Consider the following 144,179-nt stretch of genomic DNA (forward strand, 5'->3'; position numbering starts at 1 on the left):
AAAAACCAGAAAAATCTCAGATATTTCATGAAATTTAAGATCTTTTCTTTCAAATGAAATAATGTGAATTAGAATGGGTATAAGAAAAGTAGCTTTCCTGGATTAAAGTACAAGTGGTAGGTAAAATGAAATCAAAAGGACATTTCTTGAGATGAAAATTATATGAAATTCAAATTTCATTGTCCATAAATAAAGTTTTATTGGAACATAGCCATATCCATTTATTTACATACTGTCTATGGCTGCTTTTTTGTTTGTTTTAAAGGTATGCTTTTTTTTTTTTGGTGAGGAAGCTTGGCCCTGAGCTAACATCTGTTGCAAATCTTCCTTTTTTTTTTTTTTTTTCCTTTCCCACAGCCCCAGTGCACAGTATATCCTAGTTGTAAGTCCTTCTAGTTCTTCTATGTGGGATGCCACCACAGCATGGCTTGATGAGTGCTGTAGGTCCACGCCCAGGGTCCAAACCAGCGAATCCCAGGCTGCCAAAGCAGGGTGCAAACTTAACCACTAGGCCACCAAGCTGGCCCCTGTGGCTGCTTTTATACTACAACAGCAGAGTAATGGCAACAGAGACGGTATGGCCTGAAAGCCTAAAATATTTACTGTCTGGCCTTATCAAACTCAAATCAGTTAATTTTATTTCCTGTAGATAATTTGAACATAAGGGAAAAAAAGATGAATATCTAAATATGTAAACTAATATAATAAGACACCTTTTTTGGTCTATAATTAGAAGAATATTTTTGAGGGCCTACAAGGCATTTTACTACATTGCTGTTCGGAATGTAAACTGGTTCATCAGTAGGTATCACAGGAGTCTCAAAAGTCACTTTCACTGTTGTAAAAAATTCAACCATAAGAACATACTACAATTTTTTTGGCCATTTCCCTATTGATAGCTATATATATTGTTTTCATTATTTTTACTATTAGAAACAATGGAGTATATAACTCTTTTATGAATGCTGTACTTAACATAAATCATCGACATGCTAAATCTGTGGGAGTAAAATTTTATGAGGAACAGAATATTTTATATAATCTCAAAGAGATCCTAAGATATTAATCTAAAGGTGGGCTTGCTGAGTCACAGGTTGTACGCTTCTTTAACTTCACTAGATATTGCCAAAACGTTCTCTAAAAGAAGAGTAATTTTATTTTATGCCAACACTTTCAAGGCATATTTCAAGGCATATTCAAGGCAAGCCAATCTGATGGAAAAGAATGGCATCTCACCGTTATTTTTAACTGCATTCCCTAATTACTAGTAAGATTCGGTATCTTATTTATGGACCATTCATGTTTTCTCTTTTATGAAATGATTCACCATGTCCTTTGCCCATTTTTCTATGATAACATTTGCCTTCATTTGTTTCTTTTTGTTTTGTTTCATTTAGTAATTTGAAGGTGAATCCTCATTTTTTTAAGAACAGACTTCTCCATAACCACCACCTTTCCTCTTAGAAGAAGTCTTAGACTCCTTCCACCTTAACTCCAATATTCCTCTCATACTTCTCAAACAGCCCTCTCAATGGAAATCAATTCTTCTCATCGACACCATTATCATAATTACCTTTAAATACATATACTGTACAAAATAAGTCTAAATTCCATAGTTTGGCTTTCAAAGCCTTCCATAATGTGTCTTCAACCAACAATTTCAGGCTATTACTCTTCTGTGTATACTCTATGCACTAAAAATAAACTGGACTGTTTGCCATCCCTCTCAAATACCCCCTGGAGTTTCTAACTCTGTCTTGATGTATGCTACTCCTAGCAGCCATCTGTTTATTGGAAATTCTTCTTCAAAGAAAGCTCTTCTCTACAAATATAATGCCAACAAATAAATATAGGAAAGAATTAGAAAAAAATCATTTTGCAACCCTAACAATAAAACTGATTCAGGCAAGAATTATCAGTTGATGATAAATCTGTAGGGTGATAATTTATGAGGAACATGCTATAGTTCACATAATCTCAAAGTATCCCCCCCAAAAATTACTTATTAATTATACAAGTAACTAGATTGAAGAAATCAAAAAATACCCTAACCAAGTAATCAAAATTAGTACCACCAATAAGGGGCAATTACCATATACCTCCAGATCTGATGCCTTAGAAAAGACACTATCACTTATGCAGTATTCCAGTCAAAAGTGCATAACCATGAGGAAACATCAGAGAAACCCAAATTGAGGACATTCTATAAAATAACCAGCCAGTATTATTTAAAAATGTTATTCAAAAATGATTTTTTTTGTTTTTGAGGAAGATTAGCCCTGAGCTAACTACTGCCAATCTTCCCCTTTTTGCTGAGGAAGCCTGGCCCTGAGCTAATATCTGTGCCCATCTTTCTCTACTTTATGCGTGGGACGCCTACCACAGCATAGCGTGCCAAGCGGTGCCATGTCCGCACCCGGGATCCGAACAGGCGAACCCCGGCCCACTGAGAAGCGCAATGTGCGAACTTAACCGCTGTGCCACCGGGCCGGCCCCTTCAAAAATGTTAAATGTGAAAGACAAAGAAAGACTGAGGACCTTTTTCACATTAAAAGAGATTAAATATAATACATGATTCTTGAATGGATCCTGAACTTGGAAAAATGTTATAAAGAATATTATTGAGACAACTCATAAAATTTCAGTATGGACTAAAGGTTTAGAATGTGTGCTTAATAAATATTTACTGAAATAAAAGAGCTTTAATTCCAAGAATCCACATACACCCCCACCACATCTAAGGAAATGCACTGACACATATACCTGGGAAGAGAAACTAATAGGACTAATGTCTTAAACAGTGTCTAGAGTACTGAAGATTAAAATGAACAAATTAACAATGTTAGAAATGTTCAGAGAAACCATCACCACTCACCTTACTTTAAGAACAAACACAGGGGTCCTCATGTGATTTTTCAATATAGGCTTCAAGTTTCTAATATTGAACAGAAACTGTTTAGATGCCAAAGGAAATAACTGCAAAAGAGTCAGTAGCCTATGAAATATGTAGATTCTTAATTTTTACAAAAAATATCTAAAAACACACAATATACTGCCTTTTGAATTTTAATGACACTAATAGCTTTATTTAACAAACATTGAGTGACTACCATGTGCAAAGCACTGTGCTAGGTGCCATGAAAGATACAAAGATGAAAAAGACACAGTCCCTGCCCACAAGGAGCGTATAATCTAGTGGGGGAGACAGACAAATACACAAATAACTAGAATACAAGGCAGTAAACAACAGAGTGAGCAAGTGCTGAGTGTGGCCTGAGTGTGATACTAACTAGCCTCAAGGTTCCAATTTGAAACACTGGTGATGTAGTGTTGGCTGCTTTGAAAATCCCATCTCAAGATCGGCATAATGGATGTTTAAATGGTCCTACCCAAGCAGCTGGAGGCAAGAGTAGGCCAGGTGGAGGGGCTGTCTGAAACACTGTCATACCTACATACATGGTGCTGATACAAGTATGTAGGGACAGCTAAAAAAGAACATATATATATCATCTGTCCTTTGGTTAATGGCTATAGCTACTGTTTTAAACAATATACTTTTATATAAAAAGGAATTTGTATAATCCCAGAAAAATCAATTTAAGGATTAATATTAATTCAACAAAGAATCTTGCCATAGGCAATTTTCTTATTTACTAACTGATTAAGTCTTTTCTCTAAATATCTATAAAGCTCTGTAGCAATTAAATGGTTAGACATCTAAGTATTGCTGAGTAAAAACCTCTTATGTTCAGCCTTCTGAAGGAAATGGTCACATACCTGATAACCTGATATATTACTATTCTAATAGCAACAGGAAGGCCTTAAAGAGATTTAAGGAAAATAATTTTTAATGCTTCAATGCAAATGGAATACACGCTGATTAAATACAATTTGACGTTCTTTGAAAATATCTCAATGACAGCATCTGATACCAGTTAAGGCCAGCAAAATAGAAGTGAGGAAAATATCACATGTATTGTCTTTCATTGGTTTCATACGTCATTGCCTGTGACTATGGCAATCCAATCTTTTCTTTGAAAATTCCACTTCTTGGTACGGATGAGCTTTGATTTGCTTTTAGCTGTTATGCTAATAAGAGCTGCTGACCACTTCCTCCTGGTAGTGCTGTCAGACATAAATGGCAAAGTAGAAGCACATTTCCTGGCTGCTTTTCCTACTTCCTGAATTGGAGGGTTCACTGCTTAGCCTGTTTCCTTCAGTGTGTCACTGTGATCCTGGGACCTCTGCTGCTTTCTCTCAAGGAAACGAGCACGTGCGTCTGATATGGATTTATCATCATTTCTTCTTTGCATTTTCTTTAGGACTTCTTTTGATATTCCATCTGAAAACATCACAAATTAATCCAGTAAAACTTTTGAGTTTTGAGATTCACTACTAAAATTGTTAAGAGAAAGATATGGCCTGATTTTTCAATGTTAAGGGGAAAAAAGGGAAATTAAATTTTGCCCTTTCAAAAGAAATGATGTAGTCTATGGTTAAAAAAATAAGAGCACGGGGGATGGCCTGGTGGCGCAGCGCTTAAGTTTGCACGTTCCACTTCTTGGCGGCCGGGGTTCGCTGGTTCGAATCCCAGGTGCGGACATGGCACCTCTTGGCAAAAGCCATGCTGTGGTAGGCGGCCAACATATAAAGTAGAGGAAGATGGGCATGGATGTTAGCTCAGGGCCAGTCTTCCTCCAAAAAAAAAAAAAAGGAGCATGGTGGCCTAAGGAGTCAGAAAAATTGGCCCCAATTCAAGCATAAAGTACAGTTATAAACTGAAACAAAACACATAGTGACTAACATTTCTAAAGGCTCTTCTATCATCTTGGGCAAAATTCCTCACCATTCTATTTCTTAGTCATGTTAAATAAGGAAAATATAACTTGCTCCATCAATCAGCTTCAAAAAGCTTTAGTGAAAAGCTGTTTCTGCTCCTAACTAGGGAGATCTAACATTTCCTGGGAAAATTCTCTTTAAAAAAAGATGTCCTGAGGTAGTAATTCACAAAACTTTATAAACAAAATAAAAATAAGCCACTACTGGGAAGCAGTATGGCATAATGGTTAAGAGAAAGGCCACTGAGTCAGCTTCCTTGGATTCAAAGTCCAGTTTCACCAATTATTAGCTATGGGATTTTCAGCAAATTACTGTAAACTGCTAATTATTTCCTCATCTATAAAGAGGGGTATGTGCTTATTTCATAGGGTTATTGTGAAAATTCCATGGGGTAATGCAAGTTGTTAGCACATAGGAGAAGCTCACTAGATGTTGTTATTAATAATGTTGGACAGAGGGGTTAAGGAAAACATGATTCATTGGAAGGCAAGAAGGAAAGCAAAATAATTAAGTCTGAGACTCATGACAACTCGTTGCTTTCTAAGGAGACAGAGCCAGACTCTAAGCCTCATAACAATATTTCTGTAATTATATGAGAATTTGGACACTTATGATCCCTGGACTTACATCACTACAAGAAGTAATTCACTCACCCTTTAGATGCTTTACATTTTCCTTATTTGTCCATCTCCTTCTTGCGTCTTCTCTCACTTCGCGTCGGGCCACACTACTCAAATCATGTGCATTAAATTCATGCAACTTGGGTAACAAGTCTCTCACCCATTCATAACGGATTGGACACACAATTCTTGCGTAGACTTTGGTGGTAACTAATACCTCATGAAAAATGATCCATTCAAGTTTGGTTTCCTGTTCATGAAGCTATATAAAAGAATTCATTTAAGGATGATAACTCAATAACCTGCCTTATTCCACATGAGACCAACCAAATACTAATAGCCCAAACTCTTCTGCATTAATTCCTATATTCTTCAATCAAACAGGAGTCACGGAGTAACCAATACCTTTACAGCTTTATGTAATGTAGATATATGCTAAACTTACCCTCAAAGTGAAAAGCAGAAGACATCTGTATATTACTTATTCCCATACCTTTACAAATTTCTTCGCTTTATTAAAAATAAGGTACTTACTGCTGAGGAAGGATGAATGTGAACTGGGCTTCCACGCCCATCCATTGTGCAAAATGTTCTCCCAACAGATCTAAAATCCAAAAAACCAAAGGATAAAGACAAGAAGTAAAACAATGAAATAAGTAGTCTAACAATGAGCAATTATTATATGTTCTACCACAAAGAGTGGTATAAGCAGAGGTTTAAATTTATTCATCTGACAATTAGAACATTTCATCTATCATTTTTCTAACTCATATTAACTTCAAATTCTTATCCTCTTTTCTAGACTTCCCTACATAAATGCTATACCAAAAACCTGTCAAAATAATAGCCCTAGTTCAATCATTACCACAACTGACTTCCTATAGTACTTTATATATATTCCTATTATAACCCAGATCAGACTGCATTATAATTATGTTTACATATCTGTACAGTACAATATATATTTGTACAGTAAAAAACCTTTTTTACTTGAACCATTTGAGAGTTGCCATCATCCCCAAATACCTTGGTATGCATTTCCTATAATCAAGGACATTCTCCTACATAACCATAATACAACTATCAAAACCAGGGAATTAATACTGACATATTACTAACATCTAATTCTCAGACCCCACTAAAGCTTTACCAAATGTCCTAATAATATCCTTTATATCAAAAGGATCTAGTTCAGAATCATGTATTGCCTTTACTTTTCACGTCCCCCTTAGTCTCCTTCATACTGGAATACTCCTCTAGTCTTTCTTTGACTCTTCATGATCATGACAACTTTAAAGATTACAGGCTAGTTATTTCACAGTACGTTCCTCAATTTGAGTTTGCTTCCCCAGTTTTTGACCTTCATAATCACGACACCTTTAAAGATTATAGGCTAGCTATTTCCTAGTACCGTCCTCAATTTGAGTTTGTTTCAGGATGCCTAGATTCACCTTATACATCTTTGCCAGGAATATCATAGAAATGATGTTCTGTTCTCATTATATCTTATCAGGAAGAACATGATTTTGACGTGTTTTATTACTGATGATGTTCACTCTGATTGCTTGATTTAAGTAGCATCTGGCAGGCTTCTCCACTGAAAAGTTACTTTTTCCCTTCGTAATTAACAAAAATTGTGTGGAGAGGTGCTCAATTATGTAAATAATTCCATTTGTCATTACACTTTTAATTTACTCATTTATTAATTTATATGATTATAGACCCATGATTTCACATTTTATTCAGTGGGTTATATAGTCCATTACTATCATTATTTATTCTGATGCTCAAAATGTCTCATATTTTATCAGTTGGGGCCTATTCAAGGTAGCTTCTGTGTACTTCTGACATGGCCTCAACCTTCGTTGATCACTTCTTTGCTTGCTGGCAAAATAAGATCTTCCAGGCTCATCTTGTACTTTTCCAGCCCTTTTTCTCCAAAGAGCCCTTAGTCCTTTATGTGGTTGGGGGCTGTTTGAAGTCAAGATGTGGGCGCTAAGTATATTCACTGATATTATGGTGTCATTGCTCTGAGTCCATCTCAGAGTTAGGTTATATATGTATATAAGTATTTACACACACACAAATAAATATATACACACAGTAACATCTATTTTTATTCCCATAGCTACCTATCTATTCATCCATCTAATTATATTTAAAACTGTAAGTTCACAATGATACCCTGAAATTACAATCTAACACCATTGAGCTCATTCTCATTTTCTCCCTTTCAGTATGTCTAACTCCTTTCATCATTATCCTTAGTACATTTATGTGGTCAATTCTTCTGTATATAATGAATCTCCTCTACCACCACTGTTACCCACCCTTTTCCTACAAAGATGCCATCCCTGGCAACACTCAGACTCTGACACTCAACAGCAAACAACTCCCATGTGAGTGCCTTCCCCATCCTGCTCAAGGTCTGACGTGCCACACCAAATCACCCTTCTTCAGGGATGCCATCTTCAATCTGTTTGGCTTTCACACTCCGTATAGAGCTACCTCTCTGCAAGAAAACCCTTGTCCTCAGCTTAGGCACTGATACCCCATGCTAGATAGCTGTCCTACAAGACTCCTCTCCTATTCCACTTGAGCTCCAATATCCTACTCTGAGACACTGTAGTTCCCCCTGTACAAGTGACAATTAAGAAAAGGGTCATTGTAATTGACATCATCATAATCAGAGCTTAAATCAAACCATCAATCTTTAATATTAAATAGTTCAATACTATAGTCAAATACAGTGGTATTTCTTTATCCATCTCTCAAGCTCATATTGCCTACCTTCGAGCCACATTTTTGAAATAGCCTGCACAAAGACATCTTCGTAGTACTTCATGTTTAGGGCCTTCAAAGGTCTCTCTTGGGAAATCGCTTTGCTATAGAAAGAACATATATACAGTGGTAAATCTCACAGAACAATTTCAAATAATCTTTTATTGTGAAAAATTCACATTTCTAAAGACCTGTTTCTAGCTCATATGGATTAAGAGGGACCACATTTACCCTTGTGCTTGAAAAGAACAAAAACCAGACAAAACATATGAAATAATGATTTCCAAAACACTGTATATTAAGCAATAAGAGATAGTTATGTCTAAGAAATAAATGAAGTAAGGGAAATAAATGCAGCAAGCGCAAAAACTGCCCCAGCTTACAATCAACTTTGAGAGATTCTGGACCAAGGCACAGGGAAGGAAAAACCCAAGTGGAACCCAGAGAACTCCCTGAGTCAAAAGAGACAGAGCTGAGAGTCCAGGAAGACCAAGATAGAGTTCACAGGCCAGAGTTCAGGAGAGAAGAGAAGTGCATAGGGAGAGAACTCCGGACATCTGCAGAAGGGCCTCCTTTAGTGTTCAGCAGCATGCTGATTAGCATATGAATGTGAGGAAATTACCCAAGGCCAGGAAAAGAACCTCCCAAAAGGATAAGAGATAACAATGCTTGGTACTCACACAGGGTTGGAATGGTGCCTGTTCCTACAAGCCAGACTAGAACACCTCATAACTCACATGGTTTTGGATAGATTACTCAAAGGGTTTTGTCAAAATGCTACTCAAGAAAAAAACATTACAGCAATCACCTGTTTTAGCTTCCTGATCAGTTCTCGAAGTTGAGCTTCAACACGAAATGCAGAAAATAAGCACCTCCAATGAATCCAATGTTTTTGGCACCACGAAGCTGGAGCTCCACTGCAAAACAAAAATACTGGTATCTCAAAAATATCTTCTAGAAGTGAAAGATGGTCTAACATTGTCATTTCTATTACCAAACTAGAAACCCATAAGCAATTGTCAGCTCTTTTATGAGACCTGTGCAATTACTGAAAAAGCACTTCAAGGAATTTGAAAAAAAATTAATGTAGGTGCTTCTGAGTGAATTAAAAAATAATTTGTAAATGGATTTCTTTTTATACATATATCCTTTAACAAATATCCAATAAGTTTCTCATCTAAGCTACTTATATAGAACCAAAATTCTATAAGGTCATTTTCAGGATAGGTTTAGGGAGAGAAGAAAGAACTAATATTATATAATAAATGCCTACTAAGAATAGTCACCTGATCTAGATAAATCCCACTAATGTTCACAAAAATACTTTGAGGTCAATATCATCCCCACTGAACCATACTGTCTAAAGTCACATAGTAAGTACATATTGGAGCTATATTTCAAACTGACACTTTCCAGTACATAGAACTATCTGACATACCTTGATTTGCACTGTTCAAAAATGACAGCTAAGGTTGCAAAGTCATTAAATCCTCCAGCTTTAGCTGCCAATTCTCGATGTCTCTGTTCTGCCTCCTTCTGGTACTCTGGATCAACTAAAATGACAATTGGAGAGGCAATTTTGTTCTACTATACCAAATGCCTACGTTTACTTTGTTTACTCAAGCTCATTAAAAGCTGCCTCACCCTCTGGGGTGGAGTAAGGATGGAACTATATTAACTCTTCTAGGGGGGCTCTAATTACTCCTGCGACCCCTTTTCTTCTTTTAACCACACTTCAGAGATTTTATCAGAATAGCAACATTACTTCTCCCAATCCATTTGCTTTTAAAATAGGATGTGGTATTTACTTTTTAAATTCATTTTTATCATAAGAGTAACCCATGCTCTCAGTAAAAAAAATTATGCACAAGTTCAATGTTCCCCACTTTGTCACATTACCCATAAACCAATCCTCAAGGCTAACCACCTTTAATTATTTAGTGTGTGTCCTTCAAGATATTCTCTATGTATATACAAGCATATGTATATAGTGGTTTATTTTTACATAAATGGGATATATATTCTAAAACTTCTTTTATTTAATAAGACCTCCATATCAGTAAATACAGAGTTATTCATTCTCAAAAATACCTATACTGTATTCCCTAGGGGTATAAAGAACATAACACAATTTAACCAGTCCCTATTTACCCAATTCCTAATTATGGGCAGTTAGGACCACCATACATGCAGAACTAAACTACTACAAACTTTTTCTTTTCTTTTTTAACTTTGTATGTATTGACATGCATACAGAAAACTACATAGAGGCCAGCCCTGGTGGCCTAGTGGTTAAGTTCAGCACAGTCTGCTTTGGTGGCCTGGGTTCGGTTCCCGGGCACAGACCTACACAATCATCTGTCAGTGGCCATGCTGTGATGGTGGCTCACATACAAAAAGAGAAAGACTGGCAACAGATGTTAGCTCAGGGTGAATCTTCCTCAGCAAAAAAAGAAAGAAAACTACATAGGTAATAAGTTACAGCTTAATGAATGTTCACAAACATAACATACCAATGTACCCAACACCCAGATCAACAAATAGAATATTATCATCATCCCAGTGGCCCTCATTTGGCTCTCCTTCCAATAACTTAGCCGTTCCCCTCCACAAGGGTAGGCATATCCTGACATTCTAACCCCACAGAAGGGTTTTGCCTGTTTCTAAACTTTGTTTAGGTTTATGCATTTAGTTTCTCTTGCTCTTTATGTGTCTACTTTCTTTTGCTCAACATTATGTTTTTGAGATTTACTAAGTTTGTACTTGATCCCTCTCAGGACTGGTATGCTCTCTGATTGCCCAAGTCCCCCATATAGCTCTTTACCCAGAGCTCTAATCTTCTTTCAGAGTCTCATTTTTTCAAAATTTCCTAGGGCTCCTTCCTTTATTTATTGTACCACATCATACCACAATTCCTATTCCTTTAGTATACCCATCACAGCTAGATTTAGCAGAGACAGCATGTTGCCTGATTCCAGGGAGCAGCACTTATATAGACTACAATTTGAGTCTGCAAAGCAGCAGTTCCTGGTATTAGGAGGAAAGCAATTGATTAAAGAACACACCAATGAAGACAGAAAGTCTTCCACCCCAGGCTTTAAGTAGCTTCCACCTATGTTACCTAGGTAACAACCGAAAGGAGCAGCTAGGGACAAAAAGGGAGAAAATGTGATTTATCACAGGTCATACAAATGGCCCTACCAAGGTAAAGATAAAAGGCCCATCTTTTGGACCACTCAGAGATACTGATTTTTAAGCCAAAATATCTAATTTCAAGCACCTAATCACCACTGCCCAGAAGGTACTATGCCAAAAGTCAAATTGCACCAGACGTGAGCATCAACCCTGTCCTGGCTCCCAACATTAGGAGACAAGCCTACCTATCAGCCAGGGGCTCCTGGATCCCTGAATTGTGGTGTTCCCTGCCATAGAAATGCAGAGGCCCAGCAGCCTCGGACTCCTGGACTATGAAGCCTCAGAGAAGCTTCCTACTATGGTTCAGTTCCTCCCGTCTCTGCCTGCAAATGTTCGATTTGGCTGTAATATCTACTACGGTAATTTACATAGATGGCTTACCATCTCTTATTCAAATGATGGAATAAATGAGCAAATTTTAGTGGATTACAATTTTAAACTCAACTCATATTTTGTGAAGATTAACTCTACATGGTTAGTGTTGGGTCTCTGTTTAGAGTGGCTAACCTGCTCACACTTTAAAAAATGTAGAGTACATTTCTTCTCTGTCTGTCTCCATATTGCTACTTTCTCTCTGTCTCTGTCTCTCTTTCCCCCCATTATTCTCAAAGTCAAGAGAAAAGACTGTGCATATTTTTGTAACTCTTCCCTCAAAAATAACCAAATTAATTAAAGTTAAAACTGGCAGAAGTCCTAGAGTAAATTCAGGATATGTACAGGAAAATTGAAGCCCATGTCACACACAGTTCCTACAATCTCAGCAAGTTTATTCTCTGACTAAACAACAGTTTGGCTATCCAACTACTTTTCCAGTAGACTTGTCATTTTCTTTTATTATTATCTTTCCCCAGATGAAATTCTATTATCAGTTTTACTTCATGCAAATAAGTGGATGCTACTGAGGCAAAAACTATAAATAAGAAGCTGAAGCAGCAAAACAAGTCTATATCAGCTGACCTTCTCCCTCTGGGAAAATAATTCAATACTTTTCTACACAGTAATCAATCAGAAAACACAACTGTTCCACAACAAGGGTTTCAATAATAACATTCCTCAGAGGTGAAGCAGAGGAATAAGGCTATTAAGTGTTACATACACATAAAATCCCTTTATTTCTAAAAATATCACATTAAAATTAAAATTAAAACTTTAAAACAAACTCAATGCTATTTTAAATGTATTCCATTTTAAGGCAATGCTGTTTACCATCTAAAAAATATATAACAGGCCTCACTCCACTGTCTGACTTCTAAAGCAATATCTCTACTAGTAGACATCGTGTACACTATTTGCTACAGCAAAAGAGAGATTATTAAACGTGTTGACAGTATCATCATTGTGATGTTTAAAATCTTTATTTGATGTTGGATCTGAGAATACTAGCCAGTTTTACCAGTAAGTATATGATAAACTAAATCAAGTGATCTACAATGACTAAGACCCAAGTGAGAAAGGACTGCTTAACCTCTAAAGATTATAAATACACTTAGAAGCAGCTGGAAAGCTAATACACATTTTGGGTGTAACAAGATCTCAGCAAGTCACATGGTCAAAAACTAAAGCTGCATTTTGCAGCAACTGAAGTTCTTGATGATCCAGGTTTAAAAATTAAGCCTATGTCATATATGTATATACTGTAAGAGTATCTCTCTAAATATGTCTAAGAAATTGGTAGCAGTGTCGCCTCTAGGAATCAGACCTGGGGACATGTTTAGGAGGGGAAGCCTTACTTTTCACTTAATTCCTTTTGTAGTGTTTGAATTTTTAACTATATACAAATATTGGGAATGGGGGTGTGAGGAGTCAGGTGAAACCTCTCTCCCAGACAGACATCTACTAAACTAATCAAAATTGCCCAAGACAATCATTCAAAGTCTCTGGAGATTGGCTGAATCTATGGAATTCAGTAAGAACAGTAGAAAGCAGTGCATTTGAGTAGGAACTACACTCATCCCCTGCTCTCCACCACAGCTCTGTGTGTGGAAGAACTATTCCAGGGGGCTTGGCAGACTGGAAGTGGCACCCTTCTCCTCACCCCCAGCTCCTACTCTGTAATGAGTATGGTAATGAATGGGGTAATAGCTAGTGACAGTGCAGTCCCCCATTCTCTTACAGCTCTGTATTGTAGAAGAGCTGTTCCAGTGAGTTCAGCAGCCAAGCGGTGGCTCCCACTACTCCCAGTTTCCTAGAGCTATCCAGGTATTTTGGGTGGCAGAGGGGGAAGAGGGGCAGCTGGTGAATACTCACAGATCCCATCCTGCCAGACTTTGTGCTGAGAAAGATGCATACTGGGCAGTAGTGGTAGCTGAAGCACCAGTTCCCACCACCTCCCACCCCAAGCTTCTGCTCTATAGGGAGGATCCAGGTAGGATAGCCACTGAAGAGCAAGTTCCCAATCAACACCCTGTTCCTGCTCCGTATAACAGAGGTTCTTCCCAGGGGAGGGTAGAGACAAGCACTGTCAAAGACAGGTAGTGCTTTACCCTGCCACGGTGCCCAACTTTATTTGGGTCAGACTATGGAGCAATTTATGCCCCAGGGCACTGTCAAAAACAAGACAGCAATCAGCTAGCAATCAGTAGAGACTAACAACCTTGTGTGATACCAGCAGAGGCAGACTAGCAAAAAACTTAGCAGAAATATCAAAGAAACCTGTTAAAACTATAGCTGTCCTGATGTTCTAGAAGACTGTGCAGATGCCCAAGGTTGTACCTTCTGAGGAGCAAAAGGAGAGGGAACATCTGAGCCTCTGGCCTTTGGTTGAACATAGGACTAACCCATAAACTCCATGAACTGTGAAAATAGTCTCCAAACCACAGAACACAGATCCAACAGTAAAGGGTGAAAACATCACTGGCTTAAGGGGCTTAGACACAACCTCTCACCAATCAGTAGCTGACTGCTGGAGTTGAAATATACAAGAAACAAAATAAAATCTTGCCTAAGTGAGGCTCAACAGATTTGGGCTGGCAGAAGAAAGAGTCAACGAAATACAGATCAAGAGAGATTATGCAATCCAAAGAACCGACAAAAAAAAGAATGAAGAAAAATGAGCAGTCTCAGACAAAAGTGGGACACTATCAAACACACCAACATGTGCATAATGGGAGTGCCAAAAAGTGAGAAGAGAAAGAGGAAGAAAAAATTTCAAAGAAATAATGGCTGAAAAGTTCTAAAATTTGATGGAAAACATTACACATTCAATAAGCTTAGTGAACTCTAAGTAGGATAAAAGCAAAGAGATCCACAGACATATAGCAGCCAAGACACTGAAAGCAGCAAGAGAAAAATGACATTGTGCACACGAGAACTCCAACAAAATCAATAATTGACTTCTCATTAGAAATGATGAAGGTCAGAAGGCTGTGGGACGATATATCCATAGTGCTGAAAGAAAATAACTGTCAATTAAGAATACTATATCCAGCAAAACTATCTTTCAAATGAAGGCAAAATAAAGACATTCCCAGGTAAAAAAACCTGAGAGAATTCATTGCTAGCATACCTTACAGGAAATAATAAAGTTATTCAGGCTGAAAGGAAGTGACATCAGATAGTAATTTGAATGACAGTAAAAAAGAGCACTGGTAAAAATAAATATGTAGGTAAATGAAAAAGAGAGTATAATGATTATTTCTTCTATTCCTTTACATGATTTAAAAAGAAATTGCATGAAACATTATCTATAAAATTGTATTGTTGGGCGTACAACATAGAAATGTAATGTATGTGATAATAACAACAAAACATTTTCTATTTTTTAAAAAAGAGACCTACATCACTATCTAAGGAAAATAAACCCAATCCTGGGTCTGATATAACAGTAGAAAAGGTCACTGCTTTACAGTTTATATTTTCATTGTGTGGAATTTAGAAACACTGATAAGTCTCTGACCTTTGGGCGTAATTCATGTTTCATATCCATTAATATCACTGACATCAAGTGCTTCACAAAGGCAAGACCTAATTAAAAGTTTTTCATCAAATCAAAGCACAGAATACAAGACATATTCCAATTGGCTATTATCTTAATATTATAAAGCATGAGATTGAAAAAAAAAGATTGGCAACAGATGTTAGCTCAGGTGCCAATCTTTAAAAAAAAAGATTTAGATTGACCCATGTCCATAGAAATCTAAGGCCAAGTATTAGGCTAGCAAAAGGAAGCTTCCTTTTTCCTGTGCCTACAAATGTATTCCACTTTCAAATAATGTTTTGCTAGAGTGTAAGTCCCAAATAAAAGCCTTCAAGATACCAAAATCCACCTCAAAAAACCAAGAAAAAAACAAAGTACACATAATTAAAACCAAAGACCAGAACAACCTAAAAGACTAAAATAGTAAGAGTTGACAGACCATCCACAGACAGAGGATTCTAAATAAAACTTTAAAAACCAATACCTGGACTTTTACTTGCAGCTCTAGAAAAGACTTAATTTTTCTTTTCTTCTCTTAAATTCTTTCAAAGACATATGAAGGTTTAAAGGAAAAATTATAATACTGTATTGTGGGGTTTATAATACGTATCAGTGAATATACGACAATGATAGCACAAATGATGGAGTAAATGGAACTGAACTGTTGCAAGGTTTCTCATATTTACATGAAACAATGAAATATTAATTTTGAGTAAATTGTGATTGGTTAAAAATGTATATTATAATCCATAGAGAAAGCATATGTTAAGAGATAGCAAAAAGCCAATAAAAAGTTCAACACAATCCCTATTAAAATTCTAGGAGGCTTTTTTTTGAAGAAACTGATACGCTGATTCTAAAATTCAGATGGAAATGCAAGGAACACAGAATGACCAAAACAATACCAAAAAAGAAACACAACGTTGAAAGACTTATACTATCTGATTTCAAAATTTACCATAAAGCTATGTAATCAATATAAAGTGGCACTGACATCAGGATAGACAAACAGATCAGTGGAATAAAACAGAGTTCAGAAATAGACACACACATATACAGTCCATAGATTTTCAACAAAGGCAACAAAGCAATTCAATGGGGAAAAATAAATCTTTTCAACAAATGTGCTGGAACAAGTGGATATTCACAGAGAAAAAAAACAGCCTGGACCTCTACCTCACACCATATACAAAACTGGATGGATCACTGTCCTAAAATTAAAAGCTAGAAAGTGTGAAGCTTCTAGGTCAAAACATCAATAGAGATATGAGAGAGAAGTAAATTTTCACAATCTTGGGGGAGGAAGAGATTTCTTTTCTTTTTTTTTTTTTTTTTTTTGAGGAAGATTAGCCCTGAGCTAACTACTGCCAATCTTCCTCTTTTTGCTGAGGAAGACCGGCCCTGAGCTAACATCCATGCCCATCTTCCTCTATTTTATACGTAGGACGCCTGCCACAGCGTGGCTTTTGCCAAGCAGTGCCATGTCCACACCCGGGATCTGAATCAGCAAACCCTGGGCCGCCGAGAAGCAAAGCGTGTGCACTTAATCGCTGCGCCACCAGGCTGGCCCCAGGAAAAGATTTCTTAACATACAGAAAGTAATAACCACACACACAAAAATAATAATTGATGTATTAGACTTCATCAAAATTCAAAACCTCTCTCATCAAAAGACATTGTTATAAGAAAGTAAACAGAAAAGCCACAGACTGAGGAAAAAATATGTGAAATCCACACCTAACAAGTAAGTTGTACCCAGAATAAATAAAGAACTCCCATATTCAGTATTTTTTTTAAAAAACATAGGTAGAGGCTGGTGTCAAGATGGCAGCATAGGCAAACTCTGAACTCACCTCCTCCCATGAACACAAGTAGGATACAACCATTTTTGGAACAATTACCCCTGAGAGAGAACTGAAAACTGGATAAAAAGAACCCCCAAAAGGGAGAGTCTTGACTGAGGTGGAAGAGGCAGAAATTCCTGTCTGCAGAGAAAAAAGCCACCTTCACGAGCCATGGAGCTTCACAGCTAAGCGAAAGCAATCCTAAAGTAAGCAGCCTTCCCTGGAGGAGTGGGGGAACTGAGCGGGGCAACATTACCACTAAAAGCATCCTTCAGACTCAGCACAACTGAGACGAGGGTCATAATATTTGACTTTGCTGGCTATTAAACAGGAAATACCCCTAAAATGCTATTGGACATAAGCAGAAAAAAGCCAGCTCTTAAAGGGTCCATGAACAAACTCACTAATTTCAGAAAGCAACCTAAAATCACCAGAAGAAAAGGCGCATGGTCCTTTGGTGAAGAGACTCACCTGAGAGACTCTGGGTGCATCTTGGTGAGAGGTGAGACCTCTCCAGGGACTGAGACACTGGTGACAGCCATTATTGTGACCTACTACAGGCATGCTGACACACACGCTGGCAGACGCCATTCAAGTTCTTCCCCTTGGCCTCTTAGCCCGGGGTCTACCCCACCCACTAGAGCACTAATTTAATCCAGGTCAGCCAGGACAGGCAGCCCACTCTAGGGACTGGCCACACACAAAAGCAAGCCCTCAGGGTACTTTTCAGCCTTCACAGACTGGCTGCCTGGATCCTCTGCAGGCAGGCAAGTGAGTCCACCTCTGTGGGGCAGGGTAGGCATGAGAAACTGTGGAGTGTATGGGGCATTGGTGCAGTGTGTGGGGGCCTCTGCAGTGGGGCGACTGGGTCCACTCAAGGGGGTTGGGATGTGTGCACAGGCCAGGACTTTGTTGACAGTGGGTGTGGAACTGTGGGCCATGGGGCTTAATAGAGGCAGAAGACCTGTGCTTCTCAAACAGCCACATAGGGGATCAGCCCCACCTTCCAAAGCCTGAAACAATTGAGCACTCCTGTGCCTAGGGCTGGCCCCACTCAGCTGCAATTCTGAGGGAGCAGACAACAGCCTTGCAGGCCAGAGGCCTACAGAAATTGTAAGCCCCTGAACCTAGCAATCAGCCACACTGGGGGCCTACCCACTTAACAGAAAAACTGCAACAAGAATGTGCTATTAGACCTTGCAGCCAACTGTGTTGGGGCTCCCCAAACCCAATAAACTGACTGAAGGGTCTATAGCAGCAACACACAGCTGAGCATTACAACCAGCTGACTGGGGGAATAGCTCAGACTCCCTGGGCACCTGCAGCAATAGCAACCCTGCTACAACAGAATGACACACATAGCCCATACAGGGGTCACTCCTGGAACATTGGGAACTGGTGAAGAGAAGGAAGCACACTGCTGGGCCTCAAAAGGGGTCTCCTACATAAGGCCGCTTCCCCAAGATCAGGAGACATAGCTGACCCACCTAATAGAGAGATAAGCACAGAGAAAGAGGGAAAATGAGGAGGCAAAGGAATATGTTCCATGCAAGGGAACAGGACAAAACCTCAGAAAAAGAACTAAATGAAACAGAAATAAACAATCTACCTGACAAAGAGTTCAAGCAAAAAGTCATAAGGATGATCACCAATTCTGGGAGAAGAATGGATGAACTTAGAACATCAACAAAGAATTGGAAAATATAAAAAAGGACTGATCAGAAATGAAGAACACAATACCAGAAATGAAAAATGCGCTAGAGGGACTCAATAGCAGAGCAGATGATACAAAGAAGAACGGATCAGCAAGCTGGACCAAAGACTTCAGGAAATCACCCAAGCTGAACAGATCAAAGAAGCAAGGATTAAAAAGAAAGAGAACAGTCTAAGAGACCTCTGGGACAACATCAAGCACACTAACATTCATATTATAGGTGTCCCAGAAGGAGAAGAGAGAGACAAAGAGGCATAGAATCTATTTGAAGAAATAATAGCTGAAAACTTTCCTAACCTAAGGAAGGAAGCAGACATCCAGGTACAGGAAGCACAGAGCGCCCAAACAAGATAAACCCAAAGAGGCCCACACCAAGACACATTATAATTAAAATGTCCAAAATTAAAGATAAAGAGAGAATCCTAAGAGCCTCAAGAGAAAGGCAACAAGTGAAATACAAAGGAAATGCCATAAGGCTATCCGCTGACCTCTCAGCAGAAACCTTACAGGCTAGAAGGGAGTGGCACGATATATTCAAAGTGCTGAAAGGAAAATATCTATAGCCAAGAATACTCTATCCAGCAAGGTTATCATTCAGAATGGAAGGAGAAATAAAGAGTTTCCCAGACAAGCAAAACTTAAAGGATTTTATCACCAAGAAACCAGTTTTACAAGAAATGCTAAAGGGACTTATTTAAATGAGAAAGAGAAGATCATAAATAGCAATAAGAAAATTATCAAAACAAAAAAAAGGCAATAAAATCCCCGTAAAGGCAAAAATACATTAAAGGTAGAAGATCAACCACCTATGAAGATAATATGAAGGTCAAAAGATAAAAGTACTAAAATTACCTATTTCAATAATAAGAGGGTAATGGATACACACAAAATAAGAGGTTAGATATGATATCAAAAACATACAACATGGCTGGTCCTGTCTATCGCATCCTCATCTCTCCCAGACCACAGCTTCTCACTAATAAAGTGCCAGGAGTCAGCAGAAAAAAAAAAAAAACATACAACATGGGAGGAGAGGAGTAAAAGAGTAGAGCTTTTAGAAAGAGGTCAAACTGAAGAGAGCATCAACTCAATACAGAGTGCTATATGGGTAGACCTTTATACATGAACCTCATAGTAATCACAAACCAGAAACCTATAATAAATACACAAATAATTAAGAGAAAAGAACTCAAACATAATACTAAAGAAAGCCATCAAACTACAAGGGAAGAGCGCAAGAGAAGAAGAAAGGAACAGAGAAAAACTACTGAAACACCCAGAAAAAAAGTAACAAAATAGCAACAAGTACATATTTATCGAAAGCTACTTTAAATGTCAATGGACTAAATGCTCCAATCAAAAGGGATACGGTGGCCAAGTGGATAAAAAAACAAGACCCTTATATATGCTGCATATAAGAGACACACTTCAGACCTAAAGACACTCACAAACTGAAAGTGAAGGGATGGAAAAAGATATTCCATGCAAATGGCAAAGAAAAGAAAGCTGGGGTAGCAATACTTATATCAGAAAAAATAGACTAAAACAAAAATTGTAACAAGAGACAAAGAAGGACACTATATAATGATAAAGGGAACAATCAAACAAGAGGCTATAACACTTCTAAATATCTATGCAACCAACATAGGACAACCTAAATATATAAAGCAATTATTAACAGACATAAAAGGAGAAATAGACAGTAACACAACAATAGTAGGGGACTTCAACACTCCACTTACACCAATGGATAGATTATCCAAACAAAAGATCAATAAGGAAACATTGTGTTTAAATGACACGTTAGACCAGATGGACTTAGTAGATATATATAGAACATTCCATCCACAAACCACAGAATACACATTCTTTTCAAATGCACATGGAACATTCTCCCGGACTGATCACATATTAAGCCACAAAACAAGTCTCAACAAATTTAAGAAGATTGAAATAATACTAAGCATCTTCACTCAGCACAAAGGTATGAAATTAGAAATCAACTACAGGAAGAAAATCAGAAAAGCTGCAAATATATGGAGATTAAACAAAATGCTACTGAACAACAATTGGGTCAATGAAGAAATCAAAGGAGAAATTAAAAAATACCTGGAGACAAATGAAAATGAAAATACAACATGCCAAAATCTATGGGATACAGCAAAAGCGGTTCTAAGAGGGAAGTTTATAGAAATACAGTCCTACCTCAACAAACAAGAAAAATCCCAAATAAACAATCTAACAGTGTACCTAAAGGAACTGGAAAAAGAAGAATAAACAAAGCCCAAAATCAGTAGAAGGAAGGAAACAATAAAAACCAGAGCAGAAATAAATGAAATAGAGACTTAAAAAACAACAGAAAAAAATCAATGAAACCAAGAGCTGGTTCTTTGAAAAGATAAAATTGGAAAACCTCTAGCTAGACTTACCAAGAAAAAAAGTGAGAAGGCTCAAATAAATAAAATCAGAAATGAAAGAACAGAAATACAAAAGATTATGAGAGAATACTATGAAAAGCTATACACCAACAAATTGGATAATCTAGAAGAAATGAATAAATTCTTAGAATGATACAAGCTTCCAAAACTGAACCAAGAAAAAACAGAGAATTTGAGCAGACCAATCATCAGTAAAGAGATGAAAACAGTAATCAAAAACCTCCCAAAAGGGGCTTGCCTAGTGGTATAGTGGTGAAGTTCACAGGCTCCACTTCGGAGACCCAGGGTTCACTGGTTCGGATCCTGGGTGCAGATTTACACAGCTTTGGTCAAGCCATGCTGTGGCAGGCGTCCCACATATAAAATAGAGGAAGATGGGCACGGATGTTAGCTCAGGGCCAATCATTCTCAATAAAAAGAGGAGGATTGGCAGCAGATGTTAGCTCAGGGGTAATCTTCCTCAAAACAAAAAACCTCCCCCAAAATAAAAGTCCAAGACCAGACAGCTTCTCTGGTGAATTCTACCAAACATTCAAAGAAGACTTAATACCTATCCTTCTCAAACTCTTTCAAAAAATTGAAGAGGAGAGGAAGCTTCCTTATTCATTCTAAGAAGCCAACATTACTCTGATACCAAAACCAGACAAGGACAACACACAACAAAGAAAATTATACACCAATATCACTGATGAACATCGATGCAAAAATCGTTAACAAAATACTAGCAAATCAAATACAACACATTAAAAAGATCATATACTGGAGCTGGCCCGGTGGTGCAGCAGTTAAGTGCACACCTTCTGCTTCTCGGTGGCCTGGGGTTCACCAGTTCAGATCCTGGGTACGGACATGGCACCGCTTGGCAAAAGCCATGCTGTGGTAGGCATCCCACATACAAAGTAGAGGAAGATGGGCATGGATGTTAGCTCAGGGCCAGTCTTCCTCAGCAAAAAGAGGAGGATTGGCGGCAGCAGTTAGCTCAGGGCTAATCTTCTTCCAAAAAATAAATAAATTAAATTAAATTAAAAAACAATAAAAAGATCATACACCATGACCAAGTGGGATTTATTCCAGGGATGCAGGGATAGTTCAACATCTGTCAATTAATCAACATGATGGACCACATTAACAAAATAAAGAACAAAAACCACATGATCATCTCAATAGATGCAGAGAAGGCATTTGACAAGATAGAGCATCCATTTATGACAAAAATGCTGAATAAAATGGGTATAGAATGAAAGTACCTCAATATAATAAAGGCCATATATGACAAGCCCAAGCTAATATCATTCTCAATGGAGAAAAACTGAAAGCTATCCCTCTAAGAACAGGAACCAGACAAGGATGCCCACTTTCACCACTCTTATTTAACACAGTATTGGAAGTCTTAGCCAGAGCAATCAGGCGAAAAAGAAATAAAAGTTATCCAAATTGGAAAGGAAGAAGTGAAACTATCACTATTTGCAGATGATATGATTTTATATATAGAAAACCCTAAAGAATCCACTAAAAAACTTTTAGAAACAATAAATGAATACAGTCAAGTAGCAGGATACAAAATCAACATACAGAAATCAGTGCATTTCTATACACTAATACTGAAGTAGTAGGAAGAGAAATTAAGAATACAATCCCATTTACAATTGCAACAAAAAGAATAAAATACCTAGGAATAAATTTAACCAAAGAGGTGAAAGATCTGTACATTGAAAACTATAAAACATCATTGAAAGAAATTGAAGGAGATGGAAAGAAATGGAAAGATATTCCGTGCTCTTGGATTGGAACAATTAACATAGTTAGAATGTCCATACTTCCTAAAGCAATCTACAGATTCAATGCCATCCCTATCAAAGTTCCAATGACATTTTTCACAGAAATAGAACAAAGAATCCTAAAATTTATAGGGAACGACAAAAGACCCCAAATAGCCAAAGGAATCCTGACAAAAAAAGAACAAAGCTGGAGGTATCACACTTCTGATTTCAAAATATACTACAAAGCTATAGTAACCACAACAGCATGGTACCGGCACAAAAACAGATACACAGATCAATGGAACAGAATCGAGAGCCCAGAAATAAACCCACACATTTTTGACAAGGGAGCCAAGAACACACAATGGAGAAAGGAAACTCTCTTCAATAAATGGTGCTGGGAAAACTGGACAGCCACATGCAAAGAATGAAAGTAGACCACTATCTTACACCATACACAAAAATTAACTCAAAATGGACTAAAGACTTGAATGTAAGACCTGGAGCCACTAACCTTCTAGAAGAAAACACAGGCAGTATACTCTTTGACATCAGTCTTAGCAACATATTTTCAAGTACCATGTCTGACCGGGCAAGGGAGACAATAGGAAAAATGAACAAATGGGACTACATCAAACAAAAGCTTCTGCACAGCACAGGAAACCGTTAACAAAATGAAAAGACAATCTAACACCTGGGAGAAGATATCTGCAAACCATTTATCTGATAAGGGGTTAATATCCAAAATATATAAAAAACTCATACATCTCAACAATGAAAAAGCTAACAACCCAATTAAAAAATGAGCAAAAGATCTGAACAGACATTTCTCCAAAGAAGATATACGAAAAGATGTTCAACATCATTCACTATCAGGGAAACGCAAATCAAAACTACAATGAGATATTACCTCTCTCTCATCAGGATTGCTATAATTAACAAGACAGGAAACAACAAGTGTTGGAGAGGATGTAGAGAGAAGGGAACCCTCATACACTGCTGGTAGGAGTGCAAACCGGTGCAGCCACTATGGAAAACAGTATGGAGATTCCTTAAAAAATTAAAAATAGATCTACCATATGATCCAGCTATTCCACTGCTGAGTATTTCTCCAAAGAACATGAAAACACAAATGTATAAAGACACATGCACCCCTATGTTCATCGCAGCATTATTCACAGTAGCCAAGACTTGAAGCAACCTAGGAGCCCGTCAAGGCACAAATGGATAAAGAAGATGTGGTGTATATATACATAATGGAATGCTACTCAGCCATAAGAAATGACGAAATCTAGCCATTTGTGACAACATGGATGGAGCTTGAGGGTATTATGCTAAGTAGAATAAGTCAGAGGGAAAAAAATCAAATACCATATGATTTCACTCATAAGTAGAAGATAAAAACAATGACAAAACAAATACATAGAAACAGAGATTGGATTGGTGGTTACCAGAGTGGAAGTAGGGAGGGAAGAGGGTGAAAGGGGTGATCAGGCAGATGTGTGTGGTGATGGATGGTAATTAGTCTTTGGGTGGTGAACATATTGTAATCTACACAGACATCAAAATATAAAACGATGTACACCTGAAATATATATAACGTTATAAACAATGTTATTGTAATAAAAAAGGAAAAATTTAAAAATTTAAAAAATTAAAATAAAAGAACATGGGCAAAAGATTTTAATAGGCACTTCACAAAAGAAGACAAACAGCCAATAACCACATGAAAAAGTGCTCAAAATTATTACTTATCAGGAAAATGCAAATTAAAGCCACAAAGAAGTATCACTTATTCATATCAGAACGTATACAAAGAAAACGATTGGCAACACCAAATGTTAAGGAGGACATGTAATGCAAGCTGCACTCTCAGACATTGCTGCTGGGATTTTAAAACGGTACAGCCACTTTAGGAAAAGGGTTGGCAATGTCTTCAAGTTAAACATACACCTACTCAATAATGCAGCAATTTCTTTCCTAGGTATTTACCTAAGAGAAATAAAAATACACATCTACAAAAGACTTGCTCAACAATGTCTGAAACAGCTGTATTCATAAATAGCACCAAACAAGAAACAATTCAAATGTCCATCAATAAGATAATGGATAAACTAACTGTAGTATGTTCACAGAACAGAATGCTACTCAACAATAAAAAGAACAAAGAACGGATACCTAAAACAACATGGATGAACCCCACATACACTATGTAGACCAAAAGAAGTCAAACACAAAAAAGTATATATTGTACAATTCTATTTAGTTTAAATTTCAGAAGATGCAAAATTAACCAAAGAAAAAAATCAGACTTTTCAGAGGTGGGATGGCATTTGACTGGGGAGGCCAACTGAGGGAATTTTCTGGAGTAATAAAACTGTTCTGTATCTTGACAGCGGTGTGGGTTATATGGGTGTATGCATTTCAGAAAATTCACTGAATTATACACCTAAGACTTAGACATTTCACTACATGTAAAGTGAAATTTTCCCTCAAAAAAAACCTGTAAGCAAATATTGAACTCCAGTTACATATGGCTTCCTTTCACAGTGGTATAGTGTAGCAATTCTGAAACCACTTCTGTATATCCTAGAGAAAATGGCCAATTTGAATTATGGACTCTGGACTAAATAATAGTATTGTATCAATGTTAAATTTCCTAATTTTGATAAATGTACTATGGTTAAATAAGAGATTGCCCTTGTTCTTAGTAAATATACATGTAAATGTTTTGTGTTAAGGGAACACACATGTTTTCAATTTACTCTCAAATGATTCAGAAAAAGAAATCAAATGCATATTTATAAATATATATATATACATAGAGAGAAAAATAAAACAAATGCAGCAAAATGTTAAAAACTGCTGAAACTAGATAAAAGGTATAAAAGAGTTCCTTCATTATTCTTTCAACATTTGTGTAAGTTTGAAATTGTATTACAATAAAATGTTACCCCTCCACCAAAAAAAGGCTAACATCAGATTGGTTTCATCTATTTAAATAATCCAACAAGGAAAAACATTTCCTTTTTTTAGCCCTGCAACACTACTAGAGTTGAATCACCTTAATCTAACTCTCTGGCTTTACAAATGAAAAAATGAAGTCGAGAAACACTAGGTCAAAAGTCAGATAATGGGGCCGGCTCCGTGGTCGAATGGTTAAGTTTGCGCGCTCTGCTGCAGCAGCCCAGGGTTCAGATCCTGGGCGCAGACATGGCACCGTTCGTCAGGCCACGTTGAGGCGGCGTCCCACATCCCACAACTAGAAGGACCCACAACTAAAAATACCCAACTATGTACCGGGGGGCTTTGGGAGAAAAAGAAAAAATAAAATCTTTAAAAAAAAAAAAGAAAAAGACAGTCTTTTGACAAATGGGGATGACACAAATGGACATCCAACTCCTAGAAGATAACATAGGAAAAAATCTAGATGACCTTGAATATGGCAACTTTTCAGATATAACACCAAAGGCATAAACCATGAAAGAAATAATTGATAAGCTGGACTTAATTAAAAGTAAAAACTTCTGCTCTGTGAAAAGACAGTGTCAAGAGAAGGAGAAGATAAACCATAGACTGGGCGAAAATATTTGCAAAAGACATAGCTGATAAAGGACTGTTATCCAAAATACACAAAGAACTCTTAAAACTCAACAATAAGAAAACAACCAACCCAATTAAAAAAGACTTGACTTCATCAGAGAACTGCAAATTAAAACAACAAGATACCACCACAAACCTATTAGAATGGCCAAAATCCAAAACACTGACAATACCAAATGCTGGTGAGGATGTGTAACAACAGGAATTCTCAGACTCACTCCTGGTGGGAATGCACAAATGGTGCAGACACTTTGGAAGATAGTTTCACAGTTTCTTACAAATCTAAACATATTTTTATCCTATGATTCAACAATGAGTTGAAAACCAGTGTCCACACAAAAACACGCACATGGATGTTTACAGCAGCTTTACTCATAGCTCCCAAAACACGAAAGTAATCAAGATATCCTTCAATAGGCGAATGGATAAATAAATTCCATACAATGGAATATTATTCAGCAATAAAAAGTAATGAGCTATCATGCCACAAAAAGACACGGAGGAACCATAAACACACATTGCTAAGTTAAAGCAGCCAATCTGAACAGGCTATGTTTTTTTTTTCTTTTATTATTTTATTTGATAAGTATTTTTTGTTTTTGTTTTTTTTTTAAGGAAGATTAGCCCTGAACTAACATCTACCGCCAATCCTCTTCTTTTTGCTGAGGAAGACCGGCCCTGAGCTAACATCTGTGCCCATCTTCCTCTACTGTATATGTGGGACACCTGCCACAGCATGGCCTGACAGTCGGTGCACCGGTCTGCACCTGGGATCCAAACTAGTGAACCCCGGGCTGCCAAAGCAGAACGTGCGAACTTAACCACTGAGCCACTGGGCCAGCCCCTGAAAAGGCTATGTTCTGTATGATTCCAACTCTATGGCATTCTCGAAAAGCCAAAACTTTGGAGACAGTAGAAAGATCAGTGGTTGCTAGGGGTTTGCAGGAAGGGATGTAGGGATGAATAGGTAGAGCATAGGGGATGGTTAGGGCAGTGAAACTACTCTGTAAAATACTGTTAATAGTGGATATGTGTCATTACAGCTTTGTCAAAACCCACACAATATATAACACAAACAGTGATCCCTTTAATAATGTACCAATATTGGCTCATCAACTGTTAACAAATTCACTACACTAATGAAAGATGTTAATAACAGGGGAAACTGTGTGTCTAAACTTTCCCTCAATTTTTCCGTAAGCCTAAAACTGCTCTAAAAAAGTAGTTTATTAACTTAAAAGAAAAACTCATCAATAAACTTTTTACCAGGTCTAATGAAGACGTTTTCCACAGACAACATTGCTGCTATTGGAAGCAGTAGATCTTCACAGTCCAGAGAAGCAGCCTTTATTACTGCACATGTCAGATGTGGAGGAAGAGGAAACTCCACCATGGACAAACCCAATCTGGTGACATGGCCACTCCTTAAGAGAAAGAAAAAGTTCTTAAGTCTTTCTACCTTGAGAGTGTACAAATGAAATGTTCATCATTCAGAATAAATCAGATATAATTTAGATTACCTTAAATCACTTCCAGAAACTCAACTTAATATGAGAAACATGATACACTGTGGTCATTGATAAGAGAAACATAAAGACGATAAACTCCCTGCGGTCAAGAGCCAATACATCCAAAAAACTAAACAACAAGGCAGAATAAAGTAGTATAATAAAAGACACAAAATGCTACAGAAGCATAGAGGATGTCCTTGAAGAAATCAGAGAATGATAATTATCAAATCTTTCCCTATCACACAATCATGAGAACAAAGACTCTTGGCTCTCTGATCATTTTGATTTACCCAGCATAATGCCTGGCACTGAAATGGTTCTCAGAACCTGCTTGTTAAATAACAGCAATGTTTAACAAAAATAGTTTTATGGTACAATTTTTAAATTCAGAATTGTGGTGAAGAAAGATTAAGATTAAGGACAAATTCTAACTTCAGTTAAACAATCCATTCAATGCAAACAAATCGTTTTCCACTGATAAATCAAAGTATTAAGAATCCTATTTTAAAAAGAAATTAACATCCGCTGTGGTTGGGTTTTTGGGGTTTTTTTTTACCTGTCAATAGCATCACACTGGTAAAGTTGTTTAAGAGCTTCCAAAATAAGTCTCTCATTAGGTGGATCCAAATAGGGAAACCTGTGTGTTTAAATGAGATATGAAATGAGATTCATTTCTTGAACATGCTAAGATTTTATACAGACTTGAAAACCTATTCAAAAGGTTTTACTTCTACTTTTCAAGTTCTCCTACTCCTTTTTTTTTTTAAGCATTCTATGATCATGACCAGCACTCAGCAAAGGAGGAAACAATATTTTCTGAATCACACTCTTTAATTCAAGAAGCATTTCTTTTTGATCCCCCTTAGCTGGAACACTCTTGCCATTCCTCTCCACTCATCTTAATCCTGCCCCTTTCTTCACAGCCAATATCAACTCTACTCTGTTCTGTAGTCCACAATTTTTATAGAGTTTTATAAAACAGCGGGGAAAAATTAATTGAAAGTGGCCAAAAATTACAAATTGTTCAATAGTACCTCAAAATGGCTTTTTATAAAATGGTAAGTACATTCAATTAATTTTACCATATTTGCTTTATGTAACTATGTATGTATGTGTATGTGCTTATTTTCTCCTGATATGAAAACAAGTTGCAAATACAATACCAATTCACCCCCAAAATACTTCAACACGTATCTCCTGAAAATAAGAACATTATATTACATAACCACAATACCATTAATGAACATAAGACAATTAATAATATTCACAAAGGATAGCAGAGTGGCATATAACCAAGCATGAATATTATATATAATTTTTTAAAATAATAATTACTTAATATCATCATCACTGGATTATTCTTTTCACCATAGGTCTTGAGATGATAAATCATCTACTCCAATTTCTCACCTTGAAAAAGGTCCAAAAAGGACCAAAGTTCCAATATCTTACACAAAGTCTATTCCAGGATTGATAGCTCTATTTAAAAACAAACAGGGGCCGGCCTGGTGGTGCAGTGGTTAAGTGCACACGTTCCGCTTGGGGTAGCCTAGGGTTCGCTGGTTCGGATTCCGGGTACGGACATGGCACCGCTTAGCAAAAGCCATGCTGTGGTAGGCGTCCCACATATAAAACAGAGGAAGATGGGCACGGATGTTAGCTCAGGGCCAGTCTTCCTCAGCAAAAAGAGGAGGATTGGCAGCAGATGTTAGCTCAGGGCTGATCTTCCTCAAAAAAAAATAATAAAAATAAAAAAAATAAAATAAAATAAAAACAATCAAAAATCCTGGAGACTGCTCTACAGTCAGCATTCCTACAACTTGTACCAACGAGTCCTGGTATCTTCTAGAGCAAAAAGTCGGCAAACATTTTCTGTAAAAGTCCAGATAGTAAATATTTTAGGTTTTGCAGGCCATATGGTTTCTGTCACAATTACTCAACTCTGCTGTTATAGCAAAAGTCACCATACATACATGAATGGCTGTGTTTCAACAAATTTTATTTACAAAAACAGTCAGTGAGTCTGGACCATAGTTTGCGACCTCTGTCCTAGAGCAATACCAAACTAGTCAGCTACCTCTTCTAAATAAAAACCCTTTCAGATTTGTAAAAACTACAATTGTTTTTCTCTCTTCATTCTATCAATTGCCAATTCTGTGAAGCACTCCTCATATTATTTGGTTTCTAAGAGACCCGCCATACCTAATTACCATCTTTTAGAAACACTCTATCTAGTTTGTCAAACTCCTCATAAAACATGACAACATCCAATACTGAACTCCAAATGTAGAGTGACCAACTTAGAACAGAAGTGCTATAATTGCCAGTCATCTGGACTTTGCAGTCTATCAATATAACCAAAGTCTATGCCAATGGGAATTTTTAAAAAAATTTTTACAGAATAATAATTGTAAGCTTATATTAAGTTTGTGGTGATCTTATAGTTTTAGATCTTTTCCATATGAATTCCCTTAAGGTACAACCAAAACACAGAATAAAAGATGTATCCTTTCAGACTTTTACCACTGATTTTTGCCCAAGGTTCCGGCCTATTGAGATCATTCTAAATCTTGGTTTTAATCATCTACCAACTAGATATCAAGACATTTTCCAGAAATCTGATAATCATAACTTCCATATCTTTATTTAATATTTTCATTAAAAGTGCTTATCAGGAGAGAGCAAAGATCAGCATGCTACAAGTAAAACTTCCATCTAGGCTAAACTAAGCAATTAATACTTTCTGGATTTGGCTATTTGGCAACTGTACTCTATTCAGCAGTACTGTCACTTCCTTATCCACAAAGATGTCAAATGTAATCATGTTAAATATTGTGTTGAAAACAAGAGACATTAAGGTTATCATTCAATAAATTCTTGTGGGGCACCCATTATGTGGATGGTCCTATCTTCAAACTGAAAAGGAAATGGTTTATAATGACATATTCTTTGTGAACCATTTTTATTCATGCTATTATATATCACCATTGAATTCTCTAAAACCATTTTCCAATAAGCTATGCTGAAATTTACTACGAATCAATGCAAGCGTACTCAACAGTTGTTTCCAGAATCTGCCCCTTTTCTAAACAGAAAAATCAAGACATTTGCATTTCTTCTGGTGATCTGTTCTACATAATTTCTCATAAACAACCCACAATACCTCTGACGTTAAATCTGCAAATTCTTTGTGTACCATGGAAATAATGTCTAAAGTCTCAAGATAAATTCATTTACGATCGTTAGGTTTTCTCTCATTATTTCCTAATCCATATTGGTCATCAATTCCTTCTTATCTAGACTTGTTCTTATCTTTTCAATTTTAAAATCATTCTTGATGGAGGAGAAAGGGGAAGCAAAATAATAATTTAAAAGCTCCTTTTTCTTTCTGTCATCTATAAACACTATACCATCTATCTCAAATACTGGTTCTATCACTCCTTATTCTACACACATCTTAAAAAGAGTGGGAGACAAGTTTGGTTTTTTAAAATTTCTGGTCTCTACCATTTTGGGGACTTAAGATGGAAAAATAACTCAGTGCAGATGATATTAACTAATTATTGTTCCTATTTTTCTAATATATATTTATTCTCGGTTACAGGCTGCTCTGGTATCCCTTGTGAATATTATTTTTTTTTTTTTTAAGATTTTATTTTTCCTTTTTCTCCCCAAAGCCCCCTGGTACATAGCTGTGTATTTTCAGTTGTGTGCCCTTCTAGTTGTGGCATGTGGGATGCCACCACAGCACGGCCTGATGAGCAGTGCCATGTCCGCACCCAGGATTCAAACCAGAGAAACCCTGGGCCACCGAAGCAGAGCACATGAACTTAACCACTCGGCCATGGGGCCGGCACCCATGAATATTATTTTTAAATCTGGGTTCATTTGAAAGCTTTCTATTTGGCCTCTCGGAGTTCTTCAAATGGCTCTTCTTTCTCATTGGTATCATTTATGGTTACAGTTAGTATTTTATGTATTACATGCTTTCCTCTTTCTAGGATCTATAGTCTTATTTAGAAAATATCTAGTCTTACAATAAATATCCAAAAAATTTTTGAATTGGCTTTCCAAGAGTATACAATACATATTTGGATGCACCTAATAATTACTTCCCCTCTTACTGTGAATTTAAAGAATGCATGGTCATCTTCTCTCAAAGTTCCTCATATTTTTACATTTCCAGACTATTAAAACCAAAATTAAGACCAAGACAGTACTTTCCTTCATTACTTCCTCTACCATGTATAACATGAAATTTCAAGCCCCTACAACAATACTATGTCCTATACCACTTAATTATATAGCTAAACATTTTATTAATTTAACCACTGTTCTATTCTTTGCTTCTTGTGTCTGAATCTTGTTTCCCCAATATAACTTAAGGTTAGTGAAAGCAAAAAGCTACCACAGAGTATTAGTGTCTCTCACAGGACTAGGCACAATGCTGGCCACACAAAAGATGCTGCAAAAAAACACTTTCTGACTGATCTAAGGTCATTATATACTTTTGATTATAGATAAATAGTTGTCACTAAATGATCCAAATAAACATCAGCAGGAGGCACCCCATGAAGCCAAGGTTAAAATATGAGCAAGGGATCAAATCACAGTAAAGCAATGCAAAGAGCCTTTTATTTGGGTTTAGTTGAACCTTGAACTGTAGGGATGTATGAGTCAAATACTTCAGAAGAATTTCTGAGGAGTAACCTGGCTCCAATCTGACAAATTTTTTTTTCAAGTTATCTACATACCTTATAACATCATGTATGGCAAGGCACTTTAAGGTCAGAACCACAGATGTCAAACTAGTTCTCTTAATCTCAGGGATCACATGGTCAGGCATACACTGGTTCCAAAAATCTTTACTATAGATCCGAAAGCACTTTCCTGAGGAAGTCCTGCCAGCTCGGCCACTTCGCTGCAGCGCCTCACTCCTTTAGAAGAGAAAAAACAGGTCCCCAAAATGTTCTGTGGGTTTCCTAAGTAATTAACTTCCTACCGCCAAACCAGCTAGAAATTATCTAATCAACTCTTCTTCAAACAAAAAGGCTTGACATAGAGACTTACTTTGAAATTGGAACCACTTCCAGGATGTCCAACCCTAACCTGGGATTGTGATTTAACTGTTTCACGAAGCCACCATCTACCACGTATCTAAGGAGAATGAAAACAAATTAAGTTTCTAGAAAATAAGGAAAAACATCAATTTTTAACCACTTGGGTTCTCCTTTTCTACCAAAATAACAACACAGGGACTTTTGCTAGGTGTAGAACTCGAAAGTCAGGAAAGTGAGACCCTCATACATTGCTCGTAGAAATATAAACTGGTTCAGCCAATGTGGAAAATGAGGTTCCTCAAAATGTTAAATGCAGAATTATTATATGACCCAGAAATTCCATTCCGAAGTATACACCCAAAAGAAATGAAAATAAGTACTTAACAAATACTTGTAGACATATGTTCATAGTATCACTATTCATAAGAGCCAAAAGGTAGAAACAACCTGAATGTTTATTAACAATTAAGGGTTGAATGAACAAATTATATTATATACATATCATGGAATATTATTCAGCCATAAAAAGGAATGAAGGACTGACACATCCTACAATGTAGATAAACCTCAAAAACACACTGAGTGAAAGAAACTAGACACAAAAGGTCACATATTGTATGATGCCATTTATATGAAATATCCAGAACAGGATATCTACAGAAATAGAAAGTAGGCCAATGGTTGCTAGGGGGCTAGGGGAGAATGGGGAGCAACGGCTTAAAAGGTCTCGGGTTTTATTTTGGAGTGATGAAAATGTTTTAGAACTAGATAGAGTTGGTGGTTGCACAACATTGTAAATGTGCTCAATACTACTTAACTGTTCACTTTTAAATGTTAATTTTAGGTTATATGAATTTCTCTTCTAAAAAAAAACTTGGAAGCCAGCTCTAGATCATTCTAACAGGTTCAGAATCTAATTCCAGCTAGCCTTTAACAATACTATTTTAAGACGATTAATCAGAGAACAAGTCAGGTAAAAAATTAAGTTAGGAATAGCAGTGAGTCTATCATTCACTAAGGGAACATTCTGAAACATGCTATTTAATGACTTTTGCCTTTGCTGGAAACAGAAAATTACAGAGGTTAATTTACTCAGGAGAGCTACTCCCTTAAGCCCTTAATAAAAACATTATTTTTAAAGTAAAGGAGAAAAACAGATGAAATTAAACTTCTTCTCAGATCTGGGTGATCATTTTACCCAAAAGAAATACATAGGATCTCTTGGGATTCAGGTCCAGCCTTCCTGTGGCAGACAGACAGATTTAGTTAAGTATATAAAATATACCAAGTAAAAGATAAATATCCAAAAGGGATTTAACAGTCTGAAAGAACTTTACATTAGCTATCAGTCTAGACTTAAAATTTCCAAGTGTTTCTCCATTAAATTTACTCAAAAATCTGATGGTACAATTGATTACATGAAAAAATAAGAGACCAAGAGGCTAGCCCGGTGGTGTAGTGCTTAAGTTCACATGCTCTGCTTCAGCAGCCAGGGGTTTGCAGGTTTGGATCCTGGGCGTGGACCTACACACCACTCATCAAGCCATGCTGTGGCGGTGTCCCACATACAAAATGGAGGAAGACTGGCAAGGATGTTAGCTCAGGGACAATCTTCCTCAAGCAAAAAGAGGAAGATCGGCAACACATGTTAGCTCAGGACCAATTTTCCTCACCAAAAAATACAATTAGAAACTATAAGAGACCTGCATCATCTTCTCATCTTCACAAAAAGACGAGAAGAGAGAAACAGTATTTCCTGATAAACCCTTGGATATACAAAGCTTGCTCTATCAAATGGAGCTGTCAGGTGAGAAGGGAATATCAGATCATCTTAGGTATATGCTGGTAACGGGAGTATAGAAAAACAGGTTTGGCTTCCTATCTAACGAAACTCATGAAGCATTATGCATAATCTTAAATTTGGGAAGAGAAAGCTACAAGTTGCCAAGTACAAGTAGTTAAAAAGTGTGAACAGAAATACTATGCACACCTCCTACTCCATTTCCTATTTACAGCAATCAATAATTACAAAAAATGATAGGTGATCACAAGCTAAGTAGGTGAGAAGGGAATTAGAGGAGGGCACAGAGAAGCAAACTCAATGTATTATGATTAGTTAAGTGGCTTCCTTGGCTTTAAAAGTTGTACCTGATTCCATCTATTGTCAAAGATGTTGCCGAAATATTGGTGGATATGACACACTTTCTAATTCCAGGTGGAGGTGGCAAAAATATTCTCCTCTGTTGATCTAAAATATATGCAAAGAGAAAACACTAATTTACAACGTGCATTTGTCAAACTCGAGTTTTGAAAAACTCATTTCATTAAAAGTTGTTTTCTCCACCTCTTTAATTATCTTGAACTCAAAATATAATAGCAAAAACTACTTTCTCCTCACCTTTCACTGTTAAGATTTCTAGATCCATGGCATCACAGATTATCACTGCTAAAATAAATCCTACAGCAGAGTCATTTATGTAGGTCATAACTCCCTTTGAGAATATTTAAAAACTACGGACCTCTTCTCCATTAAAAGGCACGCATGTACACACAACAAAAGAAATCTCCAACAATTTCAGGGTGCTCAGGGACTCTCTGAAACTCATCCATGGACTACAGATTAACGACCTCTCTCTGCATGAAAGACTGATTAACTAAGCGGTTTTTCCTTTTTCGGGTGTCTTCCCAACTCATGATTACCTCTCTAAACAAGTAATGCCGCACTCATTTCTACTACCCACACATCCCAAAGGGTGGGCCCCAGCAGCAATGCTTATAGTATGGTACACCTTGCTCCTCTGGCCATAGTTTATGGCACCAAGGATAAAAACATCTCCCCCAAGCTGGGCCAATCTGATTCTCCTGTGAATTTGGAATAATGTCCAAGAGATGTTCAATTTGATTAGGCTAGTCTCTTGCAAAGAGGAAAAATAAACTTGTGAACCACAGGGAAGTGACTAATATACATGGAAGAGAGAAAGCTAGTCTAAAGAGAGAAAAGAATGAATCAGCCATGAGAGTTGACAAAAGCATACTTCTGGGTTCCTGGCACTTCCCAGGCCTGGGTTTAGAATAAGTAGAAAGATATATTTGGCTAGACTTGCTCTCCTGCCAGGTTAAGCAGAGAACAGGACAAGAGAGTTAAGAATGTGTACAAGGAACTCATTGCAGTAAGGACAAAAGGAGATAGTTAAGGACAGTAACCGACAGGTCTCAATGCATTGTGAAAATTCTTGAATTAGGAACAGTAGAGTGAGTTGGCAGAACCAGGAAGTAATCAACAGAAAGATGTTTAAAACTGAGATCAGAAATGATGTTAATGACAAAGTCCAGGAGGTAACATTTTGAATGGGCAGCTGATGTAGGATGAAGGAAAAGATCTCTTAAGCTAAAGAAGTCAAGGAACTTTAAAGCAAGGTATTTGGGTGGACCATCTATTCCAATGATCTCCAAAAATTAGGAGTAATCACTCCAGAGAGTACAAAAGTCTATCTACTGGGGTATGAAAAGAAATTATTAGTATTTATATTTTTCATAACATCCTTTAAACTTATGTGTTTACTACTGTACATTACATATTAGAACAATAAGTACATAAATATTTTTAAAAGAAAAAAATTTTTAAATGCCTTTTGATTTCCATGAGATATGCCCATATTTGTTTAGAAAATTCACTTTTTCTATTTGAGCAACTTCAAGTCGTTTTTTTTTCAGCAGCCAAGAAAATCTTAACCTGTTTTCAAATAAAATCTTGCAAAGACCCATGTATTTCCAATATATACAACAGACTAAAGTTGAACTATTATGAGGAAGAAAAGAAGTGGCATAGATGAGTGCAGTTTTAAAATCATGGAACTAGGCCAACGATCCCATTTTACAGGTGAGAAAACTAAAGCCCAGAGAGATCAAGTGGCCTGCCCATGATTTACATATAGACAGGCAAATTTAAAACCAAGTTGAGTAACGTTGCTATTCTTCCACATCATTCTGAAATTAATTTCACAAGTAAAAAAGTGCTGAAAAGCCAGCTTTTTTTTTTCTTCTTAAAGGTTTTATTTTTCCTTTTTTCTCCCCAAAGCCCCCCAGTACACCCTTGTGTATTTTTAGTTGTGGGTCCTTCCAGTTGTGGCATGTGGGATGCCGCCTCAGCATGGCTTGATGAGTAGTGCCATGTCCACACCCAGGATCCAAACTGGCGAAACCCTGGGCTGCCAAAGCGGAGCACACAAACTTAGCCACTCGGCCAGGGGACCAAGCACCGAAAGGCAGCTTAAAAAAAAAAAATTTCTCTACAGGTATCTTTTGTAAGTGTCTTATGTTCTCTGGTCTTTTATTCTGCAGGGTGTCCTGCAGAGAAATTTTGACATAAATACAAAAATAATTCTAAAAAGATCTATTACTTCCAGATTTGAAGATCTGGTGAAAAACATTAAGTGTTAAAAATTATTTTTTAGGTATTTCCTAGATTTAGGCAACTCACTTCTTCCAGATGGTTCAAAGGAGTTATATACTACTTTGTAGTCCAAATTACGCCAGGTGGTCTAGGGGTTAAGATTCAGCACTCTCATCACTAGGGCCTGGGTTGGCTTCCTAGCCAAGGAATCACACCACCCATCTGTCAGTGGTCATACTGTGATGGCTGCATGTTGCTGCCATGCTGAAAGCTATGCCAGTGGTATTTCAAATACCAGCAGGGTCACCCATGGTGGACAGGTTTCAACAGAACTTCCAGACTACGACAGACTAGGAAGAAGGACATGGACATCCACTTCTGGAAAAATTGACCATGAAAACCAAATGAATAGCAGTGGAGCATTATCTGATATAGCACTGGAAAGTGAGAGGATGGCATGGAAAGACCGAGCAGAGCTCCCCTCTGCTGTACACAGGGTCACTAGGGGTCAGAATCAACTTAACAGCACTAACAACAAACAAAAGTTTGAATTATAGGTTTATACATTTATTTATTATTTATTTACTACAATGTAGCTCTATAAGAACGAGGACTTTCTTTAATTATGACATATCCCCGGTAGCTAGAACAATGCCTGGACCATAGAAAGTGCTCAATAAAGTTGAATGAATTGATAAATTAAAAAATGCATTATATAAATAATAAATTAAGATCCTTCTACCTTTAAAATTCCACATTATTTATAAAATTTTACATATATTAGCAATGTCCTTTCTGAACATATTTATCTATAATCAAGTCTGTTTTTCAATCTACCCATTTCTAAAAGTACCTAATTTGTTTTAGCCTTCAGTTCAAGCAAAATTTCAGTTTCATTTGCCATTCTGTTCACTGTAATTAATTTAAAAGTCCTGAAACTGCTGTTTTGACATGACTCACCTTTACATTTCACATTTACATTTCACCTACATATTTCAAAACCATCTTTCACAAGTCTGAATGCATGCAGTTTTATGTTTGTTCATAAAGGTTTGGAAAAAAGTTAAATACATATATCCTAAAGTACATTCTCACTCTCTAGAAAGGAAAGGGGAAATTGAATACTTTCACTAAGATGTAGCAATTCTCAGGCTGGCCCATGGCCTAGTGGTTAAGTCTGGCATGCTCTGCTTTGACAGTCTGGGTTCACAGGTTTGGATCCCAGGTGCGGACCTACACGACTCATCAAGCCATGTTGTGGCAGCAACCCACATACAGAAAAAAAAAATAGAGAAGATTGGCACAGATGTTAGCTCAGGGCTAATCCTCCTCAGGTCAAAAAAAGAGGAAGACTGGCAACGGATGTTAGCTCAGAGTGAACCTTCCTCACCAAAAAACAAAAAAAAAGATACAGCAATTCTCATGATCATCTCCATTTTCTGATCTTCCTGCTGAAGAAAGATTCAGATATACTTTACCCCATCTATGCCAGTACCTAACAAGATATTAGGATGTTATTAACGGGAGGGGAAAATTGGCAAAGAGGTAGAAAGATGCTCCAAGTCTACCAAAAAATAAGGATATTGAGGAGAGATCACTCAACACTCTTAAAGGAGTAATACTTCTAAGATACATGTATATGAAACTCCCTCATAGAATTTCTTGTCCCAAATTCCCCCAAAAAGATCCCAAAGCAGAAATGTGTCTGAGAGAGAGAGTGTGTATACATGTGTGTGTGTCTGTAAAAGGAATATAACTGAAAGCAATAAACAGAAACTGTCAATCAAAGAGGTGAAAAAGATGACTATTTTGGACCAGAACAAAGAGATACACTGCTCAGCTCAAAATCTATACCCCTCCCTCAAAGTTATTTTTGGGTGAGTCAAAAATATCTTGAGAATTCTTACTAATATAGCTAAAAATCAAAATCCTGACACAGAGAAAAGGCTTGAGATAATCAGTAAATGTAGTTGAAAAAGATAAAGTAACTAGAAGGAAGTTAAAAAAATATGGAAGACAGGCAATCCAACATAAGAATAATTGGTATCCTTGAAGTAGAGAAGCCAATAAATAGACAAAAGTTATACTCAAAAATAGAACACAAGAGAATTTCCCTGAAATACAAAAGAATTTGCAGATCAAAAGAGCACATTAGAAAAGTTCATCTTGTTTGTAGGGTTTGGTTACACCAGCATGTACATTTGTCAAAACTCACTGAACTGTATACTTAAAACAGGCACAGTTTATTGTATATAAATTATACCTAAATAAAGTTGATTTTTAAAAAGAGCACATCAAATTCAGGAAGTTTTAATATAAAACACTCAACACCAAAAAATATCCTAACTAAAACTATTGAACTTTAAGGATAAAACAGAAATTTTCAGGCAATCAGACAGAAAAAGCAAATGACTTACAAGGAAGGGAAAAAAAATCAGGCTGGCCTCAGACTTCTTCGCAGCAACATTCAATGCCAGAAGACAACTGGACAACGTCTACCAAGTTCTAAGGAAAAGAAAGTGTGACCCAAGAACATAAAACCCAGCCAAGATGTAGTTCAAGTACAAAGGCAAAAGCCAGACATTCTCAAACATAAAAGAAGAACAAAAAAAATAACACTCAAGAACCCTTCTATTAAAAAAGAAGTTAAAATCCAGACAATCTAAAATTAACCAAAAGTAACTTAGGAATGGAAAAACCATGGTAAAAGGATTGATGGCTAACACTGAATGCATCTGAACAATGTAAAAATAACTAACAAAAATCATAAGGGGAGAATATAGAAGAGCAAAAGTACTTAAGTCTTCATCTTTCAAATCAGAGTCAACAGATAAGATCTCCAATCAAATATGATCTAAAAAGAAGATATTACCCTCAGCTTAATACTTTCATCTTTTTAAACTTAAAGCAATCTTTTGTAAAATATCTCATGTGGTAAAGAAAGATTTACTTGAAGTTTAGTAATTCCTTTAAGTAAATTCAAATAAAATTAAATACTTTTTTGAAAAGCAACTAATAGTACAATCTCACTTGTAGAAAGTGTTTCTATCAACCTACCTATCTACTTACACACCCTTCTAGATGTATACACACATGTACACAGGTCTGAATAATGTTTTTCCTAGTATTAAAGATGGTTATTTCTGGATGGAGGGATTTGAGGCAATTTCTTTACTTTTACCTTTGTATTGTACACTGCTTGCATTCTTTATAATGATACTGCATAATTTTTCCTCAATTGAGTACTTTTTCTTAAAAGAAAATTGGAGCAAATATTTTGACACACTAACAGTGTTCATTCTGCATGGTGGGGAATGGATTTTTTGTGTGTGTACTTTTCTATACTTTTAGAATTTCTACAAACAGCGAAAAAGAAAAATGTAAAAGAGCATATATAACATAATCCCATCTTTTGTTAAAAAAACTAAACAATATGGGGCTGGCCCCGTGGCCGAGTGGTTAAGTTCGTGCGCTCTGCTGCAGGCGGACCAGTGTTTCGTCGGTTCGAATCCTGGGCACGGACATGGCACTGCTCGTCAGACCACGCTGAGGCAGCGTCCCACATGCCACAACTAGAAGAACCCACAACGAAGAATATACAACTATGTACCGGGGGGCTTTGGGGAGAAAAAGGAAAAAATAAAATCTTTAAAAAAAAAAAAAAAAACTAAACAATAAAAACACATTTAAATGTACAAATAAAAAGTTCAGAACAATATACCTCAAAATATTAATAGTGATTATCACTTAATCATGTTGCTGGGATCTGAGTACATTTATTTTTCTTACTTTGCTAATTTTATTTTCTTTTAAAGTATGTATTTTCTTCAAAAGAAAAATTTTCCCATTTGGGGAGACTCCACATAGAGTAAAATAGAGTAAAAGTTGTTAGGTGAAGCTCACTAGCCTTATTCACCAACATTTTTAATCTTAACATTTAAGGAAATTGTCATAGACAAAGTCAAATTCTAGTTACTTGCCATATGAGGTAAAATCTTTGTTTTGCAGGAAGAAGAAAGAAAGAAAAGAAAACTATTTTTGGATTTATGAAATAATCTAAGTGGCAGTTTTTCCTCTTTTAAAATGTTGTACACTATGGAGCCAGCCCCGTAGCCGAGTGGTTAAGTTCACATGCTCTGCTTCAGCGGCCCAGGGTTTCGCCAGTTCAGATACTGGGCACAGACCTAGCACCAGTCATCAGGCCATGCTGAGGCAGCATCCCACAGAGCAGAGCCAGAAGGACCTACAACTAGAATATATAACTATGTACTGGTTTGGGGAGAAGAAGAAGAAAAGAAAAAAAGAAGATTGGCAACAGATGTTAGCTCAGGTGCCAATCTTTAAAAAAAAAGAAAATATGGCAACTTAAAATGTTGTATACTAATCCAAGGTAAAGTTCTTTTCCTTTTCTTCATGTGTTCTGGAAACATATGTACTATCATATCAGCCATTACGGAATAAATAACCAGTTATCAAATGTAGATTTACCATGTGACCTCAGGAACATCACTTAGCCTCTATCTGTAAAATAAAGAAGTCCAATTATGCAAAAACATATATATGGGTATATGTGCATTTTTCTAGAGAAAGAAGCCATGGCTTTCCTTACTTTTTTAAGAGAATCTGAGACCCCACCCTCCAAAAAAGGCTGAACTAGATAATTACTTTCAGTGCTAAAATTGTCTAACTCCATGCAAACATTTGTCACTTATGAACTAATAGGTATATTTCAGTTCATAAATTCTTGTGCGGCTCAGCTTTCCCTAGATGCATGACAAACATGAAGAACTGCAATATCTTGAACAAAAGGTGGGAAGTCAGAAGAGCAAAAAGTTTTAAGAGAAACAAGAATAAGCTCTAGACATAGTGTTTGACGCAAGACATTAACAGAATGGCCAGCACAAAGTCAAAAATCTGGAATTCAGTTCAACAAATATTTAAGCAGGACATCGTCAAAATATAGTACTTGCCCTCAAAAAGTTCATGATCTCATAGAGGGGATGAGACAACCATAACACGAGGTAGAATGTGTTACGTGCCATAAGAAGTACAGCAAAGCACAACGAGGTTCAAATGAAGAAGAGATCAGAGCCAGCTGTGAGGAGTGGGATCAGGAAAGGTTTTCATAAAGCTGGTTGTGCTCGTGAAATGAAATAGCATCAGACAGTGAGAGGAGACGCTAAAAGGAAAAACGGGAGTTCAAGTTAAGGAAACAGCAAACACAGTCACAAAAAAAAATGTGGGAGGAAAAGGAATCAAAAATACCTCCTACATTTTGAGCTTGACAGAACATCACCAACAGAGGTTAGAGGGAGTTCAACCCAGAGAGCAAGATCATATAACCTTGGTAATAGAAGGGATAACACTGCACCTCTTCACATTTGACAGATGAGAATTTTCTATGTCAATTAGGGAGATATTTTAAGATGTCCCTTTAAAAAAGTCAGTCATCATCATGGCTAGTCCAGAAATAAGAGCAAATATAAAACATCCACCTCATAATTTTTACCTATTCACTAAACCCAAGTATGGGTCATTTACGAACCCACTTCACTACAGGCTACAAGCAGGAAATCCTTCTTGCCTCTCTTCACTCCCAAGTGCAAGTTTTTAGTTCCTGAAGCATAATAGAAAATAAAGTGGGGCAGCCTGGTGGCACAGCAGTTAAGTGTGCACGTTCTGCTTCGGCAGCCCAGGGTTTGCCAGTTTGGATCCCGGGTGCAGACACGGCACCGCTTGGTCAGCCATGCTGTGGTAGGCATCCCACATATAAAAGTAGAGGAAGATGGGCACGGATGTTAGCTCAGGGCCAGTCTTCCTCAGCAAAAAGAGGAGGATTGGCAGCAGATGTTAGCTCAGGGCTAATCTTCCTCAAAAAAAAAAAAGAAAGAAAGAAAGGAAATAACCTAATAGTGTCTCTTCCCATCACCCAAAGTAGCAATAATAAAGAAGTAAGTGCTGTATTATATTAACCAGGCTTAAAAAGAAAGTCTAAGATCCCAGAAACCTGCCACTCGCTCCCTTCTTTATCCAACTCCACCTCACCCATTACTCAGTACACTTCATCAGCTCTATCCGAATGCCTCTTTGCACTGTTACAAACCACTGCAATACACAGTATTATGCTCATAATGGATCACCATGGATCACCCTTATAGTGCCCCTGGAACCAGAAAGGAAACTAAAATAAACAAAGAAAACTCTTCATTAATGGCTCTACTCACCCACTCCCATATCTTTACTGTTTACACATGTATGCCAACACAGAAAATCACACACACTAGAAATTATGGCTGAAGGCATGTTGATGTCATGGTGGAAGGACGATGAATGCCAAGTTACTAAGTTGGCATTTTAATTCAGTTGGTAATAGGGAATGGTTGAAGGTAGCCAACAGGAGACTGACACATTAGAGCTGTGCTTTTGGAAGATTACGCTTACCACTGCAGGTAGGATGGTAAACTTAATCAGAGAAAACAGGTTGGCAGGCTACATTAACAACTCAGGAAAGCAAATTGAGGATCCCAACTCTAACAGTGACAATAAAAAAAGGAAAAGAAGATCTAGATGAGACAAGGGTAAAAGAAAAGCTGTAGGAGTTGCCCCATGTTTGGATTGAAAGATCTAGGATGATATGACGCACAGACCAGAGAGCCCTGAGGAGACCCAGGAGGTCTAGAGTGCAGGAGAACGAACCAGAGACAGCTTTCAGGAGGCATCCACAGAGAAGTGACAGGTGAGTCTTAGGAGCCAACCGCTCCAAAACAGAGAATTCCAGGAAAACAGCAAGCTAAGGATGCAACCTCAGGGAGCAGTCACAGTTAGAGGGAAACAAAGGCTGGGGAGGGTGGCAGGGCAGTAGCTTTAGAGAAAAAGTGGTAACCAGATAATTAAATATTATCCCAGAGGACATTTCAAGGAGACTTATTATTATCACAAAACCAAAATACAAACTAATGGGAAAAAGCCATAAGATTTGAGAAATAGGTCACTGGAAACCTTTAATAGTATAAAAACTGGATTTCCAGAAGTTTAAACAAGAAGCAATAGCAGATACAGAACATTATTTTCAATGTGGTAGTAAGAAGGAAAGAATAAAATTCTTTACTTTATATAGAAAAAATATGTGTATATTGTTAATGGTTAATAACAAAGCAACCATAATGGGTTTTGAATTACTTGATCAGTTACAAAGTAAATTATAAAAGAGTCAATGGATCAATTCTCCAGAAAACAATGAAAACCTTAAATATCTAATAATGACCCTAAGAATTCCCTTGAAGACGTAAAAATCTAAAAATAGACTTCAGTATTGAGAGCAAGGGCCTAACATCATCACAAAAAGATTTCCAAAACAGCACATGGTCTATGGTTATTTATCAACACATATACTCCCAAACTTTTTTTGTTAATGTAAGGATAAGAACCACTTACTCAACAAAAACACACAAAAAATATAAAAACATTTAAATGCTTTTTACATTACATTAAATGCTAATCCCATTCAAAACTCCAAATAGGAGGCTACAATTAACTTCCCTTTAGTTTTAGAAGTCCAATTCCATAATAGAATAGTGTTACAAAACAAATTCTAAACCTCATTCAACAACATTTATTATGAGCAAATATCAGAATTATAAAAGTTTGCATTTGCTCTCTGAATTTACAAAAGAACAGCATTATTCTTGAAAAGCAGACTGTGTGGCTACTCAAAAAGAAAACAATCCACTGTGTTTAGTCTCAGATATATCTGTATATATACAATTTCTAGAAATTCGGTGACAGTAGCAAATTAGATTTGACCTATGGTACTATAATCAAGAAATTATAGTCCTCATTTCAAAAAATTACCAACAGTATTTTTGTTCTGCTGGGAGAGGACATAGCCTACTCTCAATACTAAGGAGGACGTGTCCAAGGCATGTGAAAAAGTAAACGTGAAAAGACCTCAAGAAAAAAAATCACTTCTCTCAAGGGATATTCGTTCTCTTAATGCTCTGTTTTATGATCTAGGTGTTAGTTACAAAGGTAAGTTCAGTTTGTGAAATTCATTGACCTAAACACTTACAATCTGTGCACTTTTCTGGACGTATATGATTAGTCAATAAAAAGTTTTTTAAAAATCAAATTTTCTGTTCTAGTGAAGAATTACCTGTTGTCATAGATCCATAACACGGCAGTATTAACAAGCCATCTAGAGTGGTGTCTTGAACATCGTAATCATAATCAACAGACTCTGCCATCTGAAAAAGTAGCTCACAACTTTTTTCGATTTCAAACTGACCTGAAATAAGGGAGGAAAATAATGTCAGCAATTGAACAGCAAAATTAATTTAAGAATGAAAAAGTCTTCTGGATTAAAATTCCTTTTGCATAATGGTTATTTTAAATCTCTCATTTGAGATAAAGGAGATGAACATACAAGTTGTACCAAATCTCAACAATAAAATTAAAAATAGTAGAAATGCCAGTTTCCAAGGAATTTAAATCTCTAAAAAATTAAAAATGTTTCTAATCTTCAAGCCTTTCATCTTGTTAACAAAGTATTTGAGGAAGACTCAGTAAAGTTAACACCACAGAGGAAGCTAATCCAGGAGATACTCCATTTAGGTGTATTTTAAAATACTTAAGTAACCACAAAAAGGCAAGAGATTGTTACAATGTCTCACTTCCAACATCAGTACAAGGCAGAGTAGGAGGTGACTGATGAAATGACTCATTTCTGTTAGCAAGATGCTGCTACTTAAAGAATCACACTAGTCTGAGATTTAACTATTCTATTTTTGACCTCCAAAAAAGGCTTGTCTATGAGACATGGATTCCGCACCGTATGTACTGCTATCACACAGTACCATTCCCCTGCTCAAAGAAGAAAGGAGCTGGTAAGATGCCTCTTGAAATAATGGAGTTAATCATTCAGATCCAGGACCATTTAGTGTGGTAACAGCTCTATATAAGACAGACTAATAAAAATATCAACTTTACCATTTAACATCTTTCTAATAAAAGGTCAGCATGTTTTACATATGTTTATTAATAAGACACGTTTTTTTTACGGCAGTGTAGAATTAGCCTATATTTCTTACATAAGACATAATACCTAACACCATTCAGATAATCATAAAAAGCTAGGGCAACATGAGTAGAATTTAGATCTCCAAAAAAAGGTAACCCTCTAGTGTGGTGCCACATTCTCCTCTTATAAAAAGCAAAAATTTTAAACCTGACACTGAATGCTTACCAGTCAGAAAAACCAAGATGTCTCCAGCCATTTCATTCAAATGGATATCCATGGTCACTTTCACAATCTAAACCAAGAAACACAAGCATAATATGCTAGTGGAAATACAGCCTTCCCCCCGATACCTCTCCTTGTTCCACAGAAGAATTAAATTGGTTATCAAAAGTCCTAGGACGTATGAGTGCTGCCACTAAAATAACAGGGAACAAATGAATTATCAAACTACTCAGTCAACTAGAATCATAGATATAAAAAAGACATAAAAAGGATGCCAAGTAGTACCGCTTGAATATACGCAGTATTTTCTCTGTCTCGTGGGCCAATCAAATTGCAGAATTTTTCTCTGACTGGATAAAGCCTTCCAGGTATATCAAATATTGGACAATTTCCAAAAAATGCAGAGAGCTTAGCAAGTTCCATAGTTGCTGACATCACCACGACCTTTAAATGTTCTTTCCTATTAGGAGACTTTTCCTGAAATAGCTTCTTCAATAAACCAAATAAGATGTCCTGAAAGAAAAGTAAATTTCTAGTAAGTCACAAGTGTACCTAACAACCACCTTATTTTAAATATTTTGCTCTCCTAACCAAAGAATTCCCATTTCAAGAGATTAAAATGTAAGTAAGAAGAGACAATTCTCTATACACTAAAAAGCTACCCCGAAGAAGTAAACTAATAAATAACCAATATATTAAAATACTCACTGTAGTTAGAGTTCTCTCATGAGCTTCATCCAAAATAATGACACTGAATTTGGTAAGATTTGGATCTCCCAGAATATGTTTCAGTAAACATCCATCAGTCATGTATTTGATCGCTGTTTCCTAATGTTCAAATAGTAGAATACATCAACTCATACATATATAGTATCACAGAAATTCATCCCTGCTTTGCAAACCAAAATTTCCCCCAAAATGAACAGACATTAAGTGATCACACTAATTCGACTAAATAAAAGAATACATAAAATACAGTCATGCATCACTTAACGACAGGGATATGTTCTGAGAAATGTGTCATTAGGTGATTTCTTCATTGTGCGAACATCATAGAGTGTACTTACACAAACCTAGATGGTATTGCCTACTACACAGCTGGGCTATAAGGAGATACAATGAAGTCAGTGGAAAGTAGTAAGATAATGTAATGGCTTCAGGTGAGCAAGTTGTGGGAAACAACAATAAAATGGGATTCATCTCCCTCTCAGCTATCATTTTAGAGGACCCAGGAGATAAGGTAGAAGAAATGGTTAGGTGCACAATTTCCTCTCACTCTCTTCTTGCCTACTCATTCTCCTATAAAAAAAATAGCGTCAGTCAACTAGCATTAAAACAAGGTGAGAATAAGGTCCAAAGGTTAGGAGTTAACAGTAGTGGCATCTATAAAACCAGGGAAGAAAAAAAGGAAGAAATATCCCCAGCAGTGACCACTAGGGAGACAAAGATAGTATTTTAAAGAGTCATTCTGTGCCGTAATTGATAGCCATTCCTTAAGGACCATAGGTAAATCAGGGATTCTTTTGTATCTAGTACAGAATTAAGAAATCCTGAGGGAATGTGAATTTTAACTATTAACAAGAAAACAACTTTAGGGGCTGGCCCCGTGGCCGAGTGGTTGAGTTCAGACATTTTGCTTTGGCAGCCCGGGGTTTTGCCAGTTTGAATCCTGAGTGCAGACATGGCACCACTCATCAAGCCATGCTGAGGCAGTGTCCCACATGCCACAACTAAAAGGACTCACAACTAAAAATACCCAACTATGTACCGGGGGGCTTTGGGAGAAAAAGGAAAAATAAAAAAATAATAATAAAAAAAAAAGAACAGAACTTTAAATTTGTTAGTGCCATGAATATAGAAGATGCTCAATAAATACTTGCTTACTGACTTTGTTAATTAAGTTGTCAGTTTTCCACTGACTTCAAGAATACAAACATACAAAATGGATGAACCTTGAAAACATTATGCTAAATGAAATAAGCCAGACAGAAGGACAAACTATTGCATGATTTCATTTATATGAGGTACTTAGAATAGTCAAAAGTGTAGAGACAGAAAGTAGAATAGAAGGTACCAGGGGTTGGGGGGAGGAAGGTGAGGGGAGTTACTGTTTAAGAGGTACAGAGTTTCCATTTGAAATGATCAAAAAGTTCCAAAAACAGACAGTGGAGATGGCTATGCATTGTGAATGTACTTAATGCCACTGATGTATAAACCTAAAAATGGTTAAAATGATAAATTTTATGTTATGTACATTTTACTACAACAAATTTTTTTTAAAAAACACAAATGTAAGTTACATATCAAGGATCCTTACAACTAAAAAACTAAAATAAAGAATCCTAAGAAAAATAAACATAACTTACTTAAAAACTAATTGAGAGGAGGGCCCCAGGATATAGTGGTTAAGGTTGGTGCACTCCACTTCAGTGGCCTGAGTTCACAGGTTCAGATTCTGGGTGTGGACCTACACCATTTATCAGCCATGCTGAGGCAGCAATCCACATATAAAGTGGAGAAAGACTGGCAAAGATGTTAGCTCAGGGCTAATCTTCCTCAAGCAAAAAAAGAGGAAGACTGGCAACAGACGTTAGCTCAGGGCTAATCTTCCTCAGGGAAAAAAAAAAAAAACTAATTGAGAAGGAAGAAAATGGGATAAATATTAGACACTTCAGAGCTAAAACATTAACAATGGGCAACAAAAATTAATTATAACCTGAAGCTTTGTTTCTTTAAAATATAAATGGAATTTTGAAGTTAAAATCTTTCATAACTTTCTCTACTCTTTCCCTAAGTTTACAGTACTTAAACAAATACTAACAAAACTTTTGTACCTTAGAACTGCAATCATCAAAACGAACTTGGTATCCTACTTTGGATCCCAAAGTGCATTTCATTTCTTCAGCAACCCTCTGAGCAACTGATATGGCGGCTACTTTTCGTGGTTGAGTCACACCAATCATACCATGTTGTGAAAACCCTAATAGAACCAGAGGTAAAAAACACAAAAATGTAAACAATTGCTTCCTATTAGAGCTAAATTGTTTCTGGTCAATCGATATAAACTGTTCAAGTGTTTCCAAAAGAAAACTCTGCAAATTAACACCACACTGTATTACATTTGCACTGTGGAAATTTAAGTATTAATAAAAAATAAGAATACATATTAGTAACCATCTAAAATGTACATATTTTAGTTAGGTTTGGTTTTTCTCCAATTTCAGTCTAAAGATTTAGTCTAAAGGCCAAGAATTTTTCATCCCTAGGAATCCATAAAATTCCACATGCTTCCCAAAATAGATTTACCTTTGCCACAGAAGTTAAATATACCACCTTTCATAGATTCTATAGGCATTTTTTACTATTTTAGTATCTCTGAAAGGAAGATGCATCTTACAGCTGATGGCAATTTTACTTCATTAACAGTACGCAAAATAGTGGTATGCCTTAATAGATGGCATCTTAGATTAGATGCCTTAGAACAAGTTAGTATAAGCTAAGAAATTTTTGTTAATTTTTGTATGAATTATATCCAATATAATTTTGCTCTAGGCTAACCTTATAAAAGAAAGTTTTACCATATCAAAGGGAAAGACACTTTAAGGGTAATTTGTTAGCTGGCTTGGTATTAGCAGAATTGAGGAATAAACACTCACCTGTTAACACTCTGGAGAAAGAACCTATAAATACTAATGCCAGCAAAGTATATCAATATATCCCTTCCCCCTGAAAATTATTTCAATACCCAATGATTATAGTCTACTGCCACACAAACTTATTCTATAGCAGAGAATCAATATCTACTTATAATTCTATTTGGGATTATTAAGTAATTAAAAGTGAAAAAACTGCCATTTCAACTAATTCCTGAGTCTGAAATAAGACTATAAAGAAGCAGGGAAGATGTAGGAAGGGTGTGCCAAGAGAAGAATTGGGACTGTAAAATAAATGGTGGGCATTTGTGTAATACCCAAGTCCTATTAGCTTTTAAGAGGATATCTTTTAAATACACACAATATTATCCCAGAATAAAATTACCTGCTTCATATAGATATTTTGGGAGTTGAGTTGTTTTACCACTTCCTGTATTTCCAGTAACAATAAGGAATGAATTGTCCCTCACAGCTTGAATAAGCTTTTTTCTTTGTTTTTGAATAGGAAAAGTTGGAGTAGTTCCTCCCTCCTGTGATGTGCATCCTTTCTCTTCTGTAATAACAGAAAAACAATTGTGCAATTAAAAGGCCTGTAAAGATATCGCTGACTCAATTTCCAGAACTGAGAAGAGAAAGACAACAGAATTTTAGGGCTGGAAGGGATCAATCCATGACTTCTTAGTTAAATCAGCTATGTCCAATTTGTAAGTGAGGATTTATAAGCCCAGAACAACTTTTTAGTGAAATCTAACAACTTGAGCACTTGCCAATGAATGACTCAAAGTATTTAACAAAGTAAGCCTAGCACAAGGCAATGTATGTGCAAGCATACCTATACAGAAGCTCACCTATACAGAAGCACAAAGCCCAATTTTATTAAATAGACCAAAACCTGGAACACAGCAGAAAACTCTCAGCTGAATTAAAAGCCACCTGTGTTTGCTTCTGATTCATGGTTCAAGTTAGGTCCCTGTTCAGAGTGACTGATATCCCAGAAGGCCAAGTGGTGGGTAACCATGGAAACTGGCTCCTGGAAACTGGCTCCCTTCATACCGTACCCAAAGGCAGGCTGGCGGCCCGACGAAGGTGGGGGGGATGGAAGAGTAGAGAACAAAGGCTTTATGAGCCTGTTTAAGAGCAGAACGTGTTTCGGCGTTGGGGTTCACTTTTTTGGCCCCCAGCAAGCTTTTCACCCAACTTGGGTCTGGGACCGCCCCCCTCTAGACCGAAGTGCTCATTGGACGCAAAGTTCGCCTCCAGCTTGGAAGGTGAGGAGAACACTGCGGCCCCCTCACCACTCCTCTCTGCCCGCCGAAGGCGGACTTTTATCCCCCCAAAACCCCCATGCTGTAACTCCCGCTGGCCTCGTAGCGTCCCGCGGACCGCACCTCTATCAGCGACGGAAACAGTCGAAGGCCGCTCTTCCTGGAGGTCTCTTGACCGCTCACCCTCCTCCTGCCGCCTTGGCGCCCTGCCCGCGACGGCGGGAAACCGGGACATAGACCTGGCCCCGAGCGGAGGTGAGCACGTCCACCGATCTAGGGAGATGGGAGGGGAAAGGAGAAGACGCGGCCTGATGACGTTGAGGTGTTTACTTCCGCGCGTGCGACTCGAAGCGAGGGGAGGGAGAACTGTTCGATGACGTGGCGCGCGGCGGCCGGAAAGCTCGGCCACCCCCGCGACCCGGCTGGGCCCAGATCCGAGGGCCCACCCACCGAGGGTTTCCTTCCATCCTCTGGTGTGCGGAGATGCTGTCCTTACCAAGGTCCTGAAGGGCCCCCTCCTGTTTCTCCTCTGGTGTGCAGAACAGCTAGGCGACACCCCTTTTCTCAGCCGCTATGGTCACTGCAAAGCTGTCAGACTTCACACGCCTAACGTGATGTGATCCTTTGCCAGGAGCTGGAACTTTCCTCGAGTGCGGCGTTCCACAACACATTCTCACCTCGCTCATCCTCAGATGACCTGTTCAAGGCACACAGCTACTGAGTTGCAGAGCCGAACTTCTAGTTCTGTAGTGTCCGAAACTTAAGTCCCCCATGCTGTTCATTTCTTTCATAAGACCCTGCATTTTAATTTATTTCCATGTTGATTTTCTTCCGCTTTTCCCCAAGTAGACACGAGGGCGGGAACTTTAGAAAACCACAGTACACTCGGAGCCCAGCAAAGTGATTCAAAGTGGACCGTCAATATTTGTTAAATTTGCTGAATGGGTGAATGAATGCTTGATCTCCAGAGGAATTAAGCTCACTTTTAACGGATGTGGAGTCCTTGGAAACCACAATAGCTGAAAAGTTAAACAGATATATAGCAATCAGAGGTAGGGTGACTTTTTCAAAAAAGGTACTTTGGGGAGCAGATTTTTCTGTTATACAGCCTCCCAATTTTGTAAATAGTATGAATTGTAACAAAATCAATGCAAGTGGAAGATTGTTTCTTGGATTTTTCAACCGTTCCTGCTGTTAGAATTAACCAACACTTTCTGCCAAGGAAGACAACTCAAAGTTGTCACTTGACCGTTAACTAAAGGCCGCTACTCTCCTATCTGACCAGGGTTCAAAAGATGTCATTGAACCCCAAGATTTTTCTGTGCTAGTTGAAAATGTACTTATACCAACTCCTTTTAAATGGAACTAATTAACATCTAGTAAGATGCAAGTTTATCAGATTTTGTTTGACACGAAATGAAGTGCAACTTTCTAACAACTTGCTGTCTCCAAAACCTGGGTACTACAGGAATAAATCTGGCAATAGGAGAACAGCTCAGACTTTTCTCGTGCATAATGGTAATCTCCCAACCTTCTGGATCCTCTTAGAAATTTAAAATATTAAAAATCAGGAAAACAAACCAAAAAAAGCAAAAATATATTTGTAGTACAAGCAAGCTATTGGTGAGTACAGGGCAAGGTATTTCAATACAAGGTAGCTATATCAGTGACATGATAAAATCACTTTCTAAAAAAGTGAACAGAATCATTTCAGACCAATGAGAGTTACCGTTTATTGAGTACTTAGTAGTCAAACATTTAATATAAATTTTTTCATTTATTCCTCACAAAAACCCAGAGAAGTAGGTTATTATTTTCCTAATTTTCACATGTGAGAATCAAGGCTCTCATACTTGCCTAAGACAATGAAACAAAGAGGTAATAGGACCAGGATTCAAAGTCACTCTAATAACCACTATACTCTAATGGGAGATGGAATGATCAAAATCTTGGTGCCTACTATATATTATTCCAATGTTTGTAAATGAACTATAATAGAAAGACTCCATTCTTGTATGAGAACCACCTAATGCAAGTATCTAGAATAAAACCTGCAAGCCAAGAATGAAGAAAAGTAAGTGAAAAACTCAAATGTTGTTTAACATTATTGATTTTAAAACCAAGGACATTTAAAACATGTTACTGGGCTGGCCGGGTCGCGGAGCAGTTAAGTTGTTGTGTTCTGCTTTGGCAGCACCTGGTTCCTGTGGTTCGGATCCCGGGTGCGGACATGGCAGCGCTTGGCAAGCCATGCTGTGGCAGGCGTCCCACATATAAAGTAGAGGAAGATGGGCACAGATGTCAGCTCAGGGCTGGTCTTCCTCAGCAAAAAGAGGAGGATTGGCAGCAGATGTTAGCTCAGGGCTAATCTGCCTCAAAAAAAAAAAAAAAGAAAGAAAAGAAAAGAAAAATGAAAAAAAAATGTTACCATTAATAACCATGTGCTCAGAGCTACTCCAAATTGAAAGATCAACAATTATTTCCTGCCCAGTGAGTTTACAAATTACAACGGCGACGGGGCTGACCCCGTGGCCCAGTGGTTAAGTTCGGGCGCTCCACTTCGGTGGCCCAGGGTTCGCCAGTTCAGATCCTGGGCGCAGACGTGGCGCCGCTCGTCAGGCTAGGCTGAGGCGGCGTCCCACATAGCGCAACCAGAGGCGCTCACAACTAGAATATACAACTATGTACTGCCAGGCTTTGGGGAGAAGAAAAAAAAATTGACAACAGGTGTTAGCTCAGGTGCCAATCTTTAAAAAAAAAAAAAACTACAATGGCAAAGAAGATACAAATTGCTGTTAGTCCCATTGAGTCAGTTCTGACTCCTAGTGACCCTGTGTACAGCAGAGCAGAACCCTGCCCAGTCTTTTTGCCCCATCCTCTCACCTCCCCAAGCTATCTCAGACAATACTCTGGTGCTATTCATAGAGTTTTCATGGCCAATTTTTAGGGGAGTGGCCAGGTCCTTCTTCCTAGTCTGTTTTAGTCTGGAAGCTCCACTGAAACCTGTCCACCATGGGTGACCCTGATGGTATTTGAAATACCAGTGGCATAGCTTTCAGCATCACAACAACTCGCAGCCACAACAGTATGACAACGGAGGACAAACAGGAGGTCTGGTTCCCTGATGGGGAAACAAACCTGGGCCAGGGTCATGAGAGTGCCAAATCTTTTTTTTTTTTAAAGATTTTATTTTTCCTTTTTCTCCCCAAAGCCCCCTGGTACATATGTGTATTTTTAGTTGTGGGTCCTCCCAGTTGTGGCATATGGGATGTCGCCTCAGCATGGCCTGATGAGTGGTGCCATGTCCGCGCCCAGGATCCGAACTGGCAAAACCCTGGGCCGCCAAAGCGGAATGTACGAACTTAACCACTCTGCCACGGGACCAGCCCGAGAGTGCCAAATCTTAACCACGAGACCACCAGGACTGGCCCAAGATACAAATGCAGAGTAAAAATAAAAAAACACGTGGGTTGATGGTGGCATAGTGGTTGAGTTCAAGCACTTGGCCCGGCCACCAGAGGTTCACAGGTTTGGATCCCCGGCAGGACATAGCACCACTCATCAACCCACACTGTGGTGGCATCCCACATACGGTAGAGGAAGATTGGCACAGATGTTAGCTCAGCAACAATCTTCCTCCCCCCCAAAAAAGAAAAAAAGTAGGTTGAATCTGAAAAGAAAGATCAATGTTCTCAACAACATTGAATCTATTTCTTGTTATCTTTGGGTCACAAGAAAAACCTAAAAGAAATGATATTTAAAGAAGTGTGAGAAGTATGAATCGCACCCTGCTGCTATTGCTTCATAAGCAGTCTTTCAAAATGTTCTTGAATCCAAGCAGTGTGTTTCTGAGCATACAGAAACAGGAAGGAGGCTCAATATTAAAGATTTACCAAAATGCAATCGAATTTTTAAATCATCTTTAGAAAAGAAAGGAGAGAATAGAACCACTGTTATAATTTAAAAGAAATAACTGAAGCAGAAAGGAAAATTATCAAAGATATTAATATAATAAAATCCAGAAAGTTAAAAATGCCAGACAAATGGCAATATGTAGAAAGCTAATCACAACAGGAAGTCACAGAAAGAGAGTGAGCAATGGTGTCAGAGTACATGGATTTTTTTTTTTTTTTTTGAGGACGATTAGCCCTGAGCTAACTACTGCCAGTCCTCCTCTTTTTTGCCAAGGAAGCCTGTCCCTGAGCTAACATCCGTGCCCATCTTCCTCTACTTTATATGTGGGATGCCTGCCACAGCATGGCCTGCCAAGCGGTGCCGTGTCCACACCCGGGATCCGAACCTGCAAACCCCAGGCCTCGGAGAGGCGGGACGTGCGAACTTAACCGCTGTGCCACCGGGCCGGCCCCACATGGATTTTTTTTCAATTCATGAATTTAACCAAAACAATAGCTGCTTTGGTAAAGAGAAGCAGGTAGAAGCCAGATTGTAGGTGGGTGAGAAGAGAATTAGAGAGCAAATCAAAAATGTACTTAATGCATTTGGAGATGTCTGGTTAGAATCAACTAAGGTAAATGAAAGAGAGAGAAGAGAATAGCCAGAAAAAGATGCCACTGCTACGGTGTATATATGATTTTTAAAATACTTGGTCAACAAAATTATTGGGGTACAATTAGAAGGTGACTTTGGGAGAGTTGAAACAGAGGTACTGATGAGGGAGAAAATACAAGTTCACATTTTGAGAAAGGATGCTGGAGTGGAGGAGAGAAAACAAACTTTTAGTCGCGGTGGGTATTATAAGTCTGCATTTGTGGCAGATTTGTATCCCAAAATATGAATCTGATTGTTTCTCTGTATTTCCCTCCCCTGTTTCTATCTTACTTATAAAGCAAGGACTTCGTCTTCTTCCCCAGCCCTCACCAGAACAGGAACAAAGATCCCAATACACTGCTGACCTAAGGGCCAAGACCAGAGCCTCCTGCACATGCCTGAAGAACCGATTATTTCCGCTCTCAGACGGAAAAGACTTGGCACTAAAGAGAGGGCAGAGAGAAGGGAGAATGTACTGAGAAAGTAAGAACTGATAGAAGGAATATAGAGCCTTCAAAGTGTGGAAGAGAAAGAGGATCTTTTGTTAGAAAGTTCTTTTTTTTTTTAAAGAGTGGCACCTGAGCTAACAACTGTTGCCAATCTTTTTTTTTTTTCTTTCTGCTTTTTCTCCTCAGATCCTCCCAGCACATAGTTGTATATTTTAGTTGTGGCACGTGGGATGCCGCCTCAGCATGGCCTGATGAGTGGTGCCATGTCCAAGTCCAGGATCACGAACCAGCAAAACCCAGGGCTGCTGCCCCGGAGCACGCGAACTTAACCACTCGGCCACAGGGCTCACCCCTCTTAGAAAGTTCTAATGGAAGGAATTCAAGAAGATGAGCCATCCTCAAGTGTGGACCACTCTTCCTTTAAAATTAAATCAAAAACCAAAACCTATGACCAGTTTGTCATTTAGCAGTCCTGGATGCATGTCGGCCTGGAAAGAGAGAAAGGGGAGCTTGTACATTCTGGAGGGAATGGAAGCATGAAGAAGACCCTCATTCCCTCAACCAGGTGGAACTAGACAGAAACAATTGGGAATTTTTCTATGATTGAAGTGGTGGTGGAACCCATGCTACTGCTACATATTCTATTAACATGCCTGTAGGAGGTTAGCAATTTGGAGATTTGGAGGAAAATAATTAGATGGTCATATCATAGAACTTAGAGAAGTATCCACCTTCTAGTCCAAAAGGAAAAGACATCATCATCACACTTTCTGCTCTTTCTTTTTAATCTTGTTTTCAGGTGTCCAGATATTAAGATTTGAGTTAGTATCACAGGACCAGTCACCAAGTAGTCATTAAATCATTCATCAATGGTATAATTTAATTGAGAGGTTAATAAAGATTGAGACACTTCCAGCCATTGCCAATGAAAATTGATGCTTTACACATATGCATATAATCTTGAATAAATATGTGAAATTCATATTATTCTGTTAGTAAAATAGGGCCTCTTTCAAGTGAAGGCTCAATGATTACTCTAACTTCCTATTCATTCACTCATGTATTCATTCAGTAAGTAATAGAATGCACAACTCTTATATGCACCCTTTTTAATAGCCATACCGAGGCTTAAAAATGTGTATAAGACATGATCGCTACCTTCAATGACATTACGGGTGTTCAAAGAGATAAAATATTTGGAGGAGGAAAAACTAGCTAGAGTGATCAGGGAAGACTTCTTGGAGTTAGTAGCATTTGAACTGAGCTTTGAAAGTTGGGAAGATTCTAATAAATGCCAGGGAAAGATCCTGAATAAAGGAAATTTCATAAAGGCTAATAGAGTGATTGCAATATTATTAATTAGGAATTATTGAGAAATCTGCAAAGTTAATGTTTTATCTCTGGTGATGATCTCTGTAAATCTTTCACTTGCCTGAAGGTGGCAAGCTGGGTTTATTTGAGAAACTTCAGCATCAACATTATTTGAAAGAAAAATGAAACAGTACTATTTCTCTGAAAAAAATTGTTTTCATTATTTAACTCATAAAATCAAAAAGTGAAAAAGATCAAAAATTACTAACATAATTATTTAAATACTGTATATACTTAGTATTGCTGATTTTAAGGCATATAGATTTTATATTGCAAATATATGCATTTTATTCTTTTAGTTTTATTCTCCTTATTGATTTCTCAGTTATGATACAATTTTTTCCACTGGAGAAAAAAGGAGCTGATACCTTTAAGTATTACCATTAAAATCTGTGATAAGCACTGTTTATAAGTCTTTTGGGGTGGTCAGGTTTATTGAGGTATAATTTCCAAATGGTAAAACTCATCCTTTTTAGTGTATAGTTATGAGTTTTATGAATTTTGATGAGTGCATATAGTTTGTAACCACCACTACAATAAAGATATACAACAGTTTCTTCACTCTAACAAATTCCCTTGTGCTCCTTTGTGGTCAACCTCTTCCTTCACATCTAGGCCCCGGCAACCACTGATTTGTTTTCTGTCTCTATAGTTCTGCCTCTTCCAAAATGTTCTATGAATGAAATCAGATAGTACACAGTACTCTTATTTGGTCTGGCTCCTTTCATTCAGCATAATTACATTGAGATTCATCTGTACTTGAATATAGTTGTAGTGTATATCAATAATTCAGTCCTTTTTATTACTGAGTAGTATTCCACTGTATGAATGTACTGCAATTTATTTATCGATTCATTAGTTGAGGGACATTTATGTTGTTTCCAGTTTTTGGTGATTATACATAAAGTCACTATAAACATTCACATACAGGTTTTTGAGTGACCATACATTTTCATTTCTCCTGGGTAAATCTAGAAGTGGAATTGCCGGGTTGAATGATAAATGTATGTTTATAAGAAACTGCCTATTTTTCCAAAGAGGCTGGGCCATTTTGCACTTCTTACCAGCCCTGTGTGAGAATTCCAGTTGCTCCACATCCTTGCTAGGACTTGGTATCGTCAGTTTTTTTGTTTGTTTGTTTTACCCATTCTAATAGGTAGTGGTGGCATATTATTATGGTTTTAATTTGCATATCCCTGTGACGATGATGTTGAAAATATTTTTATGTATGTATGTGGAGTCCATGGATTTTCTGTTCAAATCTTTTGCCAACTTGTGAGTGGGGGGGAGGATGGCTTATTCTCTTCTTATTAAGTTTTGAGAGTTCCTTATAGATTCTGGATTCAAATCCATTATCAGATATGTGCTTTGCAAATATTTTGGCCTAGTCTGTGGCTTGTCTTTTAATTTTCTTAATTGTGTCTTTCAAAGAGGAGAAGTTAATAATTTTGATGAAGTCCAATTAAGCAATATTTTTTCTCTTGATGGTGCTTTTGGTGGTATCTAAGAAATCTTTGCTTAATACAAGGTCACAAAGATTTTCTCATACGTTTTCTTCTAAAGTTTTTGTAGTTTTATGTTTTATGTTTAGGTTTTAAATAAGTCATTTTGAGCTGTTTTTTGAGTATGGGTCAAGGTTCTTTTTTTTTTTTCATGTAGATGTCCAATTGTTCAAGCACCATTTCTTTGTAGGAGAAAATTTAGCAAAGGAAGGGACTTACACATTTAAATTATACAGTTAAAATCTGTGACCTTGTTTGAGAGTTTTTTCAACTTTTTTTTTTTAGATTTTGTCACTTTATTTCCCAAATGTTATACGCTATTTAAAAAGAGCAATTTGCATCTTGGTTCTTCTAGCTCTCATTTTATCCCACTTAGCAGCGTCAGGATTTTGAGGCATTTTCAAATGGCACTGTCTATCTCTGCACTATCTAGAATTACAGGATTTTAAACGGTAGAGAGTGCCAGCTCTGTTTTTAGAGATGAGGAAACTGAGACTTAAAGATCTTTAGTGACTTTCCCAAAGTTACACAGCTAGACAGAGCAGAGCAAAGTCCAAGCTACAGCTTTCCAAGTCTCCAGGCCATTGCTCTTTCCAACAACTGTTTGTGCCCTCCTTACTGAATGTGTCACTAACTTTATTTCTATTAATTAAATATAGATATTTGCTGCAACAGTAGGCTTTTGTCTAAAATTTCATTTTCAGTGCTTTTCCATCTAGTATGTGAAATTTGACTAAGCAAAATTAAACCCACTTCTTACAAAATACCTCTAAGCTTTATCCAGTGCCACTGGGTTTACAAATCTCATCACAAAGTAAATACACACACACAAAGGAAACATAATCTACGCAAAGGAAACAAATCTAATTTAGTAATCTAGAGATTACTAAAATGCTGAGATTTTAGTTGATAATTCTAACACTTTACACCGATGAAGAGTTTTTACTTTACATTAAATTCACTGTGTCTCTTTTCCCTTAATTGTAAATTAGGCAGAAAATTCATCTTTTTTTACTTCATGGGAGTTTCAGCAACCTGGTGGATTAAATCTGAATGATCCGGTCTCGCCTTATGCAACAAAAATATACATATGCTTGATAAAATATAAGAAAGAGAAACCTCTAGATGTCAGAAACAAACAGGGTATGCAAATCTACAGGAAAATTAAAAACTGTTCTGTGTTGGGGCCGGCCCAGTGGCACAGCAGTTAAGTGCACACGTTCCACTTTGGTGGCCCGGGGTTCGCCAGTTCAGATCGCGGATGTGGACATGGCACCGCTTGGCAAGCCATGCTGTGGTAGGCATCCCACACATAAAGTGCAGGAAGCTGGGCATGGATGTTAGCTCAGGGCCTGTCTTCCTCAGCAAAAGGAGGAGAATTGGCAGCGGATGTTAGCTCAGGGCTAAACTTCCTCAAAAAGACAACAAAAAACTGTTCTGTGGGGGACAGTCTTGTGTGAGGACACTTTCACGGTGCAAGGAATTCCCATACAGTAAACATCCCCTCATGACAATGAGCTCACAACAGCAAAAATTTATACATCACATGAAGAAATAAACCATCTTGAGAGAGATCAAGAAACCCAACAGACAGGAAAATTGTATCCTAAGAACTAGAAATAGGGGCAGGCCTGGTGGGCAGCGGTTAAGTTCACATGTTACGCTTCGGTGGCCTGGGGTTTGCCAGTTCAGAACCCGGATGCGGACCTACACACTGCTTGTCAAGCCATGCTGTGGCAGGCGTCCCACATATAAAGTAGAGGAAGATGGGCACAGATGATAGCTCAGCACCAATCGTCCTCAGCAAAAAAGAGGAGGATTGGAGGCAGATGTTAGCTCAGGGCTAATCTTCTTCTTTTTCAAAAAAAAAAAAAGAACTAGAAATAGTAGGAAAATCTGAAAGAGAATATAAAATAAATGTGTTTTAAATTCTTAAAATGGCAAAAGAATAGAAACCACAATGAAACAAGAGAATGTTATAAAACAAACAGGGAAATTTGAAAAAATACTAAAGTGAAACATTTAAAAATAAAAAATAGATATATTCATTGAAATTAAAAACTCAATGGGTTGTTTAAAGAAATCAATAGAAAATAATGAAGTAGAAGACAGAGCTGAGGAAATCACCCAGAATGTAGCATGTAACTACAAAGAGATAGAAAATATGAAAGAAAAGTTAAGAGATATGGAGGATAGAATGAAAAGGCTCAATATATGTTTAAAGGGAGTTCCAGAGTGATAGAATAGACAGGATAGGAAAGAAGCAATATTTGAGTAGGTAATCACTGAGCCACACACCGGAATATATTAAAATCATTCACACCCAAACAAAGTGAAACACAGAACATAATGGAAAGAGAGAAAAATCTTTTTTTTTTTGTGAGGAAGATTGACCCTGAGCTAACATCTGTGCCAATCTTCCTCTATTTTATGTGGGCTGCCACCATAGCATGGCTTGATGAGCAGTGCTAGGTCTGTGCCCAGAATCTGAACCTGCAAACCCTGGGCCACCAAAGCTGAGTGTGTGAACTTAACAACAACGCCACTGGGCTGGCCCCTATCTTGTTGCTTTTAAGATTTTTCTCTCTGGGGCCAGGCCGGTGGCATAGTGGTTAAGTTCACATGCTGCACTTCAGTGGCCTGGGGTCTGCAGGTTCGGACCCTGGGCATGGACCTAGATAAGCCATGCTGTGGCAGCATCCCACATAAAATAGAGGAAGATTGGCACAGATGTTAGCTCAGGGCCAATCTTCCTCACACACAAACACACACACACACAAAAGCGACAAGACAAAATGACTTCCCTCAAGGGAACAATAATACCTTATCAGCAGATTTCTCATCAACAAAAATTGAGGAGAAAGGACAATAGAATGGTAGACACATTATTAAGAGAAAATAATCAAGAAGTCTGTACTCAAACTATCGTTCAAGAGTGAGACTGAGGGTCTGGCCCCGTGGCCGAGTGGTTAAGTTTGCATGCTCCGCTTCAGTGGCCCAGGGTTTTGCTAGTTCCGATCGTGGGCATGGACATGGCACTGCTCATCAGGCCACACTGAGGTGACATCCCACATAGCACAACTAGAAGGACCCACAACTAAAAAATATACAACTATGTACTGTGGAGATTTGGGGAGAAAAAGCAGGACAAAAAAAAAGATTGACAACAGTTGTTAGCTCAGGTGCCAATCTTAAAAAAAAAAAAAAAGAGTGAGACTGAAATCAAGATATTTTCAGACAAATGCTAAAATAGTTTACTTGTAATAAATTGTTGCTTAAAATATACTCAAGTATATACTTCAAGATGAAGAAAATTGAACCCAGGAGAAAGGATTGGCTGTGAGTACTAATTGCAAACAAGAAAGTCAGTAAAAATACTGGTAAACCTAGATTAATATTTAATCTTAAAAGGCAATAATCATAAAATTCTAAATTGAGAAGGTTTTTGGAAAGGTGAAACCAAATTACCATAGTAACATGAATCATGGGAGCAGTGAAGCTTCTAAGATTGTGTATTGTTCAAAAGAGGCTGACAAGAGGCCAGCCGGGCGTTTGCGAGCTCTGTTTTGGCAGCCCGGGGTTCGCAGGTTCAGATCCTGGGCGTGGTCCTACATACCACTTATCAAGCAATACTGTAGCAGGCATCCCACATATAAAGTAAAGGAAGACGGGCACAGATGTTAGCTCAGGGCTAATCTTCCTAGAAAGAAAAAAAAAAACAAAAAAAAGAGGCTGACGATATCTTAGACCTAGTCGAGTATACATGTTATAAATTTAAGGGTAAACATTGAATGAATAAAATGAAAGTGTATTTTGTTTTTATAAATGTTAAAGAGAAGCAGAGTAAGTTGTTTTTACCGCCATGAAAAAATATACTTGACAACCATGAACTTCTCACCAAAGAGAAAGTATTCAAGAAAAAATGGATGAAACAAGGGGAAAAAAATGTTTAAAGCTTATATATAATTACAATGAAGAAAAGACAGATTTCCAAATTGTGCAAGCCTGTAAGAAAATAGCAAGCTTTGTTTTGCGATACTTTTTCTGTATCACATAAAGCTTTATGTAAACAAATTTGAAACCTCATCTGTTTACCAGAGAAACTCCTTTTTAATTTCATAATAAATAAAGGTTAATTTTTTTAATGTATAATGTCCAAGCCAGTAGAGGTGGGGGAAAAATAACTCAATAGAAGGCAGGAAAGTATAGAAAAGGAAGTAAAGAAAAATCATGGTAAATAGAAAACACCAGATAGTAGAAATAAGCTCTGTTATATTAGTTACAAAAGTATACTTACAGCATGATACCATTTAAATAAAAATTTAAACACATAAAATAATAACATTGCTTATGGACACACACCTATGTAGTAAAATTATAGAAACATAGGATACATACTAACTTCTGGATACTGGTTCCCTGTGGTAAGTAGGGAAGGCAATGAGGGAGGGTTGCTTCAACTTTATTTATAATTTTTATTTCTTTTTTAAGATTTTTTATTTTTATTTTTTCTCCCAAAGCCCCCCAGTACATAGTTGTGTATTTTTAGTTGTGGGTCCTTCTAGTTGTGGCAGGTGGGACGCCACCTGAGCATGGCTTGATGAGCGGTGCCATGTCTGTGCCCAGGACTCAAACTGGTGAAACCCTGGGCCACTGAAGCGGAGCACACGAACTTAACCACTCAGCCACAGGGCTGGCCCCCTTATTTCTTTTTAAATCTGAGACAAACATGGTAACATGTTAAGATTTGCTATTGGATACATAGACGTTTCTCATGTTATTTTCTATAGTCTTCTGTATATCTGCAATATTGACTCTACATTAAAAGCTCCCAAAACATTATCTCACAGAAAAACTCAATAAATAGGCCTATTTGTGCAAATAAATAATTAAGTATTTATAAACATCTTCTCACTGCGTATGAGGACGTTGAAGGAGACTGCAAAATTGTCTTTTCCATATCGATTCTAAACACAGCTTATAGGAAAGGCAGTGTCCACACCACGTGTCTTCCTGGTTATCTCTACGACCCTCTAACCACCACAGAGAGGTTGAAGGTAGAAGATCCTTGAGATCCAAGACTGTATTTCTGTACATATTATGATGCATCCAAAACACTGCCTTCGCCAAGGTTCAGTATTTTTTCAAGAAAAGGATGAATTAGAATCATATGAAAGGTACACACTTCCTGTGGGAGCTTTGGTGCTTCTACGTCTTTGTTTTTCCAACTATCCACAGACTCAAGGCAATGTGGGTCTTTTGTCATTGGAAGAATTAGATGAATCTTTTTTTTTAATTTTTATTTAATTTTTTTTTTAAGAATTCAGCTTTTTATTGAACATGTTACAAGAGGTTTAGTCAAAAAGACCAAAGCCCATGTCCTCATCAGACTCCTTAGATTCTTCTTTCTTTGCTTCCACTTTCTTCTCCTCAGCTGGGGCAGCAGTGGTGGAGGGGGCAGGACCTCCTCCTGGTGCAGTGCTTGCAGCTGGGGCAGGTCCACCAGCCCCATGTTGCCGATGAGGCTCCCGATGCTGACGTTGGCCAGGGCCTTTGCAAACTAGCCTGGCCAGAAAGGTTCAACATTTACACCGGCTGCTTTAATGAGGGCATTGATCTTATCCTCTGTGACCGTCACCTTTTCATAGTACAGGATGAGAGCTGAGTAGATGGAGGCAAGCTCCAAAACTGAGGCCATGGTGTGGGTGAGGGCTGGGTGGCGCTGCTGGCACAGTGCTAGTTGGCGGATGAAGTGAGGGCCTCACCTTGACATGGCTTTAGCTACCTAAGAAGGACCAAGCACCTTAGCAGCAGCTGAGGAGAATTAGATGAATCTTTGATGCAGGAGAAGACAGAGAAGAAAGGAAGGGGCCAAGTAAAAAAGAAGTGAGATTAAAGTTTTCCAAATAAAAATTAGAATGTGGGGCAGGCCCCATGGCCTAATGGTTAAGTTCAGCATGCTCTGCTTTGGCAGCAGGGGTTCACCAGTTCAGGTCCCAGGCATAGGCCTACACCACTCATCAGCCATGCTGTGGCGGGAACCCACATACAAAGTAGAGGAAGATTGGCACAGATGTTAGCTCAGAGCTAATCTTCCTCAAGCCAAAAAGAAGAGGAAGATTGGCAACAGATGTTAGCTCAGGGCTATCTTTCTCAGCAAAAAAAGAAAAAAATTGGAATGCACTCCTCCTCAACATAACCCACCTCAATTTTTGAAAGTAATTTTTGAAATTCTATTTTCATTAAAGGCCTAAATAATGAGCAACTTAAAATATGAAATTACAAATTTCATTTTTCTCTCCTTGATGGTTATAATTTTTTAACACTATGGTGTATATAATTAGGGAGAATTTACCATGCTCCCTCAAAAAGAAACTATTTGAGGAAAATAAATATTTTGTAAATCCCAGTTCCCAGTTGTCTTTTAGGTAAGACAACTTACCCTATCAGGATCCACTCCTGATGGTCTCTTTCACAGTACAGAGAAGATGCCCTCTCTGTGATTAAGTGGATGGAGCCATACAGTGCCCACCTCTTCTAGTGAAGCAAGAGGATATAGAGAAAACCTGTTCAGAGAGAAAGAGGGAGTGGAGGGTGAGGGCTGGCCCAGAAAGGGAAAAGAGGAGTTAGGCTCCTGTGTCTTGAGTGCTCTTCTCCAGGGCAACTAAAGCTATGTTAGATAGCATGAGGAGAAAGCTAGAAGTTAAAGGGTTCGTGCCTACTGCTGTTTGACTTGGTGCAACATCTAATACAGTGATTTTTCAGCAGTGACAGAGAGAAGTAGGTGGATTGATTAGCCTGAAGCAGTGGTCCTGGCTCCAATGCTGCCTGCAGGGGATCCTGGTGAGGGAGCACAGAAATGGGAAAGAGTCTAGTGGAAACTAAGAGGCTGCAGTGTGCCAAGCAAATGGCCTACACCACAGACCCAGTGATGATACCAGCACACTACCCAAAGGCCAGGTAAGACCTGGCACATCTCAAACTGGCCCTCAGTGACCACCAGTTCATAGAGATGCCATTCTGCCACAGGGACAAATTTGCATCCTGAGACTCCATAGGGATCTGAGGCCCCTTGTCTCCTTGCCACCATGAGATCACAAATCCTTCTATACAGCCAGATAGCATTTTGAAAAAAAGCAAGGTTAAGGTGAAAGAAATGTGAAAGATTTTGCACATACCCAAAATAAAATGTATTTTTCAAAAGCGAGTATTTATTTAAACTGAAAAAGGTTGTTACCTTGAATCGACAAGCTTAAGGTTTGGGAGTTTTTTCCTCCCACTATGGAGGCTTGCAAGGAAAATTTGGTCTATTAAAGAAAATGAAGAGCAATATTCTCTTTGCATATTGGACTTATAGTGTCAGTAAGTTTTTGACCCCATCATACAAATTTCTATAGGATTATTTTTCCAGGTTGTTTTTTCTCCTGATGTCAATATGCTTCCTCAAATCGCATGTATTACCCCTTTTGAAATTAACTGTAGTCCCGGCTGTATTGAGCAAGGAGGCTCCAAATGCAAATACCAGCTTTGTCTATTCTGGAGCTGGCAGGTATAAAGCATGAAGTAAGGGGTGGTAAGGTTAAGAATAGACTCAGTTCTTTGCAACCACAAGAAAATGCCCACCCAGCCATTCTGCCCTTCTTTTTAATTTGTTCCTTCTTCTGATCTAAATGCATTTACAATGAGGACCATAGAAAGCCACGTGCATCTCGACTACCATTACTCAACCACTGTGACCATTCCCCTGGGCAACAAAGAACATTTAATAAGCCTGTCCCAGTGTCTAATAACAAAGGAAAAACACATGGCAGATCACGATAATGATTTTCTGTCTTTCTGTAATGATGAAAGAAAAACCTGATCCTGCATAATAATCGCTTTGTTATTCATGGAACTTAAACGGCATTCCCTCATGAATTTTAATGTGCCATCCATTTTCTCACTCTTATCCCCACAATTCTCTGTGAGCCTTCACAGAACATTATTCTCTTATCTCTTTCTTTCTCTCAATGATGTAACTATTGTGTCTAAACCAAAAGGCTTTAGGATGTTGTCTTTTTACGATATTGGTCAGAGAGCTGGTCTAGGTTGACATTAAATAACCTGGAAAGATCAAAATGTACATTTATGATTTCTGCATTTTTTCCTATCTGTTTGTTACTTAATTTTAAAAATAGTTTATTTTTTAATAATTATCTGGAACATCATGCAATCGTAAATTTGTGCCTTTTTAAAGAAATCATAATTAGTGGCATTCATGAAGAGACATGATTTTGTTCAGTGTTCTAAAAGTTAGGGAATCATTTGCAATATTTTTTCTTCCTATTCCTCTTTAGTAGACATAATTCATATTGAAATTCAGTCCCATGTTATTGTAGACAGAATAACCTCAAAATTACATAAAACTAGGCTAGATTTTACGCTACTTAAGGACACAAACTGTGTCTTACTTATCTTTGTATTCTATGAAGTATCTAGCTCAAGAATTTCCAAATAAAAGGCCCCCATAAATATTTGCTTAATAAATGAAAGTATGTTTTGCAAAAAACAAATCAGTGGTTGCCGGGTCTAAGGGTAGAAGGAAGGAATTGGCTGCAAAAGGGTGTAAGGAAATTTTTTAGAGTGATGTTAGTATTCTACATGTTGGTTGTGGTGGTTACAACTGTATGCATTTGTCACAAATTGTACACTGAAAATTTACTAATTTTATTGCATGTAAATTATACCACAATAAAGCTGATTAAGTAAAGAGTCTTGTGATGATATCATGGTTTCCTTATAGGAAATAACTAATAGCAAACACTGTTAACAAATAACTAGAACATTCTTTACATGATTAAATAAGCTGGTTTTAGATGAACATTGAAAATTCCTAATTTCTTGATTGAATGACAAATAATTTATTAAATACTACCATGTGTCTGATTCTATACTAAAAGATTTATGTTCTTTTTTAAATTCTTGCACCAACAAGTACTGTCGAATAAGAATTGTTATTCCTATTTCTATATACTGAGGCTCAGAGATGTTAGGTAAACTTGTGCAAGTCCAGATACTTTGTTTTTTAAAAATCAGTGTCATACATTAATATAGTTTCAAAGAGGTTAAACTGACACTTATTTGAGATTTAGGAATTTCGAGGAGTCAGATGATTTTGTCCAAAAAGTACATATAGTAATAACAGTTTAAATTCAACAAATAACTATTGGCTTACTCTCTGACAGGCACGGTGCTTGATATTTCAGGGAACGTAATGCTGAAATATATAGACTTTGCTTTCAAAGTATATACCATGTCACATGGAGATGAGATGCATAAATAAATGCATAAATAAATTCTCACCTCAGGTGAGAATAAGATTAGAAACAACCTTGCGTTGAAGGAGTAAGGATCTTCAACTTCTCCTAAATTGATTAATTTAAAAAACACAACAGCCACCAAGAGGAATTGGGAGAGGTTCAGGCTTAGATGAGTTTGAGATAAGAAAGGCAAAATCTTGTCTCCCTCCCTTGCTCTATCTATTTATTCTCAGTTTGAAGCTAATCTGACAACCTATGAGTGTGCATCACTGGACGCTATTGCTTACACTTCGCATGGATACCTCTTAATTCACTCAGGTCTCTGCTTAGGTTTTCTTCCAGAGAGGCCTTTCCTGACCATGCTAACTGAAAGAGTATTTCTCATTCTCTATCTATCCCCTCCTCTTTATTTTCCTTCATATCATTTATTACTATCTGACACTATGTTAAATATTTCTTATTTGTTTATCATTTGTCTCCTCCAGTAGTATTTAAGCTCCTTGGGGAAAGGCCCATAGGTCTTGTTCAGTATTGTGACTCTAGAACCTAGATTAGTCCTTTACACTCTTTGTTGAATGAATGAACGAATGAATTTTACGAGAGTTTTTCTGACTATAATAACTCATCTCCATGTCTTTCGGTCTTCACTTGAAGTTCTGCCAATTTTCCATTTTATGGTTATTTGCCTTTTGCTAGATATGAATGTTTTAACTATTTTGAAGTAGAAACATACTCTTTTTTGCAACAAGGCACATACGAGAAGGATTTGAACTCTAAGGTATATCTATGGTTTAGTGTAATCTTTCTGAAACTGAATTGTGACAATTCCTCCCTCTTCTCAATGTCTTAGCCTGGGTTCTCTAGAAAACATAGCCTGAGACAAAGCTTACAGAGCTTATTTTTATTGTGCGTGGGGGTAGGTGGAGAAGGAGCAGTGAGTACAATTCCAGGAAAGGAAGAATAAGCGGGAAAGGGCCACATCTCAATGAGACACAACTGGTTGCTTGGTCACATGTGACATCTCTGGAGAGGCTCTGTGGATCTCAGAACAATCTGTTGGAGGACAAGAAAGAAGGGCCCACAATTCATCTACCATGCATTTCTTTTTTTTTTTTTTAAGATTTTATTTTTTCTTTTTCTCCCCAAAGCCCCCTGGTACATAGTTGTATATTTTAGTTGTGGGTCCTTCTAGTTGTGGCATGTGGGGTGCCGCCTCAACGTGGCCTGGCAAGTGGTGCCATGTTCACGCCCAGGATCCGAACTGGCGAAACCCTGGGCCGCGGCTGGGGAGCGCATGAACTTAACCACTTGCCCACAGGGCGGGCCCCTCCCATGCATTTCTGAGTTGTGTTACCTGAAGCCCCTGGGGAAGCCAGAGCCTGTGGGTCCAGTTGGTTGGAACCAGGTTCCTAAAACTGTTACTGCAGCCCAGTCCTCACCCCCAGGAGGTGACTCACCCCATCCCCATGCTTATAAAGCCCTAGATTGTGCTATCATCTCCTAATATCTCTCTGGCAAGGAAGAAAGCCAGGTGGCCAAGGCTTCCAGAGGCAGGAGAGCCAAGTGGATCAGGAATGGCATAAACTCCAAGAAATTATTCAGGGCAATTATTTCTGGCAACCAAGGCCCCAGACACGTGTGATATGTGGCTACAGCTAGCCTGTCTGAAAGTGCTCACTCCTCAGTGTCATTTCTAGTCTCAATTCTGCACCTCATTTCGTCTGTATGCCTACATTCTCTTCTGAAGTAGTGGGTTGTTTTTAACTTTGAGAATTTTGTTCAGCAATTTGAAATGAAGAAAACCATATGCACGATATAGTTATTCTTGAAAAATCTTTATTCTATAGATTGGGCATCATTAATTCCTTCAGCAGATATTTATTAAACATCTACTAACACATGTTAGGCACTGTTTTAAGCACTAGGACTACAACTGTGAATAAAACAGAGAAAAATTCCTGCATCATGGAGCACACATTTTCGTGAGGGGAAACAGAAAAAAACGCGTAAACAAATAAATATTTATTATGTCGGATGATGCTAAGTGTTATGGAAAAAATAAAGAAGGGAGGTTTTCTTTTAAACTCAGTGATCTTTTGAATAGACAAACCATGACAACCCTTAAAAAGAAAGAGGAAGAAGATGTGAGCGGGGCATTTAGGGAACAAAGAGTTCTATAGAATTTGAATTCTGGTTAGGCTTGTGGCCAGGGACTAAGGAAGTAAGCTGGGGAATGTAGACTATCATAGCTTCTCTGTGCAAGACACAGCTTCTGAAACAACTTTCTGCAAGCAAGTTACAGGCAAGACACATTGCGTAGAGGATTGTACCCCTAAGAGGTACAATCGCTGTTAACTCAGCTTTACTCCACAGAGTACATGAAGTACACACTACAGAGAGGTGGCGATTCCTTTCATACAACTGAGATACAGGTGCCTGGTAACTCTGAATTATCTTCAGTAAGAGGTACACAGCTACAGAATTGAATGAGATACAGAGATGCAATACTTTATTCTTCAAGGAGATTTCGTGAGGTGTGTGCTGCACAGAGTTTTATGTTCCATCTCTATGTCAGAAACAAATACTAGAAAGTGAGCTCTCATTTCCAAGTAAGGCACCAGAAATGTCCTTAAAGAGAGGAAGAATTTGGAAAGACCAAAAAAGGGCTCTGGCCAATTCTCGCAGGGGACGACTTCTCATGTGGTAAATATCAGGCTGAAATTAGATGGAGATGACTTTTCAGAGAATCAGAAAGCAGATGTCAGTTACTGATGACCAACTTAATATAGACATCTAAAAATGAGGATCTCCTAGTAAGACTTCACTTAAGCTGAACAAGCATTTGATCCCAGAATTTTTAAGCAGAATAATCTTAACCAGCTTAGATGGTCAATTCTTGTGCTGTCAGGTCTCAAAAAAAAAAAATGTTTGGGTGCCAAGAAGCTGAAAAGTAAAAATATTACAGATTATTGTGTTAGACCACTGGGTACATAATTCACTCTTGCTGAAGGGGCTCATTCATTTTTTCAACTGATTACAAGTGCTTACAAATTACCTATGCCAGGTACTTTGCTAGATGTTGGAGATACAAAACTGAGCAAAAATTGACCTGGGTCTTGCCCTCATAGAGTTTATAGTTGTAATGATAACTCTAACAAGGGCTATTAAGAAAGCTCATTATAGGGCCGGCCTCACAGCTGAGTGGTTGGGTTCGCGCACTCCGCTTCGGTGGCCCAGGGTTTCACCACTTAGGATCCTGGGCGTGGACATGGCACTGCTCATCAGGCCATGTTGACGCGGCATACCACATGCCACAACTAGAGGGACACACAACTAAAATATACAACTATGTACTGGGGGGCTTTGGGAGAAAAAGGAAAAATAAAATCTTACAAAAAAAAAAGAAAGAAAAGCTCATTGGAATGCGGAGAGCATATACCTGGAGGACAGACGTGGTCAGGGAAGTGAGGCTTGGGCTGAGATTTGCAGGCTGAGGGTGGGAAGAGTGATCAGGAGAATGAGCATTTGGGCTTTGTAGGTTGTTAAGGATCTTGATCTTCATTCAAAGATGGATTGGAAAACTGTTGCAGGTTTTTAAGTAGGAGACTTGACTTTTGAAAAGATCATTCTGGATGTTGATGGAGAGCAGATTGCAGATGGACAAGAGAGGACTCAGAGACATCATTTAGGAGGCCACTATAGCAGTTCCAGGCAAGAGCCAGTAGCTTTGACCAGGGAAGTGCCCCACTTCCTCCCTTTAATAGCTGCATTGCTTTTGAAAGTGAACTTTATAATAAGCCTTTGTCCTTCAGTCTCCATCTTCTTCCCCCATCCCCCCTTTTGTTTTTAAGATTATATTTTTTTTCCTTTTTCTCCCTAACGCCCCCCAGCCCCGGTACATAGTTGTATATTCTAGTTGTGGGTTCTTCTAGTTGTGGCATGTGGGATGCCGCCTCAGCATGGCTTGATGAGTGGTGCCATGTCCACGCATAGGATGCTAATGGGCGAAACCCTGGGCCGCTGAAGTGGAGCATGCGAACTTAACCACTTGCCACCGGCTGGCCCCCCCACCCCCATCTTCTTTTAAAAGACTGTTTATAAGGATATCCAGCCCTCACAACTGTGGGATTACAACCCCTAACAGGCAGATAACTAAATGTTTTTAAATGTCTTTGCCTCCATTTTTACTGATTCCAACAGATGATCTCTACAAGCATCCAAGCATTCAATGAGGTCATTTCAGGCTATGATGTGTCCCTTGAATATTATTTTATTGTTCTAAATAAAATAATTGAGAAAATGTACCACAATATAAAAGATTTTGTAAGAACTTAAATGGAAGGTGGTTTCTCCTTTTTTGAGAGATTCTTTTTTAAACTCTTGTGTTATATTCAGTCATATAGAGCACCTGCTTACAATGGATACTGTAAGAACTGGAGATGTAATGGTGAAAAATACATAGTGCCTGCTCTCACAGAGTTTATATTCTAGAAGGGGAGGCAATTGGAATACAATGTAACAAGTACTATAACATAAGAAGTACAGGAGACTAAGGAGACATGATGACTAAATGCAATATGATATCCTAGATTGGATCCTGGAATGGAAAAAGGACATTAGTGGAAAATCTAGTGAAATCCAAATAAAGTGTAGTTTAGTTAATAGTGTCATATCTATGTTCATGTTTTAGTCGACAGATGTACCACAGTTATGTAAGATGTTAACATTAGGGGAAGGTGGGTGAAGGATATACGGGAATTCTGTACTATCTTCGTAGCTCTTCTGTAAATCTAAAATTATTCCAAAATTAAAAGTTTACTAAAGGGAAGAATGAGGAGGAGCAGGAGGAGATTCGGGAGCCCCTGGAAAGGGCATCCAACCTAATTTGGAGGTCAAGAAAGGCTTTCAGGGGAAGTAACATTTAAGCTGAGAACTGGAGGATGAACAGAAGTTAACCAAACAAAGAGATATAGGAAGAGATGTCCAGAAATAGGATGTAGAATGTTTAAAGGTCAAGAAGCAAGAGAAAGCACGACCAGTTCCAGGAATTGAATAAAATTCAGTATGGCTGGAGATTAGACTCGGGGAGTGCTGGGGAGGAGGAGAGGTGTGGTCGAAGATACACCTAGAGTGGTAGGACATGAAGGACCTTAAAAACCATGTTGAGTTTACATTCTAGGGCAGTTCCAGGAAGAAACAAAAATGACTAGAAATATATTTTTAGAAATCTTCCTTTACCAGTAGTCAAAGAAATGGAAATGAAGGCAATTGGATAATATTTTAACTTATTCAATACCAAATGTTTTAAAATTATAATATTCTTTGCTGTTGAGAGTATAAAGAGGGAGTTTCTTACTCTCTGCTGGTAATAGTAATCATTCGGGAAAGAAGCTATTTGGCGATTTAAATACAAAGGTCCAAAAATGTTCATATCCCTTTATCCCTTCAGTTTTACTTCTGGGATGTTATTTTAAAGAAATAAATAGAAGTGAAATTTAAAAAATAATATGAAAAAGATAGTCCTCATCATCATTTATAACAGTACATACTTTTAAACAATCTAGGTTTCAAAAACAGGAACAAAATTAAATAAGTTGTTATGTTTCCATAGGATGAAATATTATGCAAGTAGTAAAAATATCATTTACAAAGAATTTGAGAATTTTAATGACACAGATTATAAATATAATATGTATCTATATAACATACGTATATGTATATAACGTGTATATGTATAGTCAGTTTGTTTGGGGGCATGAACGTCTGTAAACAGAACTGGCTACATAATTTGCAGGGTCCAGTGCAAAATGAAAATACAGGACCTCTTGTTCAAAAATTATTCATAATTCCAAGACAGCAACAGTGTAGCTTTAAACCAAGCGTAGGGCCCTTCTGAACACGAGTCCTGTGTGACTGCACAGGTCCTGTGCCCTTGAAATTGGCCCTATCTATAAAAAGAAGACTGAAAGAAAATATCCCAAAAGTCAACAGTGATTATCTCTGGGTTTTGGGATTAATGATGATTTCTATTTCATGCGTTTTATAAATTTTCACAGTAGACATATATTACTTTTATAATCAGTGAAAAAACAGTATGTGTCTTTTAGAAAAAGACCCAAATTATACTGAAAGCAGTACTACAGTGAATTGCATTATATTTTGCTTTTAGGTTCTTTTAGATATCCATTTTAGCCCACTGGGAATCACAGAGACTCTTTTTAAAGTTTCTATACTATGTTTTAAAGTCACTGTAGAGAATAGAGCAGAATATAAAAATGAAAGCAGTTCTTTGCTAAGTCAAAAAAGCAAACCAAGCTGAACCACGAATAACACATTTCCATCTATTTTTGTCCCATATAGAATTAGCTATTTGGTTGGACGTTGAACATTTGCTTGAATGGTGCAATGCTGAAAATTTCTTCTCCAGTGTCCTTAGACCTACATTCATATAATTGGGAGCCCACACTGGCAATAGGAAGGAAGAGCTGCAGGAGGCCCGTTGCGTCTTGAGCACTTACTGGTTCAATGAAGGATTTAGCAACACATTTTTTTTTTTAATTGGAGAAAATTTGCATCTGGGAGACAATAAAAGACACGTTAAATGAGAAAGCATTAAGTGAGTTAAAAATCATACAGTATTGGCAATGCATTCTTTTAGAAGTTAAACAGAGTTAACAAGTTAAGCTGTTAATGACTTATAACTAGCCATTTTGGCACTAATGCAGTACAAAATCCAAGGCAAATCACTTAATCCTTTTAGTGCCCCAACACACAATCTGTCTAGGTGCAAAAGGATTGCCCCTGCAGACAGCTTGGGGTGTCAGCTTCATATTTTGGTGTATTCTCTACTGTATTGCACACTCTAATGTCCCCCCTTGTGCAATTTCAAACAGAAGGAATATGAAAAAGAAAATGGAAACTGATTAGTTATTTGCCACCTCTTCCTTTCTCTCACCTTCTATTAATGGTGTTTCCTGAGAAAAGCCTCTCTTCAGAATACCTACTGAGGAGGTAGGGATGCAACCTGAAGAAGCCAAAAGAGGGCCTCTTGTTCCACTTTAGAAGGGGAAAGAGACCAAAAGGGGAAGATCTTGGGGGGAAAGAGGAGGAGGAGGAGCAGGAAGAGGAGAGGAAGTGAGAGTGTCTAGACAGGGAGGGAGGGTGAACAGGTTTGAGAAAGAGAAAAGAGAAAGACTTGAGGCTGATGTTTGCAAAAGGTTAGGGACAAAGAGGTTCAAATAGGTATTTAAAAGGTGCTGCTAGTGGTGTAGGACGTAACCACCTCTCTGTTTCCCTTGAAACTTTTAGTAAAAAAAAAGTATTACTCACCAAGACTTTTGCTGTTTCTGTTTCACTGTTTCTGTCATCTGGATGAGAGAACATTAGAGAGTGGCCTCCGTGGGGAGGCAGAGAGGGCCAAGGAATGTCAGGTACCTTCATGTTACGGGTTGGAGAGAGAAAAAGGGACTCCTTTCTTTCATGTCTATTTTTCACAAGTGCAGGGGAGGAAAAAGTTTTCCTGGACCTTCTTAGGTTCCCTAGCTGGGTTTGAAAATTAAACTAACCAAAGACAGATTAACAGGAGAAAAGCAAACAGATTTATTTAAGTTTTATGTGACATGGGAGCCTTCATAAGGAAAAGAAGAACTGAAGAAACAGATAGATCTGAGTATATTTCTGCTAGGATTGATGAAGAGTAGGCAGTTGGGTAGAAAACTGATAAGTTAGGATATGAGGTAAGTGTGGTAAACTGGAGGAAACTCAGCAAGGTCTGTTTGTTAGGATTCTTCTCAGCATCCCTTTGTCTTCAGAGAAAAGGATGCTCCTTTCCTCTGGGTACAGGAAGAGCACCTCTCACATGAGGGTTTTATGACCTGTTTCAGGGGAGAAGAGCAAGCAGAAGGTCAGAGTGACCTTCCTGCTTCTGCCATTTTCTCAAACTCCTTCAGCTTAAAATAGTCAATATGCCAAGGTGCTATATTTTGGAGTAGTGTGTTCTGAACCTCATCACAAGCAAAGAGGAGATTCACAGTTAATTCTCCTTAAATGTATCTAGTCTGTAAATGTGCACACATTTAAATTTTACTCGCTCACTTATTACTCATTAATTTAACAAATATTAATTTAACTGCAGCTCCTGCTATTTGCCAGGTACTGCGTGAATTGTTCCTTGGAATAAGCACCAACTAACACAAACCTGGTGCCTGTTCTAGTGGAACTCACAGTTTAATAGTTTATGCTCTAGTGGGATGAAAAGACTCACAACAAGTTATGAATAAATATAGCAAGTAAGGGTACTATAACATGTTATTTTTTGTTAAAAAAAAAACAAAGTATCACTAGTCATCAAAGAAATGCAAATCAAAACCACAACGAGATATCACCTTACACCTGTTAGAATGGCTATTACTAAAAAGAGAAGAGGGGCCAGCCCGGTGGTACAGTGGTTAAGTTTGCACGCTCCGCTTCATCAGCCTGGGGTTCTCGGGTTTGGACCCTAGACACAAACTTACGCACCACTTATCAGGCCATGCTCTGGCAGGCCTCCCACATATAAAATAGAGGAAGATGGGCAAAGATGTTAGCTCAGGGCTGATCTTCCTCAAAAAAAAAAAAAAGAAATAACAAGTGTCAGCAAGGACGTGGAGAAAAGGGAACGCTTGCTCACTGCTGGTGGGAATATAAATTGGTGCAGCCACTGTGGAAAACAGTCTGGAGGTTCCTCAAAAAATTAAAAATAGAACTACCATATGATCCAGCAATTCCATTCCCAGGTATTTATCTGAAGAAAACAAAAACACTAACTTGAAAAGATGTATGGACCCCGTGTTCATTGCAGCATTATGCACAATAGCCAAGATATGGAAACAACCTAAGTGTTCATCCATGGATGAATAGCTAAAGAAGACGTGGTATCCATATACAATGGAATACTATTCGGCCATATAAAAAATGACATCTTGCCATTTATGATAACATAGGTGGACCTTGAGGACATTATGCTAAGTGAAATAAGGCAGACAGAGGAAGACAAATACTGGATGATCTCTCCTACATGTGAAATTAAAAACAAACAAACAAATGAAAAAACAAATCAAGCTCACAGATACAGAGAACAGATTGGTGGTTGCCAGAGGTGGGGGGTGGGGTAGGCAAAATAGGTGAAAGGGGTCGAAAGGTACAAACTTCCAGCTATAAAATAGATAAGTCATGGGGATGTAATGTACAGCATGGTAACTATAGTTAATACTGTACTGCATATTTGAAAGTTGCTAAGAGAGTGAATCTTAAAAGTCCTCATCACAAGAAAAAAAATTTTGTAGTTATGTATGGTGATGGATGTTAACTAGACTTACTGTGGTGATCATTTTGTAATATATACAAATATCAAATCATTGTGTTGTACACCTGAAACTAATGTAATGTTATACGTCAATTATACCTCAATAAAAAAAAAGGCAGAGCAAAACTTTTCAGATGATTTAGTTATAAGCATATTATGGTTTTATTACAATCCAACTTTTAAGCAAGGGAAATGCTTCTAGGAAAGCATTTTATAGGATTTTATAGGAGAGTAGAAAGCTTAATCTTTTTTAGATTGGCTGTAAAGAGTGTTTGTTTAAGGTCACTCTAGTTAGTTAAATGGATGGGTAATTAGTTTTCCCAGAATAAGTCCTAATTTGGTTAAAGTTCAGAAAATTCCTCAAGCATTTTATCAGGAATGTTAATTTCTTCCCAATCCAGGTTTTCCGACAATTTTTCTCTTATAGTGTTGTTTTTTTTTTAAGATTGGCACCTGATCTAACATCTGTTGCCAATCTTCTTTTTTTACTTCTTCTTCTTCTTCTCCCCAAAATCCCCCAGTATGTGGTTGTCTACTCTAGGTGCACATCACTGTGGTTGTGCTATGCTCCGCATGGCTTGATGAGCAGCGCCACATCCATGCCCAGGATCTGAACTGGCGAAACCCTGGGCCACCGAAGCGGAGCACACGAACTTAACCATGGGGCCACAGGGCCGGCCCGTCTTGTAGTATATTTTTAAAAGGTATTTCAATGTACTTCTTCATCTCAATTTTTAGCTGTAAATATATCCTATTTTCTCACATCAGTCTGTATTTAAAACATAGTGATCCTTCCTCTTTGTTGTGAAAAACAGGGCTGAGATGGAGATCACAATGGGAGTCCTAGTTTAAATAAAATGAGCAGAGATGACCTCTCTGAGGAGCTAATATTTAAGTTGAGGAAGACAACTTTGAAGTCTAAAGGAAGACAAAACCTAGTCAAGTGAGATGATAGGGAAGAGCATTCCATCTGTGGGAACAGCTTGTACAAAGGTCTTGAGAAAGGGGAGTGACTTTGAAGATGGCGTTGCCTGAGGACACGGACATAGAAGGTTGGAATTCAATTCAGAAAGTTGAGAGAGGGGCTCTGATTGATCCATTCTGAGCCAGATTCCAACCCCTGTGGATAAGGTACTGTGAATAATATGGGAGGAACCAGGGTGAGGTGCTAAGACCAGGGGAAGGGAGTAACAACTCAAGAAGGAGGGTGACTCCTCTTCAAATTCCCATAGAGGAAAGACTTTTGTAGAATTTGATTCCCTGAGGGTACCATCCATTCCTACACTATCCTCATGCAAGAGTGACTTGTGTGATTAGTGACATCAGGACAAGTCATTGGAAGCAGAAGCACTGCGCTGAAAAAGGAAGTCCAGAGGTTTACACCATCAATTGTGGCTGATATGCTCTCTGTTCTGCTGGTAACAGGGTTTATGAGACAGGTCCTGATGCTCTGCACTGCTGGCTTAGAGAGTGTGTGTCTTCCTTGTAGTCACAATACTCTCGAAAGATGGGTTGGAAGCCTAGACAGGAGGGGAATTGGGAGAAGCCCTAATGTAGCCTCAGGTTTACGCCACATTACTTCAACACAGTTTACAAGGAAACTCTCCCTACATCTGCTTTCCAATCTCTTAGAATTTGAAGGGGAATGTAAGAGAGATTAGCCCCCAGACCCACAGCAGATGGACTTCAATTAGATATGTGAATATCTTGAAATAGAGTTCTATTAGTGAGGACTCTTAATCATAAAGAAAAAATTCAACTCAAACTAGCTTACTCAAAAAAAGCAGTTTATTGGCTCACATACTGGGAAGAACAGGAGTGTAAATTAAAAGTTTCTGCCTCTCATTTCTCATCTCTGCTTGACTTGGCTTCATTCTCTGACTTCCTATCTTCATATCTTGGCTTCATATCTTCATTCTTGGTGCCTTTAGCTTTCCTCCACGAGGTGAAGAAGATAGCCCCAGGAGCCTTAGGCCTATATCACAGCATAACTACCCCAGCTTTTGTTTCCAAACTTGTCTACATCAAATCCTAGGGAAGGTCTCTCATTGACCATGCTTGGTCAGGTCCTAACCTTTGAACCAATCACTCTTGTCAGGGGAAAGGACCCTAATTGGCCAGATCCTGGTCATGTGCCCATGCCTGAGGCCAAGGCTGTAGGAGTAATGTGACTCAAAGTCCTATGAAATGGGGAAGGCTTAGTTCTCCAATATTAAGGGTGCTAGAGAGACAAAAATGACAAAATCCAGAATGGTAAGAAAAGTTAAGGGTAAATTATTTTTATGAGAGCAGCACAAAAGAATCCAGCTTGGCCTTCCTCTCCCAGCATTCAATTAAATTACTCCTCTTAAAGAGTGACTTTCTGGGGCCTGGACCTGTAGCCTAGTAGTTAAGGCAGCTCTTAACTACTCTGCTTTGGCAGCCCAAGTTCAGTTCTAGGGCGAGGATCTATACCACTTGTTGATAGCCATGCTGTGGTGGTGACCCACATACAAAATAGAGGAAGATTGGCACAGATGTTAGGGCAACTTTTTCATAAAATGAAACTCAGGATATTGAGAAAATGCAGCAGGACAGGAAATAATCTTGCTCTCCTCAGAGGTGTAAAGAAGAGTGAGCACTGTAAGTGGGTTCCTCCACTTACGTAAAACGGGCATACAAAGGGACAGATAGAGCTGCCGTTGCTGGGACTAGATCTGCTTCTGGAAGGTACAGTAAGAGACAGCAGGCAACAATCTAAGAAAGCATGGGCCCAACACAAAGAAGTTGGGAGGTCTCAAGTGGTAGATGTTGAATATATCTCTTCATAGATCTTCAAATATTGAAAGTCACCTATCTGTCAGGTATTTAGGCTGAGGTTATGGTGCAAACTTTCAGTCCCTGGTATGAAAGGAATAGGGACTGATTAAGAACAACGAGGGCTTCCAGGTCTAGAGAGAATGTGGTTCTCGGCAGGTGTCTAAGTCAGGGATTAAGGCACAGGGAACAGACAAAGATGTAGTTTTGAGAACTGATTACCAGAAAATGTGGTCTTGGAGACCAGTCAGAAGCCCCGATATTGGAGGAGAAGGACAGAGCAGGTCTAGCAGTGAATGTAATGTTGTGCGCCAAGTCCTTGGGCGATGGATATGAGTGCCTTCCAGAGGCTGAGATTTATTTTAGGGGCTAGGTGGTTGGTATCTGTGGGAAGAGGGAGGATATAGAAGTTGGGAATCAGGCAGGTTCTCACAGATGCAAGGAAAGACTATTTACTATGCAGGTTGAATAGAATGTGTTTTGATCAGCTCAAGTCCAAGAGCTGTATTAAAGTACTACAAGGGAGATATTTTTAAAAAGAGGAAGAGGCTACATCTGATTTGAAGCACCAAGGGCTGTGAGAATATCATGACCAGGCACAATGTTGGGGCATGATTGGATAAGAATAATTTGAGATTTATGTTCATCTCCAAGATGTGCCTCTCTATGTGAAATTCTATGGGTAAAGATGTGACTTCAACTTCAAGCTGGAAACCTGGCACCATTTACTCACAAATTAAAAATACAAGTGAATCATTTACATATCTCCTAGAAACCAAAGATGTTATACCTCCAGTAATTTGGATAATGCTGTGGGTTGAGTTTTTTCTTTTTTAAACTCTAATTAAGCCATCCATCACTTCAAAACGACAATTTTCTCAAGCATGCTCTTCTTAAAACCACTGACTTTTATTTAGTCTCTTCCAACATGAAGAGTTTTGACTCCTAGGGAAAATCTCATGTAAGTGGCCATCTGTTACTTTTTTAGGGGGAAGTGTGGAGGAGTCTTCTTCTACTCTTTCCTTTTGAAAGCTGTAACTCTCTCACTCCAGGGGATTCTGGTGGGCCTGTCAGTTACATAGGTTTATGAAACAGGGGTGAGTTATGAATCAGGCTGCCCAATCAGAGTATTTAATTCTGCTAGAAACATAGTTAGTCCATGAGGGAGCAAGTGACATTCCAAAGACTGATGCAAATGCTGGGGCAGCGAGTGTTGCACTATTTTCTTTAGAATTGTTATCAGAATAATATAAGCCTGGGCTGTTTGGTGGCAATCTTTGCCCCCGTATGGAGGAAGCCTGCCTGAAAATGAAACCGCACAGAGAAAAACAAGCAAGAGGGAGAGACACACAGAGGAAGGTAGAAGGACAGATCTAATGATGTGATTTGCACTTCTAGATCCAGATATGGTCAAAGCAGGACCTACTCCTTGGACTTCCCATTTCTGGGAGCTGATGCATTCTCTTTGTTGCTTAAATCAGATTGAGTTCAGTTTTTATCACTTACAATTGAAAGGGTCTGGATATTCAAAAATCAACAATCCAGCCACATGGACACTTGTGTCACTATCGGTAGCCCTGGTCACCACATGAATCCTAACCAGAGATAAGCGTTATTAGTTTTTACTTTATTGGCGGGACATTTGAGAATCAATTTTGTGTTATATAATTTCCACTTTTTGTCTCTACTTTTTACTTGTTGCAATTGCATGCAATGAGGGCACATAAAATAGATTTAATAGTTAGTGGGTTTCATTTTAATTTAGCACCAGGAAATTAATATCAAGCTACAAAACTTTACACATGAACTTGCTTTTCTGATCATCTTTGATGACAACATTTTGAAAGAATTTAGCTCGTGTATGTGCTTGCAAGTAAGGACTTACTTTGCATGATATTAAAGTAGACCGCTCTCTGTCACTGGGCATGAATGAAGTAGATTTCTCTGTATCATAGGGCATTTGAAAGAACGCATAAAAATCACATGATGAGGACTCCTAACTGATGTCTAACAGGTCTAGCTTTGCTTTGGGGAAGTTCAAAGCCGCTCTGACTCATGATCCTTTGCCTGTGTTATTCTCTCTTTTCTGGAAGCTTTGTCTCTGGTGTTCTAAAACTTCAAAATCATATATCTTGATGTGAGTCTTCCCCATTCCTTGTGCTAAGTGGATCTTTTCACTTTGGAAGTTGATTTCCTGCTATGCCAAGAATTCCTTGTGTTGTTTCTTTGATAATTTACTCCTTTCCATTTTCCCCGTCTTTTATTTCTTCAACTCCCTTCATTAAAAAACATTTATTGAGGACCTACTATGTGTCTAGTTTTGTTCTAGGTAGTGAACAAAACATACGAAATCCTTGCCTTGGAGATGTTCACATTTTAAGTAGATTTTGGATGTTCTGCAGTGATCTTATACATTTCACTTTTTTTCCTCTCCAATTTCCATCTTTTTGTGTTTTTCTTTCCATCTTTCTTGAAGATTCCTCAACATCATCTTCCAAATTATTAAATATTTTGCTCCTGCAGTAATATTTTCCATTTCCAAGAGCTCTTTATTATTTCATAAGAGCACATCTTCCCTTATCTCTCTGAGAATATTTTTAATAGTTTTATTTTTGATGTTTTTTTTGCTGCTTGCATTATCTCTATACCTCTAAATTTCTTTGTCCCATTTATTCGTTTTGGTCTGTTTTTCATGGTAAGAACTTTCTTTCTCACGTATTCATATTTAAATTTTGCAGTTGAAATGAATTTTCCCTTTAAAGCAGTTACATGCAGTGATAGCTTAACTTTGATGGTGTGGTATTTAAGAGAGAGCTGCCTTTATTTTAGATGGAATTGCATTTTTAACTGAAAACATTCTCATTGCATACTTTGATCTTCTCAACAGGAAAGACAATTTGAGAGTTGACTATTTATATGATGAGTTTGATGGAGCCAATTAAGATAATTTCAGGTCAATAGAAAAAAATAATTTAATATATGTTTCTCACTTAGCTAAATCACAAAGTTGGCAATCACTCATCTACTAAAGCTACACCAAAAAAGTCCAGAGTAAATTCAATCTTCTTCTCAAAGAAAAAGTGCTATAAATTTTACTCAGAACTCATATTTTAAAACTTCATTAATCATACAAAATAGACTGAAGTGACTTTATCTGTATAGATTCCAAGATTATCTTCTGAGCATGAATAAAGATTTATTGTACTGTTTCATTATAGATACTCACCTACTTATATAAAGAATTAATACATTCACAGCATTGTCTCTCAGGCAGTAGTTAAAATGAGAAGAGATAGTTCACTAGATAGAATTTATATTAAAGTGAGACTGTTGCAGAACCCAAAGTACATCTTTTCATAAATATAGATTTATTCAGAAATTTTCTCTTTGGAAAAGAGAAAATACCTTACTTAAATATGTGAGGACTTATATGTGGAGGATTAAATTTTAATGTTGAATTAATTTAATGTTGAATATATGTTACATTTATAACTGGAATAATTTTAGTGGACTAGATGATAATAGAAAAAGGTAATATTTATTGAGTCTTAGCATATGCCAGATACGCTTCCAAGCACTTTGTAGTTTCTCTCATTTAATCTTCACAACAACCCTTTGAGGCAGGCACTATTATTATCCCCATTTTATAGATAAGAGACTAGTAAGTGGGGGAGCTGGGATCAAACTCAGGCAGCTGAGCTCCAGAGCCAGCCCTCTCAGTGACTAAGAATCTTTCTTGTGTACGGCTCTAGCACAGCGGAGAGAACACAAAGAAACAACAGACATCTTCCCTAACTTCCAAAGGTGTCTATTAGTGTGCTTTGGTTGCAAGAAATAGAAATTGATTCTGGCAACTCAAGCAGAAGGGAATTTATTGGAAGCTATGTGACAAGCTTACAGAATCCATAGGAAGGCTGGAAAAGCAGGCTTGGATACACGTGGAAAACAGGACAGATCTGGAGGGTCAGGGGCAAGAACTGCAGGAAAAGCTGTGGCATAGGTCGTCTGGTCAGGATACCCCCTCAACTGGGATGCACACACTCCAAATATTTGCAGCCTTCTCCCCCCATGGCTTAGGACAGGAATTACGGGGAGGGAGTGTTCAATTGGCCTAGCTGGGCCCAGCTTGGATCAGGGAAGAGGGTGAGGGCCTGAATACTGTCTCAGCAGATTGTATCCAGTAGAGAAGAGGCTACTGCTCTGAGAGCCAGACTTCTGGAGTCTAATATCAGCTTCACCACATACTGAGTTGGGCAACATCGGTAACTGATTAATCTCTCTGTGGCTCAGTTTGTACTTTTTTTTCTCTTTGAGGAAGATTAACCCTGAGCTAACTACTGCCAATCCTCCTGTTTTTGCTGAGGAAGACTGGCCCTGAGCTAACATCCGTGCTTATCTTCCTCTACTTTATACGTGGGACGCCTACCACAGCATGGCTTACCAAGTGGTGCCATGTCCACACCCAGGATCTGAACTGGCGAACCCCAGGCCACCAAAGCAGAACGTGTGCACTTAACTGCTGCACCACCTGGCCGGCCCCCCCAGTTTGTACTTTTTTAAAACAAGGAGAAGAATAATATTGATCTCTTAGGGTTGTTTAAGGAATAGACAAGTTAATACACATGAAACTCTTAAAAGAGGGCGTGGCACATAGAAAGTCTCAGATAAATGTTTACTTTGATTAAATACAAAATTAAGTATAAAGAGATATGTTAATTATCAATTAAATAAAAGGAAAAGGCAAAACTGTTTTTGTTTCCCTTCCTCTACCTCTCAAAAAACTTTTAGAGGGGCCAGCCTGGTAGTGTAGAGGTTAAGTTCACATGCTTCAGTGGCCTGGAGTTGGCAGGTTCGGATCCCATGCAGACCCAGCACTGCTCATCAAGCCCTGCTATGGCGGCATCCCACATACAATAGAGGAAGATTGACACAAATGTTAGCTCAGCCACAGTCTTCCTCAAGCAAAAAGAGGAAGATTAGCAACAGATGTTAGCTCAGGGCCAATCTTCCTCACCAAAAAAACCCAGCCAACCAACCAAACAAACAAACACTTTTAAGTCTTTTGATCAGAATAAAGATATGCCTCAGGAATGCAACAATACACTGGGGAAATTATCTTAATATTTTTCCATCTGTGTCCATAGTCTTTTATTTACATTAATTTGCTTTCTCCAAATTTGCAAAAATTTTCATCTGGGCCCCAGTGCTGAGAGAATTGGTAGGCTTTTCAGTGATAAAAAGTCTAATGGATTGTAACCTATCAATAACTCAATAAAAAAAAAAAACTATGAAAAAGAAAAAAAAAGTCTAATGCCAGTAGGAACATGAAAATATGAAAAATAGAACTGTCTCCAGTGGTCAAATTGTATAGAGTTCTGAGTTAAAAACTCAAATGCTTCCTATGTGTTCCTTTGAGCTGGTCTGGGAAATGTATTTTTCAGAACTAAAGTTTTGACAAGTTATAAATCTTCAATTCAGAGATTTATTTAGAGAAACATGAAAAAAGGATGTGCATGTTTATGAGATATGACTGAAATCGTTTTTTTCCTCCCTGCTCCCCATGACTGAAATATTAAATGTAGTTGTAGGAGCTCTAAAAATCTCATTAGTTGGGATTAATTGTGGGGCAGTATTCTGAATAAATAAAATTTATTTATTAAAAATTTAGGAATTAAATAATAAAGGAAAACAGTTTATTATTACATAAAGTCTAATCATATCAAATAAAACAGATCTATTTGTAATTAGCAGCATTTCTTACATGCTCCTAATTATAAAGAGTCATTTAGAGAACAAGAAAAATGAAGACATTTGTTCTCCTAAGCAGTTTAAATATCACCCTCCAATATCATTTTCTTTAAAGACTGTTCAAGAGTAAGTGTTATGCCAGTCCAGGTGAAGTGATCACAAATTATGAAAGAGGGGAATTTAGTTTCCAGGATTGTTAACCTATGACAGATGACAAACTATTTTCATCTAGAAGGTCAGCCTCAGTGTGTCCATTGTAGCTCCCAGGAGTGCTGTGTTGAGCAGCATTTTGAGATCCCATTTAGGGTCAATGGGAAGGAGAGCCATGATCAAGCAGTGGCTTTTGCCAACCTGGGCAGGAAGAAGTGGTGCCATCTCTGCCAGAAGCTGCTATCCATTTGAGAGCTCACAGGCCCTATTTTAGAACTTACAGAGGGAAGAATGGAACAAAAGAAGTGAAAATATCTGTAGAAGCTAAGAAAAGAAGCATTTGGAGAGTAAAAAAAGTGAGGGGCAATGAAGGGGTAGAAAACCGACAAAAAGAAAAAGGGTCTAGTAGTTTAATTTTGATATGTAAAGCGAGGAGAAAATTATAGGAGTTTTCAAAGTTTCCCTACCCAAGGAGTAGTGGGCAAAAGAGTAGATTCTTAGGTACTATTATTTTAAAGGTATAATTCTTTCCTTTATTATAAAAGTATTCCATGTTCATTGTAAATTTTCAGAAAATAGAGAAAAAAAATATTTTCACCTAAAACCCACCCATTCTGCAGGCATCAGTTTGCATTTGAATGTTTTTGAGAAGAAGAGGGATGAAGGCAATCAGGAAGCAGAGTGGTCAGATGGGGACAACAGCCTGGTGGCTCCAGCTAAAGCTTGCCAGACAAAAGCCACCAGGAATACAACTCTTGTCAAATAAAGTTAGCTTTGTAAGCTTGCAGCAAGGGAGAATGCACACTCCGGGACCTGGGGGGATGTCCAGGTTAAGAACGAGTTGGGAAGGTCTTGTTAGGATTTAGGTTTGTGCTGGTTGATTTAGGGGGGAGCAAGGATTTGTTCTAGATAGGGTTCTGTTGAGAAGGAGGGGCAATTTGAGATTGGGTATCTTAATTTTTACCTAGGAGCATAGAGTCACTCACGTAGCTAGAACACGGGCGCATTTGGTTATTTTTGTGGTTGTTTAATGCTCTTATTTCTATCCATGTTCAGATATGATTGTGATTATTGTCTTGTTCCACCATGGTCACAGAATGACCTTATCTGATTATTGTTACTCTGTGAAACTGTTTGCCTTCAGCGGGGGGACACTATGACCAGCTATTAGCTGCCAGCTATCAGCTGTCAGGGCCAATTTTTTCTCACCTTCTCAGTTATTAATCTTGGATTCAGACTGTGCTTGAGTTTCCATGTGGGACTCCATGGTGACAAAGTGTGATCAAGAACATGGAGAGGGATATTCCCCTGTTTCTGTGTAGTTGCCATGCAGCACTTTGAGAGTTTGCCGCTTCAGAAATGTTCTTGGCCTGATAGCAGCATCCTCTCCAGGGCTGGGGTCGGGGTGAGAGGGAACTGCTGCCCTCCAGTGACTTCCTGAGGAATTACATCGGTGACTGTATGCCAGCTCACGCAGAGGGCTCCTGAGGACTTCCACAACACCTCAGACAGGGATGAACAGGAGGAAGGTGGACTTACCTGGGAATAAGAGACAGTAAAATTTCAGATATTATTGTTAAGGTGGCCACATCAGTACTCTAAGCTTGGTGAAACCTGGAGACATATGGATTACATGAATCGTAGGTTTTCAATGAGAACACATAATAATCAGAGAAAGTATATGTGTAAGATAGAAGACTAAGAATTTAAACATCTATGTTGGACTGAAAAATAACAATGCAACCTAGAAATGCAGAATAATTAAAGATGAGGGAGTTATAAAACTTTTTAACATCAAAGGTTAACATTTTACTTAAGTTGGAGAGGATGTTGAGAAACTGGAACCCTTGTGCATCACTGGTGGGAATGTAAAATGGTGCAGCTGCTGTGGAAAACAGTAAGGCAGTTCCTCAAAAAATTAAACATAGAACTACCATATGATCCAGTAATTTCACTTTTATGTATATGCCCAAAGTAGAGACTCGAACAGATATTTGTACCTACATTCACAGCTGCATTATTCACAAGAGCCAAAAAGTAGAAACAACCCAAATGTCCATCAGCAGATGAATTTATAAATAAAATGTGGTAAAGACAAACAATGGAATATTATTCAGCCTTAAAAAGGAAGGAAATTCTGACACGTGCTACAACATGGATGAATCTTGAGGATGAGATAAGTAAAATAAGCCAGACCCAAAGGATAAATATTGTATGATTCTATTTATAGGACTACCTAGAAAAGGCAAATTCATAGAGACAGAAAGTATAAAAGACGTTACCAGAGATGGGGCGGAAGCGGAGGGGGAGTTATTGTTTAATGGGCACAGAGTCTCTGTTTGAGATGATGAAAAGTTCTGAAAATAGATAGTGGTGATGGTTATACAACATTGTGGATGTACTTATTGCCACTGAATTGTACACTTAAAAATGATGAAAATGGGGGCCGGTCCCGTGGCCCAGTGGTTAAGTTCGTCCGCTCCTCTTCGGCAGCCCAGGGTTTTGCCAGTTTGGATCCTGAGTGTGGACATGGCACCCCTCATCAAGCCACACTGAGGTGGCATCCCACATGCCACAACTAGAAGGACCCACAACTAAAAATACACAACTATGTACCGGGGTGGGGGGGGGGGGGGGGTGGGGGGAGAAAAAGGAAAACTAAATCTGTTTTAAAAAGTTTTAAAAAAATGATTAAAATGATACATTTTATGTCGTATATATTTTACCACAATAAAAAATTTATGTAAGTAAAATGGATTCATTATTTTATCTTTAAAGACTATGAAATGCTCCTTTTGTTTGCTCTTTTAAATTGTTTTTTGGACTTTATTGGATGATTTTATTATACAAGGAGTACATTTTAAGGGCATTGCTATTATATACTTTAAAGTGAGGTTATAATTTTATGCACTTAGGCACAAATTCTTTGGATTTTTCCTATGGCCAGATGAAATTAAAATTGAAGGCTGGAGGTTTCCCACCCATCTTTTAGAGAAATAGCATCTGAAAGCTTTTCTGGTGTTTTTTTATTTACCAGGTAGTTCTTGGTCTAGAGGGTAAATTTAAAGATACTGTAAATCAGCTATTCTCAACTAAATTAATAGTTTGGCTTGATTCATGATTACTATATTCAATTTTGATTATAATTAGAGAAAATAAAATGATTCTAAATAAAAGCATATTAAAATTAGTTCTCCAAATAGCCCTAGAGTGGAAAATATTATTTTACTGCTGTTGAAGTTTGAAGTTTTTCAAACACAGAGAAAAGTGTATATTATAACAGGGGAACCTGTGAAACTTCCCAAAGAGTTCAGCTCAGGAGACCTGAGTTCCAATGTCCTCGGCCTTGTGTGAGCCCAGCTATACCCAGCACAGTGCCTGGAACATGGTAGGTGGGAAGTAAATTATCTGCTGAATGAGTGGATGATAAATGAATGTCATTTCCTCTCTCTGAACCTCAATTTTTTTCATCTGGTTAAGGAGGGAGTTGGACTAGATGAGTGGGTCTCAACTCTGACTGCACATTAGAATAACCTGGAGAACTTTTAAAAATACCAATGCTGGCAGCCTTAAAAAGAAATGAATTCTGACACATGCTACAACATGGATGAACCTTGAAGACATTATGCTAAGTGAAATAAGCCAGATACAAAAAGACAAATTTTGTATCCTTCTACTTATATGAGGTACCTAGCATAGTCAAATTCATAAAGATGGAAAGGAGGATGGTATTGCTAAGGGCTGGGGGGAGGAGGGAATGGGGAGTTATTTTTTAATGGGTACAGAGTTTCTGTCTGGGAAGATGAAAAAGTTCTAGAGGTGGATGGTGGTGATGGTTGCATGATAACGTGAATGTACTTAATGCTGCTGCACTGGACACTTGAAAAGGGTTAAGATGGTGAATTTTACACTTTAGGTATTTTACCACACACATACAAAAATACTGATCCTGGGCCCACACCAGACCAACTGAGTCAGATTTCTGGGGACGGCAAAGAGTCGGGGCCTGAAAATGGGCATTTTTTTAAAGCTTCTCAGGTAATTCGATGCACAAGGAGGGTTGAGAACCCCTGACCCAGATGATGTCTAAGATTTTGTTTTATATCAACCATCCATGATGCTGAGTAAGATGACCCAACAAGAGAAAATGAAGACTGCCAACATTTTGCCCCGGTTTCCTAAACACCAATAACTGCCTCCTTGATAAATTGCCTGGATCCAAATTGCTGATGGACTTACACTGATTTCTTTCTAAATTATTTTTTTTCTGTTTAGTAATTTTACCTCTTTTCCTAAAAGGAATTAATCTTTTCACAAAACTTCATTGGACAGATGTACAATTCTCCACTCAGTTAAGATTTACAGAGATAATAATAGATTCTAATATAAACTGTTCTTTTAGAGAATGCTGTATGTCCACATTCAACAAGATATTTCTTTGCCTAAGTCAATTTTTTCTGAAGCCTGGTTTTTTTTTTTTTGTTTTTGGCTAATCTCATTTTATTTTTTATCCAGGTTTATTGAGATATAATTGACCTACAAGAAGCCTGACATTTCTATTTCAGTTGTCACAAATATCCAAATAAGTTTTTAACCGAAGGCTTTATTTTAAAGTAATAATTGTAGAATAATTGTTTTTTTCTGGATAAAATTATTTTAAAATAATGATCTGTAAACATTGAAAGCGATTAGAAAGTTGTCAATAACGGAAATTTGAAGTGACACAAGAAAAGGAAAGCATGGGTTATTTTTCCAGAAATCTTATTTTTTTATAAAAGAAGGATTGTTTTCAAATATTCTGTTGTCTTGATGCAATAATCACAGGATATTAAGCCAGCCTACAAAACCAGGGCTAAACCAAGTTGAAATGGAGAATATTTTTAAATGTTTCCCATCTAAAAGCAGAGAATTAATGCATGGAAAATAAGAAGTAAGTGCTTTTTGTTCTAGGAGATTTTTTATATGTGTTACGTATAAACACTCCAATGAGTTTTGAGTAAAAATTGTTCTTAGCAAAACAACAAGCTGAGTGAGTTAAACTTCTAGAAGTCAATATTAATTTTTTTGCCTTTCTCTCCTTTAGAACTTCTGATTTGAAATTTCCTCTTTAAAACAGGGGTGATAACATTGTAAATTCTCAGGGAGCGGTGTATCTTAGATATGCTGCATACCAACTCCAGCTGTGAAATTACTGAACCAATTTGCACTAAAACAAAGGAGTCTATTTTTGCGTTTTCAAACCACATCAGATACTGGCTTCTAAGTTGTTGAGACAAGGCATTTATTATTATTATTATTATTTTAAACAACAACCATTTATTATTGTTCCTGCTTCTATAGTTCAGCTAGATGATTCAGTTCATCTGAGCCAGGCTTGGCTGATCTTTTTCTTTTGGTGAGGAAGTTTGGCCCTGAGCTAACATCTGTTGCCAATCTTCCTCTTTTTTCTTGAGGAAGACTGTCACTGAGCTAACATCTGTGCCAATCTTCCTCTCCTTTTTGTATGTAGGATGGCACCACAGCATGGCTTGATCAGTGATGTGTAGGTCCATGCCTGGGATCTGAACTCGTGAACCCTGGGCCGCTGAAGTGGAGCGCGCAAACTTAACCACTACACCACCAGGTGGCCCCAAGGCATTTATTTTAAATTCAGTGCAGAGCAATCAAAAGTCCTGATAATAAAATGTATGGTTTCAAAGAATGAACATACTATTCTCTCTCTCTCTCTTTTTCTTTCTTTCAAAAAATACTTACTGAGCTAGCCCTGATGGCCTAGTGGTTAAAGTTTGGCATTCTCACAGCTTCGGCAGCCTGGGTTCATTTCTCAGTTGCAGAACCACACCACTCATCTGTCAGTTGCCATGCTGTGGTGGTGACTCATATAGAAGAACTAGGAGGACTTACAACTAGATATGCCAGCATGGGACTGTGGGGAGGAAAAAAAGAAAAAAAAAGAGGAAGATTGGCCACAGATGTTAGCTCAGTGCAAATCTTTCCCTGCACACACACAGAAACCTTCCTGTACACTTATTATGTGCCTTTGCTCATTTCTATGAATATGAAAACGATAAGTCACACTCCTTGCCTTCAAAGAGTTCACGATGAAGTGGAGGAGGCAGACAAATAAGAATATAATATGTAACAATAAACATATAAACAAGTAAACATATAATATACATATACAGTATGGTTAGACACACACAGGATGTTACAGAAGCACAGAAGAGAGGTGCCTGAACTAGGAGGAGAGAGAGGAAAGGAGGCAGAGAAGGCCGCCCTGGAGCAGGGGACATTTGAGCATGCAGTATTCTTTTGACTTAATATAGAGGGTTCCTAATACTTTGTGATTAAATACACATTTTTTAAGTGTTTTTGGGTTTTTATATTTTATACCTAAATGTTTAGTTCTGGTATTGTATAGAAAACATTTAGTTTTATAAAAACACAGTAGAAAATTCTGTTTTGGTTTCAACAGAGAAAGTGTCAAGAAGGAGGTGATGGTCACTCCAGTCTTTCCCAGCCGGTTCCCTGGGGGGCCCACCTCTCTACCTAGGTTCTCTCATTTGGGTTCCCCCACTAACATGATCACATCTACTCCCAGCAGAGTGGCCAACACCCTTTTGCCGAGGACCAAAGAAACCAGTCTCTCACTCCTTGTAATATGCCACCAAGTCTTGTCTAAGGAAAATTAAAAATGAATTAATTTCAATAAATAGAAATAGTATAAACATAATATACATTATGCTATAACAACATATAATTAATATGCAAATAATATTTAATATTAATATATACGTACAAAATACTATATAATTGTTATATAAACAATATATAATATAGAAACATAATAAATGTAATATAAATACAAGTGATATAAATATATAAAAATATGAATCATATAAAGCATCTGTAGTAGTAGTCTAAAACGCATCTCCTAAAATCTAAATTTCTTCGCACAGTATTCCAAGATCTTCATAATCCAGCCCCCAACTTTCTCTCCTTACTCTTTGCTGTTTCTCTTTGTATCTTTTGTGCTCCAACAGTGTCTAATTGCTTTCAGCATCCTAAATAGGCCAGTGCTTGCTCACACTTCCACACTTGAAAACACAGGGTCTTGAGGCCGGCCTGGTGGTGCAGTAGTTAAGTTTGCACGTTCCTCTTTGGTGGCTGGAGGTTTGCCAGTTCGGATCCTGGGTGCGGACCTGTGCACTGCATGTCAAGCCATGCTGTAGCAGGAGTCCTACATATAAAGTAGAGGAAGATGGGCACGGATGTTAGCTCAGGGCCAGTCTTCCTCAGCAAAAAGAGGAGGATTGGCAGCAGATGTTAGCTCAGGGCTCATCTTCCTCAAACAAAACAAAACAAAACAAAACACGAGGGTTCTCCTGCTGGGGGATGGAATGCCTCCTGTCCCCACACCTTCTCTTGAGCTGTCGTCTCCTCATCTCCTCTGAGAAGCCATCCTTAACTCCCTAGGCTGGGTAGAAACCCTTCCTTGATCTCTCAAAGCACTTGGGCACACACCCAAACTTTCCTGAATATAAGACTCAACTACGGTGTTTCTTAAAAAGCATATTTCAAGATCTCAGAATGTCCATGAGAGAAACCAGACAATCTGTATATTTAAGTCACCCAAGGGATTCCCATTTTCAGAAAAGTTTTGGAAACATCTCTCTATATTATAGAACTCCTCATATTACCATTATTTAAATTATCTGTTTTTCAATAGCCTGCCAGCTGCATTTGTTCATTTTTGTATTCCCAGTCCCACTATAATGCCCAACTCATGGAAGAAAGCAAAATATGAATGAACGAAAAATCCAATATTTCTTATCATAAGTGTCCTGGAAACACTGGAAAGCACTTTTCCGAGTTCTGCATTCTCTCTCTCTTTTTTTTTTTTTTTTTTGAGGAAGATTAGCCCTGAGCTAACTGCTGCCAATCCTCCTCTTTTTGCTGAGGAAGACTGGCCCTGAGCCAACATCCATGCCCATCTTCCTCCACTTTATATGCAGGATGCCTACCACAGCATGGCTTGCCAAGTGCTGCCATGTCCACACCAGGAATCCGAACCGGTGAACCCGGGCCACTGAAGCGGAACGTGTGAACTTAACCGCTGTGCCACCGGCCGACCCCTGAGTTCTGCATTCTTTTATTCCAGGATAACTACACTTTCGCCTTTGTTAAGTTGTTCTTAACTGTGTTGGTTCTTCCTTCTTAACACCTTGGCTAGTCACTTATTTCCCACTATCCAGATGCTACCCATCACTGATGTCGGACTGATGCTGGGATCAAGCCTCAGTTTTCTCCATATGAAGTAAGAATGTTAACAGTGCCTATCTCATAGGTTTTTTTGTGAGAAGTAAATGGAATAATATATGTAAAACACTTAGCACTATGTCTAATTTTAAGACGTGCTAAATAAATGTGGTAACAATAATGACAAAAACCAGTCAGATGCTTTGAGCCATTTCCTTGGAGCGTATGCTTTAAGACTTTAAAATCCTTTCCCCTGTTGCCACATTTCCACATCCTTTCTGATTCAGCCTCTCTTCCTCTATCACTATGATAACCCACATTTCATGGCAAAAGAGAGTATTATCAAGAGAGATAGAAGAGTCAGCATGCTAACACAAACTTTGGCCCTGTTTGGGAGTTTTTTCTTGGAGGTTTTCCCTAAATATTTGTCTTTCAAGTTCTTAGCATCTTGTAATGTTTAGTACTTGCCCACGAGCACTGATTTTCAAATGACGAGAACTTCAGACATCATCTTGGTAACCTCCTACCCTGAGATGTCTAGTATCAGTACATCAATACCAAAATGTCATCCATTATGGGCATCTACTAAGGGTAAGACAATGGCCAAATATTCTGGGTCCAAAGAGACTTCAGGTTATCAGCTGTTGACTTTATTTAATAGACAAAGAAATGCAAATAACAGAAGTCTATGTGTTTGCCTAATTCTAGACAATAAGGAGAAGAAGTATTAACCCAAGAGATTTGGCTGCATGCCCAGGCTGCTTAAGTGATAATCCAGAATAACTCTCAACTCCAAAAGACTGGTTATCCCATCCCCTTTTAAACCTCCTCGCTCAGCATATTTTTCCCCTGCTAAAGGTCAATCTCCTTTCAAATATAATCTTTACCTACTTTAAACCTTCAAATTCCTTCAGGAGCTTCCTACTTAAACTTTTCTTTTGAGGAAGATTAGCACTGAGCTAACTTCCATGCCCATCTTCCTCTACTTTCTATGTGGGATGCCTACCACAGCATGGCTTGACAAGCGGTGTGTAGGTCTGCAGCCAGGATCCGAACCAGCAAACCCTGGGCCACCAAAGCAGAAAGTGCAAACTTAACCACTATGCCACGGGGCTGGCCTCCTACTTAAACTTTTGAGGTTAACTCTTTTTTTTTTTTAAAGATTTTATTTTTTCCCTTTTTCTCCCCAAAGCCCCCCGGTACATAGTTGTATATTTTTAGTTGTGGGTCCTTCTGGTTGTGGCATGTGGGACGCTGCCTCAGCATGGCTTGATGAGCGGTGCAATGTCTGCGCCCAGGATCCGAACTGGCAAAACCCTGGGCCACCCGAAGCAGAGCACACGAATTTAACCACTCGGCCACAGGGCCGGGCCCCTGAGGTTAACTCTCGGAACACAACGAATTTGCAGTTTTTCCAAGTCGTGGCATCTGCTCCACCCAATTCTGTAAGATTCAGATCTGGGGGATCTCGGACAAGGTGTAGGTCTAGGGGGCGTGGTCTCAACAAATTCTATCCATCTTAGGTCTATGATGTAACGATACTTGAACTATAGACTCTACAATAAGACACAAGATACTAAAAAAAAAAGCCTCAAAGCTGTGACATTTTAATGTGAAACAACCATAATATCAACACTAATCTCAATGCATTATGGCCCTTAGCTCATCTTGAGACACACTCAAATGTGTTTTTTTGGGAAATGCAACCTACTAGCAACATTTCCTTTTTTCTGACTCACTTCTCAAGTAAATGAAACTTCCTGTGTCAAATGACTATTTGTCTGGAATAAATCTGCATGTCACTGTGTGTTCTGATCCGTGTGGCCCCTTCGGATTCATAAAGCATTTATTGAGTACTTACTGTGTGACGGATATGGTTCTGTGTATATTCTCAAACATCTTATTATTGTCCACCTCTCTTTATGGATAAGGAAACAAAAGCTTAGTGCGGTTAAATGTCTTGCCAATTTTTCAACATAATTCAAAATCTAGTGCTACACCATGACTTCCTCTACCAAGATGCTAAATGCAAGATACCTTTGTACAAAGAGGAATTGAGAAATACAAATTTTTTTTCTTGTGTTTCACAATTTTTCCATTCAAGAAATATTTATTGAGGAATAGTTATTGAGTGCTTACCATAAACTAGACACTACTCTAGGCACTAGGAACACGTGGTGAACAAAGAATGTTGCAGAGCTCACATCTAAATGGGAGGAGATAGAAACAAACAAATGTCAGTTGACAGTACGTAAGACAGCAGTAAATGCTAAAAGCTCCACATTGCTCAAGCCAGTAATAAATTTCCTGCCTTCATTTTCCTTGTCCCAGCAATCAGCACCTTTTGTACCTTTTACAGTTAGTTGATCATTTCTTCCTTGAAGCGTTTTCTTCACTATATGTGAAAGCAGCTACTTCAATAGCTGTTCCTTCTCAGCTTTCTTTACTGGTTCCTCCTCATCTCTCTGACCTCTAAATGTGGGCGTGTCCCACGACTCAGCCTTCATATTCCTTCTCTGTCTATACTCGTTTCTTTCAGTCTCACAGCTTTAAATACCATGTATGCACTGATGACTCCCAAATATATATTTCTATCCTAGTCCTCTTCCCTGAATGTCTGAGGGTCAGGTCTTGGATATCTAATAGGCATCTCAGACTTAATAAAACAGGACTGTAATTTTACTCCAAATTTCTGGTTGCTCAGGCCACAAACCTTGGAGTCGTCCTTGACTCCTCTATTTCTCCTATCCCTGCATCCAATTCGTGAGCAAATCCCATCTGCTGTAGTTTCAAAATATACCCCATATCTGTCCCTTTCACTCCAGTTCCACTGCTGCCACCCTGACCTAGCCACCATCATCTCTCATCTGGACCATTGCAATCTCCTATCTGGAGTCCCTGCTTCTGCCCTTGCTCCCTCCATTCAACAACCAAATCAATTCTTTTAAAATATACCTTATCCCATGTCATTCTTTTTCTTAAAATCTTTCAGTGGATTCCCATCCTACATTAAGTAAAACCATAAAGCTTCCATGGCTATCCAGAGCATGCGTGGTTTGAACCTGCTACTTCTGTAACCTCATATTCTACCCGACCTCCTTGCTCATTGCACTCCCAACACTTTGGCCTCATTGTTCTGCAAGCATATGCCAACCTCAGGGCCTTTGCACTTGGTGTTCCTTCTTCATGGAACCCTCCTACTGATTATCTCATGTCTCACTCCCTCAACATATACTTAGGTCTCTGCTCAAAGTCACCATATCAGTGAGTTCTTCCCTGAGTACCCTATAATACGTCCTTCCCCTTACCCAGCCTTACTTTTTCCCCACAAAACTTATCACTAATTGACATTCAATGTCTTTATATTTACTTTTTTCCTTCTTCTTTTCTTCCCCCTAGAATGTAAGTTTCGAATGTAAGTTGTAGGCCGACAGGGAGTTGCCTGTTTTGTTCACTGCTGCCCTCCCTCCTACACTGGAACAATGTCTGGCACACTGAAGGTACTCAGTATTGACTGACTGAATAAATGGACTATCAGGAATTAGTCATTTTCAAGTGATAGAAAACCAGACTCAAAAGATCTAAAAGAAGAAAAAAGGAACATATTGGCTTATGTAACAAAAAGTCCAGGAATATACTGGCTTCACGCATATCTGGAGTCAGGGGCATAAATGTTGTTATCAGAACCACAGCTCTCTTGTTGCCTCTGCTTTTCCTCTCTCAGTGCTGGCTTTCCTCTCAGGCATACATTTATTTCATGGTAGGAAGATGGTGACCAGCAGTGTCAGGTTAATGTCTTTATAGCTCCAAGCAGAAAAAGAAAAGGTTTCTCATTATGATCAGTATAAAGTCCTGGGCCTGACCTGCACTGGCCTGGATTGGTCACATGTCCCTCTCCCCCAAACCAATCACTGTGACTGAGAACGCAACAGTCTGGTTAACGGGGTGCTGTCACATGGCCCCTTCTGGAGCTGAGGGTGGAGCCAACCCCACAGAATTCCATGGAGGAAAACCATGATGCTGTTAGTTGACTAAAGTCAGTGGTTGCTGGGTTAGCAAATTATGACTGTCCATTCCATCACCCACTGCCTATACCAGGCAGTCTCTGAAATAGCCGTACAGCAAAATCGTGGCGGTGGCAAGATTGGGTGAGAGCCCAGCCTAAGCACTGGCGTGGGCATCCGCAGGGAAGCTGTGGGCTGGCTTTGCTCGCATGGGTCAGCCACAGTGCGTTTGCCGTTTTGGCAGGACAGTCTAGGGGTGTGTCAGGGTCCTCACAAGGTGACTCACAGCTACATGAAAATTTGAAATATGAGGACAAAAACCAAATATCCAGGTTGTTGCTCATAAGTTATTGCCACTTTGAGCATAAAACAATTCCCAGCTATAGCTTCCTCCTCAGTAAAATGCAAATAGTAATACCTACCTCATAGGGCTACTGTGAAGACTAAAGGAGGCCTCCTGAGAAAATAGCCGTTCCAACGCCTGAAAGAGAGCAGTCATCTGCTAAAAGTTAGTTTCCTTTCCTTGGACTTAACCATGCTGCTGTATTTTTACATAATGTCTGCCAGTCATGTGTTACAACAGACTTAACAGCCAATAGTTACCGAGCACTCACTGAGTGCTGGAGAATAGTCTACGTACTTTACGTACAGAGATTCATTTAAGCCTCCCAGAACCCTTTGAGGAAGGAAATATTATCCCTCGAATAGGAGAAGAAGCACAGAAAGGTTAAGTAACTAACCCAAAGTCACACAGCAAGTTAGCAGTAGAACTGGGTATTGAGCACAGGCATTCTGACTTCAGAGATGACGCTCTAAACCACTACAGCATACAGCCTCTTCCTGAGGATATCTATTGCATCCATTTTTAGGTGTTTGTTTTAGCTCACCTACCAAAGGCTGCCATACAAATAAGCACTTAAATAATACTTCTAAATATGATGGGGTGACAGCTATGGAGCCTTTCCTACCTCCCGTCAAGAAAGAACAGCTGCAAGGAATGCGCTTAGCTGAGAGCTCCCAGCTGCAGCACCTTCAGCTTTCAGCGGCTCTCCCTGGGTAGCCCCCAGCCGGTGACGGCACAGCAGGGACTCTAGGGCCTGGCCATTTCTGCTCAGTGCAGCTGTCCTCCAACAGTCTTTGCTCTGGAGCTCCCTGTGCATTGGCTGAGACTTTGTCAGGTCTGCACAGGGTTCTGATGCTCTCCCTACTGGATCCTGCTTCCTCCCTTTTATCTTTCACAGATAATACCTGCTCCTCAATACAGCACTTGCATTCCTAACTCCTCTGCTCCCAGGAGTGGTCTGAGAAAGCAGGTGGTAAGAGGGAGTGTGAGGACAGATGGCTCACCAGCTGGCGGGTGAAAAGGATCCCATCCAGGATGGTGTGCGGGGCACGGCGAGTTTGTGGCACAAGGTGGCAGCCCAACTGCTAAAACCTTCACTGGTAGTGACTTGGGAGAATGTTTCAGTGGAGAGAAACGCCCTGGTAGGTGCAAGAATTCAGACTTTTGAAAAGTACAGAGGGTTGGGTCTGGGGGAGGACGGGGACAACACATGTAAGGACAGTGAATTGGTTGGTTATTATTAAGTTGCATTGATGCTCTACTGGGGGATGATGAAAAACTTGGGACCATTAACAAACAATTGAAAACTAAATAAGAAGGCAAGAGAGGCCCTTATTCCTGCAGTGGGAGAGCAGACAAAGCTGAAGATCAAACTCCAGATTTAATAATTAGAGTTGCCGAGCTTCCAAAATGATTCATGCTCAGCTGAGTCAGTCTCTTATGCTACGGTCAGCACCCTGGTGTGTGAACCCTGGGACCCTGACACATAAGATCGGGCATTGGAACATGCCTCTGACTATTTTGACTCCCTGGACTCCTCTGAAGCCTCAGAGACCACAGAGGTGCCCCCTCCCTCTTTAGAGCTGGCATTGGTTTGAAAAGCCACTGTAAAGCCTCAGCCTCACAAGACAGTAGGGATCCCCCTTAGCATCTGCTTCACCTCCCCTCCTGGCTGTGGGGTCAAGAACTATGCAAAGTTGCAGCACAAGTCAGCTGAGTCTGACATGGGAGGAAAGCGACCATCCCCCACTGGAGCTGCAAAATCGAGCCACATGTCCCCACAGGAGCCAGAGAGAACTCATAGGACCGGATTTTGCGTGCCTTTAATTAAGGGGGACAGAACATGGCACTGGTTAAAGGACAGTTTATTGACATTCTATATCCCTACTCTCCCAGGATATGGAATTTAACACCCTGGCAAGGGTGCCAGGGGATGGTGCAAACTCACTCGTTAGGGTGGCTCTTAGAAGCACAGGGAAAGCAACAGTCTACTCTGGGTGAAGTCAGAATGAATTGCCCTGACAGATGGTAGAGGAAGGAACCAAGAAACTGAGGGAAGTGGGCATGTTGGAATAGATATTTTATGTGAGGCCACAAGACCCACCAGAGGATTCCATTACACACGTAGGCCCAGAGTACACTTCATTTGCCAAAAGCATCAGGAATATGCTAGTGAGAGGGGCCCCAGCCTCAGTAAGAAGTTCAGTGGTGGCTAGGGGTGCCAGTAGGAGAGACCGTCACAGAGCTCGGCTCACTGATGGTAATGGGCCTAATGGGGCCATTGAGGCCAGGGGACAGCATTTAACCACCAGAAAGTGGGGGGATGACACACAATTACTGTAACGACTGACAAAGTGGATTGTAGCCAAGGGGGCTTGACCCAAAGAGGGTTGTGGAGATGGTTAATAGAACATGGCATCCTAAAGGGCAAAATAGATGGACGGCCAATGTGGGCATTGCTTAATAGAAATAATCCAAAGAAAGCAAGATTGGAGGAGCAGGAGGCTGAGAGTGGTTACCCTAACAAAAAGTCAGGACTGCAGAAACAGCAAGAGCTCTCTTTGAACTATAAGCCATGGCTCCTGCCTGGATGCTTTTGGTTCCTTGTGTCCAAGGATGAGCAAGCAAGAAAAAGAGATACTGTCTTGGCAAGAGTAATTGGCTCTGATTAGCAGGAGGAGGTAGGACTGTTGTTACAAAATGGGGGCAAGGAGGAATGTGCATGGAACTCAGGGGGCCCACTTGAGAGCTTTGTGGTACTCTCTTGCCTAACTAAGAATGTATATGGACAAGCGCAGCGACCCAAGCCTGAGAAAGGTATGGTTACCAGTGGCTCAGACCCCTCAGAAACGAAGGTTGTGTTCCACCACCAGGTAAGTCACTAAGACCAGTGGGATGCTAGCTAAGGGCAAGTAAACTTAGAAAGGATAGTAGAGAAGGGGGAGAATGAGAGCCAGTTGCGGCCCCAAGACCAACTGCCAAGACGAAGGCTATAGTTTGTCCACCAACCTCCCTCTTCTAAGTTTCTCTGCAAGAGGAAAGGCCCGCTGGAACCCTGGAGGAGCTGCTCCCCAAACGTGAGTGAAGAAGTGGATCTACATGGTGCAAGGGGCTGACTGTCGCAGTCAGAAAGATGCACCGCTTGGATCTAGCTTCAAGAGAGAACTTCCATCCCCCACAAGGAGAGCAATTAGCTGACAACCTCCAGTCACAGCATCTTCAGATATACCTTGGTTTTTGAGCTGAGGCCATGCAGGTTCTTCCTGAATAGGACCTAGACAAGTAACTGAATATGGTGAAAGAACTGGGGCCTCACTATTTCTGCCCAGCACGGATCTCCACTAATAGGCAGTCTTTGCTCCAGAGATTTCCAAGGAGCTGGGCAAAACTTTGTCAGATCTGCATTGTGTTCTGAGACGCTCCTTGTTCAATTCTGTTTCCTCTTCACTTTTCTTTCACAAGTGTCAGATCCGCATCATGGTCCAAAGGCTTTCCCTGTCCAATCCTGCTTCCTCCCCCTATTATCTTTCACAGGCATTCACCCAAATCATCTGCTTGTCTCAACTCCATCTCAGCATCTGCTTCCTGGAAGACACAACTGACACAGACGGTTACAAAAGATGACTTCCTCCCTGTGTTTAGGGAAGTAACGTAAACTCTCTAAGCTTCAGTTTTCTCAGTATAAAATGAGGATATTATTACCTCTCTCACTGAGTTGTTGGGGGCCTTAAATATATAAAATATTTAGGATTTTTATGAGAATTAAATGAGAGAATGCATGTAAAATGTTTAGCAGACAACCTTGCACATTCGGTAAATGTTAGCTCTTATGCTAATGGAAGAGATAAGGCAGACTGTGAATAGGAATTCTTTAGCTGTCTTCCATCATGGTAGATATGTTCATTTGCCAGCAGTGGAGAATTGTTGTTATTTTTTTCCCATTACCATTAACATCTTCACCTGCAGTAAGAAAAGAAGTATTAATTATGTCAAACCAAAAGGGTGAAAATAGACCCCAAGTACAAGTAAAGATAATGGTTTTTAGAAACGTGATTTTTTATTGATATAATGACAATTAAAATTGAGATGGAAATTGAATTGTGATTATGTGACTGAATGTAAATCTACCTGTTAAAACATGAAGAACAGTATACATTTTCCATATCTAAAAACTCTATTACAAGGGTGGGTAATTTATCCTCCTGCAATGAATTTCGATGTAGCATTAGCAGGTCCATTACTATGATACATCTCAGTTTTGAGATACATTTCAATAATGCATGGTTTCCTTTTTAAACCAAAACTTTTAATTTGATCTCTTTCCCATGTATAAACATGTACACATCTGTTTGGGCTAGAGTTTTCAAAAAGAAACAAAGAATACCATTAGGAACTTTATCGAAAAGATTAGAAGAGTCTAACTCAGCAAAAAATATTTATCAGCCCAGTGGCTATACCCTGCCTGTGATGAGGTTTATGCTGACTTTAAGTCATATCTGAACTCGATTTACAGTACAAGGCGTTTATAGAAGTACTTATTGCTTCCTCTGGTGAGTTCTTCAGCTAATGGAATTTTAAAAGACATGTAATCTGATGGATTTACTTAATTATATTCTGTATTTGATTTCAATGGAGAAACCAATCATTACAGTGCACTAAGCCATGAGATAGAAATAAGCATCCTTTAGGAGAGTAGCTGACACCCTTTTATGTTTAATTTGGTAATTTTCTGACAGCCATGTCATTTTCTGCTTTTTCTTTTAAAATTAATTTTGAAGAAATTTTCTTATTGCAGGTGGACAGTATGAGGATGAAAAATTCTCACCCCATGGAAGCATCCAGAGTACTTTATTTAACCTTTCCACCAAGAACCCACCCCCTGACTCAGATTAATGAATTCACAAACTTGAATGCACAGGCTCTTTCCGGAAAAAATTTTTTTAAAAAAAACTTCTGCTGGTCTAGTCAAGTTGAACGTAAATGCTTACCTTTTCCATTTCTTATAATATCATCCTAAATTTCTGTTCCAACAACTGTTCTAACAATCTCCTTCATGATCAGTTGAATATAAAATCACAAAGACACACCTGCACCAAAATAACAAACACATTGCCCTCACCCTTCTGCTTTAAAAGACATTAAAGCTTAACATTATATAGTCTACACATTCCATACCTACTCATTAGTTGCTATTTCACAAACGTAAAGCCAGTGGCATGCCACGTAACGTTTCTTCCTGTTCCGCTGCTCCTCCCTGCAACCATGTAGAAGCTCTTCCTACCGCTGTATTTGCTTCCAACATTGCACACATTTTCTGCTCCTGCTTAAAAATAAATGTCAAGTTCCTGATCTTTTGTTAAAGATTTATTGCCAAAGATGGTTTCACAGCAGGAGCCTTCCTAGGGAGAGAGCTGGCTCACAGTCCTGTTGAGAATGTACCCTAGGAATGATGGAAAAATAATTATAATCAGTGTCAGAGAGCATATGGGTTTCTACTGAGACGCCTGCCAAATAGGACCTGCGCTAATCTTTTCCATCCACTATCAGTCGGTTGACTCTAGCAGACAAATTCGTCATATTTGGATAAATGAAAGCCCAAATCTCACACATATTTCTCTCACATCTGAGAGGTTTCTGAGAGAAACCAGTAAATGCCTTACATTTCTTAAGCTCAGTTTCCATAAAACTAGTTACTGTGTTTCGTGTCTATAAACGTGGAACTGCCTTATTTCTTCTTCATCCTTTATCCTGGGTGACCCATTAAGGTCAGTCAACAGATAGTAAAAGAAATAAGGCTTTTTTTTTTTTAAAGTATTGTTGACATACAATATTGTGTTCGTTTCAGGTGTACAACATAGTGATTTGACATTTATTTACATTACAAAACATAAAGGCCATTTTAATATATACATTGGAAAAAACCACATTTTAAAAGGATTGCACTTTATGTTGTGTGTTTCAGCTGGATACACCCCAGCAGTATGTGTCGTTTCTAAAAGGGGAATAATACCGAGCTGATTAAATGGAAGCAGAAACACCTGGTGCATATCATTATGGAATAAGGTCCTGAGTGATTTCATTAAGATTTTTAGTGTTACAAAGTGGCTTTCCAAGTATTTTTCCACTGAGCTTATATTTCACTTTACCATCCACCCGACTTTGCTTCTCTCAGGATATAGGCCAGGTGGTACATAGTTCTTTTAGAAGAGAATTTTCTGTCTGTGGAATCTCAGAACACAGGGAAATCAGAGGAAGCCTTGAATTTTCCTTAGGAGCCTCTGTGTTTCAAACATTTGAGGGCTTAGAGCAATTTGACTCTTTTCTGCACAGTGGAGAGATAAAATCCAGCCTCTTTTAAACTGGCATTCTATTATTCTCTAAGCATAAATAAATCAATAAACACAATAAATATATTGTATGCTCTCATTACACAATACAGACAGTAGACAAAGGAAGGACATTCTAATTAAATACTGGTAGTTCTTGTTTCCAATATTTAGAATATTTTAAGCGAAGAGAAAAATGAATTAGAAATGAGGTTGCTGTTTGCTACCATGGAACTCCATTCACACATCTAGCGCTTAATTAACAATAAATGATACAATACAATAAATGGGGCAGCTGCTCTCTGTCCTAAGGCCTCTCTGCTCCTATTGAGACATTCAGTATTGCTGTCTGAGAGTCCAAGCCGTATTCTAAAACAAAAATTTTTAGAGAGGAGTTGTATATTGATATTGTGAATCCCCTAGCCACACAACTCAGCCCCAGTTCCCACTGCTAAAGTTACCCGGATGAAATGACTTTTCTCCCCAAGCTGCATTATGAGTTTTTGGGAAGACTTGCATTTCACTTCTTATTTTTCCCCCAGCGTATGTCTAGAAAACTTTACAAAAACTCCAAGATGACCAATATCCCTAAAATCAGCTGGGTACAATTCTGTAGTTGTAGAGTGAAATGAGTCAGAAATGGAGATTCTCACACAGCAACTGTTCAGAGCGGGATGGCAAGTAGAACTCAAAGACTTAAAACATTTTGATTCAGAAAAAAGTTCTAGCTTCGTTTTCTCTGAGACTGGATTGGAAGAACCTGGAAATCAAATTTGCCAAATATTTGTCCCATATACTTTGTGAGGATACCATGCATAGCATCAAAATGCTCCATAACTCGATTTCTGAGGTGGCCAGATAAGATGATAGGTGTTTTCTTTTTCTGAGTAGGCTGTGCTATGCTTATTACTAATAAAAAATACTTCGGGGCCGGCCCTGTGGCCAAGTGGTTAAGTTCACACATTCTGCTCTGGCGGCCCAGGATTTCGCCGGTTCAGATGCCGAGTGTGACCTAGCACCACTCATCAGGCCATGCTGAGGTGGCGTCCCACATAGCACAACTAGATGGACCTACCTCTAGAATATACAACTATGTACTGGGGGGCTTTGGGAAGAAGAGAAAAGAAAAAAAGGTTGGCAACAGATGTTAGCTCAGGTGCCAACTTTTAAAAAAAATTTTTTTAAATAAATAAATGAAGTAAAAACACTTCACCCACTCATTCAGTATAAAGGCAGGCTCCAACACCCTAATGAATTGTGTTCCCAAGTTTATTAGTAAGTTGGTTGTTTAGAATCCAAATGGTTTTTCCTTAGGCATAATGGTATAAATGGTAGTTAAATTCCAAGCATAAACCCCAAATCTGACTTCTAAGTTATAGGAGCAAGATCAGCCTGAGTTCCAGCTGCTAGGAGTCAACATCTGTGCTGACTCTTCTCCATATATCACCTGCTTTGTGCTCTGGAAGGCTGGCCTCCAAATGGATTCATTCACCTGGGTTGCTTCGCTTGGCTTCAGCTAAGGATGGGCATTGATAAGAGATGGGAAAGTAAGAGAGAGGATGGGGTATTTCTTCGTTCCTGTCCTGCTTAACTGCTGTCAATCTGGCAGTGGCTGTGTCCCTCCAAGACTACATCTCTAGCTGGGAGGCTCCTCCTCCACAGCCCCAGCTCTTACTGGGCTCTGGGAACACCCCTCACTCCCCTTGGCCCACAGTCTTGGGCATATAACTGCTCTCTGCTCTTGCTAGTCTTTGGTCTTCAACATCCTGTGTTGGTTCTCTTAACTCTACCCACACCTCAGTTAATTATCCCTTCATTAAAATTCCTTAATGTGTAGCATCTGAGTGAAATTCCATCCATCGAGACCCTGACTAAGAGAGTGAAAGAAGAAGAGGAAAAAGAGTTTCTTATTCCTCTCCTGGGTGCAGAAGTTGCTGGCAGAATTTCAGGCAGGATCATTCACGTATCTAACAGATACTAATTATGCTCCTCCTATATGTCATTCACTGTGAATAACACAGATTCAGTCTCTGCCCTCAAGGAATTTACTTCCCAAGTTGGGAAGACAAACTTAGTAAATACACAAATGAGTAAACAAAATAGTTACATGTTCTGGAAAATATTACCTAGGAAATAAACAGGGTGCACCCATAGAGAATCACTGGTGGAACAATTTTGGATAGGGTGGTGAGGGAAGGCCTCGCTGAGGAGGTGACAGTGAACTGAGACCTCAAGGTTGAGAAGAAAACAGCCACCATGCCAAAAGCAGGCAAAGGGCAGGGGAAGTGTGTTCCAGGCAGAAGGAGAAAAAGAGCTTAGGGGGAAAACCAGGACCTAGGGCAGCTGTTTGACGTCAGAGGAAATTAAAGACAGATATTTGCAAGCCGCACAGGGTGGTGGCGGGGGCGGTGGTTGAAGGAAGAAAAGTGTGACTAGAGTAGAGGTGAGGTGGAGAACAGTACAAGACGAGGCTGAGCAGGGAGTTCAGAGAACTCAGGGCGGGGCAGTGTGGGCCAGGGTGAAGAGTACGGATTTTATTCCAAGTGTAATGGGAAGCCATGTAGAGTTTTAAAGAGCAAATTGATACGATCTATCTTTTTCAAAGCTCACTCTAGGAAAAAACAAGTGGAATCACGGAGAAGAGTCAGAATGCTATTAAAATAATCCAGGCAGAAGATGACTAGGTTTTGTTCTAAAGTGGTGGGAGTAGAGATGGAGAGAAGCAGATCTCTTCCAGTTTTTACCAGAGGTAATGCTGACCGGACTCGAAAAGGATTACGTGCGTATAGGGGAGGCCAGGGAGAGGGAAGAACCAAGAGTGACTCGCAGGTTTCTGGCTTGGGCTGCGGGCTGGATGGTGGAGCAGTTTATGGAGAGGAGGAAGACTAGGGAAAGAATAGGGATGGAAAGATTGGTGACATGAAGATGTCTCTGAGCATCCAAGGGAAAAGTCAAGCAGGCAGATGGCGATCAGAGCCTGGGGCTCAGAGGACAGATTTGAGCTGGGGGATCTTTTTTCTTATCTCTTAGTGGTCAAGCAGTTTTCTCAGGCCAACCTGGCTCAGGCCGAAAGAGATCGCCACCAGGCCTGGATGTACTCACTAGAACTGTACCTGGAGTTTAGATGTGAAGCCGCGTAGCTAAATCTAAACACGTTACATGTGATGAAAAGCTTTCCCATACCTTGCTCTGTCATTAGTGAGCATATTTTATTTGAAGACCTCAAAGAAAGAGATGGCTAGTTGACAGCAAGGTTTGAAAATTCCTAGTTCCCTGACTCAATACCATTGTAATCTTGCCTCTAGAGTTCCAATTTCAACATGGCTTAATGGTATGTTTAAACAACAGCTCCCAGAGTCCAGTTTGGCTGACATACAATAATGTCCTTATGGGGAGGTGTGTACCCATAGTAAGAGATAAGGTTCCAAGGCTTTTCATTCCGGTTGTCATAGCAACATCTGCAAGAGCTCTGGAGGTAGGAAGGAGGAAGAGGGAGGAGAGAGGAGAAACCAGAAGCTGTGCTGGCTGTTAGTCTTTGGAAGATAAAGATAGATATTTGTAAGCTGCGTGGAGAACACACCCTGTGAATTCAGGGCTTTTATAAGTATGCAGTTTGTAAGTAGACAATGTGTTCATTTTAAGGACCAGAGATACACATGAAAGCTTTATCAGCCTCAGAGGCTAGGAGTATGTCATGCATCCCTGTGCCCATTGCACTGCCTGGGGCTCCATGTACTTGAATAAATGAGCAAACGAGCTCCCAAAAGAAGAATCACTACTCAACTCATTTTATATGCGTTCTAACGTTGCTAGGTGGACAGATCCTTTGGGTAAAGATTCTATTTTACATCGAAGCCATAAGCATATTGCGGTCAGTGATTACAAGGTGACAAACCTGAAAGGAAGACTCACCCCGAAACCAAAAGCCCAAGTCAGGAAGTCTCACTCTCTGGGGTTGATTCTGACAGTCATTCACCATGTACACTGTATGGGACATTGTACAACTATACGCTTCCCATGAGGATCCATTGTAGAATAGGCTTTGGGTTAGATTCTTGAGGTGCTTACGTATCATCTATAAACTGAGGGTCCTTCATGTATTGAAAGTTGTGGGAGTGAGGAAAAGTGATAGTATGATAAAGAGTACAGAAATATGGGCAGGGACTCCTGTCAACCCTAAAAAACAAGGAGTCCTGGGGAATGAAAATTTGTTCAAGGGAATATAGTATATCTGGTGCTCACAAATATCCAGGTATTTGAAAGGGAAAATCACAATGGTGTGGACCCTTCAGTAGCCAATGTAAAACATCTCTCAAGATTTATCTTTGTTCTAAATCTGTGCTCACCAAGCAGCCAATTTTTAATTACTAATTCTGTTTCCTTTAGATGTTGAAGACAGTACTCTGGATGAGAAACACACATATCTGATAACTGGAAACATATTCCTCCAAATTGCACTGAGAAAAAAATTCAAACACCCCAGCAAGATCTCCCAGCCCTTGTGATCCGGCCCCTGCTGATTTCTCTGACCTCACCTTCTGTCATTCGCCCCCTTCACTCTAAGCTCTAGTCACACTGGCCTCCTGTCCACTCCTGAAACACCCAAAACATTTTCCCACTTCACAGTCTCCATCCTTCCACCTTTACCTGCCAGCAACGCTCTTCCCTGACATGTCCCCCGGGCTGGTGACTTCTTACCAATCAGGTCACAACTCAAATGTCACCTCCCCACACAGGCCTTCCCTGATCTCTGTGCCTATGGTCACAACCTTTCCCCTTTTACATTCCCCCACAGTCACTATCAATCCCTTAGCCTACTTTATTTATCACTATATAATAGCTTGTTTACTATCTGACCCACAAACTGGAGTAAAAATCCAAGACAGCTGCAGCCCCAGAAATAAGCACAGAGTCCATACTCAACAAATATTTGTTAAATGAGTTGAATGTGGGGAAAAAATGAAGTTTGAGTTGCTCTATAGAGAGGAGCTACAAATAGGGAGAGCAAATGTGAGGTAAATGGAATCTTCCCTGTGCCCACACTGCACCTTTTACAAAACACCATTGAAGTCCCAGTCACTGCATATATCCTAGTTTTATTTTTGTATGTCCCTTAACCCCCGGTCCACTTTAGACCATGAACAACTTGGGGACAAGGACCATCTTGTTCATGTTGTCATCCCCAATGTCCAAATAAATGTTCATAGGATCCCTCAATGCCCTGCTGATGGAAATGGGCAGTTCAGAGAAAAAGTAGAGACTTCCTGTTGGGTGAGATGGCTTCACTGGCTGGAGAGTGCCTGCCAGAATAAGCAGTTGCTAGAAGAAAACAAAAAAGTGTGTGTGGGTAGTGGTGGCAGGAAAAGATGGCCTCGGGTGAGTCCTGTAGCTCTCACTCCTCTGTAGGCTCCATCAGCATCCCCCAAATAACCCCCCAAAAGATTCCAGGCAACTCCCCAACCAGATTGCTGCCCTGAGCTCTTCCAGCCAAGAAACGCTAGAGCCATCTCTGTACACGAAGTCAGACAGAAACCGCTCCCGCTTGACAGAAGTCCAAAAAGAGACTTAGGAAAACAGCCCAGATGGAACTAAGGGTGCACAAAGGAGGCACCAGTAAGGACCAGCATTTAACAAGGGGTGACTGGAAAGAACTGTTCAATGTTTTAAGCATTGCCAAGCTGAGTAACATGAGATCGAACTTCTTATTTAGCTCAACTATATATAGTTTGCATCCTGGAATTCACTCATACTATATATAGTAGAGTTTTATTCATGCACTCTAACTGATTATGTGTGCTGGACTGAAGTGTTTCACTGGTGCCAGAAATGAAGAGAAAATGGAAATCTTCCATGGACCTATGGGCGTGTTCTTTACGCCCATTGCCATTTTCACTAATGCGCGGCGGCGGCAGAAAGCTAATTGAGACCAGCCATGGAATAACAGGGCAGAACCCACCCTGGAAAAAACGTCTCCTTTCAGCCCTTTCCTTGTGGAGTATTTATTTATTTAAAAACTGGCTATGGTCGTCATTCAGAAATAATACGTAATTTAAAGGCCCAAATAATTACCCAGCTTTTAGAACAAAAGAATAACACAAAAATAGTTTATTGTCTTGTCTAACTCAAGAAAGACAATTCTATTAAACTGCTCGTCATTAATTGTTTCACAAATCTCAGTCTTTGGGATATAAGCAATTTTTATTTAACTTCTGCTCTTTCTTGACCAAAATAGCAATTTTTCTGACCTGCTGTGAAAAGTAAAATGTTCTCTGAATAGCCTATTTCAGGCTGGGAAACTCATTTTAATTCAGGAGTGTCAAATCTCTTTGAAAAAAGCTGCTTTTGGTCACCTCCCCAGATCTTGAGCTGTCTGGTGGGAGTGAGCACTCAAGAACAAAGTCCCTAGGGGACAGGGGTGTCTTTCTGAGGAGTAGCATGGTAAATGTTTAGTGTGCATACTGCCCAACATCTAACATCCCTTCCTGACAATATACTTGGGTTTCACTTTGGGGGATTAGTCCTCTTCTTCTAGCTCCCCATGCACTTCAGCTGGAGCTCATTACACTCCTGCTCCCGCAGTGCAGCATGTGACCTAGACTGAGCCAATGACGGCATGCTATCTCTTTGGTTACAGTGATTGGTTGGAAGACGGGTGCATGACTCAAAACAGGCCGATCAAAACCCATCATACTCAATTCTGGGAATTTTATTGGAACTCTTCGATGAAAAGTGGGCTTTTCTTCTGTAATCGGCTGTTGTGATGTTACCAGAAACCACTGGCGACTCCAGAACGGAACTAATACTGAGGAAGCAGAGCTGAGGACTGGATCCTAGTTCTTTAGTCTAATGCCTGAATCAAGCTGTGCCTGAAGATCTCTGCCCGGATCTTTTGGCTTACTTCAATCAGTAAATTCCTTTTCTGCTTACATCAGTTTGGGTTGGGTTTTCTGACGCCTACATCAAGTACAGGTAGAACCTGCAGAAAATTTAGTACTTGAGCGAGAGAGGAGAGCAAGCTGAGGATTCGTGGGGCTGGTGGAAGCAACTGGCATGAGGATCTACCTGGAAAGGCCTAAAGATGACTGTATAGATCCCAATCTACTGACTGGGGATCCTGGTCTTCCAAGTAATTTTTATTTTAATTTAGTTTTGTATTTCATGATTCAAAAGTCAAAACAAAGTAAAAAAGTATGCACAAATAGACTTCATTCTTGCCCTCACCCCCCTCCAGCTCTTTTACTTTATGGGTAATAATTTTTGTTGGTTTTTTTTTTTTTTTTGGCTTATTCTTCCAGTGTTTCTTTATGCAAATATAATCAGATATGAATTTTTTAAAAGTTTCTCCCTTTTTGTTACACGAAAGGTAGTATGCTTGGCTCTGTTTGTTCTGCACGCATTTTATTTCTTCAATTTATGTTCTGTCAAAGAGTGCCCGTCTTTGAAATTCGAGAATGCCTTTGATTATTCCCAGTTGCTTTCTACACAATATTTGAAATGGCTCAGAAGCTTATTTAGCGCATCCCACCACTTCTCTGCTCTGTTACCCTGGAGACATCTTGGTGTAATACTGGAGAATCCTGTTTCACCAGAATTAGAGAATTCAAATCGAGGAGTTAAACTGAGAGTCCGACGCTAAACTGAAAAAAAAGAAGCAAATCCAGAAAGTTTCATTTGAATACTAACAAACAGAGACTATTACAGGGAGTAGAGGGGGAATAGCTATGAAAATAAAAATGCCAAGAAGTCTAAATTTTTAGACCAAAAAGAGAAATTAGCATTGACAGTTACATAGGCAAATATCCCAGAAAGAAGAGTGTATATTGCCACCAAATGACCCACGATTTTGAATAGATGTCAGTCAGTCCTCTTGAATTAGGCAAAAATCTCTGATTAAAGGAACACACTGACCCACATGCCCTTAACATTCGCGGATATCCTGCTTTCAACAGACAGTGGCTTAAACAGCGCTTTGACGGAGGATGGACAGCTTCAGAATCAGACCTGAAAACACGGGATAATTCACTCGGGGCAGTGGGAAAGAACACTTTCAAATCGAGTCTATACGGTGGAAGAGCTAAAATGAAGCTTTTTCTAAAAAGTTATATTTAGCTTTTAATATGAGAGAAAATGTCTAAAAGAATATGAATTGCAATGAAACAATGGGTTGAAAATGAAAGCAATCTACAGATACACTTATCATTTCACTGCAGAGAAACTTGATCATTCACCCTCTTCTATCAGGCGTTTGCGACTTGGATAGACCAAGCACAGTGCTTGGCACACTTGTGGGTGAATGAACAAATAAATATCTCTGTGTAAGTTTTTCATCACTGTTTTCCCCTAATACCTAGAGGCAAACCACCACCTGCGGATGTTAACCTGGTTCATTTGGGTACTTGCACAAGGGTTCTTACCTGTATTTGGTAGGAAAAGACTATTTTTAAGAAAAGGGAATTAACATTGGATCTTATTTTTTGGGTCACTTTTTCTTTTCTCATGTTACAAAGCTGTGTATTGACACACCCAGTGAGTGCTGATGTTTTCCCTAGGTTGGATAGATTTTAAATGGGTTGCATAAATACTTTTCCATTTTTATGGTGTCTTGTAAGATCAGAATTAGAAATAAATGAGCCAGGCATGCGGTTCTTTTATCCTTTAAAAAATTAGCATTTATTGCTTACTTTCCTTTTGATTTTCTAAAATTCCAATTGGGGAATTAGAAGAGTCATGAGAAAAAAATTTTTAGATAAATATATTTGCCATTTATGTCTTACCAAGCCACAAACATCAAGGAATAAACGAAAATTCAAAGCAGACATACACAAAGAAAATAAGCCTTATAACAATATACTATAGTTTCTGTAAAACATAGCCCTAATAATTAGGGTTAAGGCTTCATCTTTTTGGTCCTAAAAATGAAATATTTGCTGGTCAGGTGATGTTGTGAATGCATTTCCAGATGCTGGGACCTTAGGAAACAATTATTGAACATACTTTATTCTAAAACATGTGCTATTATTAATTAAGGTAACTGTTTTACTACATTGCCAAATTTCAATAATTTTGTTTTGAGTGCAATAAAGCAACCAAAAAGCATATGTTTTGGAGCTAATGCTATTATTCTAAGAAAGCACATTTTATAAGAGCTAATTCAGCATTACACTTATTCCAGTCATAAATCCTGAGACTCAAAATGTGATTTAGCTCATAGATTTACACTTGTAAAATAAGCAAGGTTTCAATTAAAAGTCAATAGGTTATGCCTAAGCATCCGTTAAGTGTTGCCCTGGGGCACCTATCATTTCTATATTAAGTAGCCTAATAGAAAACACTTTACTTTCAAGGTTTTATTTCTTCACGAACACACCATGTGTGAAAAGTACACTCTTGGCACGATATATTATACAGTGGAGTTTGATTGCTTACATATGTTTCTGACGTTTACAAAACCTGCATTGTCCTTAGAAGGTGATGCAGAGTCTACGAGGCTGTAGATCTCAAACAACAGAAAAACCAGTTGGTTCACAATGTGAATAGATTGGAATGTGTAGCCAAGGAGCAATGGAAACACTCCTTGTTTGTGGCTTTTTTAGAATGTAGTAAACAACTGTCTTTCAAGGATGGGTCACCAACCAAAAATTGTAACAAAACAAAATCTTAAGGAAGCCTTGCAGAAGAGAAACTAGGACACGAGATGAGTAATCCCAAGAGAAAAATAAGAGACGATGAAATCCACAAGAAGATGTGGCCATCAAGAAATCTGAACTTGTGTACGTTACCTAATACTGAGGGCCTTTGATTCTGTTATGATACAGACCTAAAGACTAATGGAATTAAAAACAAGAACAGCTACAATTACAATTTTGCCCTTTGTTTTTCCTCTTTCTCCTAACAGCTGACTCCCCCATCACAGAGCTTCCACTCACCATTCTTTGCTCATCCAGGACATTTGATTCACTTTTACTCTTTACTAATTTAATTGCCAATGATGCTGTTATAAATATCAAATTAGTCTTCATGAAATTACCTGCTTTATAATGACTAAATGTCACCATTAAATTCTAAATCCACTTCCCTTATAAAAATGCCTTTATGGAATGAGTCATTTTTCTTTCAGGGTTTCTTAGAGCTGAGAACGTCTTATCAGTCATAATTTTTAAGAATAGTATCAGGGCACAGATCTTCTAGGTCTCAAATCATTTTATTGGGCATTTAAGTTTAATGCATTTGTGTCTTTGCTGCATCTGAGTCAGGGCTGTTGTTTGTATTGGACCTGAGGTTTTATAAAGCCGTCGACGATGAATTAAATTTAATTTGGGTCAGGCTTTTAGCCACTGGCCATCATAGTAACGCATTTTCTACTGTGTGCCTGTTTCTACATATTTCCAGGATGTGATGGTTTTGTTGTCTACTTTGAAGAATTTACAACTCTTTCAATTATCTCAGAAAGGTTTTTTGAATCCTTAAACCAAGATTAAATTGCTTACATTTAAAAAATATAGTACATGTATTTTAAAATAAATATATATGTTATGCCACCTTTGGAGCAAGCAGGAATAACTCCAAACTAAACTCAAGGAGATGTGGAAATTTCTTTGCCCTAGCTTAATTTACTTACAACAGAGAACTCTTTGTCCATGTCTGGTGGCAAAAGAGAAATTCTAACGTTCAATAGGCCACAGGATTCTATCCGACAAGCCTAAATTGAGTTGCTTTTTTTGAATGTTGTTTGCATAGTTTAGGTAAAAAGGGAAATGTCTAGAAAGGAAGGATGGGGGAGGAAGTAAATTCCTGTGATGTTAAGTTCATATATGTGCTCTCTAACGATTTCAACATTACTCAACACACGTGCTAGTCAGCTCAAATTGCTAACTGAATATAGGTCCCGGGAGATTAATAAATGTACCTATCACCTTTGGAGAACTCTAGTTAGAGGTCAGCCATTTCCTCTTCCTGTCCCTGCTCTCAATAAGTGACTTCTGTTTCACATTATCCAGAGCGGCCAAGTCCAACTTAAGTAAAACATCATGGTTCTTAATGAGAAGAGTTGCAAACACCTTTGCCTTCATAGTTAACTTTCAGTGAACAGCCAGGGCTAAAGAGCTGCTGTTAAAAGAGCTGTATTTTCTTTATAGCCAGTTCTGGCCCTGGAACTAAAGCATGTTTGGTTAAGGATACTAAATTGAGGCAGTCTCCTTCATAAAAAAAAAAAAAAGATTAAGAATAAGTTTTGCAATGTTTTTATAATAATTCAAACTGAAAGCAAATGAATCTTCCACTTTTTAGGCACACAAAAAAGAATGAGTATATATTTCATTCTATTTATTTTTCAAGTTACTGCCAAACAAAGACCAATCTTTACATAGCCCTATTTGGATTGAGTCTTAGGGGTAAAAAAAAATGGATTAACTATTTGTCTTAAGAGGGATGATGCTACAGACCCAAGAAGAAGAGAGGCCTGAGAGGGGTTAACAGAATTATTAATTGCTGAGACTGTCCCTGAATTGAGATCTTTTAGGATAATGCAGTTTTTTAAAAAATGGCTGTTTTGGTGGAGTTTATTTTTCGTACTTGTCTTCTTTGAAACCTTGCACAACCAAATTCAACTGATATTTTTATTCTCACTCTTGAGCAAGTGTAAGTGTTCCCTTCCCCTACCCCCTGCCTTCCCTCTGCTTCCCCTGACACATGGCTTCTCAGCTCTGCCTTTGTCTCCTCATTTTACCTTCTCTTTGCTGTTTCTTAACCTTCCTCCTGAAGACCGTTTACAAAGCAGTGTTCGCAGGCTGCCTTCCGCGTACCAAGCACGTTTCTCACAATAGTCCCGGGTCTTTCCCTTTCATCTGCTCGTCATGGGCAGCCCACTTACTTACTGGCTAGTCCTGTTATTCCTGGATCCCTCTTGTGCTATTCCTCCTTTTTCAAAGGATAAAGAAATGAACTCTGACGCTAGAACATATCTAAGCAGAATGAACATGAAAACCAGCCAAAGAAAATGTCCCCGTTTCCCCTTCTCATGTTAATGAGGAAATATACGATGTGGGTCTGCGTCTGTGTTATCTCAGTTTGTACAGTTTGTGAGAGAAAGAGATTTGATTTCTGGCTCTGCCACTTATTGTCTGAGTGATCTCAGACAAGTCACTTGTTTAACCAGATGCCTGAAATCCTTTCTGGAACAAGGCAATAGTATAAATAAATAAATGATCTTGCTCAGACTTAGTCTCCTGATTGTAGAGGAAAGATAGCTTGGGGCTAAAAGCACAGGCTCTGGACTTAAATACACTTGGGTGGGAGTCCAGGACTTTCCACTGACTTGATAGAAGGCCTTAGTTTCCTCATTTGTGAAACAGGGCCAATAATAATATCAACCTTGTAAGGTTGCGGTGAGCAGTGAATGAGATAACGCATGGAAGGCTTTTAACACAGTGTCTGGCACTCCACAAATGTTAACTATTATTATCACTGATGCTGTTATTTTTAATAAGTAGCATCATGACAATTAGAATCTTGGAGGCTGTGGGGGCCAGACCTGTGGCCAAGTGGTTAAGTTTGCGTGCTGTGCTTCGGCGGCCCAGGGATTCGCCACTTCGAATCCTGGGCATGGACATGGCACTGCTCGTTAAGCCATGCTGAGGCGGCGTCCCACATGCCACAACTAGAAGGACCCACAACTAAAAATATACAGCTATGTACCTGGAGGCTTTGGGAGAAAAAGGAAAAAAATAAAATCTTTAAAAAAAAAAAAGAATCTTGTAGGCTGGATCACAAAGTTGAAAGTAAGATACCATCTAACCTACTGTGAAATAATAAGAAATATGTATATTGGTCTCTGCTCCTGCATCCTGGCACAGAGCTCCTAAAACCCTTGTAAATACGGGTGCTAGAAGAATCTTTTCTTTTAACATTTAGTCTTTGACTCTGATTCCTGACACACAGCTTCTAAGATCTTCATGATTTCCTGAGTGATAGGAGAGTCTGACACCAATCTAAATCCTTTGGAATTTTCTGGGTGATAGAACTGCCTTTTGTTTTAATCAGGTGACTCTTGGTGGGCCCCTGGATGGGGACTGGTCACCAGAAAGACCATTCTCCAAAGGAAAGGGGCTGGAAATGAAATTAGTGATTGATCATGCCTGTGTGGTGATGCCTCCATAAAAATCCCAGTAACATGGGGGTTCAGAGAGCTTCTGGGTTGGTGAACATATCAACATCGGGGAGGGTGGGGACAGAAGTTCCTGCCCTTGGGACACTTCCAGGCCTTGTCCTATGTATCTCTTCCTCTGGCTATTCATTCATATCTCTTATTATATCCTTTATAATAAACCAGTAAACATGAGAAAGGGTTTCCTTGAGTTCTGTGAGCCATTCTAGCAAATTATTGAACCCAAGGAGGGGGGCATGGGAACCCTGATTTATAGCCAGTAGGTCAGAAGTACAGGCGACAATCTGGGCTTCTGAAGTGGGAACAGTCTTGTGGGATTGAGCCCTTAACCTGTGGGATCCAAAGGTAACTCCATGTAGATAGTATTAGAACTGAATTGACTTGTAGGAGACCCAGCTGGTGCTGGAAATAGCTTTTGTGTAGAAAACCCATGCATTTGGTGTCAGAAGCCTTGTGTGGTAACAGTGTGAGAACAAAGGAAAAACACATGAGTGTTTTTCCAACTACATGTGTTAAAAGAATTCCAACCACATTTAAGTAATATTGTGTCTACTTTTACTTATTAACACTCTCTTTTAAAATAGATCTACTGTCTTTTCTGATTATAGAAGTAAAAACACACTTGCAAATGTTCTATGTTCTTTTAGACTTTTAAAATACATATATGTATTTATTTTTACAAAACTAGGGTCATTACATACATATTCTTTATAACCTGCTTTTTTCATTTAACAAGACATAATGGACATGTATCCATGTAAACAAATATGAGACTACATCGTAATTTCCAGTGGCTGTAAAGCACTCTAGCATGTGGCTATTCCATAATTTATTTAACAAATTTCTTATTGTTGGACGATTAGGACATCTCCAATTTTACTATTCTAAGCAATAATAAAATAACCATCTATTTATATCTTTGCTCAATTAACCAATTTTTTCTCTTAGAAAAATTTTTAAATTTGAAATTTCTTGATTAAAGAGTGTGGACTTAAAAATATGTATGTTTTAGTATAAATATCAAATTGACTCCCAGAAAAAGCTGAAGGGCAATTTACTTGCAACAGTAGTGCATGAGAATGCCTGTCTCCGCACATCTACACCAACAATGGCTCTTGGTAAAGTTTACATCTTTGCAAGTCTGACCACACTGGATCAACCAAGGCCTTGGCACATGACCCAAGCTTGGCCAAGCAAACTCTCTCCAGGACTTTGAATCTTGTCTGGAGTGACACAGAGATGGAAGAAACCATAGGGTAAGATAGTTGAGCAGTTCCTGCTCTCAAGACATTCTGGAAGTGCCAGGTTCCTTTCTGTCTTCTTCAGCTTTCTTGGCCTCTCCTATTCTCCTTGCAATTTTCCAATAAAATTTCCATTTTGTTAGGTAGCTAGAATTAGATTTCGTAGCTTGTAACCAAACTGAATTGTCAAGTAGATTGTTGAATGTACAAGTCTGGGGCTCAGTCAAGGGGGAGTCTGGATAGGAGATTAAATTTGGGAGACATCAACAATTCAGTGAACTCCAAAAGGAGATGAAGTTAAACATGTAACCCATAACCTACTTTTAAGTGCAGCACTAATTTCTTTAGAATGAGTTTGATTTTTAATTTAACTTGCTACATTAGGCCGAAAACAGACAGCAGATTAACCGTGTTGATGGGCCTAAGTATTGTAGATACATTTTGTACTGAAAAAAATATATATATATATTTATATGTATACACACACACAGGATAAACATTATAACATGTGTGTTTATTTTTTTTTAGTGAAACCACAATAAGCAAACAAAATTTTTGAACTGGAGCCCAGATTTACCTGGGGCATTTCTTGAAGATTCAAATTTTTTTCCCTTAGGCCCATATTCTCATCATTTTGCCTAAGCAAAGAAGATATTAACTTTTCATTTCATTTAGTTCTCATTTCCAGACTGAGAACAAAGTCCGAACTCCAAATGTCAGTCCAGGAAATGTACCCTAAGAGTACCAAACAGTGTTGCATAAAATAATTTTATTTATTTTTGTAGCAGGTTTGCCTTGGAACTACTTGGAATGTAAGGCCAGTTTCCTCGATATTTATGTACCCAAATGAACAGAGGTCAGTATTGTGTATGATATTTACTGAATAAAAAGGCCTTTTCTTCAGAAAAGATGAAACACCGTGGGAAGAGTGTTCTAGTGCTGACTCTAGCAAACCTGCAAAAGCACGAAGCAGGTGGAGGGAAGGGGCAGCGGGGATGCAGGACAGACTGCTCTGCTAGGGCCAAGCCTAAATTTGGATCAGCAAGTTCCCCCAGACGATATAAGAACAGTACCCAGCACCTAGCAACAGTGCCTGAGTCAAACGTTTGTTGAAGAATTAATAAGTGATGCTGTTTACACAAAAGATAGTTTGCACATAAGTGAAAAACTGGATGAAGAATGTAAATATTTGCCTATTTGTTGTTAATTATTAGAAAATGCTAGAACTAGAAGGATTCTTAGAGATGACCTAAGTCCCTTTCTACACCTAAATTCATAAATGAAAATACGGATGTCCAAAGAGATTAATGACTTCTTCAGGCACAATACTTATATTCTCAAAAAATGAAAGCAATTTTATTGTTCTGTGTATGTTTAGTTTTGGTTTACTACTTCATCAGTGTTTCAGTTACTACTGCTGCATAAGAAATTACCCCCAAAACCTAGTGGTATAAAACAACAACCATTTTATTTTGCTTGTTGATTTTATGAGTCAGGAAACTGGGAGAGCTCTGGTGGGCAGTTTTATCTTGGAATCTCTCACGCGGACGCAATTAGATGCTGGCTGGGACTACAGTCGTCTGAAGGCACGATTGGGCCAGACGCCCAAGTTGGCTCACTCACATGGCTGGCAGTCGATGCTGGGCACTTGGCTGGGAGCTCAGCTTGAGCTGTCTCCTGAATTGTTTACACGTGTTCTCTCCAGCAGGTGGTCTCAGGATTGTCAGACTTCTTACATGGTGGCTGACTTCCCACAGAGCCAGTGTCCCAGGAGAACCAGGAGGGAGCTGCAGCACCTTTTATGAGCCAGCCTCAGAAGTCACATACCATTACTTCCTCTGAACTCTGTGGGGCAGAACAATCAAAAGTTCATCCAGGTTCGAAAGGCAGGGACATAGAGCCCACTGCTTAATGGAAAAAAGGTCAAAGAATTTGGGGGCTGTGTCTTTAAAATCACCACAGCCAGGTTGATATTTTTGGCATAGTCAGCCTACTCTTTATAAGACTTTTAATTTGGTTTTGGGTGTAACTATCTCTAGGTTACATTTTTAAACTTTTTATTATATAGAATTTCAAGCTTATATAAAAGCAAACAGAATAATATAGTTAACTCCTGTATGTCCATTACCCAGCTTCAAAAATTATCACCTCTTGGCCAACCTTATTTCATCTATACCTCCACCTGCCTCCCCCCATCTCCAGCTCCCATATTATTCCAAAGTAAATCTAAGACATCATATTGATTTATCTGTAATTATTTTTGTATGTCTCTCAAAAAGATAAGAATTTTTTAAAACAATCTGAGCAACCCAAACGATTAACAATAATTGCTTAATATCATCAAATATTTAGTTGGCATTTAAATTTCCAATGTCGCATCAATGTCATAATTTTCTTTAATATGTTTGAATCAGGATCAAAATAAGGACCACATGTTGCAGTTTGTCAACATGTCTTTTAAATCTCTTTAAATTCCCCCACCATCTCATTTTTCCATTCCTTGCAATTTATTAGTTGAATAAACTGGGGTATTTGTCCTATAAAATTTCCCATAATCTGGATTTTGCTGACTGCACCCTTGTAGTGCAATGTTACTTTTTTTTTTAAAAGCCAAAAGTCAGTAGAAGGAGGGAAATAATAAAAATTAGAGCAGAAATAAATGATACTGAAACAAAAAAGACAGTAGAAAGGATCAATGAAACAAAGAGTTGGTTCTTCGAAAAAATTAACAAAATCGACAAACCCTTAGCCAGACTCATTAAAAAAAAAAAGAGAGAAGTCTCAAATAAATAAAATTAGAAACGAGAGAGGAGAAATCACACCAGATACCGAAGAAATACAAAGGATCATAAGAGAATACTATGAAAAACTATATGCCAACAAATTGAACAACCTAGAAGAAATGGATAAATTCCTAGACTCATACAACCTACCCAAACTGAATCAGGAAGAATTAGAGAATCTGAATAGGCCAATCACAAGTAAAGAAATAGAAACAGTAATCAAAAACCTCCCCAAAAATAAGAGTCCAGGACCAGACAGCTTCTCTGGAGAATTCTACCAAACATTCAAAGAAGATTTAATACCTATCCTTCTCAAACTATTCCAGAAAATAGAGGAAGATGGAGCACTCCCTAATACATTCTATGAAGCCAACATCACCCTGATCCCCAAACCTGACAAGGACAACACAAAGAAGGAAAACTACAGGCCAATATCACTGATGAACATAGATGCAAAAATCCTCAACAAAATTTTGGCAAACCGAATACAGCAATACATCAAAAAGATTATACACCATGATCAAGTGGGATTTATACCAGGGACACAGGGATGGTTCAACATCTGCAAGTCAATCAACGTGATTCACTACATTAACAAAATGAGAAACAAAAACCACATGATCATCTTAATAGATGCAGAGGAAGCATTCGACAAGATCCAACATCCATTTATGATAAAAACCCTCAATAAAATAGATATAGAAGGAAAGTACCTCAACATAATAAAGGCCATATATGACAAACCCACAGCCAACATCATGTTCAACGGACAAAAACTGAAACCCATCCCTCTCAGAACAGGAACAAGACAAGGGTGCCCACTTTCATCACTCTTATTCAACATAGTACTAGAGGTTTTGGCCAGAGCAATTTGGCAGGAAAAAGAAATAAAAGGAATCCAAATAGGCAACGAAGAAGTAAAACTCTCGCTGTTTGCAGACGACATGATCTTATATATAGAAAACCCCAAAGAATCTATAGAAAAACTATTAGAAACAATCAATAGTTACAGCAAAGTTGCAGGGTATAAAATCAACATACATAAATCAGCAGCATTTCTATATGCTAACAATGAACTAACAGAAAAAGATCTCAAGAACTCAATCCCATTCACGATCGCAACAAAAAGAATAAAATACCTTGGGATAAATTTAACGAAGGAAGTGAAAGATCTATACAACGAAAACTACCAGACCTTCTTGAAAGAAATCAACAACAACATAAAGAGATGGAAAGACATTCCATGCACATGAATTGGAAGAATAAACATAGTTAAAATGTCCCTACTACCTAAAGCAATCTACAGATTCAACGCTATCCCAATCAGAATTCCAATGTCATTCTTTACAGAAATTGAACAAAGAATCCTAAAATTCATATGGGGCAACAAAAGACTGCAAATTGCTAAAGCAATCCTGAGAAAGAAGAACAAAGCTGGAGGCATCACAATCCCTGACTTCAAAACATATTACAAAGCCACAGTAATCAAAACAGCATGGTACTGGTACAAAAACAGATGCACAGATCAATGGAACAGAATTGAAAGCCCAGAAATAAAACCACACATCCATGGACAGCTAATCTTTGACAAAGGAGCTGAGGGCCTACAATGGAGGAAAGAAAGTCTCTTCAATAAATGGTGCTGGGAAAACTGGACAGCCACATGTAAAAGAATGAAAATTGACCATTCTTTTTCACCATCCACTAAAATAAACTCAAAATGGATCAAAGACATAAAGATTAGGCCTGAAACAATTAGTCTTCTAGAAGAGAATATCGGCAGTACACTCTTTGACATCAGCTTCAAAAGAATCTTTTCGGACACCATAACCCCTCAAATGAGGGAAACAATAGAAAGAATAAACAAATGGGACTTCATCAGACTAAAGAGCTTCTTCAAGGCAAGGGAAAATAGGATTGAAACAAAAAAACAGCCCACTAATTGGGAAAAAATATTCACAAGTTATTTATCCAACAAAGGGTTAATCTCCATAGTATACAAAGAACTCACACAACTCAACAATAAAAAATCAAACAACCCAATTACAAAATGGGCAGGGGACATGAACAGACATTTCTCCAAAGAAGATATACGGATGGCACATAGACACATGAAAAGATGCTCATCATCACTAATCATTAGGGAAATGCAAATGAAAACTACACTAAGATATCACCTTACACCTGTTAGAATGGCAAAAATATCCAAAACCAAGAGTGACAAATGTCGGAGAGGCTGTGGTGAAAAGGGAACTCTCATACACTGTTGGTGGGAATGCAAACTAGTGCAGCCACTATGGAAAACAGTATGGAGATTCCTCAAAAAGTTAAGAATAGAAATACCTTATGACCCAGCCATCCCACTACTGGGTATCTATCCTAAGAACCTGAAATCAGCAAATCCAAAAGTTCCATGCACCCCTATGTTCATCACAGCATTATTCACAATAGCCAAGTCATCGAACCAACCTAAGTGCCCAGCAACTGATGATTGGATAAAGAAGATGTGGTATATATATACAATGGAATACTACTCAGCCATAAAAAAGGACAAAGTTGTCCCATTCACAACAACATGGATAGACCTTGAGGGTATTATGTTGAGTGAAATAAGCCAGACAGAGAAAGACGAACTCTGTATGACTCCACTCATAGGTGGTAGTTAACATACGGACAAAGAGAACTGATCAGTGGTTGCCAGGGGAAAGGGGGGTGGGGGGAGGGCACTGGGGGTGAAGTGGTGTACCTACAACGAGACTAATAATGATGTACAACTGTAATTTCACAAGGATGTTAAATGTCATAACCTTAATAGAAAAAAAAAGTCTGTATTTCCTATATATTGGTAGTTGAATATTGATGCTTAATCAGATTCAAGTTTGATTTTTTTGGCCACACTACTTCATAGGTGGCATTGAGTTCTTTCATCAGGAGGCACATAATATGTGGTTGTCTCTCTTTTTGTGACATTAGCTGTCATTGATGCTCGATGCTGAGATTCATTAATTCATTAAGAACTACAAAATGGTTGGGCCAGCCCTGGTGGCCTAGTGGTTAAGTTTAGTGTGCTCCACTTCAGCGACCCAAGTTTGGTTCCTGGGCACGGACCTAAACCACTCATCTGTTAATGGCCATGTTGTAGTGGTGCCTTACATACAAAAAGGGGAAGATTGGCACAGATGTTAGCTCCAGGCAAATCTTCCTCAAAAAGAATTGCAAAATGGTGATATTTTATTTCAAAGATTCTTTTTTCAATTTTCTGAAAGAGTTCCATAAAGAGGAATTGTTCCTTATCCACCATTTGATTACCCAAAGATACAGTTGGAATAGGAAAAGCAGAATGGCAGAATAAATGCTTGGTTCATTCCCTTTATTTTCCACTTTTCAAAATAGTGAGTAAATTACTTCTTAATATTCAAATAGGGATTTATTATGCAAAAAGAAAAAAACCTTCAGAAGATATAGTGTAGAAGCATCAGTGGGTTTCTGGGTTTTTAAAAATATTTTAATGATACGCACACAAAAAAGACTAGGAATTCCAAGATTGGCAGCTGTGTATGTTCTCCCCAGAGAACATTCTGCCCAGACAGGAGCACAAAGGAAAATTCTGGGAGAGTTCCGGGAAAACTACAGAAGTGGCATTTGCAAATATTTGTTAGACATCGTTGCTATGTCGATGACAGTGGTATTGAAATGTTTAGGGGAAAAATTGGATGAGTTCATGGACAAACAGACAAATGAAAAAACATGGCAATTTTAAACATAGAAAAATGAAGATTGAACAAGAGAGGAAGTGTGGTTGAGAACACTACTTGGCTTGTCTGTCAACAATAGTTGCTTGGCCATAATAATGTAAACACTGACTTTTGATATAACAAAAAGTGTTGATACGCTTTTGCAGGGAGCATGGGAGAAAGGGAAATGGTAAAGGTGGTATGGAAGCACGAAACCCTCATCTACCACGGTGAGAAGTCAGTAGATTAAATCTAAAATCAGTCAAGAAGTTGAATAAAAGCATATTATTTAGAAAATGGTCATACACGTTAGAAGAAACAGCTAAAAGAGTTCAAGTGCTGGGATCAGCCTGGTGGAGTGGTGGTTAAGTTCACTTGCTCCACTTTGGCAGCCCGGGGTACGCAGGTTCGGATGCTGGGCATGGACCTAGCACCACTCATCAAGCCACGCTGTGGTGGTGTCCCACATAAAGTAGAGGAAGATTGGCACAGATGTTAGCTCAGCAACAATCTTCCTCAAGCAAAAATAGAAGAATTGGCAACAAATGTTAGCTCAGGGCCAATCTTCCTCACAAAAAAAAAAAAGAGAGAGAGAGAGTTGAAGTGATTGCCTCTGGGGAGTAGGACTAGGAGATACATAGGGATCAGGCAGAGATTTTTTTATTAGAAATCTTTAGACAATGTTACCTTTCATACTGTTATATGCATGTATTACATGTATAAAAATAGAAATTAACCTAAAAATAAAGAGATAGATTGTCCACGCAACATGAAAAATACAGAAAAAAGAGAACTGCAAAGTAAAGATTACTCTAAAGTCAGAAAAAAATAGTGCACAGAAATGTTTCCCCTTACATTTTACCTGTATCTTTAACAATGATCTCTTTCACCATTTGAACTTGCAGTGGCTTTCTACTGCCTAAAAAAACCCCAAAAAACAAAAAAAAACCAAGATCAATATATTCTTTCTACTTCCACTACATTCTAATCATAATCACTAGTTTCCACTTACGTTTTTCACAGATTATTCAGTGTCATTTTATCTTATCATCTCATGCCTCACTCTAAGCCTGATTTCAAGCTAAATCCTCTTCTGGAAATGGCCTGTCCGTTGCCATGATCTCACTGGACTGCCCCAATCCATTACGGAATAGTGGTTAAGGGCTTGATGCTCTGGAATCCAACAGAACCAGTTCCATCTCTGGGGCCACCTGGGAGTTAGATGACCTTGGGGAAGTTGCTCTCTTTGCCTCAATTTCTTCATCTGTTCATGAGGATGGTAACAATACCTATCTCACAGGTGCAAAGGTTAAAAGAGAGAATATTTGTAAACAGGATAGGTCTTCCAAATAAAGAGGAGTTATTATTGTTAAAGATTAGGCAGGCACGTCAGAGGCATCTCTGCTAACTCTTATCTAAGGGGACTAAATGCAGTGGTCTTCCTGAGCAGGTGAACTGGAGAAGTTCATTTACAGAATGCGTGTGAGAGACCAGCACATGGTACACGCTAGAGGTTTAAATGAGACAAGTCCACTACCTTCAAGAGGCCTAAGAGTAGAGGAGGAAGCAGACATATGTAGGTGATAGAATAAAGGTAGAACAGGGGACCTGTTCACCATGACAGAATCAGTGGGGCCACCACAATTTGCCATGTGGGAACAGTTGTTTTGTGCAAGGGCATTTAGAAGGAGGTTGTGGATTCTTGCCCCAGTGCCACAAAGAGGAACTTTTTTGAAAAGCAGATTCCCTTCCCAACAATGGGATACAGACGTGGCATCTGCTAGCCCAGTGGCAGGGATGGTGGTCGCAGTGGTGAATCTTGCAATGGGTGAAATCTTCTAAGCTCACTATAGATTGTATCAAGTATCGCCTTAGCCTCCTTCCAAACTGCGGTGGACACACGCATGGTGACAGCCCTGGGCTGGCCAGGAGAGACAAGACCAGGAAAACAGCCAAGCAGGAGGGTCTGATGGATTCTAAAGAAACAAAGTAGCTGTGTAATGAAGAACCAACCTTACCCAACAGAGGTCTGGCCTTTGTCCTCAACTGTGGAGAGGTGATCTCTAGGTCCCTGGAATGTCCTGCCCAACAAGAGTGTTTTTGTGAGCTTGGGGCTTAGGTCATTGGACAGTCTAATAATGTGATTTATGACAGAGGCTTTGGGACACACCATGTGAGTTCCAACCTCCAGAAGGGGTCGGAGACCAAAGGTCAGCCATGTGGGCCATATGTGATCAAGCTCCAGTAAAAACTCTGGACACCAAAGGCTTGGGTAAGCTTCCCTTCTTGGCAATACTATGAGCATATTATCACATATCATGATGAGGACTCCATGACTCCATGCAGAAAGGACAACCAGAAGCTCCGTGCTTGGACCCCTCCTGGACTCTGCCCTTGCATCTCTTCCCTTGACTGATTTTAATTTGTTTTTAAAGTTTTATTGAGGTATAAAATTGACATATAACATTATATTAGTTTCAGGTGTGCAACATAATGATTCAATATTAGTATACATTGCAAAATGATAACCACAATAAGTCTAGTTACCATTCATCACCACACACACACAAATTTTTTTTCTTATGATGAGAACTTTTAGATTTACTCTTTTGGCAACTTTCAAATATGCACTACAATATTATTGGCCATGGTCACCATGCTGTACATTAAATCTCCGCGACTTATTTATTTTATATCTGGAAGTTTGTACCTCTTGCCCCCTTCACCCATTTCACCCACCCTTCTCCTCTCTGGCAACTACCACTGTATTATCTATATCTATGAGTTTTGTTTGTTCATTTGTTTTGTTTTTTAGATTCCATATATAAGTGAAATCATATATTTGCCTTTCTCTGACATATTCCCCTTGACATAAGACCCTCAAAGTCCATCCATGTTGTCACAATGGCAAGATTTCATTTTTTTTATGGCTGAGTAATATTCCATTGTGTATATATACCACAATCTTCTTTATCCAACTTAATTTGTATTATTTTGCTATAACAAAACTGTAATCATAAGTATAGCAATTCTTGAGTTCTGTGAGCTGCTTTAGCAGATTACAGAAGTTGAGGGAAGTCATAGTAGCCTCTGAATTTGTAGCCAGCTAGTCTGAAGGGAGGGTGGTCCTGGGAACCCACAAACTTGCGTCTGGTGTCTGAAGTGAGGGCTGTCTTGTGAGGACTGTTCACTCAAACTGTAGTTAGCTAAACTCACTGCAGTAGCTAAATGCTGAGAAGTTGCCAGGACAGGAAGGACCACATGGAAACTGAAAGTCCTTATAGGTGAGTATCAGACCCTGCCCTCGAGGCTGTGCTGTGGTCCTCTCCGGGCACATCTAACCACTGGGCACCCACTTGAGGTTCAGCACCTCTTTCCCTCAGCACCAAGTCTCAGAGACCACTCTTGCCCTTCGATTGCAGAGGTTTAAGGGGCACTGACCCAACACTCTGGGACTCAACACCGTCACACTGGGAATGGGAGAAGCATGGCATAGGAGTTAAAGGTAAAGCCTTCAGCAACAGACAGACCTGGTGGAGCAGTCAAGGTCTCACCAGAAAGAAGATAAAGAAGGACTCATTATAAAGGGGTTTCCTACAAAAGAGTGGGTGCCAGGCAACCACAAGGGATTGGGTAGTATCCTGGAACAGCAGCCTTAGTCTCAAAGACACAAGGGGAGGAAATGGAAGGAGAGGATTCTGTAGAGGCAGCCACTCTGTGGCACAGCCAGATGAAAGCGACCTCTCCTTTCTTCTCCCTTATTTGTGGGGCTGTCCAGTAACAGACCCAGCTGGAGCTAGAGAGCAAGGGAGACTGTCGATGCAGCCCATGCAGGTCAGTATCTGGGGTAGAGAAGAGCAGAAAGCAGATCTGGGGGGATAGATGGAAAATATTCAGCACCTGGGTTCAAATCCTTGCTCTGTACCTACCTGCTGTGTGATCTTCAACAAGTCACATAAACTCTGTTCCTTCTTTTTATTTTTTAAAAATTTTTTTTAAGATTTTATTTTTCCTTCTTCTCCCTAAAGCCCCCCAGTACATAGTTGTATATATTTTAGTTGTGGGTCCTTCTAGTTGTGGTATGTGGGACACCACGACAGCATGGCCTGATGAGCAGTGCCAGGTCCATGCCCAGAATCTGAACCGGTGAAACCCTGGGCCGCCAAAGCAGAGTGCATGAACTTAACCAGTTGGCCATGGGGCCAGCCCTTGTCCCTTCTTTGATAAAACAGAAGGCTTTAGTGAGTAAGGACCAAAGGAGGTAATGCACATGAAGTACTTGGTGTAGCACCTGGTTCACAGTAAGGGCTCAGTATCCGGCAGATAATAGTACTAAGTAGGATTGCTGCTCTGCCTCTGCCTTTATGCCCAGCTCTAATAACTAGGCTTTGGACTTGCTTCTGAGCACCAGTTGCCTCCAGTACCCCATTCTGATTATTGAATCCAGGTTATTTTCATCGTGCCAGACGCTTTGTCCAATTTGCCTAATCCTGAGGCCTCCATGGAATGACACCTTACTGCATGCTTGTAGGTAACCATGGAAACCTGCTGCCTTTATCAGATGACTAAAGGCAAGTTGGTAACAGCCTGATGATGATGATGGAGAGAGAAGCTGAGAACAAAGACTTCTAGGAGCCAGCTTAAACAAAATCCATGCTCCAGACTTGGGGTTGAATATTTTGATCCCTCAAGAGAGTTAGCACCCAGTTCTATGTTGGGGACCCCCTTCCTTAAGCCACAGTGCACATTGCACATTACACAGTACACAGCGAGGCAGAGTGTCTTCACAGTGCCGGCAGGGTAGGAGGTCCCCACACCACTCTGCCTACTGACTTCCAGTGAGCTCTGCATACCCTGCAAGCTCTGCAGGAGCCATTCTGATTGAAAAGCTCTCCACAGCTCCACCTCCTCTGAGACCTTTGTTAGGAAACCAGAAGCAAGAAACAGAGTGGAGCGGGTCTACAGCTTTAGAGAAAGGGAGTCTAACAGTTTTCTAGGGTTGCTGTAACAAAGTACCGCACAATGAGTGGCTCCAATAACAGAAACGTATTGTCTCGCAGTTCTGGAAGCTGGAAGTCTGAGACCAAGGTGTTGGCGGCATCGGTTCTTTCTGAGAGCTGTGAGGACGATTCTGTTCCATGCCTTTCCCCTAGCTTCTGGTGGTTTGCCGGCTATCTTTGGCATTCCTTGGCTTGTAGAAGCATCACCCTGATCTCTGCCTTCATCTGCGCGTGACATTCTCCCTGTGTGTGTATCTCTGTGTCAAATTACCCATTTTATGAGGACACCAGTCCTGCTGGATTTGGGCCCACCTTAATAATCTCATCTTAACTCATTACATCTGCAAGGACCCATCTCCAAATAATATCACATTCAGTGGTACTGGGGCTTAGGATTTCAAGATATAATACTGAGGAGACACAATTCAACGCATAACAGAGGGAATGGGTGAGGAAAGGCCACCCGATAAAACCTGTCCTGGTTTTTTGATATTGACCTTTCTTAAATTTCTTACCACTGGGCTACCTTCCTATTAAAAAGGCTCTGGTATCCTGGGTTGTACCTTTTGCCCTACAACACCTAGGCTTGTCTGTCTACATGTTCCCTTCAGCAATCTAGTTCCATCTCCGGCTCTCGCTGCTGGGTGACCATCTCTGTATCCCTAACCTGCCAGTATCTGTTCTGTCTGCCCGAGCAGCCTTCCTCAAAGTAGAGTGCACTTCTCTCAGAACTGGCCTCACCTCAGGGGGTGCAGCTCGTCCAGGTCCCGCTTCTTTAGCTGTGCTGGAACCTCTGCGGGTAGTGCGGCCAAACCCAGGTGCATCCTAAGGGAAGCCAGAAATGTTTGAAGTTCATGGAAGTGAGGACGTTTAGATCCAGACAGGCAATTTAGAGCCGGGTGAAAGAATGCACAGGTAAGCAGAGTCACGGTGCAGCTTGGTAGATCGAAGGTTGTTTACTACTGCTCCTTGTGTGGATTACCCAGGCCCACAAGCGTGGATTACGGCCATATGAAGGTCTGAAGATGAGTCCTGCCCCAGAGTAAAGCAGGAACAGTCTAGCAGTGGATAGGGGCATGAACTTTGCTCATTAAACCTCAATTTATGTGTCCATAAAATGAGACCCATAAACCAAATTCATCTTATGGGATTTTGTGGGTAGTAAATGGATAATGAATATATGTCCTTAAACCAGTGCCTAGTTCAAAACATATACGTAAACATTCAATACATGTTAGCTATGGTGACCATCATGGCCACTTATAGACAATATTTGACTGCTTCCACAAAGTTCCATGATGGTGATGACTAAGTTGTTTCTGGGTATGACAGATTAGAACTGCTGCTCCTTTCTTCTTGAAATTATGCACTCACACAAAATTACACAAGCTCTTGGGAAAATGCCGGCTATTCTTTGGGATATTTCTACACAACAGTATAGCTGGGTTATGACCAGTGATCCAGGATGGGCACTATCAATTTGCAATCTACCTGAATATTTTAAGTAGCTTTTCTGGCATGAGCAGGAAAAGGGTACAGGTGTATTTTCCCTCTTATCCAGAGAGAGGAGGAATTCTGTGGGTTCCTGAGATTTCAACACTGGGCTAGGACTAGGTCCTCTCAGCGCTAACAATTATCCTACACACTTCCTAACTTAGCTCAAAAATACCCACATTCTTTTCAACAGGGTCAGGAGCACCTGATCATTTTGAAAAGATAATTTCCTTAGATGAGGAGTGAACCACAGAAGTAGTCATTATGCGCATCCTTTCCTGCCCCTCCTCAGAAGCCAAAGTGTGATTTAATGTATTTTAGGAACTAAAGTTCAAAATGTGAATTTCCCGTGTGGAGAAAAATAATCTGTCAGAAGGCACTTAGGAAAAGGCACAGCAGACAGATGAAATATGCTCAAAGATCTGTCCTTGGCCCCCTTTTCTGCTTTCCTTGACACTGTCATTCAAACACCAGTGTGTGATGGAGGTCGCTCCCCTGCCTGTGTCTGTGGCCTTGCACAGTCTCTGAAGGGCTGGGTTCTCCTTCTTTCGTGCCCACTGGAAGATCCACCTACAGCATCATAAAAGCAGTAGATCTCAGAGGGAAGTGATCGTCTCTACTGTCTTCCAGCCAACCCTACCTCCTCACTTTTTGCCCTGGGGCCCCTTTTTTCTTGAATGCCACGTCTAGGCCTGCTGGTCATCTAGCCTTGAAACTGCTGAGTCAGTGCTTCTTAGCCCTTCTTTGAAGCCTTAGACACCTTTGAGATTGGATGGAAGTTATCGACTTTCTCCCCAGTAAAAGGAACATATGGCTATTCGCACATATATTTACTCAAAATTTCAGGGGGTCTTCAGGCTCCCCTATCTAAGCAATCTTGACTCTTCTCTTTTATTTTCTGATAATACCTACTCAAAAACCTTTACTGGCTCCCCACTGTCAATAAAATAGGTCCGTATGCCTTAGCCTGGCTCTTAGGGCATACCATAAGCTGACTGCAGTCCATCTTTCTAAAATAAAAGGGTTAATACATGTAAAGGACAGTACTTGGCACACGGTGAACACTATGAAAGTGTTAGCTATTATTATTATTAAAGTCCTTTGTTTCAGTCCACCCAGTTTCTCATTTGTCCCTTTACCCTTCATGTCCTGTGTTTCATTCCCTCTGTGTCTTTTTATCCTTTCCCTGCCAGTCATGTACTCTTCATGTCCCTATGTCCTCCAGCCTTCTCAGATCACAGTTCCCTCAACTTGAGCCCCTATCCTATAGGACATTCAACCTCTTCCTCAACATATCTGAATCCACCCAGGGCTATTTCACCTCCTCCCCGTTGAGGTTTATCACCTCCTGCCTTGAACCCCTGTCATGGCTTTTTCTCCATAGGCTGTGGCTGTTGCACAGCTGTGGGCACTCCCCGCACCTCATCACCATAAGCGTGGACACGCCCCTCTTCTCCATGTCCCCACTAACACCATGTTAATTGCATGTAATCCGGCAGCCGGTCTAATCAAAAGTCTTTCATAGCTCCCCATCATACCTAGAAGAAAATCTAAATCCCTCCCTTAGCCAACAACCATACCTGGTTTTATACCAGGGGCAGATTTAGGTTTGTGGAGCCTGAAACTTATTCAATTTATTTGGGGGAGAGTATTCTCTTTAAGAAAAAAAAAATAGGGGCCAGCCTGGTGGTGCAGCGGTTAAGTGCACATATTCCGCTAATTGGCGGCCCAGGGTTCCCCGGTTCGGATCCCGGGGGCGGACATGGCACTGCTTGGTGAAAGCCATGCTGTGGTAGGCGTCCCACATATAAAGTAGAGGAAGACAGGCATGGATGTTAGCTCAGGGCCAGTCTTCCTCAGCAAAGAGGAGGATTGGCGGCAGATGTTAGCTCAGGGCTAATCTTTCTCAAAAATAAATAAATAAATAAAATCACAAATAAAACATTAAATTGAAAGCAGCTGATCAATAAGTGCACTAACTCACAATTACTGAAAAGTAATAGCATTTTATCATGATCCTTATAAAAAACTTAGTTTTAACTATACTTCATTTTTACAAATTAATTAGTGAAAAATAATATATAATCTAATTGTTCTTACATAGTACAAGTAAATAACTTATGCTAGATCTATACCATTTTAATCTGGACTAAAATGTCTTTGTTAATCCATTTCAGATAATGCACTCAAAAAGTTGTTTTTTCTTTAAAAAAATTAAATTGCATATTTATTTAGAATCTGAGAAGAAACCACAATAAATTTCAAGCTTACAAAAGTTTACAAATATTACAATTATCACTAAGTTCAGGAAAATAACAGAATATAATATTTTTATGAATTAACACAACTATACTACTTTCTCCTACATTTTTGGCTACCAATTCTTTGTCCCATCACATGACAACAAATTTTAGTATCATCTTAAATTTCATTTTCTGAGGAGAGGATAGAGAGAGAATTCATTTTTCCTCCACTATGGTTGCTCAAAATTTGTTTTTTATGATCATTTAGAAGAGTTTCTTTCAGCTTCACAACTCATTATTATGTAAAACTTTAGGACTGTTGTCAAATTTGGCCGAACCTCTATCAAGTTTCTATTATGGATGGGCTATAAGATTTCAGGGCATTTCATGTTTTCTTGTTAAAAATTAATCTTAAGTATTCTTTCATTTGACAATAACCATGTTAAAAGTTTGTCATTGAAGTCCTTGTTTTAGTGGTAAATTCTGAGTTTTACATTACTTTCCGTGACATCAATATTTCATGCCAAATCAGCAAGAATTCAAAATCTTTTTCTGATGGGTTCCTATGATGCCCTTTTCATTAACTGTTTTATCAAACAGTCTAGGAGTTTATTTGTTACTTCTACTCAAGTTCTGTTTCTTCCTCTTAACACATTAGTACTTTCCATGGGAACTAAAATTTTTGCCATTGTTTAATTCTTTTCTCAATGTCAGAGCATTTACTATTGAATTAATCATTCATCTTTATCACTTTTGTTTCATATTCTACTAATTTTTAATTTGAATTTTTTTTGGTCTGTTACTAACTAAATGTAAAATTTCAAAAGAAGATGCCCTTCATATCCAAATCAGAAGTCTGTAACTTCTCACTCGTTTATTGAAATGTTGCAAATGTCATTCCATTGACTTCACAGTAAATTCACCTCTGACTAGTGTGCTTCTCAGCCTCCCCCTCACTATGCTTCAGCCACTTGGCCATTTGGTTCTTTGGACAAGCCAAGCTTGTTCCAGCCTCAGGGCCTTTGCAATGGTTGAGCTCTCTCTCTCTTGTTCTCGCTCCCTCTCTCTTTTTCTCAAGCTCTTTCCTTTGATCTCACTTGCCTGGCTCCTGCTTGTCATTCAGACCTCAGCATAAAGACGTATCCTCAGAGACATCTTCCCTGACCACCCTGCTTCAAGTCGCCGTCAACACTCTATCAGATCAACCTACTTTAAAGCTTTACAAGCAATTATTGCCATCTAATCATTTGTTTATTTATTATTTGATTCCCCCACTAGATTGCAAGCCCAGGAGAGCAAAAACCTGAGAAGTCTTGTTCACAATAGATATCTGTTGAATAATCATTAACTTTTACTGAAGTTTTTGGGATAATGGAGGGTTTTAACAGGTATTGCCATTGCTGAAGTTGATTGGCTTCTCCTGCCGTGGGGAATTTAGTTACTGGCCATTTTTCAGGACCCACGACCTGCTGCCCTATTGCTGACTGCTCTCTTGTCACAGAATCTCATTACCTCCTTACTTCTTTGAGTTCTAAGCTCCCAGAACTCCTGTCCTTGGATCTGCCCAAAGGAAATAAATATCATTTTACACTGGAATAACCTCTCTATCTCAAGGAAGACATCAGTTTATTGGATACTGCAGGGGAATTCAGCTTCTTCTTGAATTCTCCTGTCCCTCTAGGTCCTAGGCCTTGCTTTTCATAACCAAAAGGCCCATCAACCATTTTTCCTAAAACAAAGAGGAAATCGGTAGCATCTCTCATGATGTGGAAATGGTTGCCATCGATTTGGTTTTTTAATACTGGTAGTAATTTTCCCTTCCCGTGACACTCTCGTTCCTGCACATCCAATTTTTTGCCATCTCTCAAGGCCCATGTGTGAGGGATTACCTCACCCTTACCAGTATGAGGATTACCTTTTCCACAAAGTCTTCCCTGACTTTCTCAGTCAGAAATAAATCTCTTGAACTTCAGTTGTGTTTTTTCGGTATTTGTCTTATGATACTATCTTAGTCCATTCAGGCTGTTATAACAAAAATATCAAAGACTGGGTGGCTTAAAAAACAGAAATTTCTTTCTCACAATTCTGGAGGCTGAGAAGTCTGAGATCAAGGCACCAGCAGATTGGGTATCTGATGAGAGCCTGCTTCCTGGTTCACAGATGGCCGCCTTCTTGTTGTGTCCTCACACGGCAGAAGGGGCGAGAGACGTCTGTGGGGTTCCCTCTATAAGGCACTGATCCCATTCATGAGGGCTCCACCCTCATGACCTAATCATCTCCCGAAGGCCCCACCCTAATACCAGTACTTTGGGGGTTAGGATTTCAACACATGAATTTTAGGGGGACACAAATATTCAGTCCATAACAGATATTTACTGCTTTCTATGTTGTTTTATATTTCCATAGATACATATCTTTTTTGCCCTTTGAAATGTTAAACCCCTTGAGGATACGATCTGTGTTTGGTCCATTTATATTGCACAGTGCTTTACAAAGAATGAGCATTGGCTTTAAGGTTCATCCTGGCCATGTATAAGACCTCAAGGACTCTCCCAAATAGCACTATGATCTTCTTAGCTGACATAGTTTCTACTTAGTGGAGAAATGAAACTGGGGTAATCTTTGAAAACAGTTTCCCTGCTGAACGGGCCAAGTGGTTTGAATCTCCCTACTGTTTACTCAGCATCCCTCAGAACTGGGGTCAGCTGTAGAGAGGATTTCCTAGTGAACACGTTTTTTAAATGACACTAAAATTTGTTAACAACAAGGCCTCACTTCCTTGTCAAATTAGTAGTTGAGGCAGGAATATAAGAAAATGGATATACGATGAGAATAACATTAAATATTAAGCAAAACATCAATGTGTTGGAAAATAGGCTATCCATATGGATTATTAGGACAGGAATTGGAGAGTGAGAACTCAGTATTTTTTCCTGTGCTCAGGCTGGGAAACACAGAATAAATAATAATGAGGAAGAGAAGGAAAAGAAGAAGAAATATTGATTTAGCAGTTTGTTTGTGCTGGGTGCTTCAGGTCCCTTATCTCATTAATCCAGTGAGGTGGGTAATATTGTCTTCATTACACAGGTCACTAAATAGAGGTGACTCAGAGTGTAAGCCGTGAAGCTGGGATCCAAACCCCGTCCTGTCTCCTTCCAGAGCCCAAGTCTTTTTTGGCTATGTAAATATTATGTCTAAACAACAATAAAGATTTTAAAAGGAAGCAAGCAGAATCTTATAAATGGGTATTTTATAATAAAGGCATTCTTTGTACTTTTTGTTGATCTGTTTAGGAATTTTTTCTTGGGGCCAGCCTGGTGGCGCAGTGGTTAAGTTCACACGTTCCGCTTCTCGGTGGCCCGGGGTTCGCCGGTTTGGAGCCCGGGTGTGGACATGGTACCGCTTGGCAAAAGCCGTGCTGTGGCAGGCATCCCATGTATAAAGTAGAGGAAGATGGGCATGGATGTTAGCTCAGGGCCAGCCTTCCTCTGCAAAAAGAGGAGGATTGGCGGTAGTTAGCTCAGGGCTAATCATCCTCAAAAAAAAAAAAGAAATTTTTTCTTGGATCAGCTCTAAGTTTGGTTAAACACACATAAAATCATAGTATGTGCAGTTTTCAATGACTTTTCCCAGATAATCAGCCATGAAATTTGGCAGATGGAGTGTCTTGTGATTCTCTATCCTCTCCCAACCCACCCCCATTCCAGAACTCCTAGGAATGGCTGAAATTTAGAACAGAAATTCCTACCAATTAGTTATTGTAATGGATTCTGCAGTATGCTGCCTGCCTGGATTTGCCTTTTAGGACTGAGGCAGCCTTTCCCCCATCTGCTGGGAGAGTTTGCTGACAGCTCTCAGATGAGGGTGTCCCCAAGAATTGCCCTTCCTTAGCTAAAGAAAGCTGCCTCGCCCAAGGTCATGTCCCTCTCCTTGGTGGTAGTCACTTCTAATGACTGGCCAGTGATGAAGGGTGGGGTGGCAGAGAGAACTCAAGTTTTTAGGTGCTCAATGAGCAAACTGTGCTAAGGAGGAGTGGGCTCCAGGTTTCCAAGAAGCTAAAGATGCCAGGACAGGTCAATCTCTGTCCCCTGGCAGCCCCCCAGCAGCCGCAGGCATTCCAGTCCCCTTTCTTAGCCTCCCCCAACAAAAGACATTGTGTACCTGGAGATGTGGGTGTCACCACCAAGGCTGAGAGGGAGGAAGAGGACCACACTGACCTCACAGTGTTAGGAGATGTTGGCTGGAGTTGTTTGCCTTCACCTCTAGCTGGAAAAATAGAGCTGCTGGCAGAGGTATTTTATGATGTGTGGCTGTGTGCCAGGAATAGTACTATTTAGTCATTATGATGCAAAACAGCACAGTTTTACAGGATGTTTTAGGGGTTTTTTTTTTTTGAGATTGGCACCTGAGCTAACATCTGTTGCCAATCTTTTTTTTCTTCTTCTTCTCCCCAAAGCCCCCCAGTACATAGTTGTAGATTCTAGTTTTAGGTCCTTCTGGTTGTGCTATATGAGATGCCGCCTCAGCAAGACCTGATGAGCAGCACCTTGTCTGCGCCCAGGATCCAAACCAGTGAAACTGTGGGCTGCCTAAGCGGAGTGCGTGAACTTAACCACTCAGCCATGGAGTCAGCCCCTAGGTTTTGTTTTTATTGTGGCTTTCTTATTAAGAGCCAGACACTGTGCCAAAAATTATTCATGCATTATCTCATTTAATCTGTATAACAGGCCTTTGACACCAGGGTTGTATTAACTGATTTAAAAAACTGAAGTTTAGGGGCCGGCCCAGTGGTACAGTGAGTGAGTTCACATGTTCCACTTTGGTGGCCCAGGGTTAACCCGTTTGGATCCCGGATGTGGACCTACACACCGCTTGTCAAGCCATGCTGTGGCAGGCGTCCCACGTATAAAGTAGAGGAAGATGGGCATGGATGTTAGCTCAGGGCCAGTCTTCCTCAGCAAAAAGAGGAGGATTGGCAGCAGATGTTAGCTCAGGGCTAATCTTCCTAAAAAACAAAACAAAACAAAACTGAAATTCAGACAGATTAAGGAGTTGCCCCTGGGACTCACCACTCATAAAGAACGTGTAGCAAGTGGAAGCCAGGTGAATTCCTCTATCAGGAATTTCAGAGTTTTGACTACTGCTCTTTGCTGACTCCCCATGAAGTTGTAGCCCACCATAATCTTTGTCCAAAGAGCTCGTGTGACAAGCCTGAAAAGATCCAGCTGCAGTCTCCTGTCAGCAGTGCCTAGCATAGTGTTTCATACATAGAAACTGAATTGAATTAAAAGGTGCTGACAGATTTCTTTAATAATAGATGTCAAAGTGATACACCGCAAGCATACTGAAAAAGGCAGAGCCAACTTTTTATTCACACCGTGGAAAAGAACTGGAGTCCCATCCTCATTTATCAGAGCCTTCTATTTCCTATTACAAAGCAGAACTCACAAAATTAGGATCTCAAGATGATGTGTTTTTCTCTAACCAAAAGTACAAATGAGTCAAATGATGTCATTGCTGTTTGAGACAAGCGCTTGGGTGGGCACATCTGCCTGCGTGGACAGCTTCTTTCTAAGCAGTTCCCCTGCTGTGAAGAGGGAAGAGAGCCTCAGCTGCCTGCTTGGTTTCCACTGTGTCCCCAGCTGCTGACACAGTTCCTGGCACATAGGAGGCTCTGATTAAAGGTCAAATCTGTTTTGACAGTCAATGCACTGTTCTGAGGGAAGTCTCAGGGAACCGTGACTGGAAAAGAGAATTCACCTTTGTTGAATAGCTACTGAGCATCAGTACTGTGCTAAGTGCTGGGGGTATAAAGGTGAATTCAAGACAGCTACAAAATTTGCAGGGCCCAATGCAAAATGAAGATGAGGGGCACCTGCACCTTGTCCAAGATTTATTAAGAATTTCAAGATGGTGACAGCAGAGTATTAAACCAAATGTAGGGCCTTTCTGAGTATGGGGTCTTGTGTGACTGCACAGGTTGCATGCCCAGGGAGCTGGCCCTGGGTGTATTAGAAAGTTTCTGTTATTCAAAGGCTCTCATGGGGCCGGCCCAGTGGTGCAGCAGTTAAGTTCCTGCATTCCTCTTCAGCAGCCTGGGGTTCGCCAGTTCGGATCCCGGGTGTGGACCTACGCACCACTTGTTAAGCCATGCTGTGGCAGGTGTCCTACATATGACGTGGGGGAAGATGGGCGCAGATGTTAGCTCAGGGCTAGTCTTCTTCAGCAAAAAAAAAAAAGAAGAAGAAGAAGAGCAGAATCGGTTGCAGATATTAGCTCAGGGCTAATCTTCCCTGCCCACCCCCCCAAAAACCCAAAGGGATCTCAGCTCAGTCGGCAAGACCAAGGCATACACAATGATGATTTGGTGTGACAAATAGTGCGCATTAAGGAGAGGCGTAGGAGGTGTTGTGAGAGCAAAGACTCATTTAGATCTCACGCAAGTATTATAATCTCCTTTTTTTTAAATCCTAAAATACTTTACCATATTACCTGTTCAACAGCTTTATTGATATATAATTCACATACCGTACAATTCAATTCACCCATTTAAATGATACGATTCAATAGTTTTTAGTATATTGATAGAGATGTGCAACCATCACCATAATCAATTTTAGAACATTTTCATCACTCCAAAAAGAAACCCCATACCCATTAGCAGTCACTCCCCATTTTCCTCCATCCCTCCAAGCCCTAGGCAACCACTAATCTGCTTTCTCTCTGTATGGATTTGCCTATTCCTGGAGTGGAATTGCTGAGTTCCATGATAACTCTATAGCCCTGAATTTTTTAAATAACAGCCTTCTTGCAATATAATTCATATGTTATAAAATTTATCCTCTTAAAATGTACAATACAGTGGTTTTTAGTATATTCACAGAGTTGTGTAACCACTATTATCTTACTCTAAAAATTTTCATCACCCCAAAAAGAAATCTCATACCCTTCTCAGTCATTCCCCATTTCCCCCTCCCTCCAGGCCCTGGTAACCGTTAATCTGTTTTCTGTCTCTATGGATTTGTCTATTCTGGAAATTTCATGTAAATGGAATCCTATAATATGTGGCTTTTGCGTCTGGCTTCTTTCAGTTAGCATAATGTTTTCAAGGTTCATCCATGCTGTAGCATGTAGATAATCTCCTTTTTATAGATGAGGAAACCAAGACTGTGGGAAGGTAAATGATTTGCTCAAGGTCACACAGGTGATAAGCAGCCATATTACAAGGACCGACCATTCCAGTTTGCCCAGGACTGTCCCTGTTTTAGCACTGAACATCCCTTAGTCCTGAAATCTCTTAGTCTTGGGCAAACCAGGACAGTTGGTCACCCTAGATGGGATTCAGCCTAGTCTGCCTGCAATACAACCGAAACGGCTTTGTGTGAGAAAGAGGTGTAGTATTCTTCAGGTAAAACCAAACCAGCGCATCCTAGAATAGTGTAAAACATTTGGACATTATCTCAATATCCCTTAAATCAATCTCTGTACTCCTTTCATTCATTTATCTAAGTCTCCTCTTTAATATTCTCCAACTTGCCCCACCCCACCCTCCCACACTACTATTTTTTTCATAGCATTACACAATTTTCTTACTTATTACATTTCTTGTTTCCGTCTGTCTGCCTCTACTGGAATATAAGCTCCATGGGACCAGAGTACTCTGTTTTGGTCATTTAAATATCCCAGTTACCTAAAATAGTGCCTGGCTTGTAGTAGGCACTCAAAAAATTTTTACTGAGTAATCCTTATGTGACACCTAGACCTTGTGTCAGGATGTCTAGGTAGCATATCTTAATATCTACCATAAAGTGATTATGAATTTTGGTCACAATAAGACTCTTAAAATTCCAATGATATGTAAGACTATCTTTTCTCTCTCTCTTTTTTTTTTTTTTTGAAAAATTTTAAACCTCCAAACGAGTTGAAAAAATAGTTCAATAAACATCCTAGGGCTGGCCTGGTGGCGTACTGGTTAAGTTTGCCTGCTCCACTTCAGCAGCCCAGGGTTTGCAGGTTCAGATCCCTGGTGCAGACCTAGCACCGCTTGTCAAGCCACGCTGTGCTGGCATCCCACATAAAATAGAGGAAGAGTGGCACAGATGTTAGCTCAGGGCCAATCTTCCTCACACACACACAAAAACAATCATCCTAAATCCTTTGCATAAATTTACCAACTATTAACATTTTGCCACACTTGCCTGTATACACACACACACCTCACACACTTTGTTAAAAAGTAGGATGCAGCCGTCCTGACACTTTACCCTAAATCTCAATATGGATCTCCTAAAAAAAGAACATTCTACCAAATAGCTACAATACAATCACTATCACCTAGGAAAATTAATGTTAACTCAATAATAAAATTTAATATTCTATCTATATTCATATTTCTCCAATGGTCTTTAAAATGTCTTTTATAGCAGACATTTCTCCCCTCTAATCTAGAATCTAATCAAGGTTTACACATTGTATTTGGTTGTTATCTCTTTAGTCTCTCTTAGTCTAGAAAAATCTCCACCTTTTGGTGTTTTCTATGACATTGAACATTTTA

At 39.0% G+C, this 144,179-nt stretch overlaps 1 protein-coding gene and 1 pseudogene across 1 annotated transcript; both read right to left on the minus strand.

Annotated features, from left to right (window-relative positions):
- Nucleotides 1-3,830: 3,830 nt before the first annotated feature.
- On the minus strand, nucleotides 3,831-52,128 carry DHX40 (DEAH-box helicase 40). Its single transcript, XM_046676090.1, has 18 exons — nucleotides 51,954-52,128; nucleotides 50,951-51,118; nucleotides 49,747-49,892; nucleotides 47,621-47,740; nucleotides 47,198-47,425; nucleotides 46,916-46,982; nucleotides 45,827-45,958; nucleotides 35,430-35,529; nucleotides 33,292-33,378; nucleotides 32,976-33,158; nucleotides 28,778-28,858; nucleotides 27,977-28,134; nucleotides 9,679-9,793; nucleotides 9,049-9,157; nucleotides 8,250-8,344; nucleotides 5,994-6,063; nucleotides 5,493-5,721; nucleotides 3,831-4,342 (listed from the first exon to the last, which is right to left on the minus strand). The coding sequence occupies exons 1-18, from the start codon at nucleotides 52,063-52,065 to the stop codon at nucleotides 4,203-4,205; spliced, it is 2,340 nt and encodes a 779-aa protein (XP_046532046.1). The 5' UTR covers nucleotides 52,066-52,128; the 3' UTR covers nucleotides 3,831-4,202.
- A 12,926-nt stretch (nucleotides 52,129-65,054) lies between these two features.
- Nucleotides 65,055-65,398, minus strand: LOC124246359 (60S acidic ribosomal protein P1-like; annotated as a pseudogene).
- Nucleotides 65,399-144,179: the final 78,781 nt, after the last annotated feature.

This window comes from Equus quagga, chromosome 11 (assembly GCF_021613505.1).
Source record: "Equus quagga isolate Etosha38 chromosome 11, UCLA_HA_Equagga_1.0, whole genome shotgun sequence".
NCBI classification, from domain to species: Eukaryota; Metazoa; Chordata; class Mammalia; order Perissodactyla; family Equidae; genus Equus; species Equus quagga.

What these genes read in the sequence shown, in the direction of transcription:
- DHX40 (XM_046676090.1), bottom strand. Translation starts at nt 52,065, where the DNA reads ATGTCCCGGTTTCCCGCCGTCGCGGGCAGGGCGCCAAGGCGGCAGGAG. An exon ending in ATGAGAGAACTCTAACTACA is followed by an intron (nt 47,426 to 47,620) that starts GTGAGTATTTTA and finishes CTTTTCTTTCAG; the next exon opens with GACATCTTATTTGGTTTATT. An exon ending in ACATTCATCCTTCCTCAGCA is followed by an intron (nt 5,722 to 5,993) that starts GTAAGTACCTTA and finishes TCTTTTATATAG; the next exon opens with CTTCATGAACAGGAAACCAA.